This window comes from Etheostoma spectabile, unplaced genomic scaffold (genome assembly GCF_008692095.1).
Source record: "Etheostoma spectabile isolate EspeVRDwgs_2016 unplaced genomic scaffold, UIUC_Espe_1.0 scaffold00002194, whole genome shotgun sequence".
NCBI classification, from domain to species: domain Eukaryota; kingdom Metazoa; phylum Chordata; class Actinopteri; order Perciformes; family Percidae; genus Etheostoma; species Etheostoma spectabile.
Genome location: NW_022602866.1, coordinates 1 through 112,675, shown reverse-complemented (window position 1 = coordinate 112,675; position 112,675 = coordinate 1). Strand labels below are relative to the sequence as shown.

The 112,675-nt window shown below is 41.5% G+C and overlaps 1 long non-coding RNA gene, 27 other non-coding genes and 1 pseudogene across 29 annotated transcripts; 18 read left to right on the top strand and 11 right to left on the bottom strand.

Moving 5' to 3' along the window:
- Positions 1–4,794: 4,794 nt before the first annotated feature.
- trnaq-uug (transfer RNA glutamine (anticodon UUG)) lies at positions 4,795–4,864 on the bottom strand. Its single transcript has one exon. It is a non-coding gene; the product is annotated as a tRNA-Gln (tRNA).
- A 7,231-nt stretch (positions 4,865–12,095) lies between these two features.
- trnal-cag (transfer RNA leucine (anticodon CAG)) lies at positions 12,096–12,178 on the bottom strand. The gene has a single exon. It is a non-coding gene; the product is annotated as a tRNA-Leu (tRNA).
- Positions 12,179–12,708: 530 nt separating this feature from the next.
- trnav-aac (transfer RNA valine (anticodon AAC)) lies at positions 12,709–12,781 on the top strand. Its single transcript has one exon. It is a non-coding gene; the product is annotated as a tRNA-Val (tRNA).
- A 1,234-nt stretch (positions 12,782–14,015) lies between these two features.
- Positions 14,016–14,097, top strand: trnal-aag (transfer RNA leucine (anticodon AAG)). Its single transcript has one exon. It is a non-coding gene; the product is annotated as a tRNA-Leu (tRNA).
- A 360-nt stretch (positions 14,098–14,457) lies between these two features.
- Positions 14,458–14,529, bottom strand: trnag-ucc (transfer RNA glycine (anticodon UCC)). Its single transcript has one exon. It is a non-coding gene; the product is annotated as a tRNA-Gly (tRNA).
- Positions 14,530–20,741: 6,212 nt separating this feature from the next.
- On the top strand, positions 20,742–22,939 carry LOC116675722 (uncharacterized). 2 transcript variants are annotated; one of them, XR_004328516.1, is made up of 5 exons: positions 20,742–21,106; positions 21,220–21,265; positions 21,356–21,506; positions 21,589–21,720; positions 22,580–22,939. It is a non-coding gene; the product is annotated as an uncharacterized LOC116675722 (long non-coding RNA). The 2 variants fall into 2 exon arrangements; XR_004328517.1 differs by lacking the exon at positions 21,220–21,265 and having other exon boundaries at positions 21,095–21,106.
- Positions 22,940–35,665: 12,726 nt separating this feature from the next.
- On the bottom strand, positions 35,666–35,738 carry trnar-ucg (transfer RNA arginine (anticodon UCG)). Its single transcript has one exon. It is a non-coding gene; the product is annotated as a tRNA-Arg (tRNA).
- A 1,162-nt stretch (positions 35,739–36,900) lies between these two features.
- On the top strand, positions 36,901–36,973 carry trnak-uuu (transfer RNA lysine (anticodon UUU)). Its single transcript has one exon. It is a non-coding gene; the product is annotated as a tRNA-Lys (tRNA).
- Positions 36,974–38,484: 1,511 nt separating this feature from the next.
- Positions 38,485–38,557, top strand: trnar-ccu (transfer RNA arginine (anticodon CCU)). The gene has a single exon. It is a non-coding gene; the product is annotated as a tRNA-Arg (tRNA).
- Positions 38,558–39,622: 1,065 nt separating this feature from the next.
- trnal-cag (transfer RNA leucine (anticodon CAG)) lies at positions 39,623–39,705 on the top strand. Its single transcript has one exon. It is a non-coding gene; the product is annotated as a tRNA-Leu (tRNA).
- Positions 39,706–42,283: 2,578 nt separating this feature from the next.
- On the bottom strand, positions 42,284–42,355 carry trnae-cuc (transfer RNA glutamic acid (anticodon CUC)). Its single transcript has one exon. It is a non-coding gene; the product is annotated as a tRNA-Glu (tRNA).
- A 5,812-nt stretch (positions 42,356–48,167) lies between these two features.
- On the top strand, positions 48,168–48,239 carry trnaq-cug (transfer RNA glutamine (anticodon CUG)). Its single transcript has one exon. It is a non-coding gene; the product is annotated as a tRNA-Gln (tRNA).
- A 1,827-nt stretch (positions 48,240–50,066) lies between these two features.
- On the bottom strand, positions 50,067–50,139 carry trnak-uuu (transfer RNA lysine (anticodon UUU)). The gene has a single exon. It is a non-coding gene; the product is annotated as a tRNA-Lys (tRNA).
- Positions 50,140–52,864: 2,725 nt separating this feature from the next.
- trnar-ucg (transfer RNA arginine (anticodon UCG)) lies at positions 52,865–52,937 on the top strand. The gene has a single exon. It is a non-coding gene; the product is annotated as a tRNA-Arg (tRNA).
- Positions 52,938–56,087: 3,150 nt separating this feature from the next.
- Positions 56,088–56,203, top strand: LOC116675726 (U5 spliceosomal RNA). The gene has a single exon (XR_004328521.1). It is a non-coding gene; the product is annotated as a U5 spliceosomal RNA (small nuclear RNA).
- A 1,051-nt stretch (positions 56,204–57,254) lies between these two features.
- Positions 57,255–57,327, bottom strand: trnak-cuu (transfer RNA lysine (anticodon CUU)). The gene has a single exon. It is a non-coding gene; the product is annotated as a tRNA-Lys (tRNA).
- Positions 57,328–60,933: 3,606 nt separating this feature from the next.
- Positions 60,934–61,006, bottom strand: trnak-uuu (transfer RNA lysine (anticodon UUU)). Its single transcript has one exon. It is a non-coding gene; the product is annotated as a tRNA-Lys (tRNA).
- A 1,201-nt stretch (positions 61,007–62,207) lies between these two features.
- On the bottom strand, positions 62,208–62,280 carry trnak-uuu (transfer RNA lysine (anticodon UUU)). The gene has a single exon. It is a non-coding gene; the product is annotated as a tRNA-Lys (tRNA).
- A 4,723-nt stretch (positions 62,281–67,003) lies between these two features.
- LOC116675728 (small nucleolar RNA U3) lies at positions 67,004–67,222 on the top strand. The gene has a single exon (XR_004328522.1). It is a non-coding gene; the product is annotated as a small nucleolar RNA U3 (small nucleolar RNA).
- A 2,317-nt stretch (positions 67,223–69,539) lies between these two features.
- trnan-guu (transfer RNA asparagine (anticodon GUU)) lies at positions 69,540–69,613 on the top strand. Its single transcript has one exon. It is a non-coding gene; the product is annotated as a tRNA-Asn (tRNA).
- An 8,398-nt stretch (positions 69,614–78,011) lies between these two features.
- On the top strand, positions 78,012–78,093 carry trnas-uga (transfer RNA serine (anticodon UGA)). Its single transcript has one exon. It is a non-coding gene; the product is annotated as a tRNA-Ser (tRNA).
- A 4,217-nt stretch (positions 78,094–82,310) lies between these two features.
- LOC116675724 (U5 spliceosomal RNA) lies at positions 82,311–82,426 on the top strand. Its single transcript, XR_004328519.1, has one exon. It is a non-coding gene; the product is annotated as a U5 spliceosomal RNA (small nuclear RNA).
- A 2,802-nt stretch (positions 82,427–85,228) lies between these two features.
- Positions 85,229–85,300, bottom strand: trnae-uuc (transfer RNA glutamic acid (anticodon UUC)). The gene has a single exon. It is a non-coding gene; the product is annotated as a tRNA-Glu (tRNA).
- Positions 85,301–86,831: 1,531 nt separating this feature from the next.
- On the top strand, positions 86,832–87,047 carry LOC116675729 (small nucleolar RNA U3). Its single transcript, XR_004328523.1, has one exon. It is a non-coding gene; the product is annotated as a small nucleolar RNA U3 (small nucleolar RNA).
- Positions 87,048–90,376: 3,329 nt separating this feature from the next.
- On the bottom strand, positions 90,377–90,448 carry trnae-cuc (transfer RNA glutamic acid (anticodon CUC)). Its single transcript has one exon. It is a non-coding gene; the product is annotated as a tRNA-Glu (tRNA).
- A 10,344-nt stretch (positions 90,449–100,792) lies between these two features.
- LOC116675730 (U5 spliceosomal RNA) lies at positions 100,793–100,909 on the top strand. The gene has a single exon (XR_004328524.1). It is a non-coding gene; the product is annotated as a U5 spliceosomal RNA (small nuclear RNA).
- Positions 100,910–106,813: 5,904 nt separating this feature from the next.
- Positions 106,814–106,991, top strand: LOC116675727 (uncharacterized; annotated as a pseudogene).
- Positions 106,992–107,356: 365 nt separating this feature from the next.
- LOC116675725 (U5 spliceosomal RNA) lies at positions 107,357–107,472 on the top strand. The gene has a single exon (XR_004328520.1). It is a non-coding gene; the product is annotated as a U5 spliceosomal RNA (small nuclear RNA).
- Positions 107,473–107,709: 237 nt separating this feature from the next.
- On the top strand, positions 107,710–107,895 carry LOC116675723 (U2 spliceosomal RNA). Its single transcript, XR_004328518.1, has one exon. It is a non-coding gene; the product is annotated as a U2 spliceosomal RNA (small nuclear RNA).
- Positions 107,896–112,675: the final 4,780 nt, after the last annotated feature.

The window sequence follows — 112,675 nt, the reverse complement described above, 5'->3', positions numbered from 1 at the left end:
ACGGGACATTAAAACAATCTAGCCGGACACCGACAGATTATCCACTCTCTGCACTATTCTTACTTTTGTTCGGGCTACTAGCGGCTTCATGTTGTTTCCAATATTGCACACTGTTACTTTAAAAAAACATGACAATATATATAACAAAAGTTTTTATTTTAGCTTTTCAAGTAGAGCATCAAACCGTCCCAAACTTCCCGGTCTCTTCCTCTGCCCCGGGACAGTGTCCCCCCGGCTCTGCCGTCCAGATACATCCCAGTCGTTGTCATAAGCCTCTCCGTGACTCTCATAAAGATTATACGAAGTCCAGTAGATCAGAACCAGAGATCTCACCGGACGGTCTGCGGCGGCGATTTTGCAAAGCGTGAATGCTCTGGAACATCAACCGTGTACATTATTGTGTAATCAGGTTGCTAAAGTTCATGTACTTATATAGCGTAGAGTAAATACTGACTGCGACGCTGAAACATGCAAATGTTAGCTAACGTTACCAGGAAACTTAACTACCCTTTTGTGTCTCGGACAAAACGTCATGTCAACGTCTGAACTCGTAGAATTCCCAAAACTCCCGTTTTTTTAGCGGTGATTTTTGTTGCTTCTCAGCTTCTTTTAAACAAAACATTTCTTCTTGCTGCGGCAAGTAGCGACTGTGCTGTTGTGAGTGAGCTGAAATTACGTATCACGCGTTGCTCTATGGTGACCAGCCACACTGAGGCTTTACTCAATCTGCAATGGAAAACGGACGTAGAATGGGCCGAGCCGAGGCGGGCAGAGCCGAGGCGAGCCGTTACAGCAGGGGAAAAACGCCATAAGAGTATAGAAGCGGAACCAGAGGGAGAGTGTTTTATTGTACCCACTAGCAGTAAAGTTTATTTGTCTGTAGCCATAAAATTGCATTAGGTTATCAACGTTTTGAGCAAAAAGAAAACCACAGCTCAAGTCCCTGGTAAGGGCACAGCTTGATTGTGTGAATGTATGAAGTGCTCGCTATCGTCATCTGTCATGCAGGTTTACTGGATGTTCACAGTCTGCTAGTGGCCATGATGAGTTGGGACTTTGAATTTTAAACCGTTTTGGCAATTTAGCCAATTTTTCAACCAGTTTGTGCAATAACATTGTGTGTCTCAGGCAATGTGCAAATCGTGGTATACCCTCCTGCTGTCCAGAAGACCGTGATCATGGCAACAGCTTTGTTGGTCTTCATTACTTGCACATTTAATTTGTAGTTCAGGAGATTGTTTTTCCCACAGTCCTCTGTTTAGAAGCCTGGGTAGCTCAGTCGGTTAGAGCGTCAGATTTTTAATCTGAGGGTCAGGGTTTAAGTCCCTGTTCAGGCATAGAGTTGCACATTCTGCTAGATGAGTTGTCCATTTGACATGCCTGTATGGACATGGACCAATTCAGACACTACCATATCATGTGTTCCATGCACAAGTTTTTAAAAAGAATTGTGACGTTTTTCAAGCAGATTTGCATCATAACAATGTTGCTGGTAAGTCAAATGAACAATGGGCAACTACATCCATCTGCTAGCACCCAAATCTCTGTACTCATCTCCCTGCTGGATAGTATGTCCAAGGACATACCACATATGTTCTATAAACCTTTTCATTGGTTGCTACCACCTTAAATAATTCCTTTCATTGTATCAATCTCAGAAATAACCAAGAATGACAAATTCCAGTCATGTGCTAGTGCCAGTATTCAACCACCCTGTCACTGTATTTTCAGCATCAGTTGTGTTTTTTTTGTTTTTAAAAAAAACTGCCCCGTGTGAGGGTTGAACTCACAACCTACATATTATGAGACTGACACATGCCTCCTGCACCAACGAGGCTATGGAAGGCTTGGCTATAGTTCACAAAATTTCAGAAAAACTAACAATTTGGTCGTCAATCTTAATAAAAACTATGTATGTGGAAACCTATGTACTCACACAAAGGTTAAAAGGACCCTAGATGCTTTGTCATGACCCATGAAAAGGGGAGACAAAAGACTGTGTGCAAAGGTTGTATACATGTGTGCAAGGTGTATGCATGGATGAGTGTGAGGTATGGTGTCAGCGATTTATGCTGGACAGTGTAAAACTGACAAAGATGAGGGGAGAGGTGCTGGACTGAGAGGACCTCTAGGGCAATCACAGATGCACAACCATAATAAAACACTACTGAGTGAATGCGTTCAGAAAATGAAGAACATTGTTCAGAAAGCTTAATGAATTTTCATTTGACCATAACTATTAACCACCTGAACCTGGTAAAAGGTATGAGGTACTCATGCATAGATAGCTAGTGATTTACTACTGTAGATGGTGGTCGGCGTGCCAATGAGGCTTGAAAATTTGCAGTTGGTGATTCAGAGGAGATGTAACAGTTTAAAGTGTAAAGTAACTTAATTTTCTAAATTGTCCACCTACAGTGCCAACGAGAGCTCTTCTCTAATATTACCGGGTACGCAACAGCTATTCAACTTTAGAAGGTATTGTTGATTTCAGAAACAACAATAGACAGCACCATCTTATCACAATGCCCATGTATGGTTTCTTCAAAGTTTGCAAAAACATTCACATGAACTCGCAAATCAATTGATGACATTTTGGAGGTCAAAGGTTCAATGTCAAGGTGACTGTGTCCTCATGTCTGTCCATCCAATTCTTGTGAATGCAATATCCCTGAACGCCTAGAGGGAAGCACTTCAAAATCTAGAGGTCAAGGTTACTGTTTCATTATGTCTCCAGAACTGTATATGTATTCTCCTGAACTGTTGAGTTTGGGTGACGTAAAGCCCCAGTGGCCTAATGGATAAAGGCACGGCTCCTAAGCCAGGGATTGTGGGTTCAAGTCCCATCTGGGGTGGTTTTCAGCAGAGTGGTGCAGCTGAAGTGGCTGGGCCCACAACCTAGAGGTTGATAGTAGAATCATCCTCTGTTAGCTCTGTTTTGCTGGTGACACAATGGTAGACACTCTGAAAGGGAGATGAATCAAGAGATTATGATTTCCATGGTGAAGAATCATGTTATAACTGCTGGAAAAGTTGTTGACAGCCATGAAAAGTAGCAAATCACGTTCTGGCAGTTTTCTGTCCATTTTAAAAAATTGACATCCATACCCTGTCAGGACCCTGTAGTAATGCTGTCTTCCAGTGATGTGATTGGTAAGTGGTTGGGCTGTATACAGGTTTTAATCAATCCATCGGTTGCATGGACGGGACATCAATACCCTGGTTCTACCGCTGATCGCTGTCTGTCTTTGTCGTTCAACAACTATTTGGGCTCACACCTAAACGCACCCGAAGCATCTCAGCCGAAAATCACACTGCACCTCAAAGTGCTCTCAAGCACTCCCAGCTGTGCTTTTGCAGAAGAGTGCCTTGTTTCTTTAGCTTAGAAAAAGCTTTAGCTTGACAAGGTAAACAAATTGATCCATAGTGATACTATTAGTGTGTCCACTTCAGTTATGTATTGAAGCACATCCTTAGAGCTAATGGCCTCATTTATTAACCTAATGTAGAAATCTCTTACGACAGGCTTCACGTGAGATTCATGAAACGTTGTATCACACCAATCAGAGCGTAAGAATGATCGTACATTGATAAATGCAGCAGCTGGAAACGATCATAATTAAAATTATCACACCCAATTATATTCTCGGTTTTGAGGCATCGCCGCTACTATTTACGACATGACCAGACGTAATCCGGCTAAGAAGAGGCATTTTTCAGAGGTGGAGATTGCAAAACTGATCTCAGGTGCTCTGGTGCAGCCAGCTACCACCAGGACCAGGAGCAGCCGGCTACCACCAGGCCCAGGAGAATTGCCACCTAAGAAAAATGCAATCTACCCAATGAGGTTGAGGAGATAAAGAATCTCGGACTCTTGTTGGCGGAAAAAATCATAGATCTGATGAGTAAAATACAAACGCTAAACGGGCAAAACGTGGAGAAGATTACTTTTCTGAAACTTGAGTTGCTGACCTCGAGCAATGCAATGTGATTATCAGCGGCCTGAGAACCAAACAACGGAACCATGCCAGGAGGTGGCCGCAGACGCTGGATACACCACTGCTAGGCTGAGGGAAGCTCTCGAGGAGGAGAAGGAGACGCTGGAACAACAGGTGATTTGCTTTTTGGACAGCAAAGGCATTTATGTTGATAGCAGGGACATTGAGGATGTCATACTCTTCGAGCAAAAACAACCGGCCACTCCATTGGTAATAATGGTCACCAACAGAAAGAAAAAGTCCGCACTTCTCAGACAAGGAAGGAAATTAAAAGGCATCCAAGTTTACATCAACAAACACCTCACCAAGAAAAATGCTGATATTGCCAAGAAAGCACTCATACTCAGAAAACAAAACAAGATCCAGGCAACATGGGCAAGAAATTGTAAAATATACATCAAACTTCAGGGTTGACGCCTGAGGCAGCAAAAGAGATTGAAGTGATTCTCATCAGGGACATCACGAGTGGATAAGTTTGAAGAAGGAATGAATCAAGAGCAACATAGGACTACATAAGGTAACTGCATACAACTGAATTGGACGTATCAACACACATGATCATGGCAAACTGGACAGAAACTTCTCTGTTACATATAATCAACTGAACTTTCAAACTTTCAAATACACAGAACATAAACCACAAGACATTGAAAACAACATTGACCAAGATAATAATTTCTACAGTGGTTCTCACTGCCAGTGTGAATATTACACAGTTAAACCTGTAAGCTTACTGTAAACTAGATGTGGAAAGTTGAAAGGTTGATCTTTTTACCTGTGGTGTGGCTTTAAAACCAGGTTCCACCGAGATTTGAACTCAGATCGCTGGATCAAGTCCAGAGTGCTAACCATTACACCATGGAACCTTTAAAAGTGTTGCAAGGGTTTGTTAACAAAATGGACTAGTCCATACAACAATATATACATACTCTAAACAGAACAATACAGAGGCGTCAGAGATGGCAAAAGTACTCACTGCCCGTGCTCAAGTAGAAGAAGAGATAATTGTGTTAACAAATACTCTGGTAAAAGTAGAAGTACTGATTTAACTTCTTTACTCAAGTAAAAGTACCAAAGTACAGGCTTAGCAATATAATTAAAATATAAAAGTAAAAGTAGCCTTATGAATGACAAAGTACTGGGCCAGACAGATGTTACTAGAGAGCACACTGAGAAACTACAGTGGACATGGAGAAAAGACTCTTATTCTTTATTCTTTATATGCCATTGTCTACATTTTAAATGGCGGTCTGCCATAGGCCTAAAACATATATAAACATATAGCCTATTTATATTGACAGAGACTGGGACTCCAGGTTAATAAGATTCTGACCGAGTAGCAAGATATGAATTCAAGTGTGATTTTGTGAGAAGTCTGTGTATGTGCCAATTTAATTAGATTAATTTGTAATGGTAACTCCAGGGAAATTATTTGAAATTTAGTGAGGACTAGATTAGACTGGATTTAAAGCTAATTCTGGTTTCAACTTCGGCCCAGGTGGGTCTGTAAAACACAGATGGAGACAACTCTCTGTTACTGCTTTATTACAATCAATCATCAGTATAAACATGGGGGGGCAGCTCTGCTATGAATGTGTGTGTGGGTAATAAAAGAAATAAACAACATTGTAAAGGCTACCATACACAATGTATAGGAATCTTACAGTGAGGAAAATAAGTATTTGAACACCCTGCTATTTTGCAAGTGCAGCTTAGGCATTATATGGTGTGTTGAGGTGCTACATGAAAATTTCTGCAAACAGTCATAGCTCAGCATATCATGTTGTTGTGGCGAGTGGTTAAGGCGATGGACTAGAAATCCATGTTCGAATCCTGCCGACAACGAGCAGGTGTTTTTAAGAGTGGTACCAACCATGACACATCAGAGTATACCAAACGCAGATGTGCCTTCATAATCAATAGTGTCTTATCTCTAGTACTGGAAGCAACCAGTCCACCAATGTATTTCTTATCAATCTGTCTTACAAGATTTGCAGTGAACGTTGTATTGTCCAGCAGAAAGGCAACAGGTGTGTTACTTTTCTATGATTTATACCATAGCATTGCAAGCATTTTGCCAGGTTTGATTCAAGCCACCGGCATTTTTCAATTTCCTTGCGGGAGTCATCCCAAAAGGATTAATAAGATAATCTAAGTCTATCTCAGAAAAAAGTCAAAAGAATTCAAAATCTTCAGGGGATGTAGCTCAGTGGTAGAGCTCATGCTTTACATGTATGAGGACCTGGCATCTCCAGCAGGTATTATGGCAGAGTCTTTAAAAGAGCTGCAACAGATATTACCTCCTGTGGTAAATGACTGGTAGACAGCACAACAAGCACTTTGAACGTACATATTTCACAGTTTCCATTTACAGTATTTATTACCTGTAGTGTAGTATATTTACTGTATTACACTCAGTTTTATGGGTGTTATAGCAGGAATAAAGTGTATGAGCACTGCTTTATTTATGGAGAAATAATCTCAACATGACATTAAGTTTGCTCTTCAGCAGGTGGAGAGACGTTTTACTTCAGACACTTGCAACATCAGAGGCTTTGTTAAACATCAACAGACTGGAAATATAACTGTGCACAGGAATTAGCAGAGGATGGTTTTGATCCATCGACCTCTGGGTTATGGGCCCAGCACGCTTCCGCTGAGCCACTTGCTCTGCTGATAACAATCAGGGGGGAAAATATGTGATGACATTTGTGGGGAGATTTGGGAACCTGTGGCACCAAGGTTCCAACAGCTTACGGGTTGTAAAGTTACACATTGGGGAGACCTTGCAACTATCTTTTATTTGAGCTCCCTGATTACTCACCACATTGATTATTCACATGTAACACTTGTGATTGGCTGGTGTGTTAAAAAAAAAGGGCATTGTGAGCACATATAAACATCATTAAGGAGTCTACCAAGTTGCCTCTTATCATTTTAGTTTGGACACCCAGTGAGGCTCAATGTAAAGAGAGGAGCCTGGTCGGGCTAGAAATCTCCTCTGCTGGATCGGGCTGTACTGCACCGCCTAATATACACCCTTGACATATGGATAGTCCTAATATTAATATACAGGCTTAATTGCAATCTCGTCACCCTACATGTAGGTGTACCTATATTTAAATGAACACACGGTAGCAAAGCTTATGCAGTGTTTTTTAATTTTACCTGTGTTTTTTCTGTGAGGGACAACTCTGTCCGGCGTATTTATGTAGCATGGAAGCTAGCGTTAGCTAACTAGCAGCCAGCCTGCTTTCAAACAAATACTTTTAATGATCTCAACACTTTTTAACAGTCAAACTGAAACACTGGCGGTGAGCTCCAGGTCCTGCAGCTGCAGACGGACATGGATAGCTTCAGACCCGCTCACCACTAGTGTTGGTGGAATAGCAAGCTAGCGTTAGCAAAGTAACCCCGCTTATAATAAATACATTTTAATTATCCTAACACTTTAAACAGTCAAACTGAAACACTGGCGTGAGCTCCAGGTCTTGCAGCCACGGACGGACCGCCATCAATGGGTATAATGCGTGCCTTTAAATTACATTTTTATTTTTTTTAAGCGGGCTGGTTGGTTAGTTGCTAACGCTAGCTTGCTATTCCCCAACACTGGCGGTGGGCTCATGGGGGGTTGTGCCGCTGCTATCGGGTCTGGAGCTTTCCATGTCTCGCTGGAGATCAGATCCCGTTGAGGTCGGCAGCGGAGATTTCTAGCGGTTTCCCGCTGGCCGAGCCCCACTGACGGCGGACCGTCTGCGTCTGCAGCACTGGAGCTCCAGTGTTCAGTTTAACTATTAAAAAGTGTGAGATAATTAAAAGGTATTTACAGTATTTAGAAGCAGGCTGGATGCTAGTAAGCTTATGCTAGCTTTCATGCTACATAACTAAGCCGGACAGAGTTGTCCCTCATCTGAGGATAAAAACCCTGCTGCCCCCTCCCCCCCATCCTGTTGGCGCAGAGCTCCACAGACTAAGTCCACAGGTACAACTTAGTTTTGCACCAAATGTATCGCAAGAAGTGTTGCAAAAGTCGAGGGTGCAGACTCGCTGCTGTGGAAAAGTGACTGAAGTGAAAAAAAAAAATGAAAGAAAGTATAAGTACAGAATATTTTCTACAAGCTCTCAAATTATATTCTCTAAGCGCTCACATCACATCTACGCGCTCTCACATTTGCACATATTTACCTTCATATTCTTTGTTGAACTTTTTTGCTTTACAAACACCAAAGCAAGTAAGCGCTGTGACTAACATACTCTTCTGAAGTGATTTAGAGAGGGACATCAGGTAGAAATACGCTGGTTGACTAGCATGACACCATTGTATTCATATATAATCAATCCAGGTTAACGTGAATGACAGTGACTGCATGTTGCTTCCTCTAAATGTCAGGTTGTGGTCGACTAGCGAGGCCAGCTCGTCAGTTTGATAAACTGACCAGACCTGCATGCCTCTTGTTTCTTTGGGCTAGTTGTATTAGCTTTAGCTGGCTGGTAGCAGCTTTCTGCTTGTTTCTTTAAGCTAACTATATTAGCTTTAGACCGGCTGGTAGCAGCTTTCTGTTTGTTTCTTTAAGCTAACTATTTTAGCTTTAGCCTGGCTGGTAGCGCCTTTCTGCTTGTTTCTTTAAGCTAACTATTTTAGCTTTAGCCTGGCTGGTAGCGCCTTTCTGCTCGTTTCTTTAAGCTAACTATTTTAGCTTTAGCCTGGCTGGTAGCAGCTTTCTGCTTGTTTTTTAAGCTAACTATATTAGCTTTAGCCTGACTGGTTGCAGCTTTGTGCGGTGGGAAATGGCCGGGAGACGTTGTGATTATGTTGCATTAATCAGGGGGTTTAGTTTGAATTTGAGGAGAACATAAAACCCCAACTACTGTAGCGTCACTCACTACCCATCAAATACTATGACATCACTGTGTCAGAGGCAGCTGTTGCCAACGGTAGGCTACTTTTCTACACACGGAGAGCCTCACTTCCCATACCAAACCCCGTCGGACTAACGTCACATCCACACGTTGCCCACATGGCTACCTGTCTTAAAGGGGAACGGTCGGATGGTAATAATAATGTAAAGGAGAAACGGTGAAAGGTTACTTTCTATCAAGCAGCAAAAAAGTATTAACGTCAACATCGTAACATCCTGCAATGTGACTTTCGCGCATGCGCACATCGCGATGTCAATGCTAAAACACATATTGTTCAGCCCTAACTGACGATATACTTCAGTAAGCTACTTTGCCAATTTTATCTTGGGTAATGCCACATGTAAGTATATCTTAGTTTATTTAGAATCCCACATAGGTTATACTACGTACACTGTTTAACAATACATTACGTGTTTCTTTATTTCATCTTACATTTTGCTAGCCTGTTGTGTAGTTATATTGTTTTTACAATTATCTGTGTTTAATATCTGTGACTCATTACTATCTAAGTAACTGGTCATTGTGTTTTCTCCCAGTTTCACCCTTTGTTACTCAAATAAACGTGTTACAATGATCCCAGTCGCCAGCGCTTGATGGTGGAAGGTGTTTAGCTGCTGGTCAGATTGCACAGCGTTACGTACGTGAAGGACAAGACATATTTCATGGTAAGTATTTCCAGGTAATCTCTGCACCTCTAATCTCTGCACCTCTGTTATTCTAATATTACCATGTAATAAAAGGTTGTTTGACAGTAACTACCAGAAGCATTTCCAGGTAATCACTACACCTCTGTCATTGTAATATTACTATGTAATTAAATCAAAACAGGCAGTTTTGCATTTTGCACCACTGCCTTCTAAATCTCTAACCAAGCGCCATTTCTTGCCTAAAACAATATAACCAACAATATGTTAAATTAAATTTTAAAGATGTGACTCCCTGATGGTCTAGTGGCTAGGATTCGGCGCTCTCACCGCCGTGGCCGGGGTTCAGTTCAATTATTTTCATTTTTTCAAGCAGTACCTAAACCCCTAACCAACATTTTTAACTGAAAACCAATGTATGTGAGTGTCAAGTAATGTTATTGTTGGATTCAGGTCCAAATTTTGACATTTTAGCGCAATGCAAAGGTGCATAACAGATTTTTTTTCTACATACCTGGAGTGATGCAGGAACAAGCAAGTCAAGCAGTCAAGGAACAGCAAGAGACTTGGTATTTAAGAATACAAACTGACTATGTGACAGATGTGTAATCTGTCATGGCCTTCCTTCTGAAGCTCTAGCCAGGCGCCATTCCTCGCCTAAAACAATATGAGTCATTCCAGTAAGAGAAAAGAAAACTCACATCTACTAAGATAAATTTCAAAGATGTGACTCCCTGATGGTCTAGTGGCTAGGATTCGGCGCTCTCACCGCCGCGGCCGGGTTCAATTCCCGTCAGGGAAGGGTCAGGTCTTGAGAGACTCAGGTGTGATGTTTGAAAGAATAAGTTCCTGGACTTGATTTTGATTTGTCAAATTCTTCCTCATTAGTTTAAATGAACTGAGAACATCAGTTAAATGACTTACAGTTCTCAAAGACACACACAATCTCAACTGGTTATCCTTTAGACAGCTAGTCTCTTTTTCTTTTCTCTCACTTTTTGTCTCTGTCTGGCCTTATGTATTTGCTTGTATTACATCAAGTGACCTGCATACCAATGACCGTAAAGATTAATATGTACAGTAGAGGCTGACATTTTTTCGGGAATCCCACGGGTCACGGGATTCCCGTGGGATTCCTGCAGGATGGGAGTCATATTTACTATTAATCACGGGATTTGGACGGTACAGGATAAATGGTTAACGGGAGCAGACGGGAGCGGGAAACAACAGATAGCAAAGACGACAAAATAATCTAAATGCAAAAAAAACGTAAATGCACCATTTTGTAGTTTCCTTTCAATACACCTACAATGTAACGCAATTAAAAAATAACTACACAGCCCAGCCGTCCCAGAAGCCATCAGTGCTTTTTGTCACGGCCGTAGTTCAAAGAGCAGTGATGGAGGGAGCTAACAGCCGCGGAGAAATCGATGTGGCAAAAAATGATTTACAGCGCCAAGTCAGAAGTAAGGACATGTCTATTAAGTTCACAGAACTGGTCTGAAAGTCTGAAATATTTAAGTTTATGAGAGTAGAATGTGACGGTGATAGGACGATGTACGCTGCTTGTAAGACATGCTTAGTCTGAGTCCAGTACGCAAGTGATTCAGGGACGAGCGGTCTGAAGAGGCACACCTGCAAGGCAAATTCGGGAAAGAATCAGCCAAGCATCGCTTCGTTCATCAAGCGAAAATTGCCGTCAGGTGTCAAGTCTCGTCTGACCGACAAAATTGCTTGCATGTAAATGGGAGCGGTACAGGAGCGTGAGTCAGTTTAAACAGGAGCGGGATGGGAGTGGGACTCAATTTACCAGGAGCGGGATGGGATGGGATTAGTTTTTAAACTTTGGTCTGGGAGTGGGACGGGACAAGATTTCTTTCTATGGGAGTGGGACGGGACAGGAGTGAAAATCCACTCCCGTGTCATCCTCTAATGTACAGTACATGGTTTTCAGAACTGTACCTTCAGATAAAGGTAAGGCTACTTGGGTTATCTATGGGCTGCTCTATATTCACCTGCAGAATGATAAATCCTAGAGTTGGCTCTCTCCAGATTATTTAAGCAACAAACGTCCCTGGGTGGACTTGAACCACCATCCTTTTGGTTAACAGCCGACTGCGCTGACCTATTACGCCACAGAGACTGCATATAGCTGATGTTTTTTTATTTCTGATTCTGATGTAGAGATGGACAAACGACTCAAAAGCATAATACTTCTTGCCGTGACATAACAACAAACAGTAAAAAAAAGAGGTCGGCGAGATAGAGTTCAAGACCCTTTTTTCAGGACACCCAAACTTTGTCGCTCAATATGACAGGAATTCTATGCATCCAGGGCCAAATGTTTTACCATTTCATCCACTACGGGCCCCTAAGGAACTTTACATGTGTTGACAATAAAGATGCTCACAAAACGCTGCACTTGGAATTGCGTTTCTCATGCACATTCATGTCCTCTTAAATACAAAGAACTGCTAAATTCTTTATTCCCAATATCAACTCTTAGACATTAGTTCCAAATGATAACACTAGTTGTCAGAAGTGGGATTTGAACCCACGCCTCCAGTGGAGACTGCGACCTGAACGCAGCGCCTTGGACCGCTCGGCCATCCTGACTGATCCAACACATCTTCAGTAGGACCTGTCTCAAAAATTATTATATAGTAAATTAAACATGTCATGATATCATGACATGTCTGACGGGGCGCTACCTATACCATCCAAAGACTGAGACTGCAGCAATATGTTCAATGCCCGTATATGTTTAATGTATTCATATTTCGTTAATTTCACAATGTTTATTCTTCTCATCGGGTAGGATTGCATTTTTCTTAGGCGGCATATTCCCTGGGCCTGGTGGTATCTGGCTGCACCAGAGCACCTGGGATGTCAGGCTTTAAATCCCCACCTCTGAAAAGTGCCGCTTCTTAGCCGGATTACGTCTGGCCATGTCATAAATAATAGAGGCGAGGCCTCAAAATGAAAATGAAAAAAATGAAAAATGAGTAGCACAATGGTGCAATCTGTGTACAGATGACTCTGTGACTGAATCTAGTTTAAAATCTCTATTTTGTAGCATTTGTAACATTTGCAGTAAAATAAAAATGCATTTTCCCACAAATATGCAAAATAAATGCATTTCATCAGTTTCCGTAGTGTAGTGGTTATCACGTTCGCCTAACACGCAAAAGGTCCCCTGTTCGAAACAGGGCAGAAACACATTTCTTTGTTTGTATTGACTTCGCATAATCAAACTCTGCGAAGTTAAACTCTCCATGACATTCACGGAAAAATCTCCCTGACGTGAAATCGTGGCCAGGCCTGCCGAAGTTTCCCCAGTGCAGTAGTCATCACATTCAGAGATTCAGGAGTATCCTGTCGAAAATTGATGCAGAAAAACTAGTCCACGCATTTGTTACTTCTAAGCTGGATTACTCCAGTTCTTAATTATCAGGCTGCTTGAAAGAGTCCATAAAGATTCTTCAGCTGGTTCAGAATGCTGCAGCACGTGTTCTGATAGGAACCAGGAAAAGAGATCACATCTCTCCTGGTTTGGCTTCTCTGCATTGGCTTCCTGTAAAATCCAGAATAGAATTTAAAATCCTTCTTCTCACCTACAAAGCTCTTCATGTTCAAGCACCATCTTATCTTAATGAAAAGAAAGTTGATGTGTATATGCATTTATCAAAACAAAAGTTGATGTCATAATGAATTGTGATGATGACATAATGAATGTGTCTATGCATTATTCAAAAGAAATTGATGTGTATATGCTTTAATCTAAAAGAAAGTTAATGTGTATATGCATTTATTAAAAAGAAAGTTGATGTGTATATGCATTCATATCAAGTAAGTTGATGTGTATATGGATAATATCAATGAAAGTTGATGTGTATATGCATTAAAAAAAGAAATGTGATGTGTATATGCATTTATTAAAAAGAAAGTTGATCTGTATTTGTATTAATCAAAATTAAGTTGATGAGTATATGCTTTTATTAAAAAGAAAGTTGATGTCATAATGAATAGTGATGATGACATAATGAATGGTGATGATACAATAAAAGAAAGTTGATGTTTATATGCATTTAGGAAAAAGAAAGTTGATTTGAATATGCATAAATCTAAAAGAAAGTTGATGTCATAATGAATTTTGATGAAGACAAAAGGAATGGTGATGATATAATAAAAAGAAAGTTGATGTTTATATTAGGGGTGATCCGAGTATCCGGCTGAAACGAGTATCCGGTACGGATAAAGCACTTTTGCCGAGTACAAGTATTATCCGAGTAATATGAGTCCCGCCACATAGTTGCCCGCCACATATCACACAACTGTTGGGTGGGGCCTTAAGTATTTGCTTGTATTACATCAAGTTTTCCAATAACATTAACAAGCATAACGTTGATTACGGTCCCTGTGTTTGTCATGATGTGGAAAGTTGATAATAGCAGGTAGTGTGGCCGAGTGGTCTAAGGCGCTGGATTAAGGCTCCAGTCTCTCTGGAGGCGTGGGTTCAAATCCCAGCACTGCTATTTGCATATATTACATAGCTGGAAGGCAACCAATGTGTCGTCTTACAGCTGTGGCATTTGGCCTTCACTTGGTGATGTAACTAGAATCATCCATCAATAACTTTGCTGAGATTGTTCCTTGTTAACCTGAGGTTCAAACCTCACTAAAGGTGAAACCTTCATTTCCAACACTTTGGACTAGAAAATCAACAAATAATTGTGATAATTAATCGTGATCTCCATATTGATCAAAGTAATTGTCGTTATCATTTTGGCCATAATCATGCAGCTCAAAGAGATTTTATCAAACCAGGTTGGGCAAGTAACGTTTCTGCTGACTTCTTGTAAAAAAAGAAAGTACCACAACCCAAAAACAGTTACTGCGATGGCTGGGAATCGAACCCAGGTCAACTGCTTGGAAGGCAGCTATGCTCACCACTATACCACCATCACTGGACAATGTAATGTTCACTTCAAATCTTGTAATACATTTGGGCATTGAGACTGGTTCAAATCTGGCTCGAAGGAGCAGTCTTTTCCAGAGTTTCCCTTCAGGGATCAATAAAGAATTTCTGATTCTGATGTAGAGATGGACAGACAACCCAAAAGTATAATACTTCTTGCCGAGACATAACAAGAAACAAAAAAACTGACTATTGTAAGTAATGAATGGCTTCATGAATAGACAACCATCATCTCAATGTATGCCCACAGCAGTCTATGAGTGGTCAATTAGAGTCCAATAACTTTCTTTGGGGCAACTCCTTTTTCCTCCAGATAGAGCTCATTCAGCCATAGAAAGTACCAGTTAGTGCTGAATATCTATTCCAAAACTCCCATTCTTTTATTTATTTAGCTAGTGGTGGACAACTGGTGACATGTACTTGCTCTGCATGTGTTAGTGTCTGATGATGAACTCACAACCAAGACAACCCCAAAGAGAAGCACTTATGAACACAATGATCATCAGTGTCTTTATTTGAGGTGATCTGAATGTGACTACAATGACATCTTAAGTTACAGGCTTAACCAATAGAAACGTTTATGAACATTAGTGCAAACAGGTGTAGAGCTACTTGTCATCTTGTTGTGGCTGAGTGGTTAAGGCGATGGACTAGAAATCCATTGGGGTCTGCCTGTGCAGGTTCAAATCCTGCCGACAACGAGCGCTGTTTTTTAAGAGTGGAGAGTCACAGTATACCAAATTGCAGATGTGCCTTCATAAACAATATTGTCTCATCTCATAGGTACTGGAAGCAACCAGTCTCCACCAATGTATTTCTTATCAATCTGTCTTACAAGATTTGCAGTGAACGTTGTATTGTCCAGCAGAAAGGCAACAGGTGTGTTACTTTTCGACTATGATTTATACCATAGCATTGCAAGCATTTTGCCCAGGTTTGATTTCAAGCCACCGCATATTTCAATTTCCTTGCGGGAGTCATCCCAAAAGGATTAATAAAGATAAGTCTAAGTCTATCTCAGAAAAAAGTCAAAAGAATTTCAAAATCTTCAGGGGATGTAGCTCAGTGGTAGAGCTCATGCTTTACATGTATGAGGACCTGGCATCTCCAGCAGGTATTATGGTAGAGTCTTTAAAAGAGCTGCAACAGATATTACCTCCTGTGGTAATCTGACTGGTAGACAGCACAACAAGCACTTTGAACGTACATGTTTTACGGTTTCTATTTACAGTATTAATTACTTGTAGTGTAGTATATTTACTGTATTACACTCCAGTTTTACGTGTGTTACAGCGGGAATAAAAGGTATGAGCACTGTAGTTTCCTTTTTTATGGGTGAAATAATCTCAACATGCCATTAAGTTTACTCTTCAGCAGGTGGAGTCATTTCACTTCAGACACTTGCAACATCAGTTGCTGTGTTAAACATCAACAGACTGGATAATTACTTACTGAAGATACAAAGCACAGGAAATAGCAGAAGATGGTTTCGATCCATCAACCTCTGGGTTATGGGTCCAGCACGCTTCCGCTGCTAATATTAATATAAAGGCTTATATTGCAATCTCGTCACCCTACATGTAGGTGTACCTATGTTTAAATAAACACACTGTAGCAAAGTTTATGTAGTGTTTTTTTAATTTTACCTGTGTTTTTTTTTCTGTGAGGGACAGCTCTGTCAGGCTTATTTATGTAGCATGGAAGCTAGCATAGGCTAACTAGCAGCCAGCCTGCTTCTAAACAAATACTTTTTAATTATCTCAACACTTTTTAACAGTCAAACTGAAACACTGGCGGTGAGCTCCAGGTCCTGCAGCTGCAGACGGACATGGATAGCTTCAGACCCGCTCACCACTAGTGTTGGTGGATTAGCAAGCTAGCGTTAGCAAACTAACCCCGCTTATAAATAAATACATTTTAATTATCCTAACACTTTTAACAGTCAAACTCAAACAATGGGGTGAGCTCCGGGTCTTGCAGCCACGGACGGACCACCATCAATGGGTATAATGCGTGCCTTTTAAATTACTTTTTTTTTTGTTAGCGGGTTGGTTGGTTAGTTCGCTAACGCTAGCTTGCTATTCCACCAACACTGGCGGTGGGCTCCCGGGGGTTGCGCCGCTGCTACGGGTCTGGAGCTTTCCGTGTCCCGCTGGAGATCAGATCCCGTCGAGGTCGGCAGCGGAGCTTTATAGCGATGTTTCCCCGCTGGCCGAGCCCCACTGACGGGGGACAGTGAGTTTAACTGTTAAAAAGTGTTGAGCTAATTAAAAGGTATTTACATTATTTAGAAGCGGGCTGGATGCTAGTAAGCTTATGCTAGCTTTCATGCTACATAACTAAGCCAGACAGAGTTGTCCCTCATCTGGGGATAGACTTTAATGCTTTACAAACACCAAAGCAAGTAAACGCTGTGACTAACATTACTCTTCTGAAGTGATTTTAGAGAAGGACATCAGGTAGAAATACTCTGGTTGACTAGCATGACACCATTGTATTCATATAATAATCAATCCAGGCTCACGTGAATGACAGTGACTGCATGTTGCTTCCTCTAAATTTAAGGTTGTGGTTGACTAGCGGGGTCTGCTCGATAGTTTGACAAATTGATCAGACCTGCACGTCATGCGCACTAGAAACAGACCGTGTATCCAAGAACAGTTCAGTCAGTGGAAATGACGTTCGATCAGACACAGCCATCTATAGTAGATTAGTGTTACGTTTCCAGTGTCGCGGCTCCGAACCAAAACGTTAGTTGGGACAGACGGACCGCTTGTTTCTTTAGGATAACTATATTAGCTTTAGAACGGCTGGTAGCAGCTTTGTGCTTGGTTCTTTAGGCTAACTATATTAGCTTTAGCCTGGCTGGTAGCAGCTTTTTGCTGGTTTCTTTAAGCTAACTATATTAGCTTTAGACCGGCTGGTAGCAGCTTTCTGCTGGTTTCTTGAAGCAAACTATATTAGCTGTAGCCTGGCTAGTAGCAGCTTTCTGCTTGTTTTTTGGGGCTAACTGTATTAGCTTTTGCCTGTTTGGTAGCAACTTTCTGCTTTTTTCTTTGGGCTAACTGTATTAGCTTGAGCCTGGCTGGTAGCAACTTTCTGCTTGTTTCTTTGGGCTAACTATATTAGCTTGAGCTTGGCTGGTAGCAGCTTTCTGCTGGTTTCTTTAAGCTAACTATATTAGCTTTAGCTTGGCTGATAGCAGCTTTCTGCGGTGGGAAATGGCCGGGAGACGTTGTGATTATGTTGCATTAATCAGGGGATTTAGTTTGTATTTGTAGAGAACATAAAACACTGACTACTGTAGCGTCCCTGACTACCCATGAAAACTATGACATCACTGTATCAGCGGCAGCTGCTGCCTCCGGTACTTTTCTACACACAAAGAGCCTCACTTCCCATACCAATAAACCCCATCGGACTAACATCACATCCACACGTTGCCCACATGGCTACCTGTCTTAAAGGGGAATGGTCGGATGGTAATAATCATGTAAAGGAGAAACGGTGAAAGTTTACTTTTCTATCAAGCAGCAAAAAAGTATTAACGTCAACATCGTAACGTCCTGTGATGCGACCATCGCGCATGTGCACATCGCGATGTCAATGCTAAAACACAATATTGTTCAGCCCTGACGGTATACTTCAGTAAGCTAGTTTGCCAATTTTATCTTGGGTAATGCCACATGTAAGTATATCTTAGTTTATTTAGAATCCAACATAGGTTGTACTACGTACACTGTATAACAATACATTACGTGTTTCTTTATTTCATCTTACATTTTCGCTAGCCTACTGTATATACCACCGCATTACAATGTTGTGTAGTTATATTGTTTTTACAATTATCTTTGTTTAATATCTGTGACTCATTACTATCTAAGTCAGTGATTCCCAAAGTGGGGGTCGGGACCCCCAGGGGGGTCGCGAGCCAGAGAGGGGGGGTCGCGAGCTGATTTCCAGAAATAAAATAAAAATTTAAAAACGATTAGAAATAGCATAGAGTTAGCTATGATTTTAACACAAGATAAAACTAGTGGCTAAATTTAAAATAAAACCAAGCAACTAAATAAAAAGGGAACAGCTGTTTTGATTTTCTTTCTTTCTGAGTAGCGGTCTCCAACATTAACACTACAACTGCCGGGATTCCGGTCATTTTGACCGCAAGATTCTAAACTCTATAATCTGTCATGATAAATACCTAATTGCAATTTTAATGCAGGTATTGTGTTAGGATATCTTTAGAAAAACTAAATAACACCAAAATGTAAAATTTAACGTGTTTAATTATACACTTGAATTGCCCAGGTGCTTCAATAACTCATATCATGGCATAGTAAAACGTAATTATTCCATTCACATCTGAAAAATATGGTATGTAAACATGCAAATAACACCTAAAAGTATTTTCTTTGAACATTTATAACCTAACGTAACCTGTCACTGCCTCCGTGTTGGTGTCTGCTGTGGTGCGCATTGCTCCTCGGACCGCGCCCCCCCCCCCCGCTGCTCGGACCGCGCCCCGCTCCCTTTCCTCCTCTAAACTCGTGTCTCAGCTCCTCTGCCAGTTGCTGCCTGAACTTCCTCCAGACAATGTCCCTGCTGGTGCCCTCCTTGGAGAGGATGTGTGTGATTCCAGCCAGTTTGAGGATGTATAAAGTTGTATAAACACGTAGGCAGCCACCGGCCATCTAGCTCCGTGTCCCGCGCCTTCCACAGAGCGAGCGCCCGGCGCTGCCTTCTGGTAAAGAACGGAGTCCATCCACGCCGTACTCATGGTGGTAGCAGCGTTACCTACTCTGGCTTTACCTTCGGCCCATCGCTGATGCCCACAGTTGTTACTCCAGACCGATTAAAACCAACACCACGAAATACCGAATACTGTATGGCCGAAATAGGTAAAAGGGATTTTATTTTTTTGGGCCTAGTGTGTAATGTATATAAAAACTATTTTAAATTAAAATATAGAGCTTTTTAATTTGCTGTGCTCCAAACATACTGCACATCCACCTCATTAGGTGAGATTAAGTTCAAATTAAAGTAATGAGTAAATTACTGTAGAATAATGTCATGGCTGTTGTGTTATTTTGTGTCGTCAATATGCTCATGTTTGGATACGCCTGTAGTGCGTGTGCGGTTGCGCGCAATGTTTATAGGGGGGGGGGGGGGGGGGTCGCGAGTCACTTGCACCGTTACTTTGGGGGTCGCGGGCTGAAAGTTTTGGGAACCCCTGCCATAGAGGTGGCAGACTGCTGGTTACTCTTAAACACAGTCCACCATGGAACCTGTAAGGGAGAAGATCAGAAGCACACTGCCTTCACTGGAAGAGGAGCAAACAGAGACTCTTGTCACAAAGTTGACAGATATTGGAGTTAAAAATCTGGAAGACTGCACATTTTTAACAGCAGCTGACTTGGATGGGATTTTGTCGTTAATACAGTCCAGGCGGCTGATACATGCATTTTCCTCAGGTAGGTAATGGGCTTTTTTTTTTTTTTTTTTTTTTGGGATTAGACATTTAAACACACACACACACACACACACACACACACACACACACACCCATGACACATGACAGTACATTCAGCTCTTTGTAAGTGTCTCATTCTCTTTTTTTTGAAATTCATATTTTTTGATTGTTTCTGTTCCTCCCTAGCATCTCAGAGCACCTTTGTTGTGTCCGGTGCTTCAAATGATTCAAATTTGAACGAGCATCTGGTGGCAATGCCGACTGTGGCGCTAAACGAGCATCTGGTGGCGACGCCGACTGTGACACCAACTGTGACACCTCCACAGAAGTTTCAAATCCCATGGCAGAAGTTCCCAGTTACGTTGATGAATGCACTGCAGGAGAAGAAGAGACCACTACCAAAAGACAGAAGACACATGATCCGGATCATCATGGAAGACATGATGGCTACTGACACCAGACCAGGCAGAAGCAAGTTGAAGCAGGTTGCACAACAGCTGGTTGAGAGATATCCTGATTCCTTCTTGGACAAATGTGGCATAAATGTTGTGGGTCAAGGTTTTGCATCCCTTGTAATGCAAATGGAGAACAGGGTTGAGAATGTCAGAAGACAGTATGCTTTTAGCACATCCCATGATGAGAGGCCCAAGAAAAAATGCAGAGCTTCTGACCGTTATGGTTGTACTCAATGGCAACCTGAGTCACTGAATGACTTTAACAGCAATGAGGGTAAAAAGAAAATGCTACAAGATGCCTTTAAAGAAAACCTTCTCCCTCAGAGTGACATTAAAAGACTGATGTCTGAAACATATTATGCCCAGCGCATCACTCTGAATAGTGAGGAAAATATTATCAAAGTCATGGAAGAATGGCCTTACCTCTTCGACACCACCCATCTGCTCGACCACACAGAGAAACTAATGGGATTTCCTGTCCAAACCAAATTGCTGAACCAAATTCAGGAGAAGGGCGAGATCATCACTGAGTTTCTTGGTAGCAGGGAATCACAGGAGTTACTACAGACCCATTGAAGCTCCTCCAGGGTCTAGTGAAGTACCTCTCAGAGGAGCAAAAGGTGCTTTTAATAAATGAAGAAGTAAGTTCTGCTGCAAAACATCAATTCCTTAATTTAGTAAATTATGATTTAGCCCAACAAATATCCTCTCACTAATTTCCCCTATGCCTACTCTGTCTTCACCTCTCTCACAGGATGCCTTAGCAGAGCTGCCAAGCACCCCGTGCATCATAGTTATGGGTAAGGAAATGCATGTCTACTCTAAAAATATTGGGAGGTGTTGTGTATTTGTTTAATTGAAAGATGTACGTTGTTATTTATGTTTTACAGATGAAGGAAGATACAAGATGTCAGTGGATGAAGTCCCAGTTAACATAATCGGCTGTCCACTAGTTGCTGTGAGCTATATGTTCAGCCTGTATTATGTGCTGAATATAAAGTATCCAACGGGAGCAGCCCTGACTCTGGAGTTCATCCAGAGGTAAGTTTTCACCATCATTTTTGTCCGTTTTATAGTATTATTATTTTTGCATTTTCAATTTAGACATGTTTGTATGCCACAGGTGCCTGCTGGGGATAAACCCAGAACGGGGCACGAAAGCAGAAAAGCGGGGGAAACAGTACAACATCCCTCCAAAACTGCTTAGATTCCTGTCGGACCTTAATGACTTCAAGAATCCGTGGAAGATTTAAAGGTAATTGCACACACCTTTGTTCAGGGTAGCCGCGGGGTCTTAAAAGTAAATTTGATTATCTCAAATTAAGGCCTTGAACAAAGTCGTGGATCTAGCCAAACACCAAGCGGTAACATCTGCAAAGATTGGATCTGTGAGCGTATTAATCTGCTCGGTGTGCGTCCTATAACAAACAGAGTGAGCAGCTGCCGGACTCTAACATTTGTTGATCTGAGCAGGACTTCCCTGAGCAGACTGTTTAGAGACGATGTGACCGGCAGGTAACGTTAAAGGTTATCTGCTGCTGTAGCAGAGCTGCAAGTAACCGCTGATCTGAGCTGTGTGTTTCAGGGTTTAACACTGCTGCACAACTGTTGTTGGTGATCTACAAGAGGAATCTTCGCAGAATTTATTCTGACTTAAATAAAAGTTAGCACAGCTGTTCCGCATGGGCCATTGAGGCTCTGTGCCAAATTTGGCGTCAATTGGTTATTAGATGGCACTTTTAATTTTTATAATTTGCAAAATTGCTATATGAAAAATGTACTTTGTACCTCCTAGAGCGCAAGACCCATCTGCACCAACATCTGCGTCTAAACTTGGGGGGCCCAAGCGCCCGGATAGCTCAGTTGGTAGAGCGGGCGACCATATAAAGAGGTTTACTCTGACGTGGTGGACGCGGGTTTGACTCTGACCTGCGGCCTTTTGCTCCATGCCATTCCCCTCTCTCTCCCATTCATGTCTTCTGCTGTCCTGTCAAAATAAAGGCTGAAAATGCCCCAAAATAATCTTGGTGGACCCTCATTACAAAAACTTATTAAAAGAACTTTGATAGTCAAAAAAATGCATAGTAATAAGTCATTCTATTTTTGTTTTCCAGCAGAAGAAGCATCTCAAACAGAGAGAAAGGAGAGTGATGTGTGTCTGTGGACACCCATCTTTACGGAGGACAACCATGGTATTATTAACTTTTTTTAAATAAGGACCATTTTGCAAAAGTGAGGACATTTCAGCCGACTACACTTTATTTTCCCCGGCCTTTAAAGGCTATTTACAAGCTTCTTTCAAGTTTTCCGAGAGATCCTCAGAAAACGTGCAAACATCTGTTCCTGTGCATCTACGCTTTTTGTACTCTGAATACAGACTTTTGCTCTCTACTGCCCTCTACTGACATGGACTTATTTGCCCTGGAACAAGGAAAACTAGAGGAAGACATGTCACATGGTTTTAGAATGAAATGCATATTCATTGTCTGGTTTGTCTGTCACATTCTTGTTATTTAACTAATGTTAAATAAATTATAGTTATGTTGTAGAAAGGATGTTCATACCCTGTCTGAGATGTTCTTAAAATGTAAACCGCTACATTTTTAAATTCAAAATGGACTTACTATCATTGTAAAGCCTTTTAGTGAAAAATTACTTATGTTACAGCCAACGCTTTCTCACTCCGATGGCGTAAAATACGGAAGTTTGGCCAGTGGCTTTCCGCGTCTGATGCAACAAAAAAGGCGTCCTTTGGCGTGTGAGGAACGTACCGGGGAGAGGAGCATCTAGCGAGTAGTATGCAATGGGGAATTTGTCGTAGGGAGGTTGGTCGGGGGGGGGGTGGATGCGTCAAACACAGGACCTTCATTCAAGAGACCGGGGTTCAAGTCCCGTGTGTGTCCTAACCGTCCTGTTATTACCGGGTGTCACGGAACTTTAGCATATATGATATATATATATACTTTTAATGCCAGTAACAACTGACCAAACGTCCATATCTTATGAGATGAGAGTGAGAACGTGTTGGATGTTTTATTACTCTGTGTTCTGCTTTAATTCATCCTGTGTTCATCACACCCACCTTGTGTACAGTGTGACAAATTGTGTTAATGTTGTTTAAAGTTATTTAATTTTTTTATTTCTCTTTGGGTAATGCTTTAGTCCTTTTTGTATTTTTAAAGAATTTTGAAAGATGAGTTAAATAAAAATCTTTTTTTCATCACAGATTTAAGATGTTTTACCAAAATGTATTACCAAATTAAAGTGCACCATCAAGTAACAGAAAAGTTGCATTTGTATTTCTGTAAGTAATACCAAAAATGTTTTTCATTTACTGTAGTTAAACCTTTTAATTACAGGACAAAGTCCAGGTAATGAGCTGCCAGTACATTTGCTGTTATTTTACAGATTTATGTATGATTCACAGAAAATGTTCTGTTTTTTAACTGTAGGAACACCATTAAATAACAGTAAATGTTCTGTTTTTTAACTGTAGGAACACCATTAAATAACAGAAAATGTTCTGTTTTTAACTGTAGGAACACCATTAAACAACAGTAAATGTTCTGTTTTTTAACTGTAGGAATACCATTAAATAACAGAAAATGTTCTGTTTTTTAACTGTAGGAATACCATTAAATAACAGTAAATGTTCGGTTTTTTAACTGTAGGAACACCATTAAATAACAGTATATGTTCCGTTTTTTACTGTAGGAATACCATTAAATAACAGTAAATGTTCCGTTTTTTTACTGTAGGAATACCATTAAATAACAGTAAATGTTCCGTTTTTTACTGGAGGAACACCGTTATTTAATTACGGTAGAAAGTCCCGGTAATGAGCTGCCAGTACTTTTTCTGTTAATTTACGGAATTTTTCTTACAGTGCAGGCTCCTCTCTTTACCCTGTCTTTCTTAATTACACTGTGATAGTTTTAGACTGCCGGGGAACTTCCTTTGACACACTGAGCTCCTCTCTCCTTTATCTTTTCATTTGTGTGCATCCATGTCCCAGAATTGCTTCAGTCTGTGTTACCACGTTTGCAGTGAACATTGTATTGTCCAGCAGAAAGGCAACAGGTGTGTTACTTTTCGACTATGATTTATACCATAGCAGTGCAAGCATTTTGCCCAGGTTTGATTTCCAGCCACCGCAGTTGCATTTACAGGTTTTGAAGCCATATACAACATTAACATTACATGTTTTACCCAGGTTTCTTCTTTTATTCAGTGATATTTCAATCACTGGAGATGTAGCTCAGCAGCAGAGGTGGGTAGTAACGAGTTACATTTACTCCGTTACATTTACTTGAGTAAATTTTTGAAAAAATTGTACTTCTAGGAGTAGTTTTAATTCACTATACTTTTACTTTTACTTGAGTAGATTAGTAAAAAATAAACTGTACTCTTACTCCGCTACATTGGGCTACAATGAGCTCGTTACTCGTTACTATGCGTCATTGTTTTTACCCCAGCGTACCTCAATCCTCATTTTAATGTTTTATTTTGACAGAGAGAGAGAGTCTTCCGCTGAAGGCTCTACCACGTGACTGTGCTTAACCAATCACACGTCGTTGTGCGGTCACGTGATCATACTCGCTTCAGCAGCGCATAGACACATAAAGACGTATCTCTTTATATGTCTATGCAGCAGCGCGATAGGTTAGCTTTACAGTCGTAGCTAAGCAAAGACGTCAGAATCAAATGTCGCCAAGGCAATGCAGACCAGGAGGACCCCCCCCCCCCCCCCGGCCTCATAGTGAAAGCATGGTTACCTTTTAGGAAAAGTGGAAACAGCAGCTACGTTATGCAGTGTGTTCAGGGTCAACCAAAACAAACGGACATGTGAGCGTTCAACAACTCAACATCTAACCTGAGGAAACGTAGCGGTGGTTTTAGTTTTTGCTGTGGATAGGTGGATCTTTGTCTTTTAGATTACATACAGTATGTTTTGCTCATGCAGTATCCATCCAAATTTGATGTGACAAGTCTCTCAAGTAAGCTATTTTGTAATTAATAAATACATTTTAATTTATTATATTGATTGGATGAGCTATAATTTGCCTAAATATGATTATTTTGTATTTTTGTTGGTCTGATTGATGCTTGTGTTAAGAAATAAATCAGACGTTACTCAACAGTTACTCACTACTTGAGTAGTTTTTTCATCAAGCACTTTTTTACTCTTACTCAAGTAATTATTTGGATGACTACTTTTACTTTTACTTGAGTCATATTATTCTGAAGTAACAGTACTTTTACTTGAGTACAATTTTTGGCTACTCTACCCACCTCTGCTGACAGATCACGGCTACGTCCATGCACTAGACCCACAGTACCCAAAGAATCTCGAGCTTACATTCACATTTATCCAAAAAAGTGTGATGTGTCTTGAGGACAACAAACCACTGAAGGGTGTCTACTGACGCTGAAGAATGATTTGTTCAATGAGTGAATCACTCAGAATGGACTGTTTGTTGAGCTGAGTTGGGGAAGTTTTTTGTTTTTTTCCGCCTCCTCTTTACAAATCATTTGCCTCTTCTACCTAAGATTTGAGATAACACTGTTTGCCTCTTCTACTTCAGATTTAATACATTGATGTTAATAGATAAATATCACAGCAGTGACTTCTTGCCCAGCACAAGTTTTTGCACTGAATAATTTGTGGGAAACGACTGTTCAATTCATGCACTATACATGTTTAATGTTATGTTGCCTAATGCCTACCATGATGCACTACCTTGATGTTGCCAGTTTAAGTACAGCACAGTAGAAACCAGTAGTTTATTTGAAGGTTTTATTTTTTAAATTTAGTTGCAGCCTTCTAAGTACAGTAAGTGCCGCAACATTTTTAAGCAGTGGTAAATGGCTCGACATGCAAATTTTTGATTTTGAGCATTATTCACTTTTTTTAAAACACTGCTATTATTCTGAACACAACTGTACGTGTTTCAGTCCCTCCAGCATTTTGCAATGTTGCAATATACAATTCACACAAATTCAACCAATCACAGAGACTTTTTGTGTGACCCCCCAATCATTGCAACTTTTCTACAAATTTGACCAATAACCGGAGTTTCCCGCTACTTTATCTAATCCCAGCAGTCCCACGTTCCAGTCTTTGTCTCAGTATTTGACACAAATGGTGGACGCAAGAAAAAACTGGAGATGAGATGTACAGGGTGACCTAAACTGAGAACAGCTACGATCATTATTGTAAGTGCAATGATACGTTAAAGCCTAACAAATTCTTTATCAAACCAAAGAAATGTGTCCAAGAACAGGTGAGGAATTAACCAACAATGTAAAGATCAACAAGCCACTGACATATTAAAATTTGATTAATTCAATAAATAGTCTTAAATTCTCCAACCATTTTCATATTGTACCAACAATCACAGCATCCCGAGCCTTTTTGGTAAAGTTACTAGGAAAACTTAGCCTAGAGTAAATTTTATATTCATAAAGTTTACTTATTGTTAAACATTAAAAAATATTTTGCAGTACAAGACATTGTTACTTTTATCACAAGACAAAAAGTGTACTGTGTGCATTTCCATGTGTTGGAAAGCTCAATGTTACCATTACATGAGGTAGTTTGCAGCTGCCGTTTGTATTATTGTGCGTTTGTGGGGGCCCGTGTATGTGTAAGGGTGTTTTAGTGGGTCTTTACATGTGCTCATCTGCTGTAAAGCACAATAGTGCTCCATTGTACCACCAGGTCAAAATGGACCTAGGAAAACCAAACACTATTTAAAACCCTAAAATTTAATGAAATAATTAATTTTAATAGCAAAGATTGATAACCACCCATGTTTTTTTAGTTAATAGAAACTCATATTTGATAAAGAAACTTAAGTCAAATTTGATCCCAAGACAAAAAGGAAAAACAAGTTTTAAACTAAAATGGACTCAAGCCTACTAGTGGGTACTTGCCATGCTGACTGTTGTCGTTAATCTAAACTGCAACAGTGTTGATCCCAAAGTGATCCTTTTCGTGCAATTGTTTTAGTTTGGAGGAATGCTTAAAGTAATGGCAAAATGAAACCGTTGTGCTTCCTGGCAGATGAAATCATTATTCAATAAGAGAAGTATGGTAAAATCAGTTCAGTTTAATATAATAATAATAATAATAAATTGAATTTGTATAGCGCTTTTCCGAGCTCAAAGTCGCTTAACAGGGTAGAGACAGTGTTTGTTTAAAAAAATAAAATAAAAAAAATAAAAAAAAACTAAGGATAGGCAGAACCGAAAAGATGGGTCTTCAGACAGGACTGAAAAATGGTGAGGGACTCAGAGATGCGGATCTCATGGGGGAGGGAGTTCCACAGCCTTGGAGCTGCCCTGGAAAAGGCTCGGTCCCCAAAACTGCGGAGCTTTGACTTGGGGACATAGAGGAGACCGGCTGTGGTGGATCTGAGGGCCCGTGAAGGTTGGTAGGGGGAGAGCAGGACAGTGAGGTATGACGGGGCAAGGTGGTGGATGGCTTTGTAGGTGAGGACCAGGATCTTGTATGTGATCCGGTGAGAGATGGGATGCCAGTGAAGCTGTTTTAGGACCGGAGTGATGTGTTGCCAGGATGTGGAGCGGGTGATGAGACGTGCAGCTGAGTTCTGAACCAGTTGGAGCCTTTTGATGGAGGTTGAGCTGATGCCGAGGAGTAGTGAGTTGCAATAGTCGAGTCGTGAGGAGATGAAGGCATGAATAAGTCTTTCGGCAGCAGAGGGAGTGAGTGAGGGTCTGATTTTAGCAATATTTCGAAGGTGAAAGAAGGAGGTTTTGATGACTTGACGGATGTGAGGGTTGAATCAAAAAATCACACCAAGGTTGCGGGCCTGGGGAGAGGGGGAGACAATGGTGCCGTCAATATCACCACAGATATAAGTAGGTACATGCAGAAACATGTCAAAGGCGCGTCAGGTTGGCGGCCTGGTCGCCCAGCGTCAGGTTGGCAGCCTGGTCGCCCAGCGTCAGGTTGGCAGCCTGGTCGCCCAGCGTCAGGTTGGCAGCCTGGTCGCCCAGCGTCAGGTTGGCAGCCTGGTCGCCCAGCGTCAGGTTGGCAGCCTGGTCGCCCAGCGTCAGGTTGGCAGCCTGGTCGCCCAGCGTCAGGTTGGCAGCCTGGTCGCCCAGCGTCAGGTTGGCAGCCTGGTCGCCCAGCGTCAGGTTGGCAGCCTGGTCGCCCAGCGTCTGGTTGGCAGCCTGGTCGCCCAGCGTCTGGTTGGCAGCCTGGTCGCCCAGCGTCTGGTTGGCAGCCTGGTCGCCCAGCGTCTGGTTGGCAGCCTGGTCGCCCAGCGTCTGGTTGGCAGCCTGGTCGCCCAGCGTCTGGTTGGCAGCCTGGTCGCCCAGCGTCTGGTTGGCAGCCTGGTCGCCCAGCGTCTGGTTGGCAGCCTGGTCGCCCAGCGTCTGGTTGGCAGCCTGGTCGCCCAGCGTCTGGTTGGCAGCCTGGTCGCCCAGCGTCAGGCAGGTTTTGAGCTGTTTGGGTCCGTTCAGGGGCAATTGAACATCTGCAAATTTTTGAATAGCTGCCTCAGCTTCCACTTCATTGGTTTCCAGTTGTGCTGAAAAATACGTAGAAATCGTTAACTCCCAACTACCCTTGACATTAATACTGTAAATAATTTACCATTAAGGCTTCTTTGTTTTTGATTAAAAACTAAAGTATTAAGACTTCCTTTTAAGTCTTGATACCTCCAAAACATTGAATTGGTAATTAGGCCAGTGGAGTTTGTTTACATCATTACAGACTCTGAATTGAGATTAAGTTAGCACAGCAGTTGCGTTCATGTGCTGCATTTACTTGGTTTTGGAAATTCCACAATCTCTACAGAGCTACCTTAGCTTAAGTTGGCTGACTGACTATAAGTGTCTGAATAATTTGAGAAGCCCGCTTTATGCCTACATTGTATGGTCAAAATAGCTTAAATTAAACATGGGTTGGAATCCCCATTCCAAAAGCTAGACAACTGAACCTTAATTTACTACATTGTGCCACAAAGAACCTCAGCTGTAAACACAATTGCAGCATTTTCCCAATATGGTTTCATAGAACCTGCTCACCTTTTTTAGCGGCTTGGATCAACTTGGACTCCACTGACTGGAGAAGTGCAAAGGCCCTCTTCATGGAGATATCATTGGGAGACACATCTGTAGTACAAAATAAATTTAGTTAGTGTCCGTAAGTAGCTCTTGAAAGATTCTGTCACTAACGTCTTTACCTCTAATCATTCTCCTCTGCAGCTCATCATCATGTCTTTCATTTGTGCCGCCAACTGGCAAACTCAAGCCTAAGGACAATGCAACTGCTGTTAATCAAATGTTTCTGCTGTTTGACGCCACATATCATGAACTCGCTAAATTTCATTTGAGTAATTGAGTAATTTACCCTACTCTTTACATTCGCTATACTCCACTACATATTTGAATACAAGCTTCAAACAGAAGAAATGTAACAACCTTTGTTAATTCAAACAGTCAGCGCACAAACAACAAAGACCCAAACAGCTGCCATCACTCCAGTCACCAAGAGAAACTGGTTCCTGTGCTACATGCCAGGTAAAAAACCCATCATGCAGGTAGCACAGCTGTTGCTGATCAGCTCTGATTGTCTCTCTCTGCAGAGTCAGTGCTAGTTGAGATTCAGCCCAGGAAAAATGGGAATTTGGAAGCAAGGGACATGTACAGACTATATTGTAAAGAAAGTCCAGGAAGTTGTGTTTTTTACAAGAAAGAAAGTCAATGATGTTTGTCTGAACACTGTTAGACTTTTTTTTGTAAATTTGCGTTAACTTACTGGCAACGTGCTGTAACTTCCTGATTACAGTATCATAACTGTACATGTTTTTTTACAGTATAAGACCCTTACTGTAACTTAGTTTTACAGTAGTAAAAATATCCTTGGTTTTACTGTTTAAAGAACTCCACAGTGGCAAAGCCCCAGGGATTGATTAAATTCGTTGAGAAATACTGTAAGGAGAGGCTGTCTTGGTTGACATACCTCTTTAACATTACGTGGAGGTCTGTGGCAGTGCCTAAGGAGTGGCAGACCAGGGTGGTTGCTCCCCTCTTCAAGAAGAATGGCATCTGCCCATTACAGGAATATCACTATGCTCAGGCTCCTTGGTAAACTCTACTCCAAGGTGCTGGAAAGTCAAGTTTAGCCAATCCTCAGCAAGGAGTGTACCAATGTATGTAACATTTCAGCAGTTGAAAGTGGTGGGATTTGAACCCACGCCTCCAGAGAGACTGGAGCCTTAATCCAGCACCCTAGACCGCTCGGCCACACTACTTGCAAGTATCACTTCCCCAGATCGTGACAAACACAAGGAACGTAACTAACGGTATGCTTGTCAATGTTATTGGAACAAAACATTTGCAAGGGAAAAGCCAATCCTTACATTCTAAAAAACGTTATCACTCTTTGTCATTTTTCTCTGGCATTGTTGATTTTAGAATATTGTAACTAATAAGTAGGTTTAGGTCTGTGTGAATATGGGCTGAGCATTTACCTGGGCTGAATATGTGAACATCTTCTTTTGCATATTCACTGTAAAGAGCCATTACCCCTCCAACTGCCAACTATTGTTCCAGAGACAATAGGATTTACAGTTTTAGATTGCAAGGTAACTGTCAAAGACCAAAGACTTCAATGAAATACCTCAAGGGATCAAAACAGTTTGTCAAAATGGGAAAGTTCATGTTTTTTGATTAGAAATTCGAGCACAGTTGTTCATCTACCATTCAAAAACAAAAGTACTATCATGAAACACATATAACTCAGATTACCTAACTACAGCTCTGATTCAATACAGGCCAATGTCAGCGATCGTACAGATCTTTCTGCAGACCTTCACCGGCTAAATACCGATTCCCATACCGGGAGCTAAACCTGGGGCACCTGGTTGAAAACCAGGTATCCTAACCGCTAGACCATATGGGACTGACCACATATTAATAACAGGGATTTCATGAATCAACTCATAGTCTGGCTGGAAACAGGCCTTTGCTTGAACGTGAATGAAGACGCTTCTTAAGAAAGTTTTATCTTGAAGCTTTTGAGTGTCCTTTAGGTTTTTATCTGCTTTAACTATTACCGGACAGCGGGGGCACGGAGCAGAGCAGAGCGGCCGTTAGGGAGGAATCCTCCTCCGTGTTCAGCTCCATTTTGAACTGGCGGTGAAAAACTTAACGTTGGAACTTTATGACGAATAGAGATGTTGATAGGTTGATTTCTGTTAATAACAAACACAACTATAGTCAATAGAAAAAGAAAATATATATATTAAAAGCCGTCTTGGTTCATCTTTCCACTGTTCCTACAATCACCACTCTGGTCTGGTTGGAAACTAAAGGATCTAAACTAAAAGGATGTTCCTCTTAACTAAAAGGTCTATCTCTGTAGGGATCCATCCCATAATGTTGTCACACACTTAGAATAATGATCTGAGTCTGTCAGCAGCAACAGCACAACCTTTAGTGGACGCTGCCTTTACCTTTAAATTAGGAGTTTAAACAGAGACACAACAGGAAGAATAAATCCATCAAATCAAGCCCCCAATAATCAGCATGTGGCCTTGTTTTATTTCAGGTAGTCACCATGGAGCTGTTCCACATTCCCAGACATTTAAAACAAGTCAATCATTGGCGTTATTCTACGAGTCAGATGAATAAATCAGCTGTTTGCTATTTGAGCTGCTCTGTTTCCTGCTGCTCCGTCATTCTTTAGTGTCCTCTGGAAACAGGTTGCTGTCCTTTATGTTTCTTTTGGATGACATCATCAGTGTCTTTGCTTGAGTCTGAAGAAACTTCAACAGATTTAAAACCACATGCAGTCACAGAAAATACAAACAGGGAATAGAAAATATCAGACAAAGAATATGAAATGAAATGTCCCCAAAGTAAGAAAATATAATGTCAATCTACCAAACAACAATAACTGGAGAGCATCCAATTAAACATGGCCGACTTCCAGTATGTCGGTAATGAAGAGAGGAATGTTTGGACATATTACAGATGAATTTTGTTTTTATTTAACCTTTATTTAACCAGGAACAATCCCATTGAGCAACAGTAACTCTTCTTCCAGGGAAATAAGTTTCATAATACATAAAAGACAGGAAAATGGTTCCATACTACAACACAAACAAGACATTACACTTAACTTAAGCAGACATACAACTTAAAAACAGGCTCCACTGAGATTTGAACTCAGATTGCTGCATTCAGAGTCCAGAGTGCTAACCATGGAACACCATGGAACCTTTAGAAGTGTTGCAGGGGTATGCTAGACAGTTTCTTTCACAATAGCCACATGTATGCTATTGAAGGTACACAACAATCACAACAAAGATGAAAAAGCAACAATTACAGGCCACCTTAAGTCATTTAGTTAGCTAAGCGTTCAGAGGATGTGGGAAAAAACAAGTCAAGAACAGGTTTTGAAAGACTGGCCACAGACAGTGAATACAGCAGTAGATATGTCTACTGTGTACAAACACATGGTAACTTTACATGTGTTTACAATAAAAATGCTCACAAAACACTGTACTTGCAATTGCGTTTCTTGCGCACATTCATGTTCTCTTAAATGTAAAGAACATTGAAAGTCTTAATTCCCAATATCATGTCTCAGACATTAGTTCTAGATGAATACACTAGCTGTCAGAAGTGGGATTTGAACCCACGCCTCCAGTGGAGACTGCGATCTGAACACAGCACCTTGGACTGCGCGGCCATCCTGACTGATGTAACTAATGTTCAGTAGGACCTGTCTCAAAAATTATAATATAGTAAATTAAACACGCCGTGATATAGTAGTTTCTCAGTCATCCATGTCATATTAAACAAGGGAAGGTTTCTCAACTGTCAGCCCAAATATATGGGCGTTCATGGAGACATGGAAGAAAGTCACCAGGGTGGCAATCTGTTATGGATCCGTCAAAGATGCTTATGAATCCTACAGCAGAGCTCCACTCGGCATGTCTGACCACAACTCTGTTCATTTGGTTCCGTCTTACAAACCGGCACTGAAGAGAAACAAGCTGAAACAAAAGTTAGTTCCGGTTTGGTCAGAGGAATCAATCCAGTGTCTACAGGAATGCTACTGCTGCACTGACTGGGATCTATTCAAAAACAAATGTAAGGACATTGATGAGCTCAAAGAGACTGTTTCTGCATACATCCCCTTCTGTGAGGACTTAGTCATCCCTCGTAAATCCATATACATATGTCCAAATAATATACCATGAGTCTCCAAATCTGTCAAAAGCATAATTAGTCAACGAAATATTAGCTTCAACCAAGGAAATATTAGCTTCAACCAAGGTTACATGACTGTCAGTTTTTATTAACGTTGCCCCAACGCTTAAAAACAAGAACAGGCTGCAATGTATAGTTAAGGTGCGTGGCGAGAATTCTCACAACCCTCTGACTGACTTAAACTCTGTATATGAGACAAGGTCCCTCAAGAAGGCCCAATAAGTCCTGGCCGACCCTAGTCACCCCCTGAACAGCTGCTTCATCTTGTTGCTGTCTGGCCGCAGATTCAGTCTAAAGCCTAAATGCAGGAAAAACAGACACAAAAACTCTTTTGTCCCTGCTGCTATAGGCTTTTTTAATAAGTCAATGTGAGGTATGGACTTCCGTGTAGTACGTATTTATTTTATTTCTAGATGTATGGCTGTTGTCTTGTATAACCTGTGTGTTATTAATGTTACATGGTGCTGCACAACAAATTGCCCCCCGGGGATAATAAAGACTCCTTGAACCTTGAAGGGCAACAGGACTTGGTAAAAAGGTCCTCCGCAGAAGATTTGTCTCTCATCCAAGAGACTACTTTAGTTGGTTTTTTTACACAGAAAGGGTTGGACACAGTGCCCACTCCCCCACCCATATCTGACAATTGAAAGCTGTGGGGAAAGGGGGGTTCCAAAGCTAATAGACCATTCAACAAGCAATTCTGATGCACCATACTGGCCCATTCAGGATGAGCACTGTAAACTCTGACTGCAGCAACACAAGTTCAAATTTCAGTGATACCTAATTTTTATGGTGATTACGAGACTCAATGCAAAGTGTGTATCCCCCATGTAACTCAAAGCCTATCACTTCCAGTCAATACTGTCAAATGTGGAGATCCTTCAAGCTTCAACCAGGTGACTCCTCAACATGCCTCCACCAATGTACTGTTTTCAGTTTAAATGGCGAAGGACATTAAACCTGTAAGCTCACTTTTAACTAAATGTGGAAAGTTGAAAGGTTGATTTTTTTCACCTATAATGTGGCTTAAAACACATTCCACCGAGATTTGCACTTAGATCGCTGGATTCAGAGTCCAAAGTGCTAACCATTACACCATGGAACCTTAAAGTGTCGCAAGTGTTTGCTTGACAGTTTCTTTCATAATATCCACATAATATTGATATGATATAATATTGAAGGCACACAACAATCACAACGAAGATGAAAAAGCAACAATTATTGGCCAACTTAAGTCATTTAGTTAGCTAAGCATTCAGAGGATGTGGGAAAAGGCAAGTCAAGAAGAAGTTTTCCAAAAGTAGAATGGGAGCCAGAGTGTTCCTCTCCTGTGGAACCAGGTTCCAGTTTGGGTTCAGGAGGCAGACACCATCTCCACATGTAAGAGTAGGCTTAAGACTTTCCTCTTTGATAAATCCTATAGGTAGGGCTGGCTTGGGTGAGTCCTGAACCATCCCTTAGTTGTGCTGCTATAGGCCTAGACTGCCGGGTGACTTCCCATGATGCACTAGGTACCTCTCTCCTCCTCCTTCTCTCCATCTGTATGCAACCTCATATGCCTTTGAGATACAAGAACTTCTTCACTTGCGTAAATGGCCTATTTGTGCAAACAAAAGGTGGAATCAGATGATCTTGGGTGTAGGGTTTGGTGATTTTATTACCCCTAAAGTGTCTGCCGGTGCTTAGCATTATTAGCACCACACTCAAACTATCTGAGCTAACCGGCCTGCTTTTTAAGTGTTTGAAAAAGAAAAATTTCCGGAAACAAACCAGGCGAAATCAAGCAAAATTGGGCGAGTTCTGGATGGGTTACCTGGTTGTGTATGGTTTGTAGGGACTGCATATGTTTTCGGCCTTGCAAAAAAGACATGGAAAGCATAGCTATCCATGTCCAAACCAAGATGCTACATGCTCCCATTCTGTTTCTGGAGGTAGACAGGAATTTCAAACCACGGAGGGACTTGAACCCTCAATCTTCTGATCCGAAGTCAGACGCCTTGTCCATTAGGCCACGTGGTTGCAAGAAAACATATTATTTCCAAATCAGAATTGCCATGGTTTATCTGAAATTCAGGAGCGAGGTAACATTTAAAAAAAAGGCAGACTAATTAGGTGGCCAGTTAGCTTTTGTTGAAGGAAATAGATTGAATGCTAGGCACATTAGTTACCTGTGACTCATATTTGCACTTGCTGAGCAGACAACCTTACAACTGTATGTTTTTGGCCTTGCTACAAAAGACATGGAAAGCAGAGCTATAGAGATTGAGACTTGTTTTGCGCTAATGGCCAATTTGTGCATAAAAAAGGTGGATACAGATGCTCTTGGGTGTAGGATTTGGCGATTTTAGTACCCCTAAAGTGTCTGCCGGTGCTTAGCATTTTTAGCACCACACTCAAACAATCTGAGCTAACCGGCCTGCTTTTTAACTGTTTAAAAAGAACAGATGTCCAGAAACAATTAAGGCCAAATTGAGCAAAATTGTCCGAGTTCTGGATGAGCTGGATGAGTTGTACACTTTGGCAATTCTGAACACTTTCAGACACTGTTGTATCATGTAAGTAACATGCACAAGTCTTCAAAAAGAAATGTGGCTGTTTTTCATGCAGGTTTGCATCATAACAATGAGGGTGCTAAATGAACAATGGCCAACCTACATCCATCTTGTTAGCACCCAAATCTCTGTGCTGATCTCCCTGCTTGAATGGCAAGTCATCTGGTGGATTTTTCCCATCAAGAGGAAGCGGATCAAGAGGGAGAGTTGTTTTATTGTACTCACCAGCAATAAAGTTTATTTGTCCACAAATTGCATTAGGTTATCAACGTTTTCAGCGAAAAAGAATACCACAGCTCAAGTCCCTGATAAGGCAACAGCTTGATTGTATGATATGTAAAAAGTGCTTGCTAACGTCATCTGTCATGCAGGTTTGCAGGATGTTCACAGTCTGCTAGTGGCCATGATGAGTTGGGACTTTGAGCTTTTTAACCGTTTTGGTCAATTTAGCCAATTTTCAACCAGTTTGTGCAATAACATTTGGTGTTCTCAGGCATTGTGCAAATTATGGTCTACCCTCCTGCTTTCCAGAAGACCGTGATCATGGCAACAGCTTAATGGTCTTCATTTACTTAAACTTCAATCTGTAGTTCAGGAGATTATTTTTTCCACAGCCAGTAGTTTTAGAAGCCTGGGTAGCTCAGTCGGTAGAGTATCAGACTTTTAATCTGAGGGTCCAGGGTTCAAGTCCCTGTTCAGGTATAGAGTTGCACATTCTGCTAGATGAGTTGTCCATTTGACATGCCTGTATGGACATGGACCAATTCAGACACTATCATATCATGTGTTCCATGCACAAGTCTTTAAAAAGAATTGTGACTGTTTTTCAAGCAGGTTTGTATCATAACAATGTTGTTGGTAAGTCTAAATGAACAATGGGCCACCTACATCCATCTTGCTAGCACCCACATCTCTGTACTCATCTCCCTGCTTGGATAGTATGTCCAAGGACATACCACATATGTTCTATCACCCTTTTCATTGGTTTGCTACCACTCTTAAATAATTCCTTTCATTGTATCAATCTCAGAAATAACCAAAGAATGACAAATTCCATTCATGTGCTTGTGCCAGTATTCAACCACCTGTCACTATATTTTCAGCAGCAGTAGTGTTTTTTTGTTTTTTAAAGCACCTACCCCATGTGAGGGTTGAACTCATGACTTTCAGATTATGAGACTGACGCGCTGCCTACTGCGCCAATGAGGCTATGAAAGGCATTGCAATGGTTTGCAAAATTTCAGAAAAACTAACAATTTGGTCGTCAATCTTAATAAAAACTATGTATGTGGAAACCTATGTACTCACACAAAGGCTAAAATTGACCCTATATGCTTTGTCATGACCCCATGAAAAGGGGAGACAAAAGACTGTGTGCAAAGGTTGTATACATGTATGCAAGGTGTATGCATGGATGAGTGTGAGGTATGGTGTCAGCGATTTATGCTGGACAGTGTAAAACTAACAAAGATGAGGGGGAGAGGTGCTGGACTGAGAGACCTCTAGGGCAATCACAGATGCACAACCAATAATAAAACACTACTGGGTGAATACGTTCAGAAAATGAAGAACATTGTTCAGAAAGCTTAATGAAGCTTCATTTGACCATAACTATTAACCACCTGAACCTGGTAAAAGATATGAGGTACTCCTGCATAGCTAGCCAGAGATTTACCTCCTGTAGATGGTGGTCGGCATGCCAACGAGGCTTGGAAATTTGCAGATGGTGATTCAGAGGAGATGTAACAGTTTTAAGTGTAAAGTAACTTAATTTTCTAAATTGTCCGCCTACAGTGCCAACGAGAGCTCTTGTCTAATATTACCGGGTACGCAATAGCTATTCAACTTTAGAAGGTATTGTTGATCTCAGAAACAACGATAGACAGCACCATCTTACCACAACGCCCATGTTTGTGTTCCTTCAAAGTTTGCAAAAACATTCACATGAACTCGCAAATCAATTGATGAGATTTTGGAGGTCATAGGTTCAATGTCAAGGTGACTGTGTCCTCATGTCTGTCCATCCGATTCTTGTGAATGCAATATCCCTGAACGCCTAGAGGGAAGCAATTTAAATTTGGCATACATAACCACTAGGAGTCGCGGTTGAACTAATTTCAATTTTGGAGGTCAAAGGTCAAGGTCACTGTTTCATTACTCCTCCAGAACTGTATATGTATTTCTCCTGAACTGGTGAGCTTTGGACATGTAAAGCCCCAGTGGCCTAATGGATAAGGCACTGGCCTCCTAAGCCAGGGATTGTGGGTTCAAGTCCCATCTGGGGTGAATTTCAGCAGATTGGCACAATGGAAGTGTCATGAGGCCTCTGACCCAGAGGTTGATGGATTGAAACCATCCTCTGCTAACTCTCATTTCCATGGTGAGATGAATCATGATCTAATTGCTGGAAAAGTTGTTGCCAGCCCGTGGCAAGTCATGTTCTGGCAGATTAAAAACATCCACTACCCTGTCAGGATCCTGTAGTTTTTTGTTGGTTATCGGTTGCATGGATGGGACATCAATACCCCGGTTCTATCACCTGATCGCTGTCTTGTCTTTGTCGTTCAACAACTATTTGGGCTCACACCTTAACGCACCCGAAGCATCTCAGCCTAAAATCACGCTGCACCTCAAAGGACTCTCAAGCACTCCCAGCTGTGCTTTTGCAGAAGAGCGCCTTGTTTTCTTTTAGCTTGGGAAAAGGCTTTAGCTCATGACAAGGTAAACAGATTGCACCATTGTGCTACTCCTTAGTGTGTCCACTTCAGTTATGTATTGAAGCACATCCTTAGAGCTAATGGCCCTCATTTATTAACCTAACGTACGACAGGCTTCACGTGAGATTCATGAAACGTTCGTATCACACCAATCAGAGCGTAAGAATGATCGTACATTGATAAATGCAGCGGCTAGAAACGATTGTAATTTTAATATCACGCCCCAATATATTCTCAGTTTTGAGGCCTCGCCTCTATTATTTATGACATGGCCAGACATAATCCGGCTAAGAAGCGACACTTTTCAGAGGTGGGGATTTAAAGCTTGACATCCCAGGTGCTCTGGTGCAGCCAGATACCACCAGGCCCAGGGGAATATGCCGCCTAAGAAAAATGCAATCCTACCCGATGAGAAGAATAAACATTGTGAAAATAACGAAAATATGAATACATTAAACATATACGGGTATTGAACATATTGCTGCAGTCTCAGTCTTTGGATGGTATAGGTAGCGCCCCGTCAGACATGTCATGATATAGCAGGATGTCATGACTGAGAACTTACTATATCATGACATGTTTAATTTACTATAATAATTTTTGAGACAGGTCCTACTGAAGAGCTGTTGGATCAGTCAGGATGGCCGAGCGGTCCAAGGCGCTGCGTTCAGATCGCAGTCTCCACTGGAGGTGTGGGTTCAAATCCCACTTCTGACAACTAGTATTTTCATTTGGAACTAATGTCTAAGAGTTGATATTGGGAATAAAGAACTTAGCAGTTCTTTATATTTAAGAGGACATGAATGTGCATGAGAAACGCAATTCCAAGTGCAGCGTTTTGTGAGCATCTTTATTGTCAACACATGTAAAGTTCCTTAGGGGCCCGTAGTGGATGAAATGGTAAAACATTTGGCCCTGGATGCATAGAATTCCTGCCATATTGAGAGACAAAGTTTGGGTGTCCTGACAAAAAGGGTCTTGAACTCTATCTTGCCGACCTCTATTTTTTACTGTTTCTTGTTATGTCACGGCAAGAAGTATTATGCTTTTGAGTCGTTTGTCCATCGCTACATCAGAATCAGAAATAAAAAAAACATCAAACATATGCAGTCTCTGTGGCGCAATAGGTCAGCGCAGTCGGCTGTTAACTGAAAGGATGGTGGTTCAAGTCCACCCAGGGACGTTTGATGCTTAAATAACCTGGAGTGAACCAACTCTGGGATTTATCCTTCTTCAGGAGACTATAGAGCAGCCTGAAGATAACCCAAGTGGCCTTATGTCTATCAGAAGATACAGTTCTGGAAACCATGTACATATTAATCTTTACGGTCATCAGAGATGGGAAGTAACGAAGTACAAATACTTTGTTAACAAAATAACAAAGTACAAACACTTCATTACTGTACTCAAGTAGATTTTTCGGATATTTTTACTTTACTCTTTATTTTTTTGGCGACTCTTTACTTTCTACTCCCTACATTTTACAAAATTGGCTTGTTACTTTAGTTTTGTGCTAAAGGTTGTCTATCAGGTGTGATTTGGAGTCCATGTCGGAGAATAGCGCGGACATGCACCTCACACCACGAGCAGGCGCGCACGGCACACGGAGACAAAAGTGAGAGAAAAGAAAAAGAGACTAGCTGTCTGGAGGATAACCAGTTGAGATCGTGTGCGTCTTTGAGAACTGTAAGTCATAGAACTGATGTTGTCAGTTCATGTAAGCCTGTTGTTGTGTTGGTCTGTAGTTCTGGTACATTTAAAAGTTAGCTTGTTTACGTTCTTCTACTGTTGGCTAGGTTACACCTAGCTGTTGATTCGATATAATGGTGATTGTTGAACGTCCTTGCTCATTAAGATAATGTAATTAGTAGTTGGTTTATTGTTATTATTTGCTAGCATATATTATTCCTATACATTGTGTATGGTAGCCTTTACAATGTTGTTTATTTCATTTATTACCACACACACATTCATAGCAGAGCTGCCCCCCCCCCATGTTTATACTGATGATTGATTGTAATAAATCAACAGAGAGAAGTTGTCTCCATCTGTGTTTTAACAGACACACCTGGGCCGAAGTTGGAAACCAGAATCAGCTTTAAATCCAGTTCTAATCTAGTCCTCACTAAATTTCAAATAATTTCCCTGGAGTTACCATTACAAAATTGAATCTAATTAAATTGGAACATACACAAACTTCTCACAAAATCACACTTGAATTCATATCTTGCTACTCGGTCAGAATCTTATTAACCTGGAGTCCCGGTCTCTGTCAATATAAATAGGCTATATGTTTATATATGTTTTAGGCCTATTAGCAGACGGCCATTTAAAATGTAGGCAATGGCATATAAAGAATAAAGAATAAAGAGTCTTTTCTCCATGTCCACTGTAGTTTCTCAGTGTGCTCTCTAGTAACATGTGTCTGGTCCAGGGAGCTTTGTCATTCATAAGGCTACTTTTACTTTTATATTTTAAGTATATTGCTAAGCCTGTACAGATGGAGGAGAGATGAAATGTGTCAGTAATATAGGAGATTGTTGGCTGGAAGTATGGAGATACTAATATGCATTACTTAAAAGGAGAAAACTAAAAATATTCTATGGTCATGTAAGTATGTGTTTTCCAATAAAAAGATTGACTTGAGAATAATTCCTTGGTCTATAAGTGATGTTCAGAGGCCCGACATGGCCCTTCTATGTTCATGTTAATATGTGTTTTCCAATAAAAATTTGACTCGAGAATAATTAATTAGTCTATAAATGATATAGACTAATTAAACTGATAAATGCTCAGAGGCCCAACATGGCCCTCACCTTGTTCGCAATAGGTCAGCGCAGTCGGCTGTTAACCGAAAGGATGGTGGTTCAAGTCCACCCAGGGGCGTTTGTTGCTTAAATAACCTGGAGTAAGCCAACTCTAGGGTTTATCATTCTGCAGGTGAATATAGAGCAGCCCAAAGATAACCCAAGTGGCCTTACCTTTATCTGAAGGTACAGTTCTGAAAACCATGTACTGTACATATTAATCTTTACGGTCATTGGTATGCAGGTCACTTGATGTAATACAAGCAAATACATAAGGCCAGACAGAGACAAAAAGTGAGAGAAAAGAAAAAGAGACTAGCTGTCTAAAGGATAACCAGTTGAGATTGTGTGCGTCTTTGAGAACTGTAAGTCATATAACTGATGTTGTCAGTTCATTTAAACTAATGAGGAAGAATTTGACAGATCAAAATCAAGTCCAGGAACTTATTCTTTCAAACATCACACCTGAGTCTCTCAAGTCCTGACCATTCCCTGACCGGGAATCGAACCCGGGCCGCGACGGTGAGAGCGCCGAATCCTAGCCACTAGACCATCAGGGAGTTACATCTTTCAAATTTATCTTTGTAGATGTCAGTTTTCTTTTCACTTACTGGAATGACTCATATTGTTTTAGGCGAGGAATGGCGCCTGGCTAGAGCTTCAGAAGGAAGGACATGACAGATTACACATCTGTCACATAGTCAGTTTGTATTCTTAAATACCAAGTCTCTTGCTGTTCCTTGACTAGTTGGCCACCCCTGCTTTGCATCGCTCCAGGTATGTAGAAAAAAAATCTGTTATGCACCTTTGCATTGCGCTAAAATGTCAAAATTTGGACCTGAATCCAACAATAACATTACTTGACACTCACATACATTGGTTTTCAGTTAAAAATGTTGGTTAGGGGTTTAGTTACTGCTTGAAAAAATGAAAAGAATTGTTATTGTGATGGAGGCAGATGAAGTGTTTATGACCCATCAATGATGACAAAAGGACACATCCTCTGTCGGGGTCTGCTTTAAAGGAAATGGTACTCTTTAAAACGTTAAACTAATGAGGGAGAATTTGACAAATCAACCAAAAACTTGCTCTTTTAAATCTGTATCTGTCAAGTCCTGACCATTCCCTGACCGGGAATTGAACCCCGGCCGCGAGGGCGCCAAATCCTAGCCATTAGACCATCAGAGAGTTACATCTATCAAATTTAATTCAACATATTGTTGGTTATATTGTTTTAGGCAAGAAATGGCGCATGGCTAGAGATTTAGAAGGCAGTGGTGCAAAATGCAAAACTGCCTGTTTTGATTTAATTACATGGTAATAATACAAAAACAGAGGTGTAGTGATTACTTGGAAATGCTTCCGGTAGTTTCTGAAATAAAAACATGAATCAGTGGTGGAAAATGCAAAACTGCCTGTTTCAATTTTATTACATGGTAATATTAGAATAACAGAGGTGCAGAGATTAGAGATGCAGAGATTACCTGGAAATACTTACCATGAAATATGTCTTGTCCTTCACGTACGTAACGCTGTGCAATCTGACCAGCAGCTAAACACCTTCCACCATCAAGCACTGGCGACCGGGATCCTTGTAACACGTTTATTTGAGTAACAAAGGGTGAAACTGGGAGAAAACACAATGACCAGTTACTTAGATAGTAATGAGTCACAGATATTAAACAAAGATAATTGTAAAAACAATATAACTACACAACAGGCTAGCAAAAATGTAAGATGAAATAAAGAAACAAGTAATGTATTGTTATACAGTGTACGTAGTATAACCTATGTTGGGTATCTAAATAAACTAAGATATACTTACATGTGGCATTACCCAAGATAAAATTGGCAAACTAGCTTACTGAAGTATACCGTCAGATAGGGCTGAACAATATTGTGTTTTAGCATTGACATCGCGATGTGCGCATGCGTGAAAGTCACATTGCAGGACGTTACGATGTTCAATTCAATTCAATTTTATTTATAGTATCAATTCATAACAAGAGTTATCTCAAGACACTTTACAGATAGACCACACTCCAGAATTTACAAGGACCCAACAGTTCTAATAGTTTCCTCCAGAGCAAGCAACAGTCCGACAGTGGCGAGGAAAAACTTCCTTTTAGGCAGAAACCTCGGTCAGACCCAGGCTCTTGGTAGGCGGTGTCTGACGGGCCGGTTGGGGTTAGAATGAAGAGTGGCAATAAAAATAGAAAAAATTAGTAGTTTGTAGAAGTTCTTTGTAGTAGTTCATGGCATAGCAGGATGCTGTGCGGCATTACAAGGCACAGCAGGACGTAGCAGGACGTAGCAGGGCACCGCAGTGTAGCAGTTGAACATGGCATCACAGAACGTGTAGCGGGACCATGGCGACAGCTGCTACCCTGATTTCGGAGCCTCTCTGATCCAAGGGAACATGCTGGTGAAAATGATGTTGACGTTAATACTTTTTTGCTGCTTGATAGAAAAGTAACCTTTCACCGTTTCTCCTTTACATGATTATTACCATCCGACCGTTCCCCTTTAAGACAGGTAGCCATGTGGGCAACGTGTGGATGTGACGTTAGTCCGACGGGGTTTGGTATGGGAAGTGAGGCTCTCCGTGTGTAGGAAAGTAGCCTACCGTTGGCAACAGCTGCCTCTGACACAGTGATGTCATAGTATTTGATGGGTAGTGAGTGACGCTACAGTAGTTGGGGTTTTATGTTCTCCTCAAATACAAACTAAACCCCCTGATTAATGCAACATAATCACAACGTCTCCCGACCATTTCCCACCGCAGAAAGCTGCTATCAGCCAAGCTAAAGCTAATATAGTTAGCTTAAAGAAACAAGCAGAAAGGCGCTACCAGCCAGGCTAAAGCTAATATAGTTAGCTTAAAGAAACAAGCAGAAAGGCGCTACCAGCCAGGCTAAAGCTAAAATAGTTAGCTTAAAGAAACATGCAGAAAGCTGCTACCAGCCAGGCTAAAGCTAATATAGTTAGCTTAAAGAAACAAGCAGAAAGCTGCTACCAGCCAGGCTAAAGCTAATACAACTAGCCCAAAGAAACAAGAGGCATGCAGGTCTGGTCAGTTTATCAAACTGACGAGCTGGCCTCGCTAGTCGACCACAACCTGAAATTTAGAGGAAGCAACATGCAGTCACTGTCATTCACGTTAACCTGGATTGATTATTATATGAATACAATGGTGTCATGCTAGTCATGCTAGTATTTCTACCTAATTTCCCTCTCCAAAATCACTTCAGAAGAGTAATGTTAGTCACAGCGCTTACTTGCTTTGGTGTTTGTAAAGCAATAAAGTTCAACAAAGAATATGAAGGTAAATATGGTGCAAATGTGAGAGCGCGTAGATGTGATGTGAGCACTTAGAGAATATGATTTGAGAGCTTGTAGAAAAAAATTCTGTACTTGTACTTTATTTCATTTTTTTTCTTCACTTCAGTCACTTTTCCACAGCGGCAAGTCTGCGCTCTCAACTTTTGCAACACTTCTTGCGATACATTTGGTGCAAAACTAAGTTGAATCTCCGCTGCCGACCTCAACGGGATCTGATCTCCAGCGAGACATGGAAAGCTCCAGACCCGATAGCAGCGGCACAACCCCCCATGAGCCCACCTCCAGTGTTGGGGGAATAGCAAGCTAGCATTAGCAAACTAACCAACCAGCCCGCTTAAAAAAAATGTAATTTAAAAGGCACGCATTATACCCATTGATGTCCGTTCGTGGCTGCAAGACCTGGAGCTCACCGCCAGTGTTTCAGTTTGACTGTTTAAAGTGTTAGGATAATTAAAATGTATTTATTTATAAGCGGGGTTAGTTTGCTAACGCTAGCTTGCTAATCCACCAACACTAGTGGTGAGCGGGTCTGAAGCTATCCATGTCCGTCTGCAGCTGCAGGACCGGGAGCTCACCGCCAGTGTTTCAGTTTGACTGTTAAAAAGTGTTGAGATAATTAAAAAGTATTTGTTTGGAAGCAGGCTGGCTGCTAGTTAGCTAACGCTAGCTTCCATGCTACATAAATAAGCCTGACAGAGTTGTCCCTCACAGAAAAAAACACAGCTAAAATTAAAAAACACTACATAAACTTTGCTACAGTGTGTTCATTTAAATATAGGTACACCTACATGTAGGGTGACGAGATTGCAATATAAGCCTGTATATTAATATTAGGACTATCCATATGTCAAGGGTGTATATTAGGCGGTGCAGTACAGCCCGATCCAGCAGAGGAGAGTTCTAGCCCAACCAGGCTCCTCTCTTTACATTGTAAGCCTCACTGGGTGTCCAAACTAAAATGATAAGAGGCAACTTGGTAGACTCCTTACTGATGTTTATATCTGTGCTCACAATGCCCTTTTTTTTAAAAAACACCAGCCAATCACAAGTGTTACATGTGAATAATCAATGTGTGAGTAATCAGGGAGCTCAAATAAAAGATAGTTGCAAGGTCTACCAAATGTTTAACTTTACAACCCGTAAGCTGTTGGAACCTTGGTTGCCACAGGTTCCCAAATCTCCCCACAAAATGTCAATCACATATTCTCCAGCCCCTGTTTGTTATCAGCAGAGCAGAGTGGCGGAGCGGAAGCGTGCTGGGCCCATAACCCAGAGGTCGATGGATCAAAACCATCCTCTGCTATTTCCTGTGCACAGCAGTATATTTACTGTCTGTTGACGTTTAACAAAGCCTCTGATGTTGCAAGTGTCTGAAGTGAAACGTCTCTCCACCTGCTGAAGAGTAAACTTATTCCTGCTATAACACCCATAAAAACTGCAGTGTAATACAGTAAATATACTACACTACAGGTAATAAATACTGTAAATGGAAACTGTGAAATATGTACGTTCAAAGTGCTTGTTGTGCTGTCTACCAGCCAGATTACCACAGGAGGTAATATCTTCTGCAGCTCTTTTAAAGACTCTACCATAATACCTGCTGGAGATGCCAGGTCCTCATACATGGAAAGCATGTGCTCTAACACTGAGCTACATCCCCTGAAGATTTTGAAATTCTTTTGACTTTTTTCTGAGACAGACTTAGATTTATCTTTATTAATGCTTTCAGGATGACTCTTGCAAGGAAATTGAAATATGTTGTGTATGGCTTTAAAACCTGTAAATGTGACTGCGGTGGCTGGAAATCAAACATTGGCAAAATGCTTGCAATGCTATGGTATAAATTATAGTCAAAAAGTAACAAACCTGTTGCCTTTCTGCTGGACAATACAACGTTCACTGCAAATCTTGTAACACAGATTGATAAGAAATACATTGGTGGAGACTGGTTGCTTCCAGTACCAATGAGATAAGACAATATTGTTTATGAAAGCACATCTGGGGTTTGGTATACTCTGATGTGTCATTGGTTTGGTACCACTCTTAAAAAACACTGCTCGTTGTCGGCAGGATTTCTAGTCCATCGCCTTAACCACTCGGCCACAACAACATGATAAGCCGTGCTATGACTGTTTGCAGAAATGTTCATGTAGCACCTCAACACACCATATAATGCCTAAGCTGCACTTGCAAAATAGCAGGGTGTTCAAATACTTATTTTCCTCACTGTAAGATTCCTAGACATTGTGTATGGTAGCCTTTACAATGTTGTTTATTTCTTTTATTACCACACACACATTCATAGCAGAGCTGCCCCCCCATGTTTATACTGATGATTGATTGTAATAAAGCAGTAACAGAGAGTTGTCTCCGTCTGTGTTTTACCTGGGCCGAAGTTGGAAACCAGAATTAGCTTTAAATCCAGTTCTAATCTAGTCCTCACTAAATTTCAAATAATTTCCCTGGAGTTACCATTACAAAATTTAATCTAATTAAATTGGAACATACACAGACTTCTCACAAAATCACACTTGAATTCATATCTTGCTACTCGGTCAGAATCTTATTAACCTGGAGTCCCAGTCTCTGTCAATATAAATAGGCTATATGTTTATATATGTTTTAGGCCTATTGGCAGACAGCCATTTAAAATGTAGACAATGGCATATAAAGAATAAAGAATAAAGAGTCTTTTCTCCATGTCCACTGTAGTTTCTCAGTGTGCTCTCTAGTAACATCTGTCTGGCCCAGGTAGCTTTGTCATTCATAAGGCTACTTTTACTTTTATATTTTAATTAAATTGCTAAGCCTGTACTTTGGTACTTTTACTTGAGTAAAGAAGTTAAATCAGTACTTCTACTTTTACCAGAGTATTTGTTAACACAATTATCTCTTCTTCTACTTGAGCACGGGCAGTGAGTACTTTTGCCATCTCTGACGGCCTCTGTATTGTTCTGTTTAGAGTATGTATATATGTTGTGTGTATGGACTAGTCCATTTTAGTTAACAAACCCTTGCAACACTTTTAAAGGTTCCATGGTGTAATGGTTAGCACTCTGGACTCTGAATCCAGCGATCTGAGTTCAAATCTCAGTGGAACCTGGTTTTTAAGCCACAGCACAGGTAAAAAAGATCAACCTTTCAACTTTCCACATCTAGTTTACAGTAAGCTTACAGGTTTAACTGTGTAATATGCACACTGGCAGTGAGAACCACTGTAGAAATTATTATCTTGGTCAATGTTGTTTTCAATGTCTTGTGGTTTAAGTTCTGTGTATTTGAAAGTTTCCAAGTTCAGTTGATCATATGTAACAGATAAGTTTCTGTCCAAGTTTGCCATGATCATTGTGTTTGATACGTCCAATTCAGTTTGTATGCAGTTACCTTATGTAGGCCTATGTTGCTCTTGATTCATTCCTTCTTCAAACTTATCCAGCTCGGTGATGTCCCTGATGAGAATCACTTTTGCTGCCTCAGGCGTAGAGCCATGAAGTTTGATGTATATTTTACAATTTCTTGCCCATGTTGCCTGGATCTTGTTTTGTTTTCTGAGTATGAGTGCTTTCTTGGCAATATCAGCATTTTTCTTGGTGAGGTGTTTGTTGATGTAAACTTGGATGCCTTTTAATTTCCTTCCTTGTCTGAGGAGTGCTGACTTTTTCTTTCAGTTGGTGAACCGGATTATTACCAATGGAGTGGCCGTTTGTTTTTGCTCGGCAGAGTATGACAATCCTCAATGTCCCTGCTATCAACATAAATGCCTTTGCTGTCCAAAAAGCAAATCACCTGTTGTTCCAGCGTCTCCTTCTCCTCCTCGAGAGCTTCCCTCAGCCTAGCAGTGGTGTATCCAGCGTCTGCGGCCACTCTGGCATGGTTCCGTTGTTTGGTTCTCAGGCCGCTGATAATCACATTGCATTGCTCGAGGTCAGCAACTCAAGTTTCAGAAAAGCAATCTTCTCCACGTATTGCCCGTTTAGCGTTTGTATTTTACTCATCAGATCCATGATTTTTCTTCTGTTGCACTGCACTGCAACAGAAGAAATCTCCGCCGACAAGAAGTCCAGAGATTTCTTTATCTCCTCAACCTCATCGGGTAGGATTGCATTTTTCTTAGGTGGCATATCTCCTCCTAGCCGCTGCTGGCCTGGTGGTAGCTGGCTGCACTAGAGCACCTGAGATGTCAGGGTTTGCAATCTCCACCTCTGAAAAATGCCTCTTCTTAGCCGGATTATGTCTGTCCATGTCGTAAATAGTAGCGGCGATGCCTCAAAACCGAGAATATAATGGGGTGTGATAATTTTAATTATGATTGTTTCCAGCTGCTGCATTTATCAATGTACGATCATTCTTACGCTCTGATTGGTGTGATACAACGTTTCATGAATCTCACGTGAAGCCAGTCGTACGTTAGGTTAATAAATGAGGGCCATTAGCTCTAAGGATGTGCTTCAATACATAACTGAAGTGGACACACTAATGAGTAGCACTATGGATCAATTTGTTTACCTTGTCAAGCTAAAGCCTTTTCTAAGCTAAAAGAAAACAAGGCACTCTTCTGCAAAAGCACAGCTGGGAGTGCTTGAGAGCACTTTTGAGGTGCAGTGTGATTTTCGGCTGAGATGCTTCGGGTGCGTTTAGGTGTGAGCCCAAATAGTTGTTGAACGACAAAGACAAGACAGCGGTCAGGCGGTGGAACCAGGGTATTGATGTCCCGTCCATGCAACCGATGGATATGATTAAAACCTGTATACAGCCCAACCACTTACCAATCACATCACTGGAAAGACAGCATTACTACAGGGTCCTGACAGGGTAGTGGATGTCAATTTTTTAAAATGGACAGAAAACTGCCAGAACGTGATTTGCTACTTTTCATGTCCATACAGGTATGTCAAATGGACAACTCATCTAGCAGAGTTTGCAACTCTACACCTGAACAGGGACTTGAACCCTGGACCCTCAGATTAAAAGTCTGATGCTCTACCGACTGAGCTACCCAGGCTTCTAAAACAGAGAACTGTGGGAAAAACAATCTCCTGAACTACAAATTAAAGTGCAAGTAAATGAAGACCAAAAAGCTGTTGCAATGATCACGGTCTTCTGGACAGAAGGAGGGTAGACCATAATTTGCACATTGCCTGAGAACACCAAATGTTATTGCACAAACTGGTTGAAAATTGGCTAAATTGACCAAAACGGTTAAAAAGCTCAAAGTCCCAACTCATCATGGCCACTTGCAGATTGTGAACATCCTGCAAACTTGAGCTGTGGTTTTCTTTTTCGCTCAAAACGTTGACAGCCTAATGCAATTTTATGGCTATAGACAAATAAGCTTTACTGCTAGTGGGTACAATAAACAACTCTCCCTCTGGTTCCGCTTCTATACTCTTAGTGTCCTCATTCGGAAGCACTATACGTAGTTTGATCAAAAGCCCTTGTGACAGGAAAAATCCACCAGATGACTTGCCATCCAAGCAGGGAGATGAGTACAGAGATTTGGGTGCTAGCAAGATGGATGTAGGTTGCCTATTGTACATTTAGACTTACCAGCAACATTGTTATGATGCAAACCTGCTTGAAAAACAGCCACAATTCTTTTTAAAGACTTATGGAGGGACCACAAACAATATGGCAGTATCTGAAGTGTTCCACAATAAAGCTGTCGCCCTACCAAGGACTTTAGCTGTGGTATTCTTTTTCACTCAAAACATTGATAACCTAATTCAAACAACACAGCTTCAGACAAGTAAACTTTATTGCTGGTGGGTGCAAAAAAACAACTCTCCCTCTTGTTCCGCTTCTATACTCTTAGTGTTACGGTTAGTAAGACCCAGAACCATAGAGATACAAAAGGCACGTTTAATGAGTGCGGAGGGGTTCAAACACTGGTGTAGACAGGTGGCTGGTCGAAGTGAGGGAGGAAGGCAGCTCCGAGGGACAACGGATGGATCTAAGGAGAGGCAGAGTTAGTACTAGAATACAACAACAAACAACAACACAGGCGCAAATGACTAGGAGCCCAGTTACCACAATAGTGCATGTAATGATCTGGCGTTGAAGAGGCGGTCAGCCCGGGTTTATGTATTGCAGTGGGTGATGAGTGATGAGGAACAGCTGAGTGGATGACGGAACGTAGATGGAAAGCCACGCCTCTAGATCGCCTGGAACGCCCTCACGGCAAGAAAGACAAGACACACAGAAGAAAGGGAAGACACGACACAGGTTGGGGAATGCACCAGACCACAACACTTAGCCCGCGTGACAAGAAAAATGCACCAGATGACCTTCTATCCAAGCAGGGAGATGAGTACAGAGATTTGGGTGCTAGCAAGATGGACGTAGGTTGCCTATTGTACATTTAGACTTACCAGCAACATTGTTATGATGCAAACCTGCTTGAAAAACAGCCACAATTCTTTTTAAAGACTTATGGATGGAACACAAACGATATGTCAGTATCTGAAGTGTTCAAGAACATCAACTCTACACCTGAACAGGGACTTGAACCCTGGACCCTCAGATTAAAAGTCTGATGCTCTACCGACTGAGCTACCCTGGCTTCTAAAACTATTGTCTGTGGAAAAAATAATCTCCTGAACTACAGATTGAAGTTTAAGTAAATGAAGACCATTAAGCTGTTGCCATGATCACGGTCTTCTGGACAGCAGGAGGGTAGACCATAATTTGCACAATTCCTGAGAACACCAAATGTTATTGCACAAACTGGTTGAAAATTGGCTAAATTGACCAAAACGGTTAAAAAGCTCAAAGTCCCAACTCATCATGGCCACTAGTAGACTGTGAACATCCTGCAAACCTGCATGACAGATAACAATAGCGAGCACTTCATACATATCACACAATCAAGCTGTTGCCTTACCAGGGACTTGAGCTGTGGTATTCTTTTTCGCTGAAAACGTTGATAACCTATTGCAATTTGTGGACAAATAAACTTTATTGCTGGTGAGTACAATAAAACAACTCTCCCTCTTGATCCGCTTCCTCTTGACGGGAAAAATCCACCAGATGACTTGCCATCCAAGTAGGGAGATCAGCACAGAGATTTGGGTGCTAACAAGATGGATGTAGGTTGGCCATTGTTCATTTAGAGATAGCACCCGCATTGTTATGATGCAAACCTGCATAAAAAACAGCCACATTTCTTTTTAAAGACTTGTACATGTTACTTACATGAGACAACAGTGTCTGAAAGTGTTCAGAATTGCCAAAGTGTACAACTCATCCAGCTCATCCAGAACTCTGCCAATTTTGCTCAATTCGGCCTTAATTGTTTCTGGACATCTGTTCTTTTTAAACAGTTAAAAAGCAGGCCGGTTAGCTCAGATTGTTTGAGTGTGGTGCTAAAAATGCTAAGCACCGGCAGACACTTTAGGGGTACTAAAATCGCCAAACCCTACGCCCAAAATAATCTGTATCCACCTTTTGTTTGCACAAATCGGCCATTAACGCAAAAACAAGTCTCAATCTCTATAGCTCTGCTTTCCATGTCTTTTGTAGCAAGGCCAAAAACATACAGTTGTAAGGTTGTCTGATCAGTAAGTGCAATATGAGTCACAGGTAACTGATGTGCCTAGCATTCAATCTATTTCCTTCAACAAAAGCTAACTGGCCACCTAATTAGTCTGCCTTTTTTAAAAATGTTACCTCGCTCCTGAATTTCAGATAAACCATGGCAGTTCAGATTTGGAAATATTACCTTTTCTTGCAACCATGTGGCCTAATGGACAAGGCGTCTGACTTCGGATCAGAAGATTGAGGGTTCAAGTCCCTTCGTGGTTAGAAACTCCTGTCTACCTCCAGAAACAGAATGGGAGCATGTAGCATCTTGGTTTGGACTTTATAGCTATGCTTTCCGTGTCTTTTTTGCAAGGCCGAAAACATATGCAGTCCCTACAAACCATTCACAACCAGGTAACCCATCCAGAACTGGCCCAATTTTGCATGATTTCGCCTGGTTTGTTTCCGGAAATCTTTCTTTTTCAAACACTTAAAAAGCAGGCTGGTTAGCTCAGATGGTTTGAGTGTGGTGCTAATAATGCTAAGCACCTGCAGACACTTTAGGGGTAATAAAATCACCAAACCCTACACTTAAGATCATCTGTTTCCACCTTTTGTTTGCACAAATAGGCCATTTACGCAAGTGAAGAAGTTCTTGTATCTCAAAGGCATATGAGGTTGCATACAGATGGAGAGAAGGAGGAGGAGAGAGGTACCTAGTGCATCATGGGAAGTCACCCGGCAGTCTAGGCCTATAGCAGCACAACTAAGGGATGGTTCAGGACTCACCCAAGCCAGCCCTACCTATAGGATTTATCAAAGAGGAAAGTCTTAAGCCTACTCTTACATGTGGAGATGGTGTCTGCCTCCTGAACCCAAACTGGAACCTGGTTCCACAGGAGAGGAACGCTCTGGCTCCCATTCTACTTTTTGAAAACCTGTTCTTGACTTGCCTTTTCCCACATCCTCTGAATGCTTAGCTAACTAAATGACTTACGTTGGCCAATAATTGTTGCTTTTTCATCTTCGTTGTGATTGTTGTGTGCCTTCAATATCATATCATATCAATATTATGTGGATATTATGAAAGAAACTATCTAGCAAACACTTGCAACACTTCTAAAGGTTCCATGGTGTAATGGTTAGCACTTTGGACTCTGAATCCAGCGATCTGAGTGCAAATCTCGGTGGAATGTGTTTTAAGCCACAGTATAGGTGAAAAAAATCAACCTTTCAACTTTCCACATTTAGTTTAAAGTGAGCTTACAGGTTTAATGTCCTTGGCCATTTAGACTGTAAACAGTATGTTGGTGGGGGCATGTTGAGGAGTCACCTGGTTGTTAATGTAACTTGAAGGAGTTCCAAATTTGACAGTATTGACTGGAAGTGATAGGCTTTGAGTTACTTGGGGGATACACACTTTGCATTCAGTCTCACAATCACCATAAAAATTAGGTATCACTGAAATTTGAACTTGTGTTGCTGCAGTCAGAGTATACAGTGCTCATCCTGAATGGGCCAGTATAGTTCATCAGAACTGCTTGTTGAATGGTCTATTAGCTTTGGAACCCCCCTTTCCCCACAGCTTTCAATTGTCTTTTTCACCTGTGCTGTGGCTTAAAAAGAGGTTTAACTAAGAATTGAAGTTAGATCGCTGGATTCAGAGCCCAGAGTGCTATACATTACACCATGGAACCTTTAAAAGTGTTGCTAGTGTTTGCTTGGCAGTTTCCTTCATAATATCCACATGTGTGATATTGAAGGCACACAAAATTCACAACAGATCAGAGGGCATTCAGGGGATGTAGCTCTGTGGTAGAGCGCATGCTTCGCATGTATGAGGCCCTGGGTTCAAACCGCGGCATCTCCAACAGGTGTTGTTTTCCTGACTGTAGAAGAGCTCTTATCCTGGAAATTAAATAATGCAGCAGGAATTAAAAGACAATAAAACAGGTGTTTAACTTAACAAGTCTCTACCAATTCTGCACTTTACCCATGTCCTGCTTTACTCAACAATTGAGAAGGATTTGAGCATTTTTGTATAGCACAGTGTTTTAGGTTGTAGTGATCTCCTTGTGTTTATGGTAATTAATGCAAAAATCAGTCTCAATGACCAGATGTGTTGCAAGATTTGCAGTCAACATTGAACTGTCCAGTGATGGTGGTATAGTGGTGAGCATAGCTACCTTCCAAGCAAATGACCGGTGTTGGATTCCCAGCCATTGCAGTAGCTTTCTTTGAGTGATGTTACTTTTTAACTTTGAATTATACAATACCAGTGCAAGCATTTTGCCATGGTTTGATTTGACCACCAGGTTTTGAAGCAATATACAACATTAACATTACATATTCCACCCAGGTTTCTTCTCTTATTCAGTGATCTCACAAAAAAGTCAAAAACATCTGAAAATCTTCAGGGGCTGTAGCTCAGTGATAGAGCACATTTTGAGTCTCAATGCCCAGATGTGTTACAAGATTTTCAGTGAACGCTGCGTTGTCAAGCGATGGTGGTATGGTGGAGAGCATAGCTACCTTCCAAGCAGTTGACCTGGGTTTTATTCCCAGCCATCGCAGTAGTTTTTATTGTGTGGTTACTTGCTTTATTTGTCAAGATTAGCCCAAAAGGTTACTCGCCCAACCAGATTTGATGAAATATTAGATATTTGTTATGGCACAAATAAGGGAGCATTGTTCATTCATCCAAGGGTCCCTGGAACCCGAAGGACAACGTCATGGGTCCCCTGGACCCGAAGGACAATGCCACGGGTCCTTGGGACCCGCAAGGCCAATGGGTCACAATGGGAACCCGAAGGACAACGTCATGGGTCCATGACGTTGTCCTTCGGGTTCCAGGGGACCCTTGTTCATTACATTTTACTTCATAATTGCAACCGCATGTGTTGTATTCATTGTTGCAAAATGTTCTGTATATAGTTTGTTTGTTACCATGACAACACCTTTGATCTGAAGCTTGATTTTGTCATGTAAATAGTTTTCAAATCAGCAATAAATATAACAATTTTTGATCAATTTTTTTTTCATATCAATTGCATGCTTAAATAACATACTGGTTAAAGACCCGCACATTTCAAGAGAACCTGACCCACTTCCGGGTTAAATCTGACCACTTCCGGTTTAGGCCCCGCCCAGTCCGAGTACAGATCCGGATACAGATAATTCATGTGGTAAACAGATACAGATACAGATACAGATAATGCTGTACTCGCTCATCCCTAGTGATTATTCACATTTGACACTTGAGATTGGTTGGTGTTTTAAAAGAAGGGCATTGTGAGTACAGATATAAACATCAGTAAGGAGTCTACCAAGTTGCCTCTTATCATTTTAGTTTGGACACACAGTGAGGCTTACCGCGATGGTTTGGACTGGGACCACTAGGGTTTTCTGCTGCTCTCGAACAGATGGCTGTACTCACTCTGGTTTCTCTTTATAACGCACAAGTCTTTCCCCTTTTACTAAAGACTTCCTTGGAGGGGAACGCCGATGAGTTGAAACTATTTTTTGGTGGGATTTGCTTTTTGGCCGAGCCTTTTGTACTTGTGAAAAACAAATATGCTGTCCTTAACTAGACTCAGATTCTTAACAGCAGCTAAATAATAGAAGCAAGACCCTTGCCAATTTTCATGGGCCGTGGACAGCTACTGAGACGACAGGACTCCCCCTGACTGAAAAATGGCTAGAATCTCTTTTATGGGTGGGATACTTGTCAATTGATCTACGAGTTTATGTGAATGTTTTTTTCTCCCTCCAGGGGGACCCTGTATTGACTCCGTTCGATAGCTCAGTTGGTAGAGTGTAGGACTGTAGAGGCATAAGTTGTAGTCCTTCGGTTGCTGGTTCAAATCTGGCTCGAAGGAGCAATAGAAAAAACTGGGTAAAAATGTGAGGAACAAACGAGCAGGACAGGACTTGTTCGTTGGTCTAGGTTTATGATTCTCCCTTAGGGTGGTGCGATAGTTCCTGGATGAGACTACTTTGCATAGAGGTGGAGTTATGGATTGAATAATCTGGTTTATTTATTGAGTGTGATGGATGAGAAAGTGTCACCTATTTGGCAAATTCATCACAATATTACTATTACTTTTTACTGGCAAAATCAAGTCTGTGTTTTGGTAATAATATTCTGTATCAAATGTTTCCTGTTGGCAAATGATATCGGGAAACTGACTCAAGCTGCATTTCCTTTTTACGAATATGAATGTTAACCTTCAGTTCTGGAATGTTAAGTTGCAGTTCTGGAACAATAGGTTGAAGTTGTAGAATTTCAAGAGTTGCGGTCCTAAACTGTTAATTACAGTTCTAAAATGGTACATTGTAGTTCTAGAATGTTAAGCTGCAGTTCTAGAACAATAGGTTGAAGTTTTAGAATTTGAACATGCATTGTCACCAGACTTTAGTTTGATCTGAGGAACAGGAGTTCAGCACAGGCCATGATTGTAGAATGCAGGCACATTTTAGTCTGGTAAATTACAGGGATTTTTACACTGGGATGGAACTGCTATTCTTGCGATTGACAGACCCAATACAGCCATATTATACAGTGCAGAACTCAGGCATTCCTACTCTCTAAAACACCACAGCCCAACGTGGGGCTCGAACCCACGACCCTGAGATTAAGAGTCTCATGCTCTACCGACTGAGCTAGCCAGGCACTTCTTAACCCTTTTGTTGTCCTTTGGGTCCTGGGGACCCGTGCAGTTTTACCCATAGTGTTGTCCTTCGAGTCCCCGGGACCCGTGGCGTTGTACTTTGGGTTCCAGGGACCCAAAGGACCACGTCAAGGGTCCTTTGGGTCCCGGGGACCCTTGACATTGTCCTTCGGGTCCATAGGACCCGTGGCATTGGCCTTGCGGGTCCCAAGGACCTGTGGCATTGTCCTTCGGGTCCCGGGGACCCTTTACGTTGTCCTTCGGGTCCATAGGACCCTTGCCATTGTCCCTCGGGTCCATAGGACCCTTTACATTGTCCTTCGGGTCCATAGGACCCTTGACGTTGTCCTTTGGGTCCCGGGGACCCTTGACGTTGTCCTTCGGGTCCATAGGACCCGTGGCATTGGCCTTGCGGGTCCCAAGGACCCGTGGCATTGTCCTTCGGGTCCAGGGGACCCATGACGTTGTCCTTCGGGTTCCAGGGACCCTTGGCATTGGCCTTATGGGTCCTTGGGACCCGTGGCATTGTCCTTCGGGTCACGGGCACCCTTGACGTTGTCCTTTGGGTTCCAGGGACCCGTGGCATTGGCCTTATGGGTTCTTGGGACCCGTGGCATTGTCCTTCGGGTCCCTGGGACCCGTGGCATTGTCCTTCGGGTCCCGAGGACCCTTGACGTTGTCTTTCGGGTTCCAGGGACCCGTGGCATTGACCTTATGGGTCCTTGGGACCCGTGGCACTGTCCTTCGGGTCCCGGGGACCCTTGACGTTGTCCTTTGGGTCCTAGGGACCCGTGGCATTGTTCTTTCGGGTCACATGGACCCGTGGCGTTGTCCTTTTGGGTCACGGGGACACGTGTTGTTGTCCTTCGGGTCCCTAGGACCCGCGACTTTGTCCTTCGGGTCCCAGGGACTCGTGGAATTGTCCTTCAGGTCACAGGGACCCTTGGCATTGGTGGTACACTCAATCGGACGTATTAGTTCTGCTACCCTCCCATCGTCCTGCTTTTGAGTCCCCGGGATTCTGGCCAGTGGCTTGTAGTTGTAGTAAAAACAGGAAAGGCAAAGGCGAGTGGAAAGGGAGGTTAAAAAATAAAACTAAAGGCTTGACATCAGTCTACTCATTATTTTTATTACACACACACACACACAATATACACTTTAGACACATTTGTCTTCTTGTTGTCGTCATATTTTTTCACGTCATCTTGTTTTGGACCTGTGCACTTGTTGCACGTGGCTCGGCACAGCCGGGGAGCAGCTGCAGCATGGCCCGTCGTTTGACTCTGGAGTTGAAGCTGCATCGGATTCTCGTGAGCGGCGTTGCCGCTAGCAATGTCTCCGCTGAAGTCAAGGTACAAAAAGGAGAAAACCCACAAGAGGCCTGCAACAAACACGACGACGACAACCACCACCGTGACTGTGATGGCGGTGGGTGTGCGTCACAAGAGGACCAACACATACACGACCACAGCGGCAAAAAAGACTACTGCTGCTACGACGACGACAACAAAGATGATGACCAAGGCCAAATGGACGTTGAAGTTCAAGACAAAGAAGGAGAACAAGTGAATGAAGAAGAAGAAGTAGAGGAAGAAGAAGACAAAGACAAAAAAGTATAAGTAGGAGAAGACGACGAAGAAGAAGAAGAAGAAGAAGATGGTAGTGAAGACGAGGGGCAAGAGGAGGATGAGGAAACATTTGTGTCAAAAGATGGCAAAGTCAAATGGTCCTCGAAAACGTGTCATCCCAGTGTCCCTAGACCTCATTGCCATGCTACCGAAAAAGACAAACCCGACCAAGAAGAGGACACAACAGACGCTGCTGTTTGTGGCTGCCACAAATCTCGAGGGTCAAAGGAGAAAGTGGAAAGAGATGGATTGGTTGCGGTCCCGCAACGAGGCCTTGGAGAGCCTGTGGCACGAGAGCGGCAGGGCCATTTTCCGTGCCACGATGCCAATCAAGCAGTTCCACGCGTACTCTAGACTATTGCGATTCGATGACCGTGAGTCAAGAGCTGTCCGCCAAGCCTTGGACAAACTGGCGGCCGTACGAGAGGTGTGTGACGGTGGACGAGCAGCTGGTGCCCTTTAGAGGTGTTGTATTTGTTGCTTTGTTGTTGTTTTCGGGTTTTTTTTGTACCATTGCCGTACAATTGTCTTAGTGTGTGTGTGTGTGTGTGTGTGTGTGTGTGTTACATTTTTTCTTCCATCTCTTTCCATCATGTTCCATCTTCTTGTTTGGACACGCCACTTTCACACACCCGAGAGGAATCTGGTCGCCCGCGTGGTGCTGGACGTGACCTAGGGCCTGAGGGGCCTGCGTAACGTGACGTGCGACAACTTTTTCACCTCCTACGTGCTGGTCCAGCGGCTGCTGGTCCAGCGGCTGCTCGTTGAGCGGCGCCTCACCGCGGTGGGCACGATGGGCAAAAACAAGCCTGAGCTGCCGGGGGCGTTGCTCGCCACAAAGGGCCGTGCGGTCTTCTCGTCCAAGTTTGCCTTCACGCCCGTCCCCACTCTGGTGTCCTACGTGCCCAAGAGGCACAGGAACGTGGTGCTGCTGAGCACGCTGCACACGGGGGATGCGCGCGTTGGCGCCGGCAGGCAAGCCAAACCTGACATCATCCTCCACTACAACCACACCAAGGGAGGCGTGGACAACCTGGACAAGCTCGTGGACACATACAGCTGTCGCAGGAAGATGGTGCGCTGGACCCTCGCCGTGTTCCACAACATCCTCGACGTGTCCGCCTACAACGCCTTTGTGCTGTGGCGAGAGCTCAGGCCCGAGTGGATGCGCGGCAAGCTCAACAAGAGGAGGGTGTTCCTCGAGCAGTTGGGAAGGGCGTTTGTGAATCCGCTCATCGAGAGACGGCGGCGTCTGCCTCGCACGGAGGCGTCCACCGCACTTGTCAAAGCCGTCATCAAACCGAGGAGGTCCTGTGGTGGTGGCGGCTGTAGTGGCGGCAGCGGCGGCGGCACAGTCACAAGGGGCCTAGAGGAGGACGGGGATTCTGAACCGGACACACCGAGGGTGCAAAGCAAAAGGAAGCAGTGTCAGCTCTGTCCAGAGGGAAAGGACTGCAAATCACACATTGTGTGCGGTGGCTGCAAGAGATACATCTGCGGGAGCTTTACGCGGGCCTACTACTGTGCAGACTGTGTTTGTCCTTAGCCTCTTGGCCCGCGTGGACAAAGCCCCGAACAAACCTTGAACCTTTTGGATAAACACACACACACACACACACACCCCTGGGTCCCAGGTACCCGCATGGCGAGGCTTAGGCATCAAGGGTAGGAGAAAGATGACATCGAAGGATGAGGGCGCCACGGCATTGGTGGAACTTACGTATAATGGCATGATAAATAAGACAGGGGGTCTCCGAGACCCGAAGGATGAGGCCACGATGGCATTTGACATGGAATGAAAGCGGAGTCTGGGGAGCCCGAAGCGGAACAGCAGGCTGGTACAAAAGGTCCCAGAAGCTAAACATGTCCCTGTGACACAAAGGCCAATACAAGGGTTAAATGACACAACAATGTCCGAAAGTGTTCAGGCATGCCAAAGTGTACAACTCATCATGGCAGCAAGCAGAATGTGCAACTCTACGCCTGAACAGGGACTTGAACCCTGGACCCTCAGATTAAAAGTCTGATGCTCTACCGACTGAGCTACCCAGGCTTCTAAACTGAGTGTCTATGGAAAAAAAAATCTCCTGAACTACAGATTGAAGTGCAATTAAGTGAAGACCATTAAGCTGTTGCCATGATCACGGTCTTCTGGACAGCAGGAGGGTAGACCATAATTTACACAATGTCTGAGAACACCAATTGTTATTGCACAAACTGGTTGAAAATTGGCTAAATTGGCCAAAAAACGGTTAAAAAGCTCAAAGTCACAACTCATCAGGGCCACTAGCAGACTGTGAAAATCCAGCAAACCTGCATGACAGATGACAATAGCGAGAACTTCACATATATCTCACAGTCAAGCTGTTGCCTTACCAGGGACTTGAGCTGTGGTATTCTTTTTCGCTCAAAACGTTGATAACCTAATGCAATTTTATGACTACAGACAAATAAACTTTACTGCTAGTGGGTACAATAAAACAACTCTCCCTCTGGTTCCGCTTCTATTCTCTTAGTGTCCTCATGCGGAAGCACTATACGTAAATCAAGCAAAAGCCCTCGTGACAGGAAACATCCACCAGATGACTTGCCATCCAAACAGGGAGATGAGTACAGAGATTTGGGTGCTAGCAAGATGGATGTAGGTTGCCCATTGTTCATTTAGACGTACCACCAACATTGAAAACCGAGGTCTGTGGAAAAAACAATCTCCTGAACTACAAATTGAGGTGCAAGTAAATGAAGAAGATTAAGCTGTTGCCATGGAAGGACCAATCCACCAGATGACTTGCCATCAAAGCATAGAGATCAGTACTTTATACATATCCCACAATAAAGCTGTCGCCTTACCAAATACTTGAGTTGTGGTATTCGTTTTTACTCAAAACATTGATAATCTAATTCAAACAACACAGCTTCAGACAAGTAAAATTTACTACTGTTTGGGTGCAAAAAAATAACTCTACCTCTTGTTCCGTTTCTATACTCTTAGCCCTCGTGACAGGAAAAATGCACCAGATGACCTTCTATCCAAGCAGGGAGATGAGTACAGAGATTTGGGTGCTAGCAAGATGGATGTAGGTTGCCCATTGTTCATTTAGACTTACCAGCAACATTGTTATGATACAAACCTGCTTGAAAAGCAGCCACAATTCTTTTTAAAGACTTATGCATGGAACACAAATGATATGGCAGTGTCTGAAGTGTTCAGGCATGACAAATGTACAACTCATCTAGCAGAATGTGCAACTCTACACCTGAACAGGGACTTGAACCCTGGACCCTCAGATTAAAAGTCTGATGCTCTACCGACTGAGCTACCCAGGCTTCCAAAACAAAGGGTGGTGGAAAAAACAACCTCCGGAACTACAAATTAAAGTGCACTTAAATGAAGACCATTAAGCTGTTGCCATGATCACGGTCTCCTGGACAGCAGGAGGGTAGACCATGATTTACACATTGCCTGAGAACACCAATTGTTATTGCACAAACTGGTTGAAATTGGCTAAATTGACCAAAACGGTTAAAAAGCTCAAAGTCCCAACTCATCATGGCGACTAGCAGACTGTGAACATCCTGCAAACCTGCATGACAGATGACGATAGCGAGCACTTCATACATATCCCAGAATCAAGCTGTTGCCTTATCAGGGACTTGAGCTGTGGTATTCTTTTTCGCTGAAAACGTTGATAACCTAATGCAATTTGTGGACAAATTAACTTTATTGCTGGTGAGTACAATAAAACAACTCTCCCTCTTGATGGGAAAAATCCACCAGATGACTTGCCATCCAAGCAGGGAGATCAGCACAGAGATTTGGGTGCTAACAAGATGGATGTAGGTTGGCCATTGTTCATTTAGAGATAGCACCCGCATTGTTATGATGCAAACCTGCATAAAAAACAGTCACATTTCTTTTTAAAGACTTGTGCATGTTACTTAAATGATACAGTGTCTGAAAGTGTTAAGGATTGCCAAAGTGTACAATTTATCATGGCAGCAAGCAAAATGTGCAACTGTACGCCTGAACAGGGACTTGAACCCTGGACCCTCAGAATAAAAGTCTGATGCTTTACCGACTCAGCTACCCACACTTCTAAAAAAAGAGGGCTGTGGGATTAAGAAGTGCCGTTATTGCTTCCTAAACCCAACCGTCCCATTGTTGTCCCGCGTGTCATGGTTAAAACAAATATGCCCGTTTCGTGCAAGGGCTAATCCCAAATATTAGTAAAGGAAAGTTGCATTAGCCGGGAATCGGACCCGGGTCTCCCGCGTGGAATTCTACCACTGAACCACGAATGCTCGACGTGCTTTAAATTGCACCACTGGAAAAAATCAGTCTGCATGGCCACATTATGTTTTCACAAGTGTCAGCAAAAAGGTAATTTTATCCATTTTCCACCAAACACGGATCAGTGTCTTGGGCTGCCTAGTGCACCAACAACCAAAATGGAGCTAACATGCATGACTGAAATCTGAAGGTTAACATCACCAGAAATTAGCTGTTTGCCTTCACACAAACATGCCCTTTTTGTGCAAGGACTAATTCCGAATAGTAGTAAATCAAAGCTGTATTGGTCAGGAATCAGAGCAGGGTCTCCTGAATCTTAGCACTGAATCACCAATGCTTGATTGGGTCTAAATTGTACCACTGAAAACGATCAGTCAGCATGGCCACATTATGTTTTCACAAGTCTCAGCAAAAAGAAATAATTCCGAAAAGTAGAGATTTATCTACCAGCTGCTAATTATTTACCAAGGCTACATCGACACTACTACATCTGCCAAAGTAGTTTGGATATGAGGCTTAACCATAGCAAAATATATGCATTTTTTAGAAAGTAATAGTGGGGATCAGGTCTGCCTCCTGAACCCAAACTGGAACCTGGATCCACAGGAGAGGAGTTTAATAGCTCAACGTTCTGGCTCCCATTCTACTTTTGAAGACTTTAGGAACCACAAATAACCCTGCATTCTGGGAGCGCAGTTCTCTGGTGGAGTAATAAGGTACTCTGAGCTCTTTAAGATAAGATGGTGCCTGAACATGAAGAGCTTTGTAGGTGAGAAGAAGGATTTTAAATTCTATTCTGGATTTTACAGGAAGCCAGTGCAGAGAAGCTAAAACAGGAGAGATGTGATCTCTTTTCCTGGTTCCTGTCAGAACACGTGTTGCAGCATTCTGGATCAGCTGAAGAGTCTTTATGGACTTTTTCGAGCAGCCTGACAATAAAGAATTGCAGTAATCCAGCTTAAAGTAACAAATGCATGGACTAGTTTTTCTGCATCAATTTTAGACAGGATATTCCTGAATTCCTGAATGTGATGACTACTGCACTATGGAAACTTTGGTAGGCCTGGCCATGATTTCACGTTGGGAATATTTTTCCGTGTAGGTTATTTAGAGTTCAACTCAGCAGAGTTTAAATGTGCGAAGTCAACATGAATAAAGAAATGTTTTTCCACCCTGTTTCAAACAGGGGACCTTTCGCGTGTGAGGCGAACCACTACACTACAGTAACTGATGAAAAATGATTTTTTGGCATGTTCTTGGGGAAATGCACCATTCATATTTTATTGTAAACTTGTAAAATGCTGTTAGACATGTTCATTTTTGACACATAGAGATTTTAAACTGAATTCAGTCACAGATGCTTTGTCATGGATTTGAGTGACAGCAAATATATAGTAAACCTGAATATATTTACATGTATTCATTGTGTCATGAATGCTGGAATAGTGCCACCTGTGGATTGATGTGCCAAAAATAGAGGTTGGGCTTTCCTCGTTAGTATAATGGACAGTATCTCCGCCTGTCACGCTGAACATTGGGGTTTGATTCCCTGACGGGGAGATTTTTCTACCAGCTTAGGCCTCGAGGAAGTCCCAGCAAACACGTTGGACTACTCATGAAGGGAAAGCGGTCCTTGGCTCAGGCTGTGTTCAGCATGGGAGGAGAAATCCTGACCCTAAATGGGAATATTGTCGAGCAATGTGCACAACTCCTGGACATGAACAACACGTCTCAAGTTGCATCAGGAGGAGGGTGAGTGTCAAGTATGGGCAACTTAGACTTCCTTTTATGTAAACAGTTGAAGGCTCGCCAAAAGCCAGCCCACGCACTGGACTCACTGGTTCCCGCTCCTGCACAACTGAAATGAGATTTGTTAAAACATACACTTCTTATTCTCAACGTGAAAAAGTTTTTAAAAACATCTGGATAAAAGCATGTTATAGGCGAGGAATGACTCCTGGCTAGAGCTTCAGAAGGCAGGACATGACAGCTTACACATCTGTCACATAGTCAGTTTGTAGTCTTAAATACCAAGTCTCTTGCTGTTCCTTGACCAGTTGGTAGGGATGAGCCGAGTACTCGGCTGAAACGAGTATCCGGTACGGATAAAGCACTTTTGCCGAGTACAAGTATTATCCGAGTAATATGAGTCAATATCCGTACTCGGATTGAATACAACTCCTCAACTGGCCGCGCAGCGTTCTGTGATAATCACAGCGCCCCCCCCGCCTACAAACCCGCTCGGATCAATCACACACACACAGAACATGGAGAACATCTGTCTCTCTCTCTCTCTCTCTCTCTCTCTCTCTCTCTCTCTCTGCTCCGTCAGGCAGTCGGGTCTGCGGATCTGTTCCGTTAACGTTTAGGGTTTCTTCAGCTTCAGGTTTGTTTTTAACTTCGGGTTGTAGTCCTTACATAGTAACCAGTAGATTTCTGGTGAACGTGGGTTTCAGACATGCTGCTTGGTTTAAATGCGACTCCTGTTGCGTCTCTGCCATCGGAGATTTGTTTTTTTTTACTGTCAGCTGCCCCCCCCCGCCCGCCACTTATCTGTCTTTCTCTCTCTCTCTCTCTGTTTTTCTCTCTCTTACTCACACACACACACACACACACACACACACACACACACACCTGTTGTGGAAATAAAAAAAATAAAAAAGAACCAAAAACAAAAAAAATCACACTGATCATAAAAAAATTAAAAGTTAAAAAAAGAAAGTTATACTGAGTATGAAAACTCTTGTTCAGTACATTTTACTTCATAATTGCAACCGCATGTGTTGTATTAATTGTTGCAAAACGTTCTGTATATAGTTTGTTTGTTACCATGACAACACCATTGATCTGAAGCTCGAAGCTGTCATGTAAATAGTTTTCAAATCAGCAATAAATATAACAATTTTTGATCAACTTATATCAATTGCATGCTTAAATAACATACCGGTTAAAGCCCCGCCCATTTCAAGAGAACCCGACCCACTTCCGGGTTAAATCTGACCCCTTCCGGTTTAGGCCCCGCCCAGTCCGAGTACGGATCCGGATACAGATAATTCATGTGGTAAACAGATACAGATACAGATAATGCTGTACTCGCTCATCCCTAATGAACACCGTTCTAGGTAACTGCTTCTGTCAGGCTCCACGTCATCTATTCTTCAAGGAAATGGTGTGGAGTCATAACAAACCCAGTTGTCTCCCATCAAGGAGAAGACACACAGATGACAGATACAGAAGTCATATACTCTAAGAGGCATTGGAGATCTTATTATGAATAATTAATATGAAACTCATTGGTTAAATGTAATTTTCCCATTACACCTCTCAGATCTGGCAGGTTCATAATTATTTGGCTGCTGGCTTTTCCTCCTCTTCCTCATCCCAGTCAGTCGCCGTAGTTCTAGTGCCAGGCTGAGACTTCGCTCCCCAGTGTGACGTCATCGCCGAATTGACTTAATAAACCAGCGAATACTAAAAATTACCAAAAACTAACTTTTAACATTATTTGGAGACATTTAAAAAAATGATATATATACATATCTTGAGTGCTTTTTGTACCCAATAATCAACAGTGGTGGTTAACCTGCAACATTCTGAGACCAATTAATACAAAGAAAGGACTGGAGCATTTATTGGAGAGAATAAGTAACACTGAAGTATTCAGTCTGAAAATCTAATTCTCTACATACCTAAAGAGTGAGTCATGGAGCACGTAACTCTCTGTGAATGAGATGCAGAATTCCCCCCCCCAGTCTAACCAAGACTATACTTTCAGGGATCATTTCTAGAGTTTCTGACTTGAGGAATGTGTTTCTAAAGTGTTTGGTCTCGCTAACCACGATGATGATGAGTCATGATATTTCTTTCTGAGCATGAAGCTGACAGAGGGTAATGATTCACTTCATATGCTCTCTGTCATTGATGATTGTTCTTTGCTTCTTTATGGTGCATTGAGGAAGGGAATATGATCAGAGTGGTAGTAGCAGATATATGGAAAACTAAAATGAATGAAGGTGATAAAACATGGTAAGCTTTCTAATTAACTAAAGTTATAGTCAGTCTTGAAGTATGTTTAGTCCATGGTGAACTAGGTTACTTGAAAGGGTTACTGTCTCGCTGATCTGGCGGGGGTGTGGCTGTCTCCCGTCGGCGATCCATTTCCTTCACCTGCTCGCTGTCTCCTCTGCACGCCGCTCCGCAGATGGCTCCTGTGCGCGTCCTGTTCGAGGGCCCGCACGTGACTGCGCGCGCCCGATCGACCAGGTGGATTGAATCAGGCAATCAGACGTGTTACAAATACGCGCATCAGTCATTTGACTGGTGTGCATTGGACTAAGACGGCAGAAGCAGACACTGTGAGGATATGGGATTTCGGTTGTGACGGGCTATCGGTAAGCTTACATGGACTCTTATTTGGTTGTTTATGTTTGGTGTTTGATAGATTAGGGTATTGTTGTGGGTGAAAAGGTTATCACTGTGTCAAATCTAAGTACCTTTTTGTATAGGTAAAGGAAAAAGGAACTAGGTTTACTACTGTACATTTGTTAGTTAAGACATGCTCTGTTTGTTAGTTAATACTGCACCCGATATTGGTGTATTCTTCTTCTTTATAGAGCTGTGTAGATTGAATTATTACTTTATGTTATCACTATTATTACTTCAACTTCTGATATGCAACTACTTATGTACTTATATGCAACTACTTATGTACTCATAGGTTAAACACTTTATCCACATTGGTTAAAATACCTATTTAATTGTTTTCATTTCTTTTGTGTATAAAGGTTTTTTACCTTCTGCTATACCGGCCTGGTACCTGATGAACTGGTCAGAATTAAAATATACCTTGAGTAAAATCCAAAGTCTGGTCCTTCAAGTGTGGACACCTCACAGCCTAAAGAAACGCTTGACAGTTACATCTACTTTCTTGACTTTGTCATGCCTTATGTCCTGTATAAAAATGTAAACTGAGTTAAGCCATAACTCCTCTTTATTTCTACCTTTGCTTTTCCTACTTTGACATGTCAAAAATGTGCATTGTTTGAAAGCCCATCTCTACACATCCATGTTCCACTCCCACAGGTGTTTCCACTTAACTAATCAGACTGTATGGCCTTTACAAGCTCAGCTTGATTGACATGTATTAAAGGGTTGGAACGGTACACTGAAGTCCCGGTGGACGGGATGGCGTGTTGTAACGAGGTTTGAGTACATACAGCAAATACTTGAAGCCTGGTTACTCTACGAGTGGATACGGGGCGTTGAAGGTGACGTGGAAATCCTGATTGATTCAGTGATTTTTTTTTTGGCCCTATTTGTATTTGGATCTAAAGGCTTGTTAACCACTGTAGGGAGGAGACGTTGGACAGTTTTTTTTGTCTCGTTCCAGTGATTGGCATGTCTGGGTGATGGCGTTGGATATGCGTTAGCATGTTGGATGTATTTCCACTCACGTACCAACTACGCCGACCCACAGTCCTCGTTTTATCCACCACTTTCTCACCTGTACTACTGGAACTGACTGGGAAACCAAAGTTTCCCCGTGGGTCGCCACCACTCGCCGTAGGAGAGGCTGCTCTTCCTTAGTGCTGCTGGATCTGACTCATATGAAGGGAAATATGGGGCAAAAGGTGAGAGCTTGCAGAACAAAAAAATCTGAACTTATATGTTTAAACTTGCACTTGTAAAAATAAAATTTGCACTTGCAAAAATAATCACACACGTGTGATCTTAATTTGATGTCACACAATGAAAAAACACACGAGAGCTTGTAAAAAAAAATCTAAATTTGTAATTTGCACTTGTAGAAAATATTCACACACCAGTATTCTGAACGTGAAGTCACAGAAAAAATATTCACAAATGTGTAGATTGATCATTTCTAGTTATTGCCAATCTTGAAGTATTTGTCTTGTCCATGGTGGACAATGTTACTTGAAAAAGGTTAGGCTTACCTCATTAACCTCCACCAGGGAAATTGACGACAATCCCATCATCCTCCACCTCTGCCTCTACCACAGAGGACGTTTCAGCTGGATTTAGGAGTTCCTCAAAGTGCTCCTTACACCGCTCTATTACCTCCTCAGTTGAGGTCAACCACATCCCATCCTTACTGTACACAGCTTGGATGATTCCTCGCTTCCCTCTCCTGAGGTGGCGAACAGCTTTCCAGAAGCACCTTGGTGCTGACCGAAAGTCCTTCTCCATATCTTCTCTGAACGTCTCCCTTCTAATATAAATATATCAAAAACAAAATAATAAAACAATAGGCAAACAATAAAATATCAGAGGCTCAGTCTCTGTGGCGCAATAGGTCAGCGCAGTTGGCTGTTAACCAAAAGGATGGTGGTTCAAGTCCACCCAGGGACGGTTGTTGCTTAATTTCTTCTATTATTTATATCTTCTTCTAGTATTTGCGTTAATCAAAAAAGAAAGTTTATGTGTATATGTATTAATATAATAGAATGTTGATGTGTTTGTCCATTAATCTAAAACGAAGTTGATGTCATAATGAACGATGATGATATAATGAAAATGAAAGTTGATGTGTATATGCATAAATCAAAAAGAAAGTTGATGTGTATATGTATTAATGAAAATGAAAGTTGATGTGTATACGCAAAAAGTTTGTGTATATGCATTAATCTAAAACAAATGTTGATGTGTATATGCATTAATATAAAAGAAAGTTGATGTCATAATGAATTGTGATGATGACATAATGAATAGTGATGATCACATAATGAATGGTGATGATGAATCAAAAAGAAAGTTGATGTGTATATACATTTTTTTTAAAGAAAGTTGATGTGTATATGCATAAATCTAAAAGAAAATTGATGTGTTTATGCATAATTCAAAAAGAAAGTTAATGTGTATATTAATGAAAATGACAGTTGATGTGTATATTCATTAATCTAAAAGAAAGTTGATGTGTATAAGCATTAATAAAAAAGAAATTAGATGTGTATATGCATTTATTAAAAAGAAAGTTGATGTCATAATGAATAGTGATGATGACATAATGAATGGTGAAGATAAATCAAAAAGAGAGATGATTTGTATATGCATTAATCTAAAAGAAAGTTGATGTGTATATGCATTAATATAAAAGAAAGTTGTTGAGTATATGCATAAATCAAAAACAAAGTTTATATGTATGTTTATTAATGAAAACAAAAGTTGATGTGTATATGCATTAATCAAAAAAAGTTGATGTGTATATGCATTTATTATAAAGAAAGTTGATGTGTGTATGCATAAAACTAACAGAAAGTTGATGTCATAATGAATTGTGATGATCAGATAATGAATAGTAATGATGACATAATGAATGTGCATATGCATAAATCAAAAAGAAAGTTGATGTGTAAATACATTATTGAAAAAGAAAGTTGATGTGTATATGCAGAAATCTAAAAAAAACCTTGACGCGTGTATGCAGAAATCTAAAAGAAAGTTGATGTGTATATGCATTAATGAAAAATAAAGTTGATGTTTATGTGCATTAATGAAAAAGAAAGTTGATGCGTATATGCGTTAATCTAAAAGAAAGTTGATGTGTATATGCGTTAATCTAAAAGAAAGTTTATGTGTATGTGCATTAATCAAAACAAAAGCTGATGTGTACATGCATTAATCAAAAAAAAAGTTGATGTGTATATGCATTTATTATAAAGAAAGTTGATGTGTATATGCATTAATCAAAAAGAAAGTTGATGTGTATATGCATTAATCTAAAAGAAAGTTGATGTGTATATATATTAATATAATAGAAAGTTGATGTGTATGTGCATTAATCTAAAACGAAGTTGATGTCATAATGAACTGTGACGATGACATAATGAACGGTGATGATATAATGAAAAGAAAGTTGATTTGTATATGCATGAATCAAAAAGAAAGTTGATGTGTATATGTATTAATGAAAATGAAAGTTGATGTGTATATGCATAAATCAAAAAAAAAGTTGATGTGTATATATGCATTCATCTAAAAGAAAGTTGATGTTTATGTGCATTAATGAAAAAGAAAGTGTATGCGTACATGCATTACTCAAAACAAAAGTTGATGTGTATATGCATTAATATAAAAGAAAGTTGATGTCATAAGGAATTGTGATGATGACATAATGAATGGTGATGATATAATGAAAAAGAAAGTTAATGCGTATATGCGTTAATCTAAAAGAAAGTTGATGTGTATATTTATTAATGAAAATGACAGTTGATGTGTATATTCATTAATCTAAAAGAAAGTATGTGTATAAGCATTAATAAAAAATAAATTAATTGTGTATATGCATTAATCTATAAAAAAAGGTGAAGTCATAATGAATAGTGATGATGACATAATGAATGGTGATGATAAATCAAAAAGAAAGTTGATGTGTACATGCATAAATCTAAAAGAAAGTTGATGTGTATATGCATAAATCAAAAAGAAAGTTGATGTGTATATGCATTAATTTCAAAGAAAGTTGATGTGTATATGCATTAATCCAAAAGAAAGTTGATGTCATAATAAATTGTGATGATGAAATAATGAATAGTGATGATGACATAATGAATGGTGATGATAAATCAAAAAGAAAGTTGATGTGTGAATGCATTAATATCAAAGAAAGTTGATGTGTTTATGCATTAATCGAAAAGAAAGTTGATATGTACATGGATTTATTAAAAAGAAAGTTGATGTGAACATGCGTTAATCTAAAAGAAAGTTGATGTGTATATGCATTAATCAAAAAGAAAGTTGATGTGTATATGCATAAATCAAAGGGAAAGTTGATGTTTATATGCATAAATCTAAAAGAAAGTTCATATCTGCATTAATATCAATGAAAAATGATGTATGAATGTCATAATGAATAGTGATGATGACATAATGAATGTGTACATGCATTAATCAAAAAGAAAGTTGATGTGTACATGCATTAATGAAAAAGAAAGTTGATGTGTATATGCATTGATATAAAAGAAAGTTGATATGTATATGCAGAAACCGAGAGCTACAGAGGTTAGAACCCAGAATTTCTATTTCCGTCCAAGTAAATCATCTGAAAAATTAAAAAAAGCACTACTGTAAGCATATTACATGGGCTATATACTACAATAGTACCCTAGCCACATGTCTCAACTTAGAACAGAAAATATCCAGAAAAAAATGACTTATAAAATGGATTTTACATGAATGTATTTCTACAGATATGTCTGTGCATTTGTCTTATTTCTTATTTCTAAAAAAGTGCTAAATACAAAACTTCTGAAATACAAAAACACATCCACATCACTCACACATATACCTAAAAGAAGTACATACATAGATTTATAGGAATAAGTAATCATAATTTGATGAAATGGTGAAATGCCATAAGAAGGTCTTAGTTTTGCTTTGAAAGGGCTGGAGCCATCACAGGGATAGTTTTTTCTGGCCATGTTTGATATCAATCAACTCGTCTTCTTATTGGCTACACAGGAATGCCAGTTTTATGACCTCTTTCTCTAACTGGTGGGATATGCTGTCAGTTTTTCCCACGTGGGCCCAATGGGGACTGAGAGATTTCATTGGCTTAGCTTGGGAGTATCTTGAGAAATACTGAAGCTATTGGCTGGGACCAAAGTTCAGTGGAATCTGCAGAAGCCACAGAGTCTGGCGGTGTGCGGCGTGAGGTTGTAGCGCGCAGAGGGAAAAAGATACACACAATCAAAACCGAGAATTGATGCACTATCTAGATTTCTCTACGTCGAAACTTGGCCAGAAACTACAAGATTGTGAGGGGACCAGATAATTATGGATTACAAGGCTTGGATATTCTAATAGCTTGGAGTGTTGGCGATGTAGGAAAACAAAGTCTTTGGCGATCTTTCACCGCTGTGATTAAAGACACAAGGAGACAGGTAGGAAAGCACACTCGATTTAGACTCAAATCTTTCTGTCTTTCTTTACTTCAGAACATGATTATAACCGTTGTGAGTCACCTTATTGCTTTGTGTGTGGGCTGGATAGATTTATGAGACTTTAAGCTTTCAAATGATGTATGGCATGAGCGTGTTTATGACTGTTTAATGCTTACAATTTATGAAGGAAGTCAGCACTTCCAAAAAATGGCGAGGATACGTCCCGGTGCCGGGAGCTATACTCCCAACATGTTAAGTCCACACAGAAAGCATAAGATGACTTACAGCGGTTATAATCCTGTTATAAAATAAAGAAACGCAGAAAGAAAAATATTTGGATCAAAAGCATCATGGGATCAAAAGCATCAAAGGATCAAAAGCATCATGGGATCAAAAGCATCAAAGGATCAAAAGCATCATAGGATCTAAAGCATTATAGGATCAAAAGCATCATACGATCAAAAGCATCAAAGGATCAAAAGCATCATAGGATCTAAAGCATTATAGGATCAAAAGCGTCATACGATCAAAAGCGTCAAAGGATCAAAAGCATCATAGGATCTAAAGCATCAAAGGCTCAAAAGCATCATGGGATTAAAAGCATCATTGGATCAAAAGCTTCAAAGGATCTAAAGAATCAAAGGATCAAAAGCATCATAGGATCAAAAGCATCATAGGATCAAAAGTATCAAAGGATCAAAAGCATCAAAGGATCAAAAGCATCAAAGGATCAAAAGCATCATAGGATCAAAAACATCATAGGATCAAAAGCATCAAAAAAATCAAAAGCATCATAGGATTAAAAGCATCATAGGATCAAACGAATCAATGGATCAAAAGCATCAAAGGATCAAATGCATCATAGGATCCAAAGCATCATAGGATCCAAAAACATCATAGGATCAAAAGCTTCAAAAAATCAAAAGCATCATAGGATTAAAAGCATATTGGGATCAAAAGCATTAAAGGCATCATAGGATCAAAAGCATCAAAAGAACAAAAGCACCATAGGATCAAAAGCATCATAGGAATAACCTGTTCAGATGTGCAGCACATCATTAGAAAGCTCAAAGTCTCATGATTCCATTAAGCCCACACACAAAGCATAAGATGACTTACAGCGGTTATAATCCTGTTATGAAATAAAGAAACACAGAAAGAAAAATATTGGGATCAAAAGCATCTTAGGATCAAAAGCATCATAGGATCAAAATCGTCATAGGATCTAAAGCATTATAGGATCAAAAGCATCATAGGGTCAAAAGCATCATAAAATCAAAAGCATCATAGGATCAAAAGCATCATAGGATCAAAAGCATTAAAGGATCAAAAGCATCACAGGATCAAACGTATCAAAGGATCAAAAGCATCAAAGGATCAAATGCATCATAGGATCAAAAGCATAATAGGATCAAAAACATCATAGGATCAAAAGCATCAAAAAATCAAAAGCATCATAGGATTAAAAGCATAAAAGGATCAAAAGCATCAAAGGATCAAATGCATCAAAGGATCAAATGCATCAAAGGATCAAATGCATCATAGGATCAAAAGCATCATAGGATCAAAAACATCATAGGATCAAAAGCATCAAAAAATCAAAAGCATCATAGGATTAAAAGCATCAAAGGATCAAAAGCATCAAAGGATCAAATATATCATAGGATGAAAAGGATCATAGGATCAAAACATCAAAAATCAAAAAATCAAAAGCATCAAAGGATTAAAAGCATCATAGGATTAAAAGCCTCAAAGGATCAAAAGAATAACACTAGCGATCGGGACCAAAAACTCAATATGAAGATGTTTACTGAGATAATAAATCAAGTGAGAAGTGGGTAATTTTTCCATAGACGTCTATAGAAACCAACCTCCTTTTGCATCCACGCGTGTTGCCCTCTGCAGGATTTCAGATAGAATGCAGGTTTAAATTACTTTCGCAGTTGCAGCACTTTGCCGAACCGGATGCTCTGTCCATTAATCTATATACAGTCTATGGTTGGAACAAAGTGCAACTTTGAAATAAGCCTTTGAGATACAAGAACAATTCAATTGGCATTAACAAAATAAGATCTAATCAACTCACTTTTCCTTTTAAGCACAGTACATTCACATTAAGTACTTGCTTCTCCTAGTGTTGAAGCTAAATCCTGCTCCATTCTCAGGGTTCAGTCAATTAGTAGTCAAAATCTCAGATGTTGATGAAAGATATCCTGAGACAAATACAGAGTCAAGCTAACAGCTCTCCCCCAAATTTGTCTGGCTCTTTGGCTCTTGGACCCCTAGTCTTATCCACAAAGGGTGGGGTCCCCATGTCACAGTGATGTGATGTGTTTGTGTGCTTATTTGTTATCTTTCAGTTGGAATGTGACTGAAAGTTTATGACCCTCAGTTTAGGAATTGCAGAGCAAAAGAACAGTGGACGTAAAAGTGGGACTGCAACCAGGGACAGGATGTGTTTCTAACATAATCAATTCTGCTTCTGACACGTTTGTAGAGCTGGGTTATAACAAAATGTACCAGAACATCTTATATTATATAATGGGAAAATCCCATTTAACCAATGATTTTCATATTAATTATTCATAATAAGATCTCCAATGCCTCTCAGAGTATATGACTTCTGTATTTGTCATCTGTGTGTTTCTCCTTTATGGGAGACAACTGGGCTTGTTATGACTCCACACCATTTCCTTGAAGAATAGATGACGTGGACCCTGACAGAAACAGTATTCTAAAGTGGTCACTCTGTAACTCTGTTCATTGTGAAAGCTGTTCTTGTCATCAAATTGTTTTCTCGAGAAAACAATTAAACCTTTTCACATAATACCAAAACCTGTAATTCAGTTTTTAGACTGTCTTTATTCTGTTTCAACAGAGTCTCACTTCAAATCAAATTCCTCCTTCGCTGTTAAAGAAACTTCCACAACAAACTTGGCGTTGTCGGCAGGATTTCAAGGAGGGATCAGATCGGGACTCCACCGGTGACTGATGAGGGCATGCATCCAAGGATCTGATGATCACCTGCCTCTAAACCTTGCCAAACATCTTTGAGAGAGAGAGGGTCAGAAACCACTGAGGGCTCGCTGACTCCACTCTGAAATCCAAATGACAAGGAAGCAATTTCAAACAGCGGGGGTAAGTTAAAGTTCCAATTCTGTTGGATAAATGATTTTAATTGGACATTGAGACAGTTTGTGAGACAAATATTGACTGTGATTTAACTGAGGGATTTAGTGAAAGTTATCTTTTGTTTTGTAAAACTTTGGGTTGTGTACAAAACAGGAGAAAAGAGAAGCTAGTTTTTTTTCTCCAATTCTTCTGGTCTCAATTGACACTATTTCACATCTTTTGTCTGTATTCTGTCAGGGCTTTACTCTATCTCCCCCACCTCTTCTTGTTTTTTCTTGTTATGTCTCGCCAATAAGTAATATACCATGTCTCAGAAAAACGGTAGCTGTCGGAAGTGGGATTTGAACCCACGCCTCCAGTGGAGGCTGCGACCTGAACGCAGCGCCTTGGACCGCTCGGCCATCCTGACTGATCCAACAGATTTTCAGTAGGACCTGTTTAAAAAATTATAATATAGTAAATTAAACATGTCATGATATAGTAGGTTCTCAGTCATCCATGTCATAGTTAACTAGGGAAGTTTTCTCAACTGTCTATGTCCAAATCCTATGGTGGGAATCAAGATCCACCACTGTCCACCTGAATCCAGAAATGTCCCTGCCAGATGGAAATAGACTGACAATTGGGTCAACATTGTGCAATTATCTTCAAAATGTCCAACTGTGTCCACAGATATACCTGCCAGATGGGAAATATACTGATAACTGTCTTCATGGTCTAAACGTGTAAAATATTGCTGTACAATGCCCACATTGAGTCCAGATGTGTCCGTTTTGGTTCCTGATCCATGTTATTACCCCAAAAGTTCACAACTAGGCCAAGGGCAACTGGACTTGGTAAAAGATTCTCCGCAAAAGTTTTGTCTCTCATCCAAGAGACTTCTTTAGTTGTTTTTTTTACACAGAAAGGGGTTGGACACACTGCCCACTACCCCACCCATATCTGACAATGGAGAGCTGTGGGTTGTTCCAAAGCTAATAGACCATTCATCAAGCAATTCTGATGCTCTATACTGGCCCATTCAGGATGAACACTGTATACTCAGACTGCAGCAACACAAGTTCAAATTTCAATGATAGCTTATTTTTATGGTGATTATGAGACTGAATACAAAGTTTGTATCCCCCATGCAACTCAAAGTCTATCACTTCCAGTCAATACTGTCAAATTTGGAGGTCCTTCAAGTTACATTAACAACCAGGTGACTCCTCAACATGCCCCCACCAACATAAGCTTACTTTAAACTAGATGTGGAAAGTTGAAAGGTTGAATGTTTTCACCTGTGCTGTGGCTTAAAACCAGGTTCCACCAAGATTTGAACTCAGATCACTGGATTCAGAGTCCAGAGTGCTAACCATTACACCATGGAACCTTCAATAGAGTTTGCTAGGCAGTTTCTTTCATTATATCCACATGTGTGATATTAAAGGCACACAACAATCACAACAATTAAAATATCACACCCCAATATATTCTCGGTTTTGAGTCCTCGCCCCTACTATTTACGACATGGCCGGACGTAATCCGGCTAAGAAGCAGGACTTTTCAGAGGTGGAGATTGAAACCCTGACATCTCAGTTTAATTTGCAGTAAAGTATACACCTACATGTAAAGTGTACCCATATTTAAATAAACACACGGTAGCAAATTTTATGCAGTGTTTTTTAATTTTACTCGTGTTTTTTTCGTGAGTCAGTGTAAATATTAGTGCAAATCAGTATTACACTGTTTTTTAGGTTGTTGTGGCCGAGTGGTTAAGGCGATGGACTTGAAATCCATTGGGGTCTCTCTTCGCAGGTTCAAATCCTGCCAACAAGGAGAGGCGCTCTTTAATTGTGGTCATACATCTCATTATAACAAATGGCAGATGTACCTTCATGGACAATACTATAATATCAAATAGTTACTGGAAGCCACTGATGCATCTCTGAGCATTTATTTTCATTCTCAATGCCCAGATGTGTTGCAGTTGATATGGCTTTGGTTCCCAGCCAGTAACTTTCTTTGAGTGACGTTACTTACTTTATCTGTCAAGAAGTAACCAGAAAGGTTACTCTCCCAACCAGGTTTGATAAAACATTAGATCTCTGTTATATCGCACAAATAAGGGAACATAACAATCAATCAAGCTGCCTCCATGAGGATCCACAGACATAGACATGTTCCACCACCCGCAATTAAGCCTGTCTCCTCAGCTTCTAGACGCCGCTGCATCACCTCGCATCTGCGTTTGTGACAGTTTCTCACAGTTAGCAAAGCTCACATAAAGCAAATGCTTCTGGCTTAAAGATCGAGCTCCCTGGAGTGATCCAACTCTGGGATTTATCCTTCTGCAGAAGACCACAGAGGCAGCTTCTCCAATTTCTGAGTAACAGGAAAATAGCCTGATAAGCATACATGTGCAGCACAACCTCAAAAGGCCATAAAGCAAATGCTTGTAGCTTAAAGATCAAGCTGGCGCTCATAAAACTTCAGCCAGGCGCAGTCTCTGTGGAGCAATAGGTCAGCGCAGTCGGTTGTTAACTGAAAGGATAGAAGTTCAAGTCCAACAAGGGACGTTTGTTGCTTAAATAACCTGGAGAGAGCCATCTCTAGGATGTATGAGCCCTAAGTGGCCTTACCTAAATAAGAAGGTACAGTTTTGCAAGCCATATGCATATTAATCTTTGCAGTCATTGGTATGCAGGTCACTTGATGTAATACAAGCAAATACATAATGTCATACCCAACAGTTTTGTGATACGTGGCGTGCAACTGTATGTCAATGATCAAGCTTGTTGCTGTGACCAAGAAATCACCAGCAAAATGACTGATACATCATCAGTTCAGAAATGTTCTGCCAAATATTTAAAATGCTTGTGGCTTAAAGATCGAGGTCCCGCTCATAAAATATCAGCCAGGCGCAGTCTCTGTGGCGCAATAGGTCAGCGCAGTCGGCTGTTAACCGAAAGGACGGTTGTTCAAGTCCACCCAGGGATGTTTGTTGCTTAAATAACCCGGAGCCAACTCTAGGATTTATCCTTCTGCAGAAGACCATAGAGCAGCCCACAGATAACCAAAGTGGCCTTATGTCTATCAGAAGGTACAGTTATGCAAACCATGTAAATATAATGTATTTATATAGCGCTTGTACAAACCATGTACATATTAATCTTTACAGTTATCAGAGATTGGAAGTAACAAACTATAAATACTTTGTTAACGAAGTAACGAAGTACAAACACTTCATTACTGTACTCAAGTAGATTTTTCAGACATTTTTACTTTAGTTTACCATTTATTTTTTTGCCGACTTTTGACTTTTACTCCTTACATTTTAACACGAATATCAGTATTTTCTACTCCTTACATTTTACAAAATTGGCTCGTTACTTTAGTTTTGTACTAAAGCTCGTCTATCAGGTGTGATTGTGAATAGCGGAGAACTGTAAGTCATATAACTGATGTTGTCAGTTCATTTGAGCCTGTTGTTGTATTGGTCTGTAGTTCTGGCAAATGTTTTTAAAAGTTAGCTTCTTTGTGTTTTTCACCTGTTACCTAGGTTACACCTGTTACCTAGGTTACACCTGGCTGTTTATACGATATAATGGCGATTGTTGAACGTCCTTGCTCATTAAGATAATGTAATTAATAGTGGGTTTATTGTTATTATCTACTAGCATATATTATTCCTATGCATTGTGTATGGTAGCCTTTACAATGTTATTTATTTCTTTTATTACCACACACACAGCCATAGCAGAGCTACCCCGCCCCCCCCCCCATGTTTATCCTGATGCTAGATAAAGCATCAACAGAGAGAAGTCGTCTCTGTCTGTGTTTTAACAGACACACCTGGGCCAAGTTGGAAACCAGAATCAGCTTTAAATCCAGTCCTAATCTAGTCCTCACTAAATTTCAAATAATTTCACGGGAGTTAGTTATTATTTTTTTGTCGTCAATACCAAATTGAATCTAATTAGATGGGAATATACACAGACTTCTCACAAAATCCCAGCTAAATTCATATCTTGCTACTTAGACAGAATCTTATTAACCTGGAGTCCCAGTCTCTGTCAATATAAATAGGCTATATGTTTATATATGTTTTAGGCCTATTGGCAGACGGCCATTTAAAATGTAGGCAATGGCATATAAAGAATAAAGAATAAAGAGTCTTTTCTCCATGTCCACTGAAGATTCTCAGCAGCTCTCTAGTAACATCTGTCTGGTCCAAGTAGCTTTGTCATTAATAAGGCTACTTTTACTTTTATACTTTAAGTAAATTGCTAAGTCTGTACTTTGATACTTTTACTTGAGTAAAGAAGTTAAATCAGTACTTCAACTTTTACCAGATTATTTTTTAACACAATTTTCTGTACTTCTACTTGAATACGGGCAGTGAGTACTTTTGCCATCTCTGCTAAAAAGAGGAATTTAAAAAATCATTGTTTTGGAAATTGATCTTAATGCCTTAAGTTAATAAAAAGGAAAAATCCAACTTTTAAGGACATCGACTGTGTTGTCCAGTGATGGTGGTATAGTTATAGAGCATAGGTGCCTTCCAAGCAGTTGACCCACTAGCCGTTGCAGTAAATTTTGTTGTGTGGTTACTTTCTTTTATTTGTCAAGAAGTAACCAGAAAGGTTACTTGCACAACCCAATTTGACAAAATATCTCTGTTATGGTACAAAAAAGGGAGCATATCAATCAATCAAGCTGCCTCCATGAGGATCCACAGACACAGGAAGTGCACTACGATTTGCACTTTGTCAGTGTCTGGTAACTTCTAATAACCAATCGAAAAGTTTATGAACATTTGTTCCAATAGGTTTGGCACTAAATTGCAGGTAGTTGTGGCCGAGCGGTTAAGGCGATGGACTAGAAATCCCATGAGGTCTCCCCGTGCAGGTTTGAATCCTGCCGACAACGAGAGGTGTTCCTCAAGAGTGGTAGCAAAGACAGTGTTATCTCAGAAGTAGTGGAAGCAGCCCATCTCCACCAATGCATTTCTTATCATTTATTTTCAGTCTGTGTTACAAAATTTGCAGTGAACATTGTATTGTCCAGCAGAAAGGCAACAGGTGTGTTACTTTTCAACTATGATTTATACTTATACCATAGCAGTACAATCATTTTGCCCAGGTTTGATTTCCAGCCACCGCAGTTGCATTTACAGGTTTTGAAGTCATAAACAACATTAACATTACATGTTTTACCACGGTTTCTTCTTTTAATTAGTGATATTTCAATTTCCTTGCGGGAGTTATCCCAAAAGGATTAATAAAGATAAGTCTAAGTCTATCTCAGAAAAAAGTAAAAAAAATCTGAAAATCTTCAGGGGATGTAGCTCAGTGGTAGAGCTCATGCTTTCCATGTATGAGGACCTGGCATCTCCAGCAGGTATTATGGTAGAGTCTTTAAAAGAGCTGCAGAAGATATCACCTCCTGTGGTAATCTGACTGGTAGGGTTATAGAACGTAGTGGTAGACTAAGACCTCCTGTGACACAAACTAAGCGGTATGGTCTCTCTTTTATACCTCAGACTATCAGACAGCACAACAAGCACTTTAAATGTACATGTTTTACAGTCTCTATTTTACTGTATTTATGTACTTGTACCGTTGTGTAGCATATTTATTGTATTATGCAATGAGCATTGCAGAGATTTCACTTCAGACACAGATGCATTGTTAAACATCAACAAACAGGAAATAGACTTAATTTGAAACAAAGCACAGTAATTAGCAGAGGATGGTTTCGATCCATCGACCTCTGGGTTATGGGCCCAGCACGCTTCCGCTGCGCCACTCTGCTCCGCTTTTCTGACCTTCAGGTTCGGGAACCTGTGGCAACAAAGGTTCCAACAGCTTACGGGTTGTAAAGTTAAACATTTGGTAGACCTTGCAACTATCTTTTATGTGAGCTTCCTGATTACTCACACAGTGATTATTATCATAATTATCATTTTAGTTTGGACACCCAGTGAGGCTTACCGCGATGGTTTGGAATGGGTCCACTAGGGTTTTCTGCTGCTCTCGAGCAGACGGCTGTACTCACTCTGGTTTCTCTTCATAACGCACAAGTCTTTCGCCTTTTACTAAAGACTTCCTTGGAGGGGGACGCCGATGAGTTGAAACTATTTTTGGTGGGATTTGCTTTTTGGCCGAGCTTTTTGTACTTGTGAAAAACAAATATGCTGTCCTTAACTAGACTCAGATTCTTAACAGCAGCTAAATAATAGAAGCAAGACCCTTGCCAATTTTCATGGGCCGTGGACAGCGACTGAGACGACAGGACTCCCCATGACTGAAAAATGGCTAGAATCTCTTTTCTGGGTGGGATATTTTATTTTTTATTTATTTAACCTTTATTTATCCAGGTAAACTGTTTGAGAACCAATTCTCATTTACAAACATGACCTGGCCAAGAGGCTACAGAAATAGATATGAACATACTGTACAACTTTACATAGTCAAACACATGACACATAGAACAAGCAACCGAATTAAAAGGAAATAAACATACTGTACAACTTTACATAGTCAAACGCATGACACATAAAACAAGCAACTGAATAAAAAAAAGACAGTCAACGAAGAAAGAAAGAGAATAAGAGCTTAAATATGTGTGTATAAATATGGTTCATGATTGTCAGCAGGAACAAGAGTCAACAATGTAATTTTGGAGGTTTTGCTTAAAGGTGGAGATTGGGATCAGAGATGTAAGTTTCAGGGTATTTTGTAGTGTATTCCAGTCATGTACTGCTGCAAAGCGGAAGGCATTACGTCCAAAGGTAGTAGAGGTAAGAGGGGTACTAAATTTAATCAAATTACTCAATCTTGTGTGATAGGTGTTATGAACGGCATGAAGAAGAGATAACAAATAGGGAGGTGTCTTGCCCAGGATCGTCTTGTATATAAAGAGAAACCAGTGATGTAGCCGCCGGGTATAAAGGGAGGGCCATCCCACCAGGTTGTACAGATCACAATGATGAGTGTGAAAGGGTGCATTAGTAGCAAAACGAATGGCTGAATGGTAGATTGTGTCAAGTTTTTTTAGGGCTGTGTTTGGTGCCATTTTGTAAATAATATCACCATAGTCCAAAATTGGCAGTACTGTCATCTTAACAAGGGTGCATTTGGTAGCATGAGTAAAGGAAGCTTTATTACGGAAAAGAAAGGCTAGTCTAGCTTTGACTTTTGCTTGAAGGTTATTGATGTGTGTATTGAACGACAGAGATGAATCCAACCAAATACCTAGATATTTATATTTATTGACGTACTCCAAAGCCATACCGTTCATACAGGTGATTGTAGGTGGAGTCTCGGTAATCGGTTTTCGGCTAAAAAGGATACATTTTGTCTTACTGGTATTAATACGGAGTTGGAGTTTATCATACTATACTTGTCAATTGATCTACGAGTTTATGTGAATGTTTTTGTTTCCCTCCAGGGGATCATGTATTAGCTCCCTTCGATAGCTCAGTTGGTAGAGTGTAGGACTGTAGAGGCATAAAGTTGAAATCCTTCGGTTGCTGGTTCAAATCTGGCTCGAAGTAGCACTCTTTCCCTTCGGGGATCTATAAATTATTTCTGATTCTGATGTAGAGATGGACAGACGACCCAAAAGCATAATACTTCTTGCCGACACATAACAAGAATCAAAAAGAAGAAGTGGGGGAGGTAGAGTTAAAGGATTTTTTTTCAGGACACCCAAATTTTGTCGCTCAACATGGCAGGCATTCTATGCATCCAGGGCCAAATGTTTTACCATTTCATCCACTACGGGCCCCTAAGGAAACGTGTGGCTGTGAACTCTTGTTACCCATAGCAACGACAAGTAACAACGAGTGGAAGTACTTCTCTCTTTTCGTCTAAACGCCATTATACGGCCCAGTTTAATCTCTGTAAATTTTGTAGAAATCCTGCAAACAGCTACGATGAGTGTTTATCTGTGTGGATTTTAAAATCTATCTGTCAACCCCGTCTTGCTCGTATTAGATGGAATGATGTCAATTTGCGCTTTTTATCTGTTATACATAACAACCTGGATGCAACAAAGAACCCTTTTCTCCTGTTTTGTACACAACCCAAAACAAAATATAACTTTTACCGAATCCCTCAGTTAAATCACAGTCAGTAACTTTACATGTGTTGACAATAAAGATACTTGCAATTGCATTTCTCGTGCACATTCATGTCCTCTTAAATACAAAGAACTGCTAAGTTCTTTATTCCCAATATCATGTCTCAGACATTAGTTCCAGATGAAAATACTAGTTGCCAGAAGTGGGATTTGACCACTCCTCCAGTGGAAACTGGGACCTGAACACAGCGCCTTGGACCGCTCGGCCATCCTGACTGATCCAGCAGCTTTTCAGTAGGACCCGTTTAAAAATTATAATATAGTAAATTAAACATGTCATGATATAGTAGGTTCTCAGTCACCAGGGTGGCAATGTGCTTGACAATGGAAATACATTACATGGGATGTGAAGGCAATGTGCAATACAGGCTAAATCCTATGGTGGGAATCAAGATCCACCAATGTTTCTGTCCACCTAAATCGAGAAATGTCCCTGCCAGAGGGGAAATAGACTGACAATTGGGTCAACATTGTGCAATTATCTTCAAAATTAGGATATATGGTCTAAACGTTTAAAAATATTGCCGTACATCGCCCACATTGAGTCCAGATGTGTCCGTTTTGGTTCCTGATCCATGCAATTACCCCAAACGTTTACAACTAGGCCGAGGGCAACTGGACTTTGTAAAAGGTCTTCCGCAGATGTTTTGTCTCACATCCAAGAGACTTCTTTAGTTGTTTTTTTACACAAAAAATATTTGATTTTAGAGACATATATTATGTCTATATATAGGGTTATAGGTTGCATACAGTTCTCATTTAATACAGGACCATTTAATCTTTCATTTAAAGAACTTGCGACAGACCTTCATTGGCTAGATACCAATTCCCATACCGGGAGTTGAACCCGGGCCACCTGGGTGAAAACCAGGAATCCTAACCACTAGACCATATGGGACTGACTACATATTAATAACAGGGATTTCATGAATCAAGTCATAGTCTGGCTGGAAACAGGCCTTCTCTTGAACGTGAATGAAGAAGCTTCTTAAGTAAGTTTTATCTTGAAGCTTTTGAGTGTTCTTTAGGTTTTTATCTGCTTTAACTATTACCGGACAGCGGGGGCATGGAGCAGAGCAGAGAGGCCGTTAGGGAGGAATCCTCCTCCGTGTTCAGCTCCATTTTGAACTGGCAGTAAAAAACTTAACGTTGGAACTTTATGAGGAATAGAAATGTTGACGGGTTGATTTCTGTTAATAACAAACACAACTATAGTCAATATAAAAAGAAAATGTATATATGAAAAGCCGTCTTGGTTCATCTTTCCACTGTTCTTACAATCACCGATCTTGTCTGGTTGGAAACTAAAAGATCTAAACTAAAAGGATGTTCCTCTTTAACTGAAAGGTCTATCTCTGTAGGGATCCATCCCATAATGTTGTCACACACTTAGAATAATGATCTGAGTCTGTCAGCAGCAACAACACAACCTTTAGTGGACACTGACTTTACCTTTAAATTAGGAGTTTAAACAGAGACACAACAGGACGAATAAATCCATCAAATCAAGTCCCCAATAATCAGCATGTGGCCTTGTTTTATTTCAGGTAGTCAGCATGGAGCTGTTCCACATTCCCAGACATTTAAAACGAGTCAATCATTGGCGTTATTCTACGAGTCAGATGAATAAATCAGCTGTTTGCTATTTGAGCTGCTCTGTTTCCTGCTGCTCCGTCATTCTTTAGTGTCCTCTGGAAACAGGTTGCTGTCCTTTATGATTCCTTTGGATGACATCATCAGTGTCTTTGCTTTAGTCTGAAGAAACTCCAACAGATTTAAAACCACATGCAGTCACAGAAAATACAAACAGGGAATAGAAAATGTCAGACAAAGAATATGAAATGAAAAGTCCCCAAAGTAGGAAAATATTATGTTAATCTACCAAAAAACAATAACTGGAGAGCATCCAATTAAACATGGCCGACTTCCAGTATGTCGGTAATGAAGAGAGGAACGTTTGGACATATTAAAGATTCATTTTATTTTTATTTAACCTTTATTTAACCAGGAACAATCCCATAGAGCTACAGTAACTCTTCTTCCAGGGAGTCCTGCCAAGACAGGTGGCAATAAGTTTCATAAAAACATAAAAGACAGGACAATGGTTCCATACTACACCACAAATCTCTATAGATACTACAACACAAACAAGACATTACACTTAATTTAATAAACCCGCGAACACTAAAAATGACCCAAAACTAACTTTTAACAATATTTGGAAGATGATATACAAATCTTGAGTGTTTTTTGTACCCAATAATCAACAGTGGTGGTTAACCTGCAACATGGGCTTTAAAGATCTAAATAGATTTTCTCACCTCAGAGTCATCTGGAGCACGTAACGATTAGCTTCTGTCCCTCTGAACCCTGAGTGACGATCACTCTGCAGTGAATGAGATGCAGTTTCCCCCCACCCCAGTCTAACCAAGACTATACTTACAGGGATCATTTCTAGAGTTTCTGACTTGAGGAATGTGTTTCTAAAGTGTTTGGTCTCGCTGACCACGATGATGAGTCATGATATTCCTTTCCGAGCGTGAAGCTGACAGAGAGTAACGATTCACTTCATATGCTCTCTGTCATTGATGATTGTTCTTTGCTTCTTCATGGAGTATTGAAGAAGGGAATATGTTCAGAGTGGTAGTAGCATATATGTGAAAAACTTGCATGTATGAAGGTATTATAACATGCAAAATTATAGTCAGTCTTGAAGTATGTTTTGTCCATGGTGGACAAGGTTACTTTAACGGGTTAAAACCTACTTTCTTGACTTTGTAATGCTTTATGGCCAGTGTAGAAATGTAAACTGAGTTAAGACATAATTTCTCTTGATTTCTACCTTGCATTTCCTACTTTGACATGTCAAAAAGGTGCGCTGTTTGAAAGCCCATCTCTACACATCAACGTTCCACTTCCACAGCTGTTTCCACTTGACTAATCAGACTGTGTGGCTTTTACGAGCTCAGCTTGATTGACATGTATTAAAGGGGTGGAACGGTACACTGAAGTCCCGGTGGACGGGATGGCATGTTGGAACGAGGTTTGAGTACATACAGCAAATACTTGAAGCCAGGTTACTCTACAAGTGGATACGGGGCGTTGAAGGTGATGTGGAAATCCTGATTGATTCAGTGATTTTTTGGCCCTATTTGTATTTGGATCTAAAGGCTGGTTATCCACTGTAGGGAGGAGACGTTGGACAGTTTTTTTGTCTCGTTCCAGTGATTGGCATGTCTGGGTGATGGCGTTGGATATGTGTTAGCATGTTGGACGTATTTCCACTCACGTATCAACAACGCCGGCCCACAGTCCTCGTTTTATCCACCACTTTCTCACCTGTACTACTGGAACTGACTGGGAAACCAAAGTTTCCCCGTGGGTCGCCACCACTCGCCGTAGGAGAGGCTGCTCTTCCTTAGTGCTGCTGGCTCGGACTCATGTGAAGGGAAATATGGGGCCAAAGGTGAGAGCGAGCAGAACAAAAAAATCTGAACTTATATGTTTAAATTTGCACTTGTAAAAATAAAATTTGCATTTGCAAAAATATTCACACAGGTGTGATTTTAATTTGATGTCACACAATGAGAAAGAACACGAGAGCTTGTAAAAAAAGAAATCTGATTTTTTTTAATTTGCACTTGTAGAAAATATTCACACACTTGTATTCTGAATGTGAAGTTACAGAAAAAATATTCACAAATGTGTAGATTGATATTTCCATGAACAGAATGACAGCTGCAAGTGTGCAGTGCAACATTTACTCATGTACTTTTTTTTTTTCATTCTGGTTCATTTTCCCTCACAACCACAACTCAGTGATGACAACCTCTCAAAGTAATTAGTACCTGTGGACTGAGTCTGTGGCGCTCTGAACCAACAGGACGGGGGGGAAATCAGGGTTCTATCTCCAGATGAGAGACATCTCTGTCTGTCTTATTCATGTAGCATGGAAGCTAACGTTAGCTAACTAGCCAACGGCCGGGCCAACTCACAATCGGACTGAAAATTGTTCTTGAAAAAATGCTATTAAACAGTAAAAAAAACTAAAAATAACACAGTAATATATTTCTTGTCCTGCCTATGCACCACCTGTCTGTACTTTGTATATCACATTGCTCTTTTTTGATTGGACACAAACTGCATTTCCTTGTCTTTGTACTTGTACTCTGCACAATGACAATAAAGTTGAATCTAATCTAATAATAAAAAAAAAAAGATGGATGTCTTTGCACAAGAGCAGTACACACAAGTATGCGCCGTTTGGGACGTCATTTTCTCTAACTCCAGTAACTGTGTGTGCTCAGCAACTTCCTATTATTTAACCCTCTGAGACCTAAGGTCATTTTCATAGCTCATTGTCCGTCTGCTTCTATTTTCTATAAAAGCTTGTAAAACATCAACCCGGGTTTCTACAGTCAAGATATCAACATCATTCTTTTCAGAACAAACTGGGCTATTAGAATATGTGTGCTGCACTGAGGTAACTTGAATGTTAACGGTTGTAGGACCTTAAAGGGAATATGAATCTTCCAGATATGTATTGATATCACACACAGAGCAGTACGAGCTGAGCCAGTCTCCTCTAAAACACTTCTCATATGTCCTGGGAGTCACACTGGGAAGAAATAAACATTAGAACTTATACAACTATGCATTTATTTTTAGCTTAATTTACCCAACAGAACAGCTTCGGAGTCATTGGAATGAGTTGAATCGTGGTCGTCTCGCTCCCCCCTAGCGCCTGTGAGCTGAAACCCCCTTGCAACTTTCAGTCAGCGAGTCTGTTGGACAGGGGCATCCTCCAGATGTTCCCAATTTACCTGTACTACCCGTTAGGGCTTACCAGGTCTGTCCAGAGTCCTCCCCCACACCCTGACCTAACTCACCACCAGATGGTGATCAGTTGACCGCTCCGCCCCTCTCTTCACCTGAGTGTCCAAAACATACGGCCTCAGATCACAACAATTATAAAAATCAATCATTGCTCTAGGGTGCTCTGGTACCACCTTCACTTATGAGCACCCTGTGTTTGAACATGGTGTTTGTTATGGACAATCCATGACTAGCACAGAAGTCTAACAACAGACAACCACTCTGGTTCAGATCAGGGAGGCCGTTCCTCCCAATCACGCCTCTCCAAGTATCTCCATCAATGCCCACGTGTGCGTTGAAGTCCCCCAGCAGAACTATGGAGTTCTGGAGCCCCATACAGGACTCCATTTAAGGTCTCCAAGAAGGCCAAATACCCCAAACTCTTGTTTGGTGCATATGCACAAACGTGGAAAAAATAATGTTCCTTAATAAAAATCGATGAGTGGTCCCTGTCCCACATACCCCCCGGCCATAGTTACACAAGCACATCCTCTGTTTCCCCAAGCACTCTTTACCTAATACCCAATAATACATTACACAATCTTTATTTTAAAAAGAATGCTATCCCATTGTTAGTACACGTGAGTGTCACTAGTCTAAAGCCTCCTGTCCACTGTCTTGTCAGGATCATTTGGATGCAGCCTTGGCCCTTCACCAGGCGAGGTCCCTGTTACTGAAGCTTCTAGTAATGAACCCATTTTCAAACCAATTCCTTTAAGTGGTTCAGTGCTTCACCAAAGCTTCATTTGCCCTTCACTATCAGCACCTAGTTTCTTGACTTTGTAATGCCTTATGTCTACTGTAAAAATCTAAATTGAGTTGAGCTATAATTCATTTTTATTTATACCTTTGCTTTTCCTACTGTGACATTTCAAAATGTCAAAAGGTGCATTGTTTGAAAGCCCATCTCTACACATCCATGTTCCACTCCCACAGGTGGTTCAAACGTGCTAGTTGTCCCTTAAATTCACAGTTTATTTTTGTAATTTATTGGTGTTTTTCTGTATGTAAAAAAAAAAAACAGAAAAATTCTGTAAAGTTAACATGAAAATGTATGTAAAAGTACAGATCTGCTTTAGAGTGTATCAAGTCCTGACCATTCCCTGACCGGGAATCGAACCCGGGCCGCGGCAGTGAGAGCGCCGAATCCTAGCCACTAGACCATCAGGGAGTCATATATTCCAAATTTATCTTTGTAGATGTGAGTTTCCTTTTCACTTACTGGAATAACTCATTGTTTTAGGCAAGGAATGGCTCCTGGCTAGAGCTTCAGAAGGAAGGACATGACAGATTACACATCTGTCACATAGTCAGTTTGTAGTCTTAAATACCAAGTCTCTTGCTGTTCCTTGACTAGTTGGCCCCCCCTGCTTTGCATCGCTCCAGGTATGTAGAAAAAAAATCTGTTATGCACCTTTGCATTGCACTAAAATGTTAAAATTTGGACCTGAATCTAAATAACATTACTTACTTAACATTCACAGACATTGTTTTTTTGGAAAAAAATGTTGGTTAGGGGTTTAGTTACTGTTTGAAAAATGAAAAGAATTGTTATTGAAATGGAGGCAGATTAAGTGTTTATGATCAATGATGTCAACAGGATACATCCGCTGTCGGGGGTCTGATTTAAAGGGAATGGAACTCTTTAAAAGTGTTGGGGTTCTAGCGTTAAACTAATGAGGAAGAATTTGACAAATCTAAATCAACCAAAAACAAGTCTACACCTGTATCTGTCAAGTCCTGACCGGGAACTGAACCCGGGCCGCGGCAGTGAGAGCTCCAAATCCTAGCCACTAGACCATCAGGGAGTCCCGTCCGTCAAATTTTATTTTTGTAGATGTGATTTTTCTTTGTGTGTAATTTAGCATCTTTCTCATCTTTTCTCTCATTACCTCCCTCTTCCCCTTTTTCCTCTTCTCCCCCCCTTACAGACTATTGTTCCCCAGCTTTGACGCAATGGATAATGTGTCTGATTACAGATCAGAAGATTCTAGGTCTGATTCCTGGCTAGCTCGTAGTGCTCTTTGGCGACTAAATCTCTTGTTCGTCATTTCCAACTTTACCCCCCAGGACAAAATGTACATGTATAAAGAGCCAAATGATGAGTAATTATAATAGCTTTACAATAGTAATTGTAAAATTGTAAAGCTAGTTCTCTGTAATGCCTCCACATTTTTCCTTCCTCTGCTTCATTTTACATTGATAGAAACGGGACAGCTTAGGATAAAGGTCCTGCAGGAGGCCCCACATTTTGGACTACAACAAAGATTTGACTGGCTTTCTGCACATTTGCCAACAAAGATCACCACTGTTTGCATAGAATGGTGTGAGAAGCCAGGTACTCCCAATGCTCACAACGTAGGGCTAGTGGGGCAATGGGTAACGCGTCTGGCTACAGATCACAAGATGTTAGGGTTGACTCCTGGATAATTTGTTCTGTTCTTTATCTATTAAATTACTTGATCCTCATTTCCAAGTTTACTCCTGTACAAACTGTCTATCACAGTAAATTTACACATATTTGGAGCCAAATGATGCGTAAATATCTTTTCATGTGCTAAAACAGCTCTAAATCCTTCAATTTAACTGAAGCACAGCTATCATCAAGCTTTCTCTGTTGTTTTTTTAGAATCAGCAGTACTAGATAAACTATCCCTGGAATTGTCAGTTGTTACTTATCAATTAGGGGAGCCTAGAAAATAGCAACATATTTGTGGATCCGATTTCCGACTATGCTCTCACAACAACACGGCAATTTTAATACCAAATGGTCGGGATCTTATAGTGCTTGGTACTCTGCGTTGCGGTGGCTGCAGCAACCTCGGTAGGAATCTGGGTCACGGCACCTGTGAGAAGCTACTTTTCTGTTGTTTTTTTGAATTACTACATCTTCTGCTTTACTTTACATTGATAGAAACTGGACAGCTTAGCCTAAAAGTCCCGCAAGAGTCCCCAAATTTTGGACTGTAACAAACGTTTAACTGGCCTTCTATACACTTGCCAACAAAGATCACCACTGTTTGTAGCTATTGCTAATGCTTAACGTAGGGCTACCCAGAACGTATTTGTCCACTTTCTCATCTCCTTTTCTTACCAATCAAACCCAAAGCTCCCTTCCATTTTTTGCCAATCACGAGAGACTTCATATCCATTTCTTGCCAATCAAAAAAGCGCCTCCTCTTGGCAACGCCCATCTCCATTTCCTACCAATCCAAACGCATTTTCTGCTTCGATGGCAGCTTTGCTGCAATCGCAAGAGAAGACGACTCATCTCGGTATTTTTCCACGGAAAATAAAGTAAGTTATTACTGGCACCACATCTCATGAATTAAACTTGTCAAAAGTTCATGTAATTGATGTATTTGTTTGACCGCAATGTCATATTGTTGTGCACTTTGCTAGTTAAGAACAAGCTTATAACGTTATGCTACTGTAAGCAGTAGTAGCTAGTGTATTAACGCTACGGTAACGTTAGGCCAAACGTCACCGTCACATGTTGTGCATTAAACCTGTTACATGTTCACGTAATGTATGTAGCTATGTGTTTATTTGCCTGCGAAGTCATGTTGCGGTGCACTTTTCTAGTTGAGAAGAGTATAACGTTAGTCAACAGGATAGGCTACGTTATGTGTATCACTTTATGTATAAAGTAACATCAATATGTTAAGTAACGTCAGGATCTTAAGTTAACGTTAGCTGTAATTTAATTTTTATTTTAAAATATTATTATTATAATATATTTTATAATTTTTAGAGGGAGAGAGAGAGAGAGTGAGAGAGAACTGATAAATTGATTGAATTGACATCAGTCCCTTATAATTTATATTACTTTAAGATTAGCATTCAAACGTTTACCCCAACTTTAGTCCACTGTGGTATTTGTTGACAATAAAATATAATTGTAATATAATAATGTTAATGTTGATAATGATTATATTAAGCCTCAATTATGACTCAAGCCCCTGTACTAGCAATGTTACAACATGCTTTACTATAAGATGAAGGTAGATAGATTTAGATGATAGAAATTAGCTATTCCATGGTCATGCCTGTAATATATCATTATTTGATTAAATCTTATACTATAGTTTTGTCTTTTTGGATACAATAAAGGGACCTTATTAAGTGCCTAACTATTGACATTATTGTCCTATTGTCCTATTGAGTTTTAATCTCAGATGGCTTCTAAGGCTAAGAAGCATCGTGCCATGGGGGACGATGAATGGCTGTCCCGGCTGAGGACGTTTGCCGCTACAGGGGTCTGGCCTACTGATGCTGGGAATAGACCAGCCCCTAGTCAAAAGAGATGGCATGAGCTCTATCTTAAGGTACAGCTTTTTACATGTTTTTTTAACAACTATCAACAATTAATTAATGTCATGTAACATTCTGGTGCATTTTAATTTTGGTGAATTACAGATAGAGAAGTGTCCACTCCAGCAGCGGGGGCAGATGTCTCTTTTTGGTGGAGCACAGGTCTGCATGTGTGGATTTCACACTAAGAAGGTAAAGTTAATTGGGATACTTAAATGATAGAAGTATACTAAAGATGCAATCATAATGTATGTTGTTAAAATTGACTTATATTTGTGTCTGTTGATTTCTTTGATATTTGTATTAGAAAACTAATGTGCAGACAGCCACACCTGCTGCTGCAGCTGGCCCAGCTCCGTCAACTGCTGCTGACCCTGCTGCTCCAACTGCTGCTGGACCCTGCTGCTCCAACTGCTGCTGACCCTGCTGCTCCAACTGCTGCTGACCCTGCTGCTCCAACTGCTGCTGACCCTGCTGCTCCAACTGCTGCTGACCCTGCTGCTCCAACTGCTGCTGGACCCTCTGCTGGTCCAGTGCAACCCAAATTATCCCTTGAAATGGTACCCAGCACTACTATTTAATAAAACATATAAACAGAATCAATGCAAACAGTAGCTTTAATTCCATGTATATTGCTTTGACCTGTACAACTCTATGATCATTTACTGTAACTTGTGACATTTCATCCTTCCCCATTTATTCAAACCACGGTTCGGTGGCTCACACACTGCAACACTGAAGCCCAACCTCAGTATGGCCAGGAAACCTTCTCAGGTATGATGCCACATGTTGGTTAATTATAATGAATTCTGTTAATAATGCCTTTTATTAGTTTGCACTCCCTTCTTCTTAAATAAACTGAATTAAAATGACCTTGTGTTAAACTTGAAACTTTAAAATTGTATCTCTTTGGGAGAATAGTTTGGGTGCTACTCTGCGTGCAATTTCTCTTTTCTTCCAGGTCGTTTCCAGCACTGCCACCACGTCATCTGGCAGTTTGATTGACACCTCTGCAATAAAAACCACAATCCCTCTTGCTGCACCTCAATCAAACCTTGCTGCTGTCTCTGTGTCCACCCCAGCTACCCAGCCTGCTGCTGTCTCTGTGTCCACCCCAGCTACCCAGCCTGCTGCTGTCTCTGTGTCCACCCCAGCTACCCAGCCTGCTGCTGTCTCTGTGTCCACCCCAGCTACCCAGCCTGCTGCTGTCTCTGTGTCGACCCCAGCTACCCAGCCTGCAGCCGTCTTCATGCCTGAAGAACAACTAGTAAGAGGGATTAAAGAATAGCTAAGAAAAAGAATACCTAAATGGGTAATTATTCCACAGTATTGTGTGCGTAATATTAGTGATAACTTTTAATCGTTGGTCTGATGTTGTTTTTCAGGCTGTGGATGAACACAACATGCCGGGAATGGATCTTGTGGACAGTCTAGCAGAGTATCTGGTGGGTCTGAAGAACCATACTGGTTTGACCTTGAGCAACCAACAGGCCAGCACCATCATTGACCTCTGGCAGAGCCTGCTGCCGTATGACCAGCAACGGGTGGTGTTTGCTGCCAGACACCAAGACAGGCTCATAGTAGGAAAGTTCAGGTCTCCAAAACTACGGGCAGAGTTTGCTCCTGGTGTGGAGAGCCTGAAGCGGTGTGTGCTGGGATCCATTGCCTCCCCTGCCCAGTGGCCAGACTGCTGCCGCTTGGTGGAAGCCATTTGTATCAGACTCTGTGATTTACACAAGAATCCAAAAAGGAAAGTAAAGGGTAAAGTACAGGACTATGCTACAAGATGGACTTGTGTCCTGCAGGATTACCGCAAAATCCGGTATCTTATTCTGGATAATAATAAGAGGAAGGTGGAGTACAACACTTGCAGGAAGTGTGGACAATTCAGGACCGCAGAAACTGGGCACAGCCAATATCAAGGCACTATCTACTGCCCAAATACAGAAACACTGTCAAAAGAGTTGTGGTTAGATCAGATTAAAAAATCAAATATGTAAATGAATAATGTAAATACAAAATGTAAATAGTTAGATTTTACTATGCATACAATACTATGATGTTTTGTGATTTATATGTTATGTGTGTTTTACTCTTTGTACAGAATTAGTTTGTTGATTCTCTTATTTTCCTCCCTGGCGTAAAAACCTTTGTATAGTCAGTCATTTCTTGTGCTAAACAATATTATTTGTTACTTAAAGACATATTGTTTTGTTGAGATCAATAATGTAATAAAGTTTGCATGTATTATATTAATTGGCTTCATTTCAATATTATTCCAAATTATAGTGTCCACACTGCTGAGCATATGACTTGCCTTTATACACCCTACTTCCCTGCAATGATTACTGGAAGACATACTAGCTTTTAGAGAAAAGAGAACTACAAATGCTTGGTTTTACCTTTCATACATTGTTTAAAGAAAAAGAAAATTATTATTACTAAACAATACTTATTATAAAGACTAACTTTTAATATTGACCAAATATAGCACAATTACTAAATGTATGCAGTACTAACAACAGATATATTGTTCAAAAGTCAATCTAAACGTTATAAATTATTTGTTTAAATTGTTTCCCAACCTTCCTAATATCTTATTCCTCCAAAACTTTGTTTAGTAGAACATTAAAGTTGTGGACAGTGTAATTGGATCTTCTGGCACTAGGTGGGGATTGAACCTGTGACCTTTGAATCTACGTTAAACTTCCCTTATTTCCCAGAAACATTCAAATTTCAGCAATTAAATTAAAATCTGACTTAATAGAAACTATAAAACTCTTACACTATGTGTGTAATTTAGCATCTTTCTCATCTTTTCTCTCATTTCTTCTTTTTTCCTCCTTTTTCCTCTTCCTTTTCCTCTTTTTCCTTCTTCCCTCCCTCTTCCCCTTTTTCCTCTTCTTCCCCCCCCCTTACAGACTATTGTTCCCCAGCTTTGGCGCAGCGGAAGCGTGCTGGGCCCATAACCCAGAGGTCGATGGATCGAAACCATCCTCTGCTAATTGCTATGCTTTGTCTCCATATAAAGTCCACTCCCAGGCTGTTGAAAATTAATAATGCATCTGTTTGTGAAGTGAACAGGGTACAGTCTTTATGTTATGTTTATTTCATCCATTAAAATGGAAATTAGAGTGCTCATCCCCGCTGTAACACCCATTAAAACTAGAGCATTAATATTGTATAGATAAAGTACAATAAAAACTGTAAAATGTGTATGTTTGAAGTGGTTGTTGTGCTGTCTACAATAGCCTGAGGTATAAAAGGGAGAGCATACTGCTTAATTTGTGTCACAGGAGGTCTTAGTCTAACACTACGCTCCAAAACCCTTCAAGTCAGATTACCACAGGAGGCCTTGGTCTACCACTATGTTCCATAACCCTATCAGTCAGATTAACACAAGAGGTCTTAGGCTGAATCTCATTTCTCTATCTTACCCCTACCCCTTTCCCTACGTCTTGAGCGTTCACGTGAGTGCTGTCCAAATAATGTTTTTGATCGAGGGGTAAGGGGTGTATGGCCCAAGGAACCATAGACAATGAATGAAGAAAATCAAGGGAGAACGCCATCTTACTTGAAACCGAGGGGTAGCGATATACAATGTGCAACAGGCAACAATGGCTGCCGCATCGACCAGAGAGACGCATTTCTGGTATTTTCGGCTTAAATAATTGATTTAAAAATTACGACAATCTTGTTTTGTGGTCTATACAGTCCTGTCCATACATGCTTGCAACCATGTTCCTAACTGAAACTTTTTAAAAATCGCTAGCTTGCTATGCTAACGCCAATCGCTAACCACTAACGTTAACGTTGATTTTTACAACAGTCCCGCATTTCTCTGCCTTAAATGGACTGTATACATCGCATAGACTATATATTTTAATATTACCGGTCTATGATACATCGCTACGTGCTTTACATATACCGTCCTGTATCACACAGGAGGACACAGCAGCTGATCCACTTTAGGGCTGAAAACCAGCAACGTTTCCTAATTACTGCACTGCAATTACTAATCCTCATTACTGCATCGGTACTGTATTATTGTAATCATTTGTAATTAATTCCTGTTCATATACTTGTGTATTGTTTTTGGTTTTGATACGGGACACTGATGATTTGGGGGGGGGGGTTTACTGGCCAACCGGCATCAGCCTGGTCAGGAATATCAGAATAGCTGTAGTTAATTTGTTTGTTTTTGGTCTTGTGTGTCTTCTTTTTAGTTTTACACATTCGTGGAGAGTTAGCCAGAGTGGCTAGGATGGCGGTAGGTTGGCAGACTCGAACATTGCACATTTTCAAAGGTGATTAGTTTATTTCCATGGTCTGCAGTACACGGATAATTAACCCATCAAACTTAAAGACAGTGGCACATTAAACTAATAGCAGCAATAACAGGCACATGTTCCTGGCAGCACAGCCTCACCTCCCTCTCTCCTACCAGGAGCACAAATCCCCCCCCCCCCCCCCCCCCCCCATTTATATAGGGTTGTCAATTCCCACCCCACCGCTTCAGTCCATCCCATCCTAAAGCAGGTTGATCTACTCCAAACCTTAATACCTTGCCATCTCTTAACCTATGGAACTTGGTCACCAGTTCCCTCCTATCCTGCTGACTACAAAACAGGTCAGGATTTTGCATACCTTTTTTATACAATGACCAAAAACAACCAAAATAAACATTCCTATACAAAAGAAAACCCTCTACTTGGTTTGGCCCGGTGATGTCATCCATGACCACCCTATTCCTATAAAACAGGAAATACTTAGGCCGGCCCCTCCCCAACCAATTGTTTTGCATGGTGGAACTGAACAAAGGAACAAACAATTGTAAGTATCAATACAGGAAAAACCATGTTTCAACTTGCAACCTAATAAAATGGAACTGAAACTAATGTATGACTGTGTGTTTACTTTACTAATGACCTGTATGGGACAAGTGGTGAGCAAACCCACTTTGTCACACACCCTCCCTCTTAAAACCGTTACTCATCAGAGTCAGCAATGACATTCTTCTTTCCATGTCTGTACCGGACCTGAAAACAATACGGCTTGTAATGGGAAAATTACATTTAACCAATGATTTTCATATTAATTATTCATAATAAATTCTCCAATGCCTCTTAGAGTATATGACTTCTGTATCTGTCATATGTGTGTGTCTCCTTGATGGGAGACAACTGGGTTTGTTATGACTCCACACCATTTCCTTGAAGAACAGATGACGTGGAGCCTGACAGAAACAGTTGTCTAAAGCTGTGTTTATCATAGCAGGTCCCAGGTCGAGACCGTAGCCCATCCTAGAGACACGATGTCCTTTTTCAGATGAGATAAAATGACCGGTCAAGAAACTTGACACACAAGGGGCAGGTTCAGAAATACATAAGAGCTCCAACTGTCTGCCTAAGGTCCACTAATTGTTGTGTTTGAGATTAAACTGTTTTCCAAACAAGGTTTATTTTCCTCTGGGGGCACTGGATATAAGGAAGTGTATTACTGATTGTATTCACCCGAACTGTTGTCACTCTGTAACTTGCATTGTGAGAGCTGTTCTTGTTATTTTTCCATCAAGCTTCAGATCAATGGTGTTGTCATGGTAACAAACAAACTATATACAGAACGTTTTGCAACAATGAATACAACACATGGGTCGCAATTATGAAGTAAAATGTAATGAACAAGAGTTTTCATACTCAATATAACTTTCTTTTTTAACTTTTTATTTTTGTATGATCAGTGTGATTTTTTTTGTTTTTGGTTCTTTTTTATTTTTTTTGTTTTTTTTAATTTCCACACCAGGTGTGTGTGTGTGTGTGTGTGTGTGTGTGTGTGTGTGTGTGTGTGTGAGTAAGAGAGAGACACAGAGAGAGAGGGGCGGGGGGGGGGCAGCTGACAGTAAAAAAAAAAAAAATCTCCGATGGCAGAGACGCAACTGGAGTCGCATTTAAAACAAGCAGCATGTCTGAAACCCACGTTCACCAGAAATCTACTGGTTACTATGTAAGGACTACAAACCCCACGTTCACCAGAAATCTACTGCTTACTATGTAAGGACTACAAACCCCACGTTCACCAGAAATCTACTGCTTACTATGTAAGGACTACAAACCCCACGTTCACCAGAAATCTACTGGTTACTATGTAAAGACTACAAACCCCACGTTCACCAGAAATCTACTGGTTACTATGTAAGGACTACAAACCCCACGTTCACCAGAAATCTACTGGTTACTATGTAAGGACTACAAACCCCACGTTCACCAGAAATCTACTGGTTACTATGTAAGGACTACAAACCGAAGTTAAAAACAAACCTGAAGCTGAAGAAACCCTAAACGTTAACGGAACAGATCCGCAGACCGAATTGACTGACGGAGCAGGAGAGAGCGCGAGAGAGAGCGAGAGAGAGAGCGCATTTCTCCATGTTCTGTATGTGTGTGATTGATCCGAGCGGGTTTGTAGGCGGGGGGGCGCTGTGATTATCACAGAACGCTGCGCGGCCAGTTGAGGAGTTTTATTCAATCCGAGCACGGATATTGACTCATATTACTCGGATAATACTTGTACTCGGCAAAAGTGCTTTATCCGTACCGGATACTCGTTTCAGCCGGATACTCGGATCACCCCTAGTGTATATGCAGTAATATAAAAGAAAGTTGATGTCATAATGAATTGTGATGATGACATAATGAATAGTGATGATGACATAATGAATGGTGATGATGAATCAAAAAGAAAGTTGATGTGTATATGCAGTAATGTAAAAGAAAGTTGATGTGTATATGCACAAATCTAAACCCCACGCATCGACCCGGTATTGCAGCGTCACCGGGAACGGTGCACCCATCTTCTGTCTTCTGGAAAAACAATTAACGATGCACGTGGAGCTGCCCGTTGCCCAAACTGTCAACGGACCTGAAGAGACATGGCTGGCAGATTTTACCGCCAGAAGTTGTCCTAAAAACTGAATGATCTGTGAAACCTCGTTGGGTTCCTGGTATCAAAACGTTGTTATAATACTTGACAAGATAAAGCCATACAAAAGTGTAGCAAGATTTGCACTTTTGATTGGCAGAAAAACAGCAAGGACAAAATATTGGTGAGGCCTTGGATTTGGAAAGCGGCACACCAAGTGAGAATTACCGCGAGGGTTGGGACTGGGAAGACTGGCGTTTTCGGCTGCTCTCGAGAGTGGGCTGTACTTTGGTTTCTCTTCATAACGCATAAGTCTTTCGCCTTTTACTAATGACTTCCGTGGAGAGGAACGCCTATGAGTTGAAATTATTTTTGGTGGGCTTTGCTGTTTGGCTAAGCCTTTTGTACTTGTAAAAAACAAATATGCTCTCCAAAAGGAAACTCAGATTCTTAAACGTAGCCAAAATGTGACAGCATGGGAATATTGCACGTTGGCAGGAGCTTGACCAATTGGGAAAACCAAAATTGCCGTCTTTAACTAAAACTTTTTGTGCTTCCCCATGAAGCGCTTGGACGGGGGTGCTAAGCAGCAGCTGTTATGTCCATTTAAAATTACTGGACCGTGACAACTGAGAACCGTCCGGGGAGGTCGCATCTGACAGCATAGAGGTGGTGGTCATCGCTTCTCGGCCTTTTGGCTAAGACTGCGATCGCCTCCTATGTCCGGACAAAACTTTTGCCTGTTTGTGGCCTGGTTTTGTAGCGGGTTTTTGGAGGATAGTGTACTCATTCTTTGTGAACAAATTTCATCTTGTTTGTAGTTGAAATACTTTCACTGAGGAATTCATTGGTCTAGAGGACTGCTTACTACTCTGTGGGGATTACAACATCGACCAGACCAAACAAGAAAGGTAAGTGCGTTTTAGTATTTATTAGGCAAGCTTTATTTTGCTTTTTAAATCAGTGTTTTACCTCATTTTTAGCTTACTTGTTGTTTTTTAGACTGTTTTAGGCGTTTTTAGCTTCTTTCATCCCGTTTGAAGTGTGGTGCCTCCACCATGTCGGCCAACCATGCCGGCATGCGGAGGCACTACAGTGTCCGATTTACATTTAACGAAAATGAACCCCTTGTTATATCAAGGCTTGACTTCTCCAGGAGGCTAGTCCAGAAAATCTTGAAATTCAACCCAGAAGACAAACTGTATCTTGACTTTACCTTTTAATAAAGGTTTTGATATAAGCTTTTGTTCCGCTGCCTTGTTGAGAGAATTCTGGATTCGTTTTGAAAATGCAAAACCCCAGTTTTCTGCATTTAATGTTGAGAAACTGACTGACAATGCAGCTAAAACTGTAATTGTCAGAATGTTCAATGAAACTGTGAATGCAGATGACATTTGTTTATGGCTGAGCAGATTTTGCACTGTGAAAGGCCAGGCTACCAAGGTGAGAGATGAGGATGGCATTTGGAATTGTGCTTGGAGGGTCCCCATCCAACAATGGCAGGACCCCCAAGGCTTCCAAGGCCTGAAACATCTGCCATCCATGATAGTTCTGTGAAACAACAGGGGCTACATTCACTACCAGGGCCAGCCCAAACTCTGCCGCAAGTGTGGTGAGAATGGGCACCTGGCAGAAGCGTGCCAGCAGATTATTTGTGGCAAATGTAGAGAAATTGGGCATACCTTCATGGAATGCACCAATGGCAGGAAGTGCAATCTTTGTGGAGAAACAAACCACCTCTTCAGAGATTGCCCAAAGTCATTTGCTAACAAATTAAAGACTGCAGCAAAAAGAACAGAAAATGAACAAAATGGCGGACAAGGTGAATTGTTTGGAGAGCTGTTTGGGCTGGAAAATTCAAATCTCCCGCCAAATCCTGTGATTGGAGGAGAAGGATCAGGGGAGGCGGGAGAAGGGGAGGGGCCTGCAATTGCCCCACCAGTGGTGAACAGGGAGGAAGTGGTGGCAATGCAGGCAGAAGGCGGAGCTAGCCCAGTGGCTGGCTCAGAACAGGAAACTGACCAGTCACAGGGTGATAGTGAGGATGTCCCCCTCCCCAATGCCCAGCCAGGCAAGAGGCTAATTTCAGAATTGTCTTCTGAGTCTCCTGGAGTCTCGGAAAAGAGGGGAAGAGCTGGGACTTACTCAGACAGTTCATCTGTGGAGGGGCCCAGAGTCTTCCCCTCCGATTCACCCAATGAAGTCTCATTCCTAAGCATAGCTCTGCAATCAACCCCTAAGGTCTCTAAGCTCAACGCAACCCTGCATCAGAGGCCAACTCCCAGAGTCCGAAAGGGAAATGGAGTTCAACCCCGTCCTCTCTCACCTGTGAGAATGAAGGAAGAGCTCCATTCACAAGAAATTCAATAATTGTTGTTTTAAATATTTGAAGTCCCTCCCTTTCTGTCTTTAAGATGTCATACTTGTTATTCTTAACCATACTCATGGCACTCACCTTCTCAACTATCAATGTGAGAAGCGTCAAGTCGAGAGTTAGAGCCCAGACGGTTTTATCCTTTCTTAACTCTTTTAAGTCAGATGTGTTTTTATTACAGGAATGTGGCCTTCCATTTTTAAAGCACTACAGGGAATGGGAGGAGTTATGGCCACAAACGTCACTATGGAGCGGCTCAAATGAAAACAAGAGTGATGGAGTGGCCATTTTAATAAAAAACCCTCTAGTCTTGGTAAAGGGCAGCACTGTGGTGAGAGATGGTCGGGCACTTTTAACACACCTGACTTTTATGGGGAGGGATTTTAAAGTCTTAAATATTTATGGCTTTAATGACAAGAATGACAGGTATGACCTTTTAGAAGACCTGCAGCCCCACATGCTAGGTAGGCTACCTTTAGTCGTAGGGGGGATTTTAATTGTATTTAAGCAAGAACGACAGGAGAAGAACAGGGGATGATTTTAAAGCAGACAAGACTTCACTTTTATTACAAAGTATATGTAGCGATTTTAAACTTGTGGACTGTTTTAAAACCATGCATCCCAGAGAGGAGGGCTTCACCTGGTTCAGTAGTGACGGCACCCGAGCCTCTCGCATAGACTACATTTTATCACGTGACTGCCCACCAACCGATGCTAGATTAGTACCTGTTTTCTTTTCCGATCACGCAATGCTTTCCTGCACTCTTTCACTCTCTTCCGGTGTGACGGCAGGAAGCGGTCTGTGGAAGCTCAATTGCTACCTGTTAGAAGACAGGGAGCTAGATAGGCAGTACAGGGAGCAATACAAAGAATGGCAGACCCTTCAAGACTTTTACGATACACGCGCACAGTGGTGGGAAATGGTGAAGGGGAAGACTAAGACTTTTTACAGACAGGCAGGTAAGAGGAAAAAAGATAGGGACAACAGACGCATGATGGGACTGCAGAAACGACTTCAGAGGTATTTAAATTAATCCAACAGGGAATGGATTTTAATGAGGAAATAAAACAAATTAAAACAGAGATGTCGGTTTTAGCAGAAATTAAAAGCAAAGGTGTCATACTAAGAAGCAAGGAGAGGGAAATAGAGGAAGGAGAGAAGTGCACAAGATATTTTTTAAGAAAATCATAATAAAGGGGGAGGCATGTTAAGACTTAAAAAAGAAAACGGGTGCATAGCTAACACAACAGAGGAAATTAAAGAAACTGTCGAAGACTTTTACCGTGAACTGTACACGGAAAAAGCAGTTAATAAGGACACCATGACCGAAGTTTTAAAATCAATTGAACAAGCAAAAATGACAATGTGCTCTTAACTCAAGATTTTACCATGATTGAACTAAACAACTGTGTAAAAACTTTTAAGAAAGGGAAGTCACCAGGAGAAGACGGGCTTCCCTTGGAATTTTACTTGACATTTTGGGACATTTTAGCACCAGACTTGCTTGTTGTTTTTATGGATTTTGAACAACTGGACCGACTTCCTGACAGTTTTAGAGTAGGGATAGTGACGCTTTTACATAAAGACAGAGACAAGACAGACTTGAAAAACTGGAGACCCATCACACTTTTAAATGTCGACTGTAAACTTTTTAGCAAATTATTAGCTTCACGTATGTCCCTGTTTTTAGGAGAGCTGATTCACCCGGATCAAGCCTGTGCCGTCCCGGGGAGGAAGATCACCGACAGCCTCGTACTGATCAGAGACACCATCTGTTATGCGAGAGACAGAAACATTCGGCTAGTAGTCCTGAATTTAGATTTTGAGAAAGCCTTTGATCGGGTCTCGCACCAGTACCTCTTTCAGGTACTGCAAAAAATGGGTTCCCAAGAAGGTTTATAGCCTGGGTGGGACTGCTGTACCGGGGGATCAACAGCAAATTCATTGTTAACGGGCATCTGACAGCAGCAGTGGATATAAACTGCGGTGTCCGTCAGGGTTGTCCGTTATCTGCCCTCCTTTACGTCCTCTCAATAGAACCGATGGCACAGATCTTGAGAAGGGACCAACGAATCCATGGGGTAAGAGTCCCAGGGAGCGGGGGACTCGAGACAAAATGCATTTTATATATGGACGACATCAACATTTTATGCACTGACCTTTTATCTGTCAACAGGACGCTGGACTTGACTGACTGGTTCGGACAGGCCTCTGGGTCGAAGCTCAACCGAAGCAAGACCCAAGCCCATTTTTATGGACCATGGACGGCGACTGAGACGACAGGACTCCCCCTGACTGTGACCCGGACCGACCAAAAATACTTGGGATCAAGTTTGATAGGGAGGGGGAAGGGAAAACAAATTGGGCAGACAAGGTAGGGAAAGTCAGACAGAGACTAGGATACTGGACACTTAGAGGACTGACTTTAGAAGGAAAGGTTTTAATCATTAAAGCAGTGATTTTACCTTTGCTTTTACTAATCAGTTCTGTTTTTATCCCGCCTAGGAGAACGATTTTAGACCTGGAACGAGCCATCTTTTATTTCTTGTGGGGCTCCAAGTGGGAAAGACTGAAACGAAGCGTGATGAAGAAGCCAAAGGAGGAAGGAGGAAAAGGAGTGCCTGACCTGTACTTGTTTTTAGGGAGCAGATACACCGCCCTGCACATTTTAACCGCCACAGCCCCATCCAGTAACCCCAAGACCGCAGCGATGACAAGGTTCTGGATGGGGTCGTACCTCAGGAAAATCAAGATTCTACCCACAGACCTCAGAGTTCCAGTGTCTTTTAACCTGCCACCAGCTTATGCTTTTATCCAGTCATTTTTAAGGCATTTTAACCTTGAGCAGGAGGAGTTGCAGGTTTTAACTACTCACCGCTCTCTCATTTCTGTTGTGCAGGAGCGGGAACCAGTGAGTCCAGTGCGCGGGCTCGCATTGGGCGAGCCCTCAACAGTTTGGCGCAACGTAAACCATCCCGCTCTTCCAAACAGACTCCGGGACCTGTCATGGATGGTGGCTCACGAGATCCTCCCGGTCAGGTCCGTAATGCACTCCCGGGGCATGTCGGCGCACGCAACTTGCCCCCGACCAGGTTGTGGCGCGCCTGAGTCGGTGAGGCACCTGCTCTGGGAGTGCAGCGCTGCCGTAGAACAGTGGGCAATGGCCGGCTCCTTGCAATTCCCGTACTTGCCAGCAAGGGAGGTCCTTACACCACAGCTGGTGCTGTACGGGTGAGCCAAGGAAAACAGATACCAGCACGAACATTTGCCAAACAGTGGCTCACCCTAGCCGCCATCAAAGACGCCATATGGACCTCCAGAAACTTGCTGGTAAGGAAGCACATGCAGATCCCCCCCGAGGCTGTGATCCGGATGGCCGCAGCGACGGTTCGAATGGCCGGAGCTGCAGGCGGCGGGCCTAGGACACAGCCTCAAAGAAGAATCGCCTCTGTGCCCATTCGGACGAAGGAGCCGGAGCCACACAGTACAAGTTCAAAGCAGCGGCGGCCTGACCCTCCGGGTGAGGTCGGTGGGAAGGAGCTACAGGGTGAGGGTCTCCTCTGAGCACCTCGACAGGATCCCGAGAGACCAAATCTGTTTGGGGAGCGGAATGAGTTCCCACTTGGTAGGGACTCACCCCACTCCTGCACAACAGTGGACTTTTTATTCATAACATATGCGCTCCCTGCTGAGGAGATTTTAACATAGACACTCATTTACATTGAAAACCTTTTATACCCTTTAATCTATGACAATCTTATCTGTAATGCATTTTTAAAGCATTGTTTTGGATGTTTTATGGATTATTTATGTATAACGCATCTCTTGAAGGTTGTTTTGGATGTTTTATGATTTATTTATTGACTTGTTGTATTTAAAAGGTACTTTCATGTGACATGTTAAATGACAAAAGTATGAAATTAGTGTCAATAAATTATTTTCAAAAGAAAAAAATCTGTTCTTATCAGTTTAATATCTGATATGTCCTCTATCAGGGGACAACATATTAAATGGATTTTTAGCAGTGGGAGTTGAAAAAGGGGCTTGCTCCATTCACTCCACGCATCGACCCGGTATTGCAGCGTCGCTGGGAACGGTGCCCCATCTTCTGTCTTGTGGAAAACAATTGACGATGCACGTGGAGCTGCCCGTTGCTCAAACTGTCAATGGACCTGAAGAGACATGGCTGGCAGATTTTACCGTCAGAAGTTGTCGCAAAACCTGAATGACCTCGTTGGGTTCCTGGTATCAAAACGTTGTTATAATACTTGGCAAGATAAAGCCATACAAAGTGTAGCAAGATTTGCACTATTTATTGGCGGAAAAACAGCAAGGACAAAATATTGGCCCTGTGACAGTGTGGCAATAGGCCAGGCCTTGGATTTGGAAAGCGGCACACCAAGTGAGAATCACCGCGAGGGTTGGGACTGGGAAGACTGGGCATTTCGGCTGCTCTCGAGCGTGGGCTGCACTTACTCTGGTTTCTCTTCATAACGCACAAGCCTTTCGCCTTTTACTAAGACTTCCGTGGAGAGGAACGCCTATGAGTTGAAATTATTTTTGGTGGGCTTTGCTGTTTGGTTAAGCCTTTTGTACTTGTAAAAAACAAATGTGCTCTCCATAAGGAAACTCAGATTCTTAAACGCAGCTAAAATGTGACAGCATGGGAACATTGCAGGTTGGCAGAAGCTTGACCACTTGGGAAACCAAAATTGCTTGGACGGGGGTGCCAAGTAGCAGCTGTTATGTCCTTTTAAAATTACTGGACCGTGACAACTGAGAACCGTCCGGGGAGGTCGCATCGGACAGCAAAGAGGTGGTGTTCATCGCTTCTCGGCCTTTTGGCTAAGATCAAGTGTAGTATCTGTTCTTATCAGTTTAATATCTGATATGTCCTCTATCAGGGACAACATGTAAATGGATTTTTAGCAATGGGAGTTGAAAAGGGGCTTGCTCCTCACTCCACGCATCGACCCGGTATTGCAGCGTCGCTGGGAACGGTGCACCCATCTTCTGTCTTGTGGAAAAACAATTGACGATGCACGTGGAGCTGCCCGTTGCTCAAACTGTCAATGGACCTGAAGAGACATGGCTGGCAGATTTTACCGTCAGAAGTTGTCGCAAAACCTGAATGACCTCGTTGGGTTCCTGGTATCAAAACGTTGTTATAATACTTGTGTGGGAAATAATACAATGACTGAGGTGGTGATGAACAGGGCACTCAGGAACGGCCACGTAAAAGCTGGCTTAAAGTATATACTGAATTAACCAAAGACTAAATAAGAGTGTGTGTATGTGTGACATATTATACATTATGCTTTGCAGCTGGGGTACAGCTAGGAGGGAGAACAGGAGGGCTATCTTAGTCAGATAAGCTACAGTGAGCACGAGAAGAGGAGATGGTGAGGCCAAGGACACTGAAGTTCGAGGACGGTCTGATAACTCAGAGAACAGGACAAGAAGGGAGTGAACATAGCTGTCTTGTGAAGTAAATGATAACTGAAAATAATAGACAGGCAAGAAGGAAGAGGCAGAGCAGGGATTGTACCCAGCAACAGTATAGCTGACCAATCAGGCCCACAAGGGGAACCAATATAACCCTGAGCACGCTATTGTTTAAGTGCCTTTTTGGGAACCTCTGTACTAGACAAGTTCCCATCAGGTCCGTGCACGTAAAACTGCTCGGGAAACGCATTTCATCTGTTGACCACAAGAATAAACGCTGTGTTAATTCATCATGGAGTCAGTTGTCAGTTTATAGAAGGATTTCTCCAACAAATTTGGTGACCCCGGACGTGATAACGTAATTGGACAGGAGAATCCAACTGGACCTTGCATTGTGTCCACGGTCCGGTTCAGCTCAGCCACCGGACTGACATCCCGCAGCCCGTGAAGGGGACTGAGCGGCGATACTGCGATTCGTTGGTGTGATCACTGAGAGCTCTCAACAAAAAGGTAAGCAGAAGCCTGTTTAAAATCAAAATTCTGTTATTGGCTGAAAACTAAATTGATGTGATCACATTTCAACTGTCGTAAGTGTTGTTTTAAGCGAAAAGAATTGATTGAATGTGCTGTAATTAAAGGATACAAACAGATGAAATGTTGGGGCATGTGATGTGATTAAACAGAGAAAAACAACTAGAGAGTTGTGAGAGAATTGTTGAATAATACGGGTGGCGGTAGGAGAGGAAAAGGGACAAATAGTCAGAGGAAAATACGTCCAGATGGTTGACGAGGTAGGAGACTGCTAAGGACAGATAGTTCAGATGAGTGATTGTGAATTGCCACCCTTGGTTCTGTGTGAACAACCTGAAAAGAATTGCAGTTAACAGATTGTCATTGTAATATTACGAGTCCACCGCGAGTGTATTTGTGCAAAGGAGTGAGAGGTCACTTTTTAAGTTGTAAAGATTATAGAGATGTACATAAAAAGGCTCTAGATGGAGTCTTAATGAAAAAGTTGTTTGTTGTTGCATGTGTGATTTTTGTTGTGGTTTGGCTTGTTGATTTTTTCTCACTGCTTATTTGTTGTAAAATGACGACCCCTTATGGTAAAGTGTTAGTAGGGGCAGTGAAAAAGTATGGCAATAAAGGAGAGGAGAAAGTAGCAAAAGAGATTGTGAAAGAATGGGAGAGAGGAGGATGGATTGAGGGAGAAGGGGCGCCGTCCCCGGAGAAAGTGATGAAATAGTGAAGTATGAAAAAAGTAAGTTGGAGTATGCGGAAAGGCAGCAGAGGAGAAAAGAAAGAAAATGGTTTAAATTGACTAAACCAAAGCAGAAGGAGTATGAAGCGCAGAAAGAGAAATATGGGGTGGGGTTGAAAATGACAAATGCAATACAGAAACAATTGGGATTGACAAACAAGATGACAAAAGTTCACCAAAAACTGAGACAGAAGCTGAACAGAATAAAACCGCTAGCGCAGAGAAACCCCGCTGCCCGCTGAGGCGCCCCGCCAACAAACCCTTTTTATCCAGACATAAGAAACCTAAGAATTTCCGCTCCACCGCCGCCGTATACAGTCCAACGGCATCAAAACCCACAGTCCAAGCCCCAGTGGTAACTGCCCATTTACAGCCAATGCATTACAAATAGACGTACCACAGGACCCATTGATACCGGCATTAGAGGGCCGCGTACAGGATTTAGAATGTTATCTAAATTTAATGGTACAGTCAGCGTCAGGGGGAGCAGCAGCGGCTCCACCACAACCAGCGGCCAAAGTCCCAGCCGGCCCAAGCAAGCTAGTACCCCATATTCAGCGTCTTTTTTGCCAACAAAATCCAGAGCATTTTCACATGTCAGTAAAAGGACCCAGTCCACCTCACCATAGTACCCCACAAGACTCAGGAAGTAAGGAAGATAGCGAACAGTCAGACAGCAGCAGGGAAAGTGAGCAACAGACAGAAACTCTAGCTCTAGGGAAAGGACTAAAAAACGATATAAACGCAGGCCCAGATCTAGATCACACAAGTCCTCAAGACTTTTGTAGCAGGCACATTTAAAGGTAATTTACCAACGAGGACCCTGACGAAGTTATGCTGCGAAGATCAACTAGAATAAGGGAAAGACTTAACAAAGAGTTCAGAGAGATAAAAGAGCAGCAAGAGCAGCTGCGTCGAACAGTGAATGAGCTCAGTGAGGAAGAGCAGACGCGCCACACACCAGAGGCGGGGCTACAATGCCCACTCCGCCCAGTAGGAGGAGGAGGAGGACTGTTGATGTACACCCCTTACAGTTTTGGTGACTTAGATGCTCTGTGTGCAAAACTCCCCTCCCTGACAGGAGGGGCTGAGCATTTCCTCACAGCTTTCAATAGTCTTACAGCAGGAGGCAGCTGTGTTTGGGAGATCTCAGAGCAGTATTGGGTAGAGTAATGGGAGCAGATGAAGCTAGTGCTGCCCTCACCAGAGGGGAGCTGGACCCACTGTTCCCGCATCAGTGCCTGCATCAGCAGTAACCCCTGGCATTTGGGCTGAGCTGCACCGCATGTATCCCACAGTTGGGGATCATGCAGCATGGCATGATTTAAAAGACTAAGTGATGAAATTTTGATGCCTATGCAGATAGAGCAAAAAAGATTTGGCAGCGTGCTATGAGGGAACCGTGGGACCAGTCCGCCGCCACAGTGGCGCTGTTCCGCCATGGGTACTAGGGGATTACCCACAGCAGTTCAGACACAGTTAGGAGGAGTAGTAGGCCTGCAAACAATGACCGATGCAACATGGGGCGAAATGTGCGTCATTTCCTTTCAAAACACCAAAAAGGAGCAGAGCAACAAGAAGATGAATTAAAAAGACTACAAACTCAATTGTTAAAGAAACAACTGAAGAATTAAACAAGCCCAAGCCCAGCAAAGCTAAACAAATGACAGTCTCACAGAACCCCCAACAGTCAGAAGCCCCAGGTTGGAAGCAGTCACTCAACTCTTACAGAGAGCACAAGCTTCCTGTCCACCACCCCCACACCCCATGGCCAGCGAACACGAGCCAGCAAAATTGGCCCACAAAGAGAAGAGGCGAGGTTTTCAGAGAGGAGGAGGAATGACTAGGTCCAGGCCTGGAGGAGGACCCTCTCAGCCCTACTTCCTTTGCTACAACTGTGGTCAGCAAGGCCACTATGCAAGAGAATGCCAAGAGCCCCCAGCACAGCCCCCTAGAGGGCCAGGGAGAAATCCTCACCCCAACCATACCCCGGTGAGCCATGGCCACTGTCCCCCGCTAATCAGGCCCTACAACAGCAATGGTATGACCAACAGGGTCCACAATGAAGGTGTCCTCCCACTGATTTTCATTTTGGTCTGACCACAGAACCCCTCATTACCCTTACTATTCAAGGTAAACCACATGTAATGCTGGCAGACACAGAGCAACGTTCTCCTGTCTAAATTCCACCTACTTCCCTCCTTCAGCTCAAACTCAGTCAGTTATGGAGTCAGTGGGACCCCTATCTTACAGCACTTCACACAGCCATTGTTAACCGAATTTACTCACAAACACACACACATTCTTTTTTGCTTCCCCTGCATGCCCAGTAAATTTATAGAAGAGATCTTAGTGTAAATTGAATCTGTGCATATGGATGAATGTGGATGGCATTCATGTCACTCCTGTTCCTCCAGTATCCACTCCTGATTCCCCAGTCACCATTCTCTCCCTCACACCCAACCCCAGTGTCAGAACTACACCAATATGTTATTGGTTACGCCTGCTTCCCACAGGCCCTGACACACCCTCCATTCAATGCATTCAACATCCTGAAACCAGCCATATACAGACTGCACCCTACATGTCCCCACCCCACAAGTACACTGTACTCTACATGTAGCTGACGACCTGGACACCCCATATCAAGATGACTGGGAGACAAACATGCAAGGACAGCACCCACTTCTCTTATGCAGAGGCATATATTGTGGTAAAGAAGGGGTGGCTGCTTCTGTGGGTCTTAACGCACTCCTCTGAAGACTGGTACCCACTCTGGACTCTTCTTCCCCGCATGTCACACTCGCAGTAGGATTTGGCCAGCAGCCCGATCCCTGGGCCCTATGATAAAACGTGCCTAACATTTAAATGGCTCCCCACCTCCACACCTGCCTTCTAAAAGCTGACCCTGACGCTGAAGACATGTGCTTTAAAGGGCCTCACAGGATACATCCGCTCACATATCCCTGACTATACCAACAGAACTACATCGCTCAGGAACGGGTGGCTGCTGCTGGTCATCGCTGTCTCACCGCCCCCCTCCTCATGGACACAGAGGCCGAGGTCGCGCTTCTCTGACCTCAAA